The sequence below is a fragment of the Bos grunniens genome, chromosome 8 (genome assembly GCF_055505025.1).
Source record: "Bos grunniens cultivar Pamir isolate PY7600 chromosome 8, Bosgru_T2T1.0, whole genome shotgun sequence".
Taxonomy (NCBI): Eukaryota; Metazoa; Chordata; class Mammalia; order Artiodactyla; family Bovidae; genus Bos; species Bos grunniens.
In genome coordinates this window covers 84576028-84720206 of record NC_141172.1, presented here as the reverse complement: position 1 = coordinate 84720206, position 144179 = coordinate 84576028, and the positions used below count along the sequence as shown (strand labels likewise).

General features: G+C 47.9%; 1 protein-coding gene across 7 annotated transcripts; it reads right to left on the bottom strand.

Annotated features, from left to right (window-relative positions):
• Window positions 1–50612: 50612 nt before the first annotated feature.
• On the bottom strand, window positions 50613–143945 carry PHF2 (PHD finger protein 2). Of its 7 annotated transcripts, none has more exons than XM_086315638.1 (22): window positions 143804–143945; window positions 90833–90918; window positions 85490–85604; window positions 78522–78682; window positions 75425–75566; window positions 74438–74624; window positions 73195–73357; window positions 72138–72225; window positions 71564–71670; window positions 69894–69985; window positions 68516–68605; window positions 67549–67908; window positions 65743–65862; window positions 65195–65313; window positions 63203–63381; window positions 62986–63056; window positions 61977–62137; window positions 57416–57690; window positions 54961–55056; window positions 54340–54449; window positions 53256–53646; window positions 50613–52584 (listed from the first exon to the last, which is right to left on the bottom strand). In XM_086315638.1, the coding sequence occupies exons 4-22, from the start codon at window positions 78628–78630 to the stop codon at window positions 52496–52498; spliced, it is 2949 nt and encodes a 982-aa protein (XP_086171764.1). In that variant the 5' UTR covers window positions 78631–78682; window positions 85490–85604; window positions 90833–90918; window positions 143804–143945; the 3' UTR covers window positions 50613–52495. The 7 variants fall into 7 exon arrangements, with proteins under 7 accessions (XP_086171764.1, XP_086171759.1, XP_086171758.1 ...); XM_086315633.1 differs by lacking the exon at window positions 143804–143945 and adding an exon at window positions 143078–143567; XM_086315632.1 differs by lacking the exon at window positions 143804–143945 and adding an exon at window positions 143078–143566 and having other exon boundaries at window positions 61977–62140.
• Window positions 143946–144179: the final 234 nt, after the last annotated feature.

Below are 144179 nucleotides of genomic sequence, written 5' to 3'. Positions count from 1 at the left end.
AGATATTAAAAGAGAAACAGAGGACTGAAAAATAAAAGAAACTAACAAATGAAGCATAAAAAAGTGTTAATTAGACTTTAGTCATAACGTTATCAATAATTACCTTAAATGTAAATAGTCTAAATACACTGATTAAAAGACAGAAATTGGTAGACTGGATAAAATTGTGATTCCAACAATATTCTGACCACAAGAAACTCAATTCAAATACAATAACTTAGGTAAATTGTAACTTAAAGGGTAGAATTAGATGGACCATGAAAATATTATTTTCTAAAAAGTAGGAGTGGCTATTTGAACATTAGCAAAGAAAATAAAAGTACTAAAGAGAGAGACATTACATAGCAACTAAAAAATTGACCTGCCATGAAGTCATAGCGACCCTAACTGTGCATGCACAAGACAACACAACCAAATTACATGAAGCAAAAAACGACTGGATCTTTACTTCCTTTCTTTAAATATTGGCAATGTTTATTCTTATGTTTACAAAGAAGGAACTAGGTCTTGCTGCCTGGAAATTTAAACTTATGCCCATTTGGAAATGAACAATAAAAAAAAGACAAAAGTATAATACCTCCAACCTCAATGATTTCATATATATATTTTTTAACTTCAGAAGGATCTTTTAGGAACCCATAATCTGATGTTCAGCAATTTCTTCATTCTACTACAATATCTTTTTTTTCTGTTAAATTTAAAGTTAAAACTCTGTAACTTTTAAATGTTAACAGTGATTTTGTTTTTCAGTTGATATTTATCTAGGTATTCAGTCATTGTTGATGGTAGAAGTTTGTTTTGTTTGATGAACAAAACAGATGAAAACACTAGGAGAGTTGTGTTCCAGTAGGAAGGGATAATAAGCTAAATTAACCGGGTGAAATAAGAGCAAGGTTAGTATGTAGATAATAATGCAAAGGAGAAAAAAAAAAAGTCAGGGATGAGAAATAAAAAATGAGAATCAAAGAGATGGGTTCAAGTTTTAGTTAGGACATCCTGGAAGACCTCCTGAGAAGAACTTTTTCTGTAGGTCTTTTTCTTGTTTTGTGTTTCCTGCCTAAAGAAGTTCCTTCAGCATCTGTAATAGAGCTGGTTTGGTGGTGCTATATTCTGCTTGTACGGAAAGCTTTTGATTTCTCCATTAAGTCTGAAGGAGAATCTTGCTGGGTAGAGTATTCTTGATGATAGGTTCTTCCCTTTCATCACTTTAAACATATCGTGCCATTCATTCTCTTCTGGCTTGTAGACTTTATGTTGAGAAATCAGCTAATAATCTGATGGGAGTTCCCTTGTGTGTTATTTGTCATTTTCCCCTTGTTGCTTTTAATATTTTATCTTTGTCTTTAATTTTTCTCAGTTTGATTACTATGTGTCTTGGTATGTTTATCCTTGGTTTTTTCCTGACTGGGACTCTCTGTGCTTCCTGGACTTGGTTGACTATTTCCTTCCCCATGTTCAGGAAGCTTTCAGCTATTATCTCTTCAATATTTTCTCAGGTCCTTTCTCTCTCTCTCTTCTCCTTCTGGGACCCCTATGTGAATGTTGGTGCATTTAATGTTGTCCCAGAGGTATCTTAGGCTGTCATCATTTTTTTGATTCTTTTTTCTATAGTTTGTTCTGTGGCAGTGATTTCCACCATTCTGCCCTCCTGGCCATTTATCTGATCTTCTGCCTCAGTAATTCTGCTATTGATTCCTTCTAGTGTATTATTCACCTCTGTTTGTTTGTTCTTTAGTTCTTGTAGATCTTTGGTAAACATTTCTTGCATCTTCTCCATTGTTTTCCTGAGATCCTGGATCATCTTCACTATCATTATTCTGAATTATTTTGGGGGAAAGTTGTCTATCTCCACTTCATTTAGTTGTTTTTCTGGGGAGTTGTCTTGTCCCTTCATCTGGCACATAAGTTTCTGCTTTTTAATCCTGTGTAACTTTCTGGAATGTGGTTTTTGTTCTAGCCACTGTGGGATTGTGGTTCTTCTGCTTCTTCTGTCTGCCCTCTGATAGAGGAGGCTAAAAGGCTGGTGTAAGCTTCCTGATTGGAGGGACTGGTGATAGGAAAAACTGGATCTTGCTCTGATGGGAAGGGCCTTGCTCAGTAAACTTTTAATCCAATTATTTGCTGATGAGTGGGGTTGTACTGTCTCCCTGTTAGTGGTTTGGCTTGAGGCAACCCAGCCCTGGGGTCTACAGGGTTCTATGGTAGGGTTAATGTTGACCTCCAAGAGGCCTTACACTGACAGGGACCTTCCAGGACCACTGCTTCCACTGCTCCAGTCCCTGTGGTGAGCCACTGCTAACCCACATCTCCACAGGAAACCCTCCAACACTAATAGGTAGTTTTGGTTCAATCTCCTGTGAGATCACTGCTCCTTTCCTTTGGGTCTTGGTGCATGCAAGATTTTGTGCCCTCCAAGACTGGAGTCCCTGTTTCCCCTAGTCCTGTGGAAGACCTATAATCAAATCCCACCGGCCTTCAAGGTCAAATTCTCTGGGGATTCCCAGTCCCTTTGTTGGATCCCCAGGGTATGAAGCCTGACATGGGGTTCAGAACCATCACAACAGTGGGAAATCTGGTATTATATTTCTCCAGTTTGTGGGTCATCCACCTGGTGGGTATGGGATTTGATTTTATCATGATTATGCCCCTACCATCTCATTGCAGCTTCTTCTTTGTCTTTGGACATGGTTTATCCCTTTTTGGTGGGTTTCAGCATCCTCCTGTCGATGGTTTTTCAACAGCTAGTTGCAATTTTGGTGTACTCATAGGAGAAGATGAGTGCACATCCTTCTACTCTACCATCTTGAACTGGAAGCAAAAAACTACTAGATCTTGAAAGAGCAATGGGAAAAGCTGGAATTACATCTGAGAACTTTAGCAAGTTTTACTCAGCAATTGATATGCTACTAGACAGGAAAACAGCATGAATACAGAAGAACTTGACAGTAAAACCAACCAACATAATCTAAATGACATTTATAAACCACTCCACTCAACAAGAGCAGAACAGACATCTTTTCAAGCACCTATAAGACAGTCACCAAAATAGACCATATACTGGGCCATAAAACAATCCTCAACAAATTTTTTAAGACTAATATCATATATAATGTGTTCTTTAAACAGAATGGAATCAAACAAGAAATCAATAAGAGAAAGACAAGAGAAAAATCTCTAAAGGCTTAAAAATGAAACAATACACTTCCAAATAATCCATGGGACAAGGAGAAAGTCTCAAAGGAAATTCAAAAATACATATAACTAAATAAAATAAAAGCACATCATATTCAAATTTGTAGGATGCAGCTAAAATAGTGCTTACAGCAAAATTTGTAGTATTGGAAATATAGTGCCCATCAGTGGATAAATGGGTAAAAAAAAAAAAAAAGAGGCAGAATACATATATATATATATATATATATATATATATATATATATAATGGAATATTATTCAGCCATGAGAGAGAAGGATATCCTGCCATTTGTGACAACATGGATGGAAATTGAGGGTGTGATGCTAAGTGAGATAAATCAGACAAAGAAAAATACATACTGTATGATATCATTTACATGTATAATCTAAGAAAAATCAAACTCATAAAAACAGAGAGTAAAATGATAGCTACCAGGGACAGTGGGTGGGGGATAAGATAGTTTCTGTTTAAGGGTACAAATTTGTAATGAATTAGTGCTATAAATAAGCCCTGGAAATCTAATGCACAGTGTAGTGAACATAGACAATGCTGTATATAATACGATTGTATAGCACAGGGAACTCTGCTCAGTATTATGAAAGTGAAAGTGAAAGTTGCTCAGTCTTGTCTGACTCTTTGCAACCCCATGGACCATACAGTCCATGGAATTCTCCAGGTCAGAATATAGGAGAGGGTAGCCTTTCCTTCTCCAGAGGATCTTGCCAACCCAGGGATTGAACCCAGGTCTCCCACATTGCAGGCAGATTCTTTACCAGCTGAGCCACAAGGGAAGCCCAAGAATACTGGAGTGAGTAGCCTATCCCTTCGCCAGTGGATCTTCCTGACCTAGGAATCGAATTGGGGTCTCCTGCATTGCAGGTGGATTCTTTACCAACTAAGCTATCAGGGAAGCCTGCTCAATATTATGTAACAACCTAAATGGGAAAGAATTTGAAAAAGAATAGATACATGTATATGTATAATGAATCACTTTGCTCTACACCTGAAACCAACACAACCTTGTTAATCAACTAAGCTCCAATATAAAATAAAAGTTTTAAAAAATAAAATAAAATATATTTTATTATATTAAAGAAAATGACCTGAGGCAAAAGACCTATATTATGAAAAATATAAGGCACTGATGAAAGATATCAAAGGTGACACTAATAGATGGAAAGATATATCATGTCCTTGGATTGGAATAATTAATATTGTCAAAATTACTATACTACTCAAGGTAACCTACAGATTCAATGCAATCCCTATCAAATTACCAATGGCATTTTTCACAGAACTAGAACAACAAAAATTTTTAATTTGTATGGAAACACAAAAGACCCTGAATACCCAAAGCAACCTTGAGAAATTAAAATAGAACTAGGGGAATCAGGCTCCCTGAGTTCAGGTTATACTCTGAAGCTACAGTCATCAAAACAGTATGGTACTGGCACAAAGACAGAAATATGGATCAATGGAATAGAATGGAAAACCCAGAGCTAAACCCATGCACCTAAGGTCAATTAATCTACAACAAAGGAGAAAAAAACTATACAATGGAGAAAAGTCAGTCTCTTCCATAAACATTGTTGGGAACACTAGACAGCTACATTCAAAAGAATGAAATTAGAACATTCTTTAACATCATACACAAAAATAAACTTAAAATGGATTAAAGACCTCAGAGTAAGACTCAATAGTATAAAACTCTTAGAGGAAAACATAGGCAAAACACACTTTGACATAAATCACAGCAATATCTTTTTTGATCTATCTCCTAGAGTAATGGAAATAAAAACAAAAATAAACAAATTGGACCTAGTTAAACTCAAAAGCATTTGCACAGCAAAGGAAACCATACACAAAATTAAAAGACAACCCACAGAATGAGGGAAAATACTTGCAAATGATGTGAACAACAAGGGATTAATCTCCAAAATAAGCTCATGCAGCTCAACATTGAAAAAGCAAACAACCCAATCAAACAATGAGCCGAGAACCTAAAAAAATATTTCTCCAAAGAACACATATAGATGGCCAACAAGCACATGAAAAGGTGCTCACTGTCACTAATTATTAGAGAAATGCAAATCAAAACTACAATAAGGTACCACCTGACACTGGTCAGAATGGCCATCGTTTAAAAGTCTACAAATAACAAATACTAGAGGTTGTGTAGAGAGAAGGGAACCATCCCTCTTACACTGTTGGTGGGAATGTAAATTGGTACAGCAACTATGGAGAACAGTACGGAGGTTCCTTTAAATGCTAAAAATAGAGCTACCATATGATAGCTCCTGGAGAAATCCCAGGAGCTGGAGAAAACCATGGTTCAAAAGGATATATGCATTGCAATGTTTATGGCAACACTGTTTACAATGTCATGGAAGCAACCTAAATGTCTATGGATAGATGAGTGGATAAAGAAGATGCGGTACACAAACAACACATGCTGGAGAGGGTGTGGAGAGAAGGGAACCCTCCTACAGTGTTGGTGGGAATATAAACTTGTATGACCCCATGTTGAACGGTATGGAGGTTCCTTAAAAACTAAAAATAGAACTACCATATGACCCTGCAATCTGACTCCTAGGCATATATCTGGAGAAAAACATAATCCAAAAGGTTACATGCACCATAATGATTACTGCAACACTGTTTACAATAGCCAAGACATGGAAACAACCTAAATGTCCATCAACAGAGGAATGGACAAAAATTTGTTACATAGATACAATAAAATATTGCTGTTGTTGTTCAGTTGCTAAGTTGTGTCCAGCTCTTTGCTCTCTCCTGGGCTGCAGTACACCAAGCTTCCCTGTCACTGTCTCCCAAAGTTTGCTCAGATTCAAGTCCATTGAGTCGGTGATGCTATCTAACCATTACACAGCCATTAAAAAGAATTAAATAATTCCATTTGCAGCTATATGGATGGACCTAGAGAGTGTCATAGTAAGTAAGTCAGAGAAGGAGAAATATGGCATGACATCCCTTATATGTGGAATTTAAAAAGAAATTATACAAATGAACTTACTTACAAAACAGAAAGAGACTCACAGACTTAGGAAACTAACTTACGATTGCCAGAGGGAAAGGTTAGGGACCTTGGGAAAGTCATGTACACACTGCTGTATTTAAAATGGGTAACCAAAAAGGACCTATTGTATAGCATATGGAATTCTGCTCAATGTTATGTGCCAGCCTTGATGGGAAGGGGAGGGGGGCTTACAGGAGAATGGATACTTGTATATGTATGGCTGAGTCCTTCACTCTTCTCCTGAGACTACCACTACATTTTTAATCAGCTATATCTCAATACCGGAGAAGGCAATGGCACCCCACTACAGTACTCTTGCTTGGAAAATCCCATGGACGGAGGAGCCTGGTAGGCTGCAATCCGTGGGGTCGCTAAGAGTCGGACACGACTGAGCGACTTCACTTTCACTTTTCACTTTCATGCATTGGAGAAGGAAATGGCAACCCAGTCCAGTGTTCTTGCCTGGAGAATCCCAGGGATGGGGGAGTCTGGTGGGCTGCCATCTATGGGGTCGCACAGAGTCGGACATGACTGAAGTGACTTAGCATAGCATAGCATAGCATACCTCAATACAAAATAAAAAGTTTAAAGTTTGTATTAAAAAAATGTGGTATGTATACACCATGGACTATTACTCAGTGATTAAAAAAGAATGAAACAATGCCATTTGCAGCAATATGGATAGACCTGGAAACTACCATACTAAGTGAAGTAAGTCAGACAAAGTAAGACAAATATATGATATTGCTTATATGTGGAATACAAAAAATGATACAAATGAATTTATTTACAGAACAGAAATAGGCACATAGATTTAAAAAACAAACTCTGGTTACCAAAGGGGAAAAGTGGTGGGGAGGGATAAATTGGGAGTTTGAGACTGATATACACACTACTATATTTAAAATAGATAACCAACAAGGACCTACTCTATAGCACAAGGAACTTTGCTCAGTATTTTGTAATAATCTAAATGGGGAAAGAATTTGAAAATGAATAGATACAGGTATATATGTATACATGTATATATGTATATTCTAGGGCTCCCCTATAATGAAGCAGATATGTCTCAGATGGTAAAGAATCTGCCTACAATGCAGGAGATCTGAGTTCAGTCCCTGGGTTGGAAAGATCTCCTGGAGAAGGAAATGGCAACACACTCCAGTATTCTTGCCTGAAGAATTCCATGGATAAAGGAGCCTGGTGGGTTACAGTCCTTGGGGTCGCAGAGATTGACACAGCTGAGCGACTAAAACAAACACACACATAGGTCTTTCCAGGTGGCACTAGTGGTAAAGAACCTGCCTGCCAACGTAGGAGACGTAAGAGATGTGGGTTCAATTCCTGGGTCAGAGAGATCCCCTGGAGGAGGGCACAGCAACCCACTCCAGTATTCTTGCCTGTAGAATCCATGGATGAGGAGCCTGGCAAGCTATAGTCCATAGTGTTGCAAAGAGTCAGACATGACTGATTGACTTAGTGTGCACACAAGCACGTATATTATAAATATAGTAAATAATGTTTATAAGAAAAAATTTTAATAGTTAAAATTCAGTTAATAAAAAAAAAACTGAAAGCCTGTTAGGAAGCTGATCCCAAGGAAAACATTAGAATCTGCTCAATCAGGCTGATCATCATTGTGGTCACTAAGAAGACAATCATGGGGACTTGTTCACAAATCTCTGCTGCTGCTGCTGCTGCTGCTGCTGCTGCTAAGTTGCTTCAGTCGTGTCGGACTCTGTGCGACCCCATAGATGGTAGGCCGCCAGGCTCCCCCGTCCCTGGGATTCTCCAGGCAAGAACACTGGAGTGGGTTGCCATTTCCTTCTCCAAGGCAAGAAAGTGAAAAGTGAAAATGAAGTCGCTCAGTCGTGTCCAACTCTTCCACGAGCCCATGGACTGTAGCCTACCAGGCTCCTCCATCCATGGGATTTTCCAGGCAAGAGTACTGGAGTGGGTTGCCATTTCCTCCTCCAACTATCTCCCAGCGTTTGCTCAAATTCATATTCATTGAGTTCATGATGTTATCTAATCATCTTATTCTCTGCCATCTTATTCATCTTACACCTTCAATGTTTCCCAGCCTCAGAGTCTTTTCCAGTGAATTGGCTCTTAACATCAGGCAGCCAAAGTATTGGAGCTTCAACTTCAGGATCAATCCTTCCAATGACTACTCAGGGTTGATTTCCTTTAGGATTGACTACTTTGATCTCCTTGCAGTCCATGGGACTCTCAAGAGTCTTCCCCAGCACCACAATTTGAAAGTGTCGATTCTTCAGCACTCAGCCTTCTTTAGGGTCCAACCTTCATATCTGTACATGACTCCTGGGAAAACCATAGTTTTGACCATACAGACCTTTGCAGGCAAAGTGATATCTTTGCTTTTCAATGTATTGTCTTAGTTTGCTTTCCTTCCAAGTAGCAAATATCTTTTAATTTCGTGGCTGCAGTCATTGTCCACAGTGATTTTGGAGTCCAAGAAAACAAAATCTGTCACTGGCTCCACGTTTTCCCCTTCTATTTGCCATGTAGTGATGAGATCAGATGCCATGATCTTAGTTTTTTGAATGTTGAGTTTCAAACCAGCTTTTTCACTCTCCTCTTTCACCCTCATCTGGAGGCTCTTTACAGCTTATCTCTAGAACTTATTTAAATTGCATAACTCAAAACTTTACCTCTGTTGAATAGAAACTCATTTCTCCCCACCCCACCCCTGGCAGCCTCCATTCTCTGAGTCTATGAATCTATTAGACATGTCATGAGAGTAGAATCATGAAGTATTTGTCCTTTTGTGACTGGCTTCTTTTGTAGCATAATGTCCTAAAGGTTCATCCATGTTGTCACATGTGGTAAGATTTCCCTCTTAATTTTTAGCCAACATTGATTTGTTTATTCTCTATTTCATTTATCTCTGCTCTAGTTTTATTATTTCCTTCCTCTACTAACTTAGGAGGGCAGAAACCAAAAGGAAGAAAGAATTCAAACTTGAAGCCTGGGAAAAGGAGACCTCAAGCACAGTAAGTAAAAAATAAATAAATAAATAATGAAAAAGCAGAGAAATACTACACAAATGAAGGAACAAACTAGAAACACGGAATTCCAAATAAATGAGGAAATAGGCAAACTACCTGAAAAAGAATTCAGAATAATGATAGTAAAGGTTATCAAAAACCTTGAAAACAAAATGAAGAAAATACAAGAATCAATTAACAAAGACCTAGAAAAATTAAGGAATAAATATACGAAGACAAACAACACAATTACTGAAATTAAAAATACTCTAGAAAGAATCAATAGCAGAATATCTGAAGCAGAAGAACTAATCAGTAAGCTGGAAGATAAAATAGTGGAAATAACTTCTGAAGAAAAGAATAAAGTAAAAAGAATGAAAAGAACTGAGGATAGCCTCAGAGACCTCTGGGACAATATCAAGTGCGCCAACATTAGAATTATAGGGGTCCTAGAATAAAAGAGGAAAAGAAAGGGTGTGAGAAATTTTTTGAAGAGATTATAGTTGAAAATTTCCCCAACATGAAAAAGGAAACAGTCAATCAGGTCCAAGAGGCACAGAGAGTCCCATACAGGATAAACCCAAGGAGAAACATGCCAAGACACATACTAATCAAACTGACAAAGACTGAACACAAAGAAAGAATATTAAAAGCAGCAAGGGAGAAGCAACAAGTATCATACAAGGGAAACTCCATATGCTTAACAGCTGATCTTTCAGCAGAAACTCTGAAGGCCAGAAGGGAATGGCAGGATATATATAAAGTACTGAAAGGGAAAAAATCTACAACCAAGATTACTGTACCCAACAAGGATCTCATTCAAAATTGATGGAGAAATAAAAAGCTCTTCAGACAAGCAGAAGTTAAGAGAATTCAGTACCACCAAACCAGCTTTACAACAAATGTTAAAAGGACTTTTATAGTCAAGATATACAAGAGAGGGGAAAAGATCTACAAAATCAACCCAAAACAATTAAGAAAATGGCAATAAGAACATATATATCAATAATTACTTTAAATGTAAATGGATTAAATGCTCCAACCAAAAGACACAGACTGGCTGAATGGATTCAAAAACAAGACCCATTTATATACTGTCTACAAGAAACCCACTTCAGACCTCAAGACACATATAGACTGAAAGTGAGAGGATGGAAAAATATATTCCATGCATATGGGAAGCAAAAGAAAGCTAGAGTAGCAATCTTCATTCAGACAAAATAGACCTTAAAATAAAGAAGATTACAAGAGATAAGGAAGGACACTACATAATGATCAAGGGATCAATCCAGGAGGAAGACATAACAATTGTAAATGTCTACGCACCCAACATAGGAGCACCTCAATACATAAGACAAACACTAACAGACATAAAAGGAGAAATTGACAGTAACACAATAATAGTAGGAGACTTTAACACCCCACTCACACCAATGGACAGATCATCAAAACAGAAAATTAATAAGGAAACACAAGTCTTAAATGATATATTAGATGAGATGGATCTCATTGATATCTTCAGGACATTCCATCCAAATGCAGACAAATACACCTTCTTCTCAAGTGCACATGGAACATTCTCCAGGATAGACCACATCTTGAGTCACAAATCAAACCTCAGTAAATTTAAGAAAATCGAAATCATATCAAACATCTTTTCCAACCACAATGCTATGAGACTAGATACCAATTACAAGAAAGAAACTGTAGCAAATACAAATACATGGAGATGAAACAACACAATTCTAAATAACCAACAGTTTACTGAAGAAATCAAAAGGGAAATAAACAATTTCTAGAAACAAATGACAATGAAAACATGACAACTCAAAATCTATGGGATGCAGCAAAAGCAGTCCTAATAGGGAAGTTTATAGCAATACAATCCTACCTCAAGAAACAAGAAAAACATTGAATTGACAACCTAACTTTACACCTAAAACAACTGGGAAAAGAAGAACAAAAAAAATTAGTAGAAGGAAAGAAATTATAAAGATCTGAGCAGAAATAAGTGAAAAAGAAATGAAAGAAACAATAGAAAATATTAATAAAACTAAAAGCTTGTTCTTTGAGAAGATAAACAAAATTGACAAGCCTTTAGCCAGACTCATCATGAAAAAAAGAGAGAAGAATCAAATCAGCAAAATTAGAAATGAAAAAGGAGATGTTACAACAGACAATGAAGAAATACAAAAGATTATAAGAGACAATTATGAACAACTATATGGCAATAAAATGGATAACCTGGAAGAAATGGACAGATTCTCAGAAAAGTTCAATCTTCCAAGACTGAACCAGGAAGAAATAGAAATTATGACCAACCCAATAACAAGCTCTGAAATTGAAGCTGTGATCAAAAATCTCCCAAAAAACAAAAGCCCAGAACCAGATGGCTTCACAGGAGAATTCTACCAGACATTTGGACAAGAGCTAATGCCCATCCTTCTAAAACTCTTTCAAAAAACTGCAGAGGAAGGAACACTTCCAAACTCATTTTATGAGGCCACCATCACCCTGATACCAAAACCAGACAAAGACAACACAAAAAAATAAAACTACAGGCCAATATCACTGATGAACATAGATGCAAAAATCCTCAAAAAAAATTTAACAAACAGAATTCAGTAATATATCAAAAAACTAAAACACCATGGCCAAGTTGGATTTATTCCAGGAATTCAAGGGTTCTCCAATATATGCAAATCAATCAATGTGATACACCATATTAACAAATTGAAAGATAAAAACCACATGATAATTTCAATAGATGCAGAAAAAGCCTCTGACAAAATTCGGCACCTATTTATGATTAAAACTTCAAAAAATGGGCATAGAAGGAACCTACCTCAACATAGTAAAGGCCATACATGATAAGCCTATAGCAAACATTATTCTCAATGGTGAAAAACTGAAAGCATTCTCCTTAAGACCAGGAAAAAGACAAGGGTGTCCACTTTAACCACTATTATTCAACATAGTTCTGGATAGCTATAGCAATCAGAGAAGAAAAAGAAATAAAAGGAATCCAGATCAGAAAAGAAGAAGTAAAGCTTTCACTGTTTGCAGATGAAATGACACTATACATAGAAAGCCCTAAAGATAGTATCAGAAAATTATTAAAGCTAATCAGTGAATTTAGCAAATTTGCAGGGTACAAAATCTATACATAGAAATCACTTGCATTTCTATATAGTAACAATGAAAAATTAGAAGGAGAAATTAAGGAATCAATCCCATTCACCATTGCAACAAAAAGAATTAAATAAGAATAAACTTAACTAAGGAGACAAAATAACTGTACAGAGAAAACACTGATGAAAAAAATCAAAGATAACATAAGCAGATGGAGAGACATTCCATGTTCCTGGGTGGGAAGAATCAATATTGTAAAAATGACTATACTACCAAATGCAATCAACAGATTCAATGCAATTCCTATCAAATTACCAATGGCATTTTTCACAGAACTTGAACAAAAATTTCACAACTCATATGGAAATACCAAAGACCCTGAATAGCCAAAGCAGTCTTGAGAAAGAAGAATGTAGCTGGAGGAATCAACCTTCCTGACTTCAGACTATATTACAAAGCTACAGTCATCAAGACAGTATGGTACTGGCACAAAAACAGAAATATAGACCAATGGAACAAGATAGAAAGCCAAGAAATAAATCTATGCATCTATGGGTACTTTATTGTTGACAAAAGAGGAAAGAATATACAATGGGGCAAAGACAGCCTCTTCAATAAATGGTGCTGGGAAAACTGGACAACTACATGTAAAAGAATGAAATTAGAACACTTCCTAACACCATACACAAAGATAAACTCAAAATGGATTAAAGACCTAAATGTAAGACCAGAAACTATAAAACTCTTAGAGGAAAACATAGGCAGAACACTTGAGGACATAAATCAAAGCAAGATCCTCTATGACCCAACCTCCTAGAGTAATGGAAATAAAAACAAAAGTAAACAAGTGGGACCTGATTAAAATTAAAGGCTTTTGCACAACAAAGGAAACTATCAGTTCAGTTCAGTCACTCAGTCGTGTCCGACTCTTTGTGACCCCATGAATCGCAGCACGCCAGACCTCCCTGTCTATCATCAACTCCTGGAGTTTACCCAAACTCATGTCCATCGAGTTGGTAATGCCATCCAGCCATCTCATCCTCTGTTGTCCCCTTCTCCTTCTGCCCACAATCCCTCCCAGCATCAGAGTCTTTTCCAGTGAGTCAACTCTTTACATGAGGTGGCCAAAGTATTGCAGTTTCAGCCTCAGTATCAGTCCTTCCAATGAATACCCAAGACTGATCTCCTTTAGGATGGACTGGTTGGATCTCCTTGCAGTCCAAGGGACTCTCAAGAGTCTTTTCCAACACCACAATTCAAAAGCATCAATTTTTTGAAAGGCGGTCAGCTTTCTTCACAGTCCAACTCTCACATCCATACATGACCACAGGAAAAACAATAGCCTTGACTAAACGGACTTTTGTTGGCAAAGTAATGTCTCTGCTTTTCAATATGCTATCTAGGTTGGTCATAACTTTCCTTCCAAGGAGTAAGCGTCTTTTAATTTCATGGCTGCAGTCACCATCTGCAGTGATTTTGGAGCCCCCCCAAAATAAAGTCTGACACTGTTTCCACTGTTTCCCTATCTATTTCCCATGAAGTGATGGGACCAGATGCCATGATCTTAGTTTTCTGAATGTTGAGTTTTGAGCCAACTTTTTCACTCTCCACTTTCACTTTCATCAAGAGGCTTTTGAGTTCCTCTTCCCTTTCTGCCTTAAGGGTTGTGTCATCTGCATATCTGAGGTTATTGATATTTCTTCCGGCCATCTTGATCCCAGCTTGTGCTTCCTCCAGCCCAGTGTTTCTCATGATGTACTCTGCATAGAAGTTAAATAAGCAAGGTGACAATATACAGCCTTGACGTACTCCTTTTCCTATTTGGAACCAGTCTGTTGTTCCATGTCCAGTTCTAACTGTTGCTTCCTGACCTGCATATAGGTATCTCAAGAGGCAGGTGAGGTTCTCTGGTATTCCCATCTCTTTCAGAAGTTTCCACAGTTTACTGTGATCCACACAGTCAAAGGCTTTGGTATAGTCAATAAAGCAGAAACAGATGTTTTTCTGGAACTCTCTTCCTTTTTCCATGATCCAGTGGGTGCTGGCAATTTAATCTCTGGTTCCTCTGCCTTTTCTATAACCAGCTTGAACATCAGGAAGTTCACGGTTCACATATTGCTGAAGCCTGGCTTGGAGAATTTTGAGCATTACTTTACTAGTGTGTGAGATGAGTGCAATTCTGAGGTAGCTTGACCATTCTTTGGCATTGCCTTTCTTTGGGATTGGAGTGAAAACTGACCTTTTTCAGTCCTGTGGCCACTGTTTTGTTTCCAAATTTGCTGGCATATTGAGTGCAGCACTTTCACAGCATAAGCAAGGTGAAAAGACAACCCTCAGTATAGGAGAAAATAATAGCAAATGAAACAACTGACAAAGGATTAATTTCCAAAATATACAAGCAGCTCATAACAAGTTAATGCTAGAAAAACAAACAACCCAATCAAAAAATGGGCAAAAGACCTAAACAGACATTTCTGCGAAGAAGACATACAGATGGCTAACAAACACATGAAAAGATGTTCAGTGTCACTCATTATTAAAGAAATGCAAATCAAAACTACAATGAGATATCACCTGACACCGGTCAGAATGGCCGTCATCAAAAAGTCTACAAACAATAAATGCTGGCAAGGGTGTGGAAAAAAAGGAATGCTCTTGCACTGTTGGTGGGAATGTGAATTGATACAGCCACTGTGGAAAACAGTATGGAGATTCCTTAAAAAACTAGCAATAAAACCACCATATGACCCAGCAATCCCACTCCTAGGCATATACCCTGAGGAAACCAAAACTGAAAAAGACACATGTATCCCATTGTTCATTGCAGCACTATTTACAATAGCTAGAACATGGAAGCAACCTAGAGGCCCATCGACAAATGAATGGATAAAGCAGTTGTGGTACATATACACTATGGAATATTATTCAGCCATAAAAAGGAATGCATTTGAGTCAGTGCTGATGAGGGGAATGACCCTAGAACCTATTACACAGAGTGAAGTGAGTTAGAGAAAGATAAATATCATATTCTAACACATATATACAGAATCTAGAAAAATGGCACTGAAGAATTTATTTACAGGGCAGCAATGGAGACACAGACAGAGAATAGACTTATGAACATGGTGAGAGGGGAGGAGAGGGCGAGATATATGGAAAGAGTAGCATGGAAACTTACATTACCATATGTAAAATAGATAGGCAATGGGAATTTGCTCTATGGCTCAGGAAACTCAAACAGGGGCTCTGTATCAATCTAGAGGGGTGGGATGGGGCAGGAGATGGGAGGGAGGTTCAAATGGGAGGGGATATATGTATACCTATGGCTGATTCATGTTGAGGTTTGACAGAAAACAACAAAATTCTGTAAAGCAATTATCCTTCAATAAAAATAAATTAATTAAAAAGGGAAAAAATGTTTTTAAAAGAAATGAACAAGCCAAACTCACTATTTGTAGATCATGTGATTTTATATATAGAAATCCTAAAAAAAAACCATCAATAAACTAGTAGAACTAATAATTTAAGTAATACTGGGAGATACAAAAATGATACACATGAATTGGTTGCATTTCTGTGCACTAATAATGACCTGTAAGAAAGAGAAATTTAGAAAAAGAAAACAATCCCATTTACAAGTGCATCAAAACTAATTAAATACCTAGGAATAAACTAAATTAAGAAAATGAAAGATCTATAGTCTGAAAACCTTAAGACCCTGATGAAAGAAACTGAAGACAACACAAATTAAAGGAAAGATATACCATGCTCATAGCTTGGAAGAATTATTGTTAAAATGTCCATACTACCCGAAGCCACGTACAGATTCAATGCAATCCCTGTCAAAATAACAGTGATATTTTTGTAAAGAACTGGAATAAATAATCCTAAAATTTTTATGGAATCATGAAAGACCCCAAATCACCAAAACAATTTCAAGGGGAAAGAACAAAACTGGAGGTATCATGCGCCCTGATTTTGAACTATGCTGCAAAGCTATAATAATTTAAAACTGCATGATACTGACACAAAAATAGACAATGGAATAGAACAGAGAGCCCAGAAACAAATCCACACTTGTACGGCCAATTAGTTTATGGCAAAGGGACAAGAATAAAAAGTGAGGAAAAGAGAGTCACTTCAATAAATGATGTTGGGAAAGCTAGACACAGTTTAATGCAAAAGAATGAAAGTGGGTCACTTTCTTATACCATATACAAAAATAAACCCAAAATGGATTAAAGATCTAAACATAAGACCTGACACCATAAAACTCCTAGAAGAAAACCTTGGCAGTACTGTCTTTGACCTTGATCTTAGCAAAGTATTTTTTTTGGATCTGTCTCCTCAGGCAAAGGCAACAAAAGCAAAAGTAAACAAATGGGACTACATCAACCTAAAAGTCAGATCATTATGTTGTACTTGAAACTAATATAATATTGTATGTCATCCGTAAGTGTTAGTGCTCAGTCACATCTGACTCTTTGCAACCCTCAAGACTGTAGCCCACCAGGCTCCTTTGTCCATGCCATTTTCCAGGCAAGAATACTGGAGTGGATTACTATTTCCTCCTTCAGGGATCTTCCTGATCCAACCCATTTCCCTACATCTATTGCATTGCCAGGAAAATTCGTTATCACTGAGCCACCTGGGAATCCCCTGTATGTCATTTATTCTTCAATAAGACCAACAACAATGAATACTGTAATTCTAGTCAGATCAATTAAGCAAGAAAAGGAAATAAATGTTATCCAAATAGGAAAGGAAGAAGTAAAATTATTTCTGTTCAAATATGACATGATATTATATGTAGAAAACACTAAAGAATCTACACACACATGCAGCTATCAGAGCTAATACATGAATTCAATAAATTTGCATGATACCCAATCAATAGGTTCAAATCAGTTGCATTTCTATACAGTAACAATGAAAATGGAATTAAAATAATCCTATTTACAATAGCATCAAGAAAGAATAAAATACTCAGGAATAAATTTGCCAAAGTGACTAGAGATCTCTTCAAGAAAATTAGAGACACCAAGGGAACATTTCATGCAAAGATGGGCTCAACAAAGGACACAAATGGTATGGACCTAACAGAAGCAGAAGATATTAAGAAGAGATGGCAAGAATACACTGAAGAATTGTACAAAAAAGATCTTCACGACCCAGATAATCACGATGGTGTGATCACTCACCTAGAGGCAGACATCCTGGAATGTGAAGTCAAGTGGGCCTTAGAAAGCATCACTACGAACAAAGCTAGTGGAGGTGATGGAATTCCAGTTGAGCTATTTCAAATCCTGAAAGATGATACTGTGAAAGTGTTGCACTCAATATGCCAGCAAATTTGGAAAACTCAGCAGTGGCCACAGGACTGGAAAAGGTCAGTTTTCATTCCAATCCCAAAGAAAGGCAATGCCAAAGAATGCTCAAACTACCACACAATTGCACTCATCTCACACGCTAGTAAAGTAATGCTCAAAATTCTCCAAGCCAGGCTTCAGCAATATGTGAACCGTGAACTTTCTGATGTTCAAGCTGGATTTAGAAAAGGTAGAGGAACCAGAGATCAAATTGCCAACATCCGCTGGATCATGGAAAAAGCAAGAGAGTTCCAGAAAAACATGTATTTCTGCTTTATTGATTATGCCAAAGCCTTTGACTGTGTGGATCACAATAAGCTGTGGAAACTTCTGAAAGAGATGGGAATACCAGACCACCCGACCTGCCTCTTGAGAAATCTGTATCAGGTCAGAAAGCAACAGTTAGAACTGGATGTGGAACAACAGACTGGTTCCAAATAGGAACAGGAGTACATCAAGGTTATATATTGTCACCTTGCTTATTTAACTTCTATGCAGAGTACATCATGAGAAACGCTGGGCTGGAAGAAGCACAAGCTGGGATCAAGATGGCCGGAAGAAATATCAATAACCTCAGATATGCAGATGACACAACCCTTAAGGCAGAAAGGGGAGAGGAACTCAAAAGCCTCTTGATGAAAGTGAAAGAGGAGAGTGCAAAAGTTGGCTCAAAACTCAACATTCAGAAAACTAAGATCATGGCATCTGGTCCCATCACTTCATGGGAAATAGATGGGGAAACAGTGGAAACAGTGTCAGACTTTATTTTGGGGGGCTCAAAAATCACTACAGATGGTGATTGCAGCCATGAAATTAAAAGACGCTTACTCCTTGGAAGGGAAGTTATGACCAACGTAGATAGCATATTCAAAAGCAGAGACATGACTTTGCCAACAAAGGTCCATCTAGTCAAGGCTATGGTTTTTCCTGTGGTCATGTATGGATGTGAGAGTTGGACTGTGAAGAAAGCTGAGCACCGAAGAATTGATGCTTTTGAACTGTGGTGTTAGAGAAGACTCTTGAAAGTCCCTTGGACTGCAAGGAGATCCAACCAGTCCATTCTAAAGGAGATCAGTCCTGGGTGTTCTTTTGAAGGACTCATGCTAAAGCTGAAACTCCAGTACTTTGGCCACCTCATGCAAAGAGTTGACTCATTGGCAAAGACTCTGATGCTGGGAGGGATTGTGGGCAGGAGGAGAAGGGGACGACAGAGGATGAGATGGCTGGATGGCATCACCGACTCGATGGACGTGAGTCTGAGTGAACTCCGGGAGTTGGTGATGGACAGGGAGGCCTGGTGTGCTGCGATTCATTGGGTCGCAAAGAATCGGACATGACTGAGCGACTGAATTGACTGACTGACCAAAGGCTTATACATTGAAAACTACAAAACATTGCTGAAAGAGATTAAAGAAGACATAGAGCTAAAGATATCCTGTGTTCATGAATTGGAAGATTTAATATTGTCTAGATCATAATGCTGCGAAAAGTGACCTACAAATTTAATGCAATCTTTATAAAAAATATCTACAGCATTTTTTGTAGACACTGAATAACTGTCTCTAAAATGTATATGGAATCTTAAATAACACAAATAGCCAGGGGAATACTGAAAAAGAAGAGCAAAGTTGGAGGATTCGTACTTTCTAATTTCAAATTTTACTTTTAAAAAAACACAATAATCAAAACAGTGTGATCTGGGCTTCCCTGGTGTTCAGTGGTAAAGAATCCACCTGCCGATGCAGGAGACACTGATTCAGTCCCTGCATCGGGAAGATCCCACATGTCTTGAAACAACTAAGCCTGTGTGCCACAACTATCGTGCCTGTGCTCTAAAACCCGTGCTCTGCAAGTGACTTCAAGAGAAGTCACTGCACTGAGAAGCCCATGCACCGCTAGAGAGTAGCCCCCATTCTCTGTAACCAGAGAAAAGCCCAAGCAGCAATAAAAACCATGCATAGCCAATAAATAAAAAAATATTTTTTTAAAATAATGTTATCTGGCATGATGGACATATAGACCAATGGAATAGAATGAATACCAGAGAAATAAACCCTCATATATGTGATTAAATGATTTTCAACAAAGTTGCCAAGAACATTCAGTGGAACAAAGTTTCTTCAACAAGTGGTACTGGGAAAACTACATATCCACATGAAAAATAATGAAATTTACCTTTACTTTATCCCATATACAAAAATTATCTCAACATGTATCAAGACCTAAACATAAGCATTAAAATTATAGAAATCATAGTGAGAAAAATAGGGAATAATCTTCACAACATTGGATTTATCAACGATTCCTTAGTTTTGACACCACAAACATAGACAACAAAAGAGAATAACACTGAAACATATACATTACCATATGTAAAATAGATAGCCAGTGGGAGTTTGATGTAAGATGCAGGGAACCCAAAGCCAGTACTCTGTGACAACCTAGAAAGGTGGGATGAGGGGAAAGTGGGAGGCGGGTTCAAGAGGGAGGGACATATGTATACCTAATGCTGATTCACGTTGATGTATGGTAAAAACCATCACAATATTGTAAAAATAACTATCCTCTAATTAAAAAAACAAAATATAAGAACAGAAAAGTAGATGAATCAGATTCATGAAAATTAAAAATTTTTGTACATCAAAGATCACAACCAGGAGAGTGAAAAGACAACCCAGAAAACAGGAGAAGATATTTTCAAATCAGATATCCGATCAAGGATTAATATTTAAAATATAAAAACAACTCCTACCACTCAATAACAAAAAAACATAAAGCAAAAATAACAAGTGTTGATAGGATGTGAAAATCGCAAATATTACACATTATTGATAGGAATGTAAAATGGTCCAGTACTGGAAAACAGTATGGCAGTTCTTCAGAAAGATAAACATAGAATTACCGTATGATGCTGGAGAAGGAAATGGCAACCCATTCCAATATTCTTGCCTGGAGAATCCCATGGACAGAGAATCCTAAATGGCTACAGTCCATGGGTTCGCAAGAGTTAGACACGACTTAGCAACTAAACCACCAGCACCACCATATGGTGCAACATTCCCACTTCTAAGCATATACCCAGAAGAACTGAAAGCAAAGACTCAGACATTGTACACCCATGTTCATAGAAGCATTATTCACAATAGCACAAAGGTAGAAACAACCCAAGTGTTCACCAACAGATGAATGGATAAACAAATGTGATATGTACATACAATGGAATATCATTCAGCCATTAAAGGAATGAAATCCTAATAACGCTACAACATGAAGGAACCTTGAAAACACTATGCTAAGTGAAATAAGCCAGACACAAAAGGGCATATATTGCATGATTCTACTTATATCAGATTCCTAGACAGAGAATAGAAAGGTGGTTTCCAGGGGCTGGCAGAGTGGAGAATTGGGGAGTTATTGCTTAGAGGCTATGGAGTTTCCGTTTGAGACGATTTTTTAAAAGTTTTAAAAAATCACTACCACTAGCTATCACCACAGATGGTAGTGATAGTTAGACAACATTATGAATACACTTAGTTTCATCACTTTAGAATTATGTATATTTTAAAATGGGTAAAAAGGTAAATTTTATGTTATATATATTTTGCCCAATAAGATATAATCAGGAAAGGGAAGGAAGGGAGGGAAGGAGGGAGGAAGGGAAGAAGGAAGGGGAAGGAGAAGGAAAGGAAGGAAAGATGAAAGAGCCTGGCTGTTATCCGTGCCTGACGGTGCCAGTGGACTGCCTTTCCTGATCCAGCCTCCTTACAAACTGTCCTCTTAGGCTGGGTATGTATACTTCCAAAGTAAACAGAAGGATAATTTAATCCCCAAAGAAAAGAGTTGAAGGAGGGGAGAAATTTCTCCTATTTTTGCAGTCTTAATTTTTCAGGTGAAGAGGAAATACTGATTCTGTTTCCAAATGGAAATCCCAGCATTTCACAAAGGGGACTCTGCGTTCCAAGTGGAGTAGCTCTAGAAATATCCCAGGGTTATGAGTGATAGGATAGAACTAATCACACATGAGCCTCCCACAGTCAGAGCTAATCCGCCCATGTTGTGAATGGAGTGTGCTTAGCCCATGTTATTAACAAAGAATCCCAGGCTCAGAGAGGCATTGAGATTTGCCCATGTCTCACAGTTACAGTACATGGAATAGTCTATAACAAAATCCAGGTTTGCTTGAATCTTTTCCTCTGATTTCTAGGAATAGAAGGAGAATTTATCAGACCAGAGGTGGCGAAATGCAGGATTTGAAAGCAGAAGGTTTAGCTCAAGTCTTTGCCCCCCAACTCACTGTATGTCTTTGGTCCAGTTGTTCCATCTTTCTGTGCCTTGTTTTCCTCATCAGTAAAAGGAGGATCAGAATCTGCCTCAATGGACTTATAGCTGAGCTCTGCTGAGTTGCTGTGGAGCATAGTCTATAAGCCTCTTTGGGGGAGATTTACTGGTGGCTGGCCTGATTCCTTCAATGTGTTTCACATGGACACCTTGAAAGAGGCACATTCTCTTGGTCTGATATATTTTTCCTCCAGAAATGTTAAGATGGAAGTGTAAGAAAATAGGCTCTCAAAGCAGAGTGATCACCCAGAAGGGAAAGCAAGGGATTTGCTTGTAACTGGACAAGCAGCCACTTGACGGAATGCACAGAGGTGATTTCTCCTCTGGAAAGGAGTAAGACTAAGTTTTTGGAGACCTTACAAAGCCTGATGACCTTTGAGGAAAGTAGGTGGAGAAGCAGGAGTGCTTTCCGTTCCCCAGGGGAGCTGCACAAGGAAATCCTGTGAGCAAATGTAAGCATTGGCTTCTGGCCAGCCGCATCCTCTCTGCACTAACTGTGTGGCTTTGATCAGGTCACCTAGGAGCCTCTTATTCACAGTGTCTACCATCTTCCTCTGAGCCCTTAGAATAGAATCTGCACAGGGTGACAGTAGAGTAGATGGCCATGGGTGTGGTCAGACTTCCACGTGAGGGCAACTCCCTTCCACTGATTTTGTCATTTCTTGAGTGCAGGAATTCGTTAGTAGCAAATACAGTACAAGCATCTACCATCCCAAGCTGCCAAGCACTGGATGCCAAGGTCCCTAGAGGGTAGTTTTCCCTCCCACATGAGGATGTCTGAGTCTCCAAGCATCTCTTTGGAGCAGAGGTTCACAGTAGTGGGAGACTCAGAGTGACGGAGGCCTATAGCATGAGTGAGTAAATGGGAAACTGAGGCAGAGTGGGACAGTCTTGCCCTCCAATAAAGGTGTCACTCAGCCCATCCACTCAGGGCCATGTGGGAAATTTAGCCTCATGTGGCCAGAACTCCCAGTTTTTTCTAAAAATTCAGACATCTGGATAATTATGTAAAATATCTATAGCACACAGGACAGTCTTGGTTCTGCAGCACTAGAAAACAACCTCAAATCCCAGGGGCTGGAAACAAGAGAGCTTTTTTTTCCAGCTTGCTCACTCATTGTCTGTGTCCCACAAAATCTTCAGGAGCCCCTCATTCCCATTGTTTACCATGATTTTTGTCCTGTGTGACTCGTGGAGAGGACTCTTTCTGTGTGGCTGGAGGAGCCGCCTCCATCCCAGATGTCTCCACACCAAGGAGAAAGCACTGTAGAATTACCCTCCCTTACAGTCAAATGCTCAGACCCAGAAAAGACACATCACCTTTGCTCATCCACAGGGCCCCATGGGCCATGGGGTACAAGTCAGCCACAACCTTTGGAGGCAGTCCCAGTTAACACCACAGCTAGCCATCCCATCTCCTGGTGAGTCAAGTCTGGCATCAGCCTGCAGGCCACACAGAACCCATCTCAGGTAGGATGTGGCCCAAGCGCATGGGGTTGTGTCTAGGGACTATGAGATAGTAAGGAGAGGTGCTGGAAGCCAGACATGACAGATAGCCAAACACAGAGTCTGCCCATCCCACGTGTGCAGGGACTGGTAAACACCATCACCTCCTGCCCTGACCATTCCTCCTCTCCCCTGAGAAGGTACCTCTCAAGAATCCCGTCCCTCGGGCCTGTGAGTATATATTCTCAGCAGGCTCCCTCCTGCCCTTTGACCTTTTTGTCTGGGATCATCCCATTGTTCCTCTCCTCCTAGCTGAACTGCAGCCCCCAAGAAGGGCCAGCCCCGTCCCAATTTCAGACTCACAGGAGAGGTACTCAATAGTTTGGAAGAAACAACAAATGAGCACATGGGATCCCCATCTTTAGATAAAAATTATTGTAGCCAATACTGTTGCTCATTTGCACATGTTGAGTACTGAGGCAGTTAGTCAGTCATTTCAGTCACTCAGTCGTGTCCAACTCTTTGCCACTCCATGGACTTCAGCATGCCAGGCCTCCTTGTCCATCACCAACTCCCTATGTTTACTCAAACTCATGTGCATTGAGTTGGTGATTCCATCCAACCATCTCATCCTCTGTCCTCCCCTTCTCCTCCTGCCTTCAATCTTTCCCAGCATTAGGGTCTTTTCCAATGAGTCAACTCTTTGCATGAGGTGGCCAAAGTACTGGAGTTTCAGCTTTAGCATGAGTTCTTCAAAAGAACACCCAGGACTGATTTCCTTTAGGATGGACTTATTGGATCTCTTTGCAGTCCAAAGGACTCTCAAGAGTCTTCTCCAACATCACAGTTCAAAAGCATCAATTCTTCGGTTCTTGGCTTTCTTTAAAGTCCAACTTTCACATCCATACATGACTACTGGAAAAACCATAGCTTTGACTAGACAGACCTTTGTTGGCAGAGTAATGTCTCTGCTTTTTAATAAACTATCTAGGTTGGTCATAATTTTTCTTCCAAGGAGCAAGCGTCTTTTAATTTCATGGCTGCAGTCACCATCTGCAGTGATTTGGAGCCCCAAAAAAATAAAGTCTGACACTGTTTCCCCATCTATTTCCCATGAAGTGATGGGACCAGATGCCATGATCTTAGTTTTCTGAATGTTGAGTTTTGAGCCAACTTTCTCACTCTTCTCTTTCACTTTCATCAATAGGCTCTTTAGTTCTGTTCTTCTTCACTTTTTACCAGAAGTGTGGTACCATCTGCATATCTGAGGTTATTGATACTTCTCCCAAAAATCTTGATTCCAGCTGTGCTTTATCTAGTCCAGCATTTCTCATGATGTACTCTGCATAGAATTTAAATAAGCAGGGTGACAATATACAGCCTTGACCTACTCCTTTTCCTATTTGGAACTAGTCTGTTCCATATCCAGTACTAACTGTTACTTCCTGACTTGCATACAGATTTCTCAAGAGGCAGGTCAGGTGGTTTCGTATTTCCATCTCTTGAAGAATTTTCCACAGTTTGTTGTGATCCATACAGTCAAAGGCTTTGGCATAGTCAATAAAGCAGAAGTAGATGTTTTTTCTGGAACTCTCTCACTTTTTTGATGATCCAATGGATGTTGGCAATTTGATCTCTGGTTCCTCTGCCTTTTCTAAATCCAGCTTGAACATCTGGAAGTTCACAGTTCACGTATTGCTGAAGCCTGGCTTGGGGAATTTTGAGCATTACCTTACTAGTGTGTGAGATGAGTGCAATTGTGCATTAGTTTGAGCATTCTTTGGCATTGCCTTTCTTTGGGATTGGAATGAAAACTGACCTTTTCCAGTCCTGTGGCCACTGCTGAGTTTTCCAAATTTACTGGCATATTGAGTGCAGTACTTTCACAACATCATGTTTTAGATTTGAAATACCTCTACTGAAATTCCATCACCTCCACTAGCTTTGTTCATAGTGATGTTTCCTAAGGCCCACTTGACTTGCATTTCAGAATGTCTGGCTCTAGGTGAGTGATCACACCGTCATGATTATCTGGGTCATGAAGATCTTTTTTGTAAAGTTCTTCTGTGTATTCTTGCCACCTCATCTTAATATCTTCTGCTTCTGTTAAATCCATGATATTTCTGTCCTTAATTGTGCCCATCTTTGCATGAAATATTCCCTTGGTATCTCTAATTTTCTTGAAGAGATCTCTAGTCTTTCCCATTCTATTGTTTTCCTCTATTTCTTTGCACTGATCACTGAGGAAGGCTTTGTCATCTCTCCTTATTATTCTTTGGAACTCTGCATTCAAATGGGTATGTCTTTCCTTTTCAGCTTTGCCTTTAGCTTCTCTTTTTTTCTCAGCTATTTGTAAGACCTCCTGAAATAACCATTTTGCCTTTTTGCATTTCTTTTTCTTGGGGATGGTCTTGATCACTGTCTCCTGTACAATGTCACGAACCTCCATCCATAGTTCTTTAAGTACTCTGTCAGATCTAATCCCTTGAATCTATTTGTTACTTCCACTGTATAATCACAAGGATTTGATTTAGGTCATACCTGAATGGTCTGGTGGTTTGCCTTACTTTCTTCAATTTAAGTCTGAATTTGGCAATAAGGAGTTCATGATCTGAGCCACAGTCAGCTCCTGGTCTTGTTTTTGCTGACTGTATAGAGCTTCTCCATCTTTGGCTGCAAAGAATATAATCAATCTGATTATGTCCATGTGTAGAGTCTTCTCTTGTGTTGTTGGAAGAGGATGTTTGCTATGATCAGTGTGTTCTCTTGGCAAAACTCTATTAGCTTTTGCCCTGATTCATTCCGTATTCCAAGGCCAAATTTGCCTGTTACTCCAGGTGTTTCTTGACTCCCTATTTTTGCATTCCAGTCCCCAATAATGAAAAGGACATCTTTTTGGGGTGTTAGTTCCAGAAGGTCTTGTAAGTCTTCATAGAACCATTCAACTTCAGCTTCTTCAGCATTACTGGTTGGGGCATAGACTTGGATTACTGTGATATTGAATGGTTTGCCTTGGAAGCGAACAGAGATTATTCTGTCATTTTTGAGATTGCATCCAAGTACTGCATTTCAGACTCTTTTGTTGACTATGATGGCTACTCCATTTCTCCTAAGGGATTCCTGCCCACAGTAGTAGATATAATGTCATCTGAGTTAAATTCACCCATTCCAGTCCATTTTAATTCACTGATTCCTAAAATGTCGATGTTCACTCTTGCCATCTCCTGTTTGACCACTTCCAATTTGCTTTGATTCATGGACCTAACATTCCAGGTTCCTATGTAATATTGCTCTTTACAGCATCAGACTTTACTTCTGTCACCAGTCACATCCCACAACTGGGTGTTGTTTTTGCTTCGGCTCTGTCTCTTCATTCTTTCTGGAGTTATTTCTCCACTGATCTCCAGTAGCATATTCGGCACCTACCAACCTGGGGAGTTCATCACTCAGTGTCCTATATTTTTGTCTTTTCACACTGTTCATGGGGTTCTCAAGGCAAGAATAGTGAAGTGGTTTGCCATTCCCTTTTCCACGGGACCACATTTTGTCAGAACTCTCCACCATGACACAGCGTGGCTCATAGTTTCGTTGAGTTAGACAAGGCTGTGGTCCATGTGATCAGATTGTTTAGTTTTCTGTGGTTGTGGCAAGCACTAGCCTAATAACCCAGCACTGGGTACTGCATGCTTCCTGAGTGGCAAAACCTGCTCTCATTTACTCCTCACAGCAGCCCTTGAGGTTAGCATCATCTTCCTGGTCTACAGATGGGGAGACTGAGGCATGTAGCTTGCCTTTAGCCACTGCCTCCACCAACTCCCAACAGCCACCTGAGATCCCTAGAGTGAGGAGGGGGCTGGGCTGGCCCACTGTGGGCCACATCAACCTCTGGGGCCATGTTCCTCCCACCTGCAGGCTCAGAATCCAACCCTGGGTTCCACCTCCTTCACCCCCTCTAGAAAGCTCTTGATGCACTAGGTGTCAGCAGGGGGGATCCAACTCCTGGAAGCCAGGCACGTCCAAAGACAACGTCCACTCAGCTCAGTCCTTAGTGCCCCCATGTTGATCCTGGACACCTGACGGGATATCTGTTCCATTGTCTCATGCTGAAGAGAGGCAACGTCCCAATCTACAGATGAGAAAAAACAAGTCCACAGGGCCAGCAAGCGTGGGGGCGCATCCCAGCCAGACCACCGCCCCCAGGGGACAACTTTGGATAGAGCCACTACACCAGACGGGACAATTGATTTGGCAAGGTGGAGATCACATTGTCAAATTATTTTTAATTGTGGTAAAATGTACATAAGAAGAAGTTGACCATTTTAACCAATTTTAAGTGACAATTGAGCAATGCTAGGTACCTTCACTGTGTTGTGCAAACATCACCACCATCCATGTCCAGAACATCTGCGTCTTGCATAACTGTAACTCATTGTTAAACACTAACTCCCCAGTCCCTTCTCCCCCAGCCCCTGGCACCCACCTTTCTACTTTCTGTCTCTGAGTGTAACTACTCTAGTAACCTTGTATAAGTGGGATCAAACAGTATTTGTCCTTTTGTAACTGCCTTATTTCACTTAGCATGATATCCTCAAGTTCCATCTGTGCTTTAACTTGTGTCAGAATTTCGTTTTTAAGTTTGAATAGTATTCCACTGTATGGCTATACCATATTTTGTTTATCCATTCATACATCAGTGAGTTGCTTCCCCTTTGGGCTTGTGAATAATACTGCTATGAATATGGGAGTGAAAATATCTCTTCAAGACCCTGATCTCAATTCTTTGGGATATATTTATCCAGAAGTGGAATCATTAGATATATGACAATTCTATATACATTGTTTGAGAGAGAGAGAGAGATTTTTAATGAATTTTTTAATAATTTACATTGATTGTAAGAGAGTGGGGAAAATATAGTTGAGAAAAAAAGAAAATGAAAAATGATCGCTTTTTTCCATTTTGCAGAAGAAACCCACTTTTAACATATGTGTATGCTTGCCTCCAGAGGTATCAACACGCTGTCAATCCGTCCCTCAGTTTACCTCCTGTAGGCATCGTTTGCAGCTGATTGCCCTGGGCTCAGCTGCACTGGGTGGTTCTGCTACCTCATGGGTGAACATTAGAAAGAGCACCTTGGCCTCCAGGTGCCACACCAGGTCTTCCCCCAGCAGAGGCCAGTGCTGCTCAAGGGCACCCACCCACAGGGCCTCGGGTCCCCAGCACCTCCCCCTCTGCCCACCATAGGCCAGGCGCCAGGCTCCGCGTGCCTTGCAGGTGCTGGGGGCCCAGCCTGCCCAGCCTCCCAGCGGCTCCAGAGTCATCTATGGAGTATATTCGAGCTGTCGTGTGGAGTTGAGTTTCTCTTGGCAAACGCTGGAGACTGACAAAAATATTCACGTCAAAACATTTCTGGTGCAAAATTTATGAAAGCATTTGAATTTGGCTTGGGCATTTTTTTCCTTTTTCCTTCTCCCCCTCCCCCGCCTTGTCCTGAGTTGGGGGTGGGGAGAAGAGATAGAGTCCAGATGTTGGTGGGAATTAACTTCTCTTTTCTCCCTCCCCCCAACCCCTCTGGCCAGAGGGACAGTGGAATCAATGGCCGCTGTGTGTCCACACAGCACAAAAGGCCGTGCGGCTGAGACCTGGGCTCTCCCTGCCTTGTGAGCACCGAGGAAGTGCCCCGGCCTGGAGTTTGCCCCCTAACCCCAGGGTCTGGGGTAATTGTCTGCAGAGGCAGCCCGGGGCCGGGCGGGCCATAATGATTTAGGCAGGATCTATTTCACTTCAAGCCTTTTCTACTCCGAAGAGGCCTAATCGAAAGTAATCTGAAAATTAGGGAAAATAAAAACCATGCCCACCGTTACATAAATACCCATTTCCTCGCATCGGCTGCTTGAAATCACCTCATTCCAGAGCAATGTGATGTTTGCCTGATGGGCAAGGCCGAGCCCCCAGGGGGCTTTTGATCCACACCGCCTGTGCCCTGCTCCCTGACAGGGACCCCAGAACAGAGGGTGGGAGCGGGAGAAGGAGGAGAGCATCTGGCCACAGGGCTGGCCCAGTCCCCATGGGGCCAGCCCTGCAGACATCGAATGTGGCCTGTGTGTAAAGAGGGTTTGGGTTTGAGGTAGCCCCGTGGACTGTTCATGTATTCCTCCATCCCATTTCCTCCTCAAGACTCAAGACTTTGCAAGGCCCTCATGACAGCTCCATACCTCTGCACTCATACCCTCTCCTTCTCCTGACTCATTTCTTTCAGCCCTCAGATACTCCCAGCTCTGCTGCCCTCTAGGGCCTTTGCACAAGTTGGTCGCAAAGTCTAGAGAGCCCTTGCCCAGGTTTTCACTCACCTCAGGCCTTCTTTGCTCTGCCATCTTAGATGGAAAGTCACTTTCTCAGAGTCGCCTTCCCCGGCTCTTTGCCACAGGACACCTCCTCACAGCACCCTCACTCACTTGACCCAAGCCCAGCATGTCGTTGCTGGGTCCTTGTTTTCTGAGCCCTGTGCGTGAACTCCAGGAAACAGGGGCCACATCCAGCTTGGTCACCATGACTAGAACTCAGTAAACATTTGCTGTCAGAATGAAGACGTTTTTCGTGCAAGAATGAAATTCAATGTTTACAGAAGTGGGGCGGGGGAGGGATCTAGAGCACAGAAGGAAACCAAGTTAAATCTACCTGTACCACCCACCTCCTCAAGGGTTTGGCTGGAGACAGCAGCGTCCTGAGCCTGCAAAAACTCCCAGACCAGCATCCAACACTTAAACGGTAGTATTCAACATGGCTACAAATCCTCTGACATTTCATCAAAAAGTGAGGTCTTCTCTTGGATGTGCTGGGCCTGTGAGGAAGAATCTTCCAGATGGTTCTGGAGGTCTGCAGTCATTTGAGTCTTCCAAGTTAGGCCCCACATGGAATGTGTGGGCTCCATCTCTGGGCCAAACCAAGTGCTAGGCATGGAGATGTGACAGGGAGCCAGATTCTCTGTGTCCTTGAGAGATGGACCAGGATCAAGTGCCCCTTTGCTGACAGGAGTGGCAGTAGATGTGCCCAACTCACTCGGGTGGGGAAACTGAGGTTGGAATTGTACGTGAACACCTACAAGGGTGCTGGCCAGAAGACACATGCTTTGCTGGGCTCTTTCCTCCCTGCCTCCCTTCCTCCCTCTTCTGGCATTTCCTGGGGGCTCCTCCTACTCATTGCTGCACTCAGACCCTTGATTGAGGCTGACTGAGGAGGAGCCAGCTCCTCTGGGCCTCCATCTCTTCACTGGAATGAAGGACAATTGTCGATGGTAATGGATGATGGGATATCTGTAGGCCAAGATGAAGGACATGGACTGCCACAGCCCCACAGCCAGAAAATCAGCCATTCTTCCCCAGCACAACTATCTAGCTGGTTTGAGTTTTGCTCCTGGCAACATTTATAACAAAAATAAGGTGACTGGGGTTCCCCATAATAGAGTCAAGTCTGCTCCCTAAGGCCTTGTCTGCCCTGAGCTGCAAAGATTCCAGAACACTGTAATATCAGGGGCTGAGGGCCACCCAGTGCCACCAGGCAGGTCAGAGTCTCTGAATGCCTGAGAATGAAAGTGAGCCCCTGCAAATCAGGATAAGAGTCACCAGGACCAGTGCCCACAGCCAGCTGTACCCATGACTTTTCAAGCCCCTCAGTCCCACGTTCCTTAGAGGTGGGGCCCTGGCTCGAGAGTGAGGGCATTTCTAGAATCGATAATTGTGTCACTAACTCATATCCATCACATGCTCAGAGGTGGTAAGAATTTCCCATGTAACTATCCTTAATACTCAACACAGTCCTACAAGTTCAAGACGAACAGCCCCATCTTTTTATAGATGAAGAAACTGAGGCATAATGAGGTTGAGTGACTGAGTCCATTGTGACCCCCGAAGCCACAGAGAGGCCTGACACCCAGATACTAGCAGTTCCTTTTCTGCCTCTCAAGACCCATCTCTGCACTATCTCTGCCTCAATATCTGCCCAGTTGAGATCTCAGTGGTTCTGTGGGAGGCACGTCCTCCCAGCTCAGGCAGGATGGGAGGAGATGCCTGGGAAGGGGTGGGGCTGTGGCAGGTCACCCTGGAGCAGGACAAAGCTTCCAGTCTTGGGTGGAGGCTGGACTAGGGGGCCTTCAAACCCTCTGACCTCCAAGTTCCATGGGCCTGTGCGCCATAGGAAGAAGAGGCCCCTCCCCTGGCCACATGCAGCCCCCACCTACACCACTATCATACCGAGGCCTTTGTGTTGTCCCCCACCTGGAGCACAGTATCACCCACTGCACCACCCCCCACCTGGCCAGCCCCCTCTCAGGTCCTACCTGGGCTGGGCCAAGGGTTCTGCTGGACTCTGAAGCTCCAAAGTTCCTCTGGGGTTGCATGCATATCTGCATCAGCCTCCCCACCAGCATGGGCCCCTCAAGGATTCACACTGGATCAGAGCAATGCCCAGCAGAAGGTGCTGGTGGACGAGGAGGGGTGACTAGTGAATAACAAAAGGGAAGGACTCTTCTCTGGGTTCTGGTGTCCAGCTCCTCACAATGTTATGGGGGTACAAACACATAGCTCCCTGAGGCCATCTCATACAGGCACACTTGCCCCCTCCATCCCTTTACATGTGCCTCGTGCACCCCCATGCCTGCCCGGGATGGACACCAGCCTATCCAGACTTCTCCAGGTCCTAGAGGGTGAGCCATCATACAGTTACTCTCATTTCTAATCTAGAACCTGATGCTACATAGAGTGTGTGGCAGGGCAACCATCAGACCCACACAGAGTATGGCCTAGGTTCCAGGAGACAGAGTGTGGTCCCCATGCTAGTTGCCATTGCAGGCCCAGAGATAAGGCTTTGTCCAGCAACCCCTGGTGACCCTCTCTGCTCCTCTAAGCTAGGGGTCTCTCAACAGAAGAGACAAGTCTCTATAGGTCCCACAGGACCCTGACCCCATTCCCTGGACCGTGCTGGTCAGAGTTTCAGAAATTCCAAATCTGCCTCTGGAATGTCCCACTTAATGTATCAGGGGACTTTGATTGAAACTTCCATTTAACAGTACTGAACCCTGGCCCCTAAAGGAAATCAATACTGGCTATTCATTGGAAGGCCTGACGCTGAAGCTGAAGCTCCAATACTTTGGCCACCTAATGCAAAGAACTGACTCATTGGAAAAGACCTTGATGCTGGGAAAGACTGAAGGCGGGAAGAGAAAGGGATGACAGAGGATGAGATGGTTGGATGGCATCCCTGACTCGATGGACATGGTTTGAGCAGGCTCTAGGAGTTGGTGATGGACAGGGAAGCCTGACATGCTGCAGTCCATGAGGTCGCAAAGTCAGACACAACTGAACTGAACTGAACTGAACCCTGGATAAGGCTTCTCAGGCAGGCATGGGACCCAACTCAGGGCCTGGATATGCAGGCAGAACACACACAGGACCCTGAGAAAGTTCAGGAAAGCTGTGAAGCAAGAGAAAGTCATGTAACTGGGAGCACTGGAAGGACTGTGCTGAGGTATAGCAGGAGGTGAGACTGCAAAGAATTGCAAATGGCCAGTTCCAGGCAACAGCCTCCCCGGGAGCTGGGCAAGGAGAGCCAAGCAGGCTGGGGGCACATCGTGGGAGCACCAGGCTGGAGTGTCCTCCAAGCTGAGGTCGGAGGGGGCAGGCCCAGCTGGGGAAAGCTGCAAGATAGACCTGCAGGAGTGGGCCTGGAGGCTGGACACCATCCAGAAGCTGGGCAAGAGCTGTTCAGACCTGAGCCAAGGCAGGAAAGGATCCCCAGGACTTGACTTTGTGGATTGGAGTTGAGGGGTAACAGAACTAACCAGCAGAGGTGGGGAGACAGTGCTTCCCGAGGCCAGAAGCCCCAGGAAGGTGGAAGCCTCCTTTCCCCACAGAGAGAACCCTTCTAGAAGCCCTGCCTCTCAGACTAGGGTGGGGACCAAGCTGTCTCATTTTCGACCCTTGAAGCTTTTGGGGGGTGGGTGCTTTGAGGGCAGGCAGGGGCTCCCAAGGGTAATGTGTGTTTACCCGCAGTAGTCGGGGAAGGCAGGCCATGTGAAAGCTCCCGGAGTGGAGCCGGTGCTCTGTTGCAATTACCCGTAAGCCTGGTGTTTACATGGGGGTTTTACAGAGAATTCAAAGCATATCTTCCTGTTGCTTTGGCAGCAAAGGCGTATCAAGTGAGTGTTCAAAAGGGCCGAACTGCGTTTGCAAAAATAAAAACCAAATGGCTGAGTAATTTCCACCAGAGAAGGACTTACTCTCACAATTGCACGGTCTATTTAGCATGCTTTCATAAAACCTTTTAACGAATCAGCCGTGAACTTGAGTACCAGCCCAACCCACCTGTCGGACTTGCATTTCCAATCACAGGTATGGGTGCTCAGGAGAGCGGATGCAGGTTTCTGTCTCCCACGTGGAGTAGAAGCCTGGAGCAGGAGGCAGGCTCTGCGTGCCCAGCAGTAAGCATGTGAAGACCCTGTGCCAGCCAGGGACAGAGGTCCTAGCCCAGAGGGAATCCCAGGAGAGGGGGAGACAGAGCAGTAGGTCAGTGCTGTGACATTGCATGGACACGGGGGGACCCACGGAAGACCTGACTCAGCCTGGGGAATCAGGGGAAGCTTCTGGAAGGAAGGACTCCCTGAACCAGACACTAGAAGGATAAAGTAGGAGGCGACAGACCAGGAGTGAAGGAAGGCCCTGTGAGAGGAGTGTACCCTGAGAGAAGGCCAACCAGGACCAAGGAGGGTCAGTGGTTTGTATGTAGTCACCTAAAGGAGACAAGAAGAAAAATGCTTTCACATGGAAGATTCCATTCCAGAAGTACATAGTGAGCCATTCAGCCAAGCTGAGCCAATGGGGGTTGTTAAAGGAGCAGGATCTCAGCCTCCGATGAAGGGAGACATGTAACATGTTACTAAGTAAACCTTACTGAGGTATTGGGTTTTAGGGTAACTATGTGTTCAACTTAACAAGAAACTACCAAGATGTTTCACCCAGGGTGACCCATTTGATATGCTACCTGCAGTGTATACGAGTTCCAACATGCTCCACATTTTCTTCAAAATATGGTATTGTCAGTCAAAGTAATATCTGCATTCTAATGGATACCTAGTGAGTGACAGCTCATTACAGTTGTAATTTGCATTTCCCTGCAGAGACATTACTTTGCCAACAAAGGTCCGTCTAGTCAAGGCTATGGTTTTTCCAGTGGTCATGTATGGATGTGAGAGTTGGACTGTGAAGAAAGCTGAGCACCAAAGCATTGATGCTTTTGAACTGTGGTGTTGGAGAAGACTCTTGAGAGTCCCTTGGATTGCAAGGAGATCCAACCAGTCCATTCTGAAGGAGATCAGCCCTGGGATTTCTTTGGAAGGAATGATGCTAAAGCTGAAACTCCAGTACTTTGGCCACCTCATGCGAAGAGTTGACTCATTGGAAAAGACCCTGATGCTGGGAGAGATTGGGGGCAAGAGGAGAAGGGGCCGACAGAGGATGAGATGGCTGGATGGCATCACTGACTCGATGGACATGAGTCTGAGTGAACTCCGGGAGTTGGTGATGGACAGGGAGGCCTGGCGTGCTGCGATTCATGGGATCGCAAAGAGTCGGACATGACCGAGCGACTGAACTGACTGATGAATAATACGGGCTTCCCCAGTGGCTCAGTGGTAAAGAATCTGCCTGCAATGCAGGAAATGTGGGCAGGAGACGTGAGTTCTCCTACGTTGGGAAGATCCCCTGGAGAAAGGAAATGGTAACCCACTTCAGTACTCTAGACCTCTCCAAGTGCTTACTGGCCATCCGAATATCTTCTTCTGAAAAGGATCTTTCAACTCTTCTGCGTATTTTTGATGTTTGTCTTACTACTGATGTGTAAGAGTTCTTTGTGTGTTTTGGTTACACACATTCTATTTAGATTTTTTTCCCTTCTGAATTTTAGCTTGCCTTTCTTTTATATCTTTTTATTTTGAAATAACAATAGATTTAAAGCATGTTGCATAAAAATGTATGAGGAGTCCTATACATTCTTCACCTCACTCCCCCGCAAACCTAGGATATCGCATGACGATAGTGCATAATCGAAACGAGGAGATTCACATTGATCTGATCCATGGAGTTTATTCAGATACCTCCAGTTATAGATACACTCATGCGTGTGTGTGTGTGTGTGTAGCTCTATGCAATTTTATCACATGTAGCTTAACATAACTGTTACCCAGATCAAGATACTCCGTAGGACTACCTCATGCTACTCCTTTATAGCCACTCCCATCCCATCCCTACCTCATGGCAACCAGTAATCAGATCTCCATCTCCATAATTATGTTATTTAATAAATGTTATATAAAAGGAATCCGCAGTATGTGTCCTTTTGAAGTTGGCTTTTCTTCACTCAGCCTTGTTCCCTGGAGATTCATCCATATTTCTGTGTGTGTCAATATTCATTCCTTTTTCTTGCCGAGCAGTGTGTTTCATGCTATGGATGTACCAGTGTTTCCATACTCACTCACTGAGGGTCACTGGATCCTCTCCAAACTTCAGCTATTACAAATAAACATTCCTGTCCAAATTTCTGTGTGAAAATACATTTTCATTTTCTGGGATAAATGCCCAAGAGTACAGTCGCTGGGTCTTCTAGTAACTCCGTTAATAAGTTTAAAAGGAACTGCCCAAGTATTTTACAAAGGGGCTGCACCATCATGCATTTCAACCAGAACCATAGGAGGGATCCAGTTTCTCTGCATCCCACAGGATTTGGTGTTGTCACACTTTTTTGTTTTAGCTGTTCTGATAGGCATGTAATAATATCACAGTTCCCTAGTGATACTGCCTTTGAGTATCTTTTCACAACCTTATTTGCCATCTGTGAATCATCTCTGGTGAAATGCCTGTTTATGTGTTTTTCCCATTTCCTAATGGAATTGTTTGTCTCTTAGTGTTAGATTTTGAGAGGTCTATATGTATTGCAGGCATTAGTATTTTGTCATGTATGTGGCTTACAAAATTTTTCTCCCAGTCTGCAATTTATCTTTTCATCCTCTCAATAAGGATCTTTCACAGAGGGGCAAAATTTTTTACTTTTGATTTATTTTCCTTTTATGGATCATTCTTTTGATGTCAGGCCTAAATAGTCTTTGCCTAGTCTAGGTCCCAAGGATTTTGTCCTGTTTTTTCCTAAAATTTATTTAGTTTCACATTTAAATCTATAATCTGTTTTGAATTCGTATTTGTACAAGGTGCTACATTTAGACTGAGGTTCACTTCTTTGAATTACGGCCCACCTCAGTCACCTCATTTTGACTTGATTACTTCAGTAAAAACTGTCTCCACTGAGACTCGATTACATGAGATCACTGAGCAAGCCACTTGGTGTAAAAAGGCGGCTCTTTCAATGGGGTCTTTCTTTGACATTTGATTTTGATTGGTTTGGGTCTTGCAGACCATGGCTATAAAGTAATCTCCAGTTCCCCTTGACATGTTAGATGAGATGCTGCCTGATTCATGAGTCATTCAATAAAGCCAATTAGATCTTTTAAATTAAAAAAAAAAAGACTATATCACCAAATAAGGTCACAAATCTCCAAATACAGGGAGAACTGACTTGTTTACCATGTTAAGTCATGCAGTTCATGAACATGGTTTGGGTCTGCATTTGTTTAGGTCTCCTTTGATTTCTTTCATCAACATTTTATAATTGTCAGCTTTTCAGATTCTGTACATGTTTTGTTACACTTGCACCTAAGGGTTTGATTTTTTTTGGCATAAGTATAAATGGTATTATGGCTTTAATGTCAATTTTCAAATGTTCATTGTTAGTGTATAGAAATAAAGTAAACTTTTGTTTTTTGATCATTTATCTTTTAACCTTGCTGAACATGCTTGTTACCTCTAAGAGCTTGTTCTCATATTTTGTAGATTTCTTTGGATTTTATACATATACCATAATGTTATCTGCAAATAGAGACAGTTAAATTTCTTCCTTTATAATTTGTGTGCCTTTTCGTATCACAGTGGCTAGAACTTCTAGCACTATGTGAAATAACAGTGGTGAGAACAAACATCTTTCCCTTGTTCCCAAATTCAGAAAGAAAGAATTTAGCCCTTACGTGGGAAAACAATCCAAAAAAGAGTGGATATATGTATTTGACAACAGATTCATTTTATTGTACACCTGAAACTAACAGAAAATCGTAAAGCAGCTGTTCTGTGTGTGCTTAGTCGCTTCAGTCGTATCTGACTCTTTGCGACCCTATAGACTATAGCCCATTAGGCTCCTCTGTCCATGGGATTCTTTAGGCAAGAATACTAGAGTGGGTTGCCATGCCCTCCTCCAGAGGATATTCTTGATCCAGGGGTCAGACCTGTGTCTCTTATGTCTCCTGCACTGGCAGACGTGTTCTTCACCACTAGTACAACCTGGGAAGCCAAAATCAACTGTACCCCAATAAAATTTTTTAAAAAGAAAGTATTTAGTTCTTTAACATTAAGTATAGCGTGATATTAGCTGTAGGTATTCTGGTAGATTTTCTTTAGCAAGTTGAATGAGTTTACCTCTCTACTTAAGTTTGTTGAGGCTTTTGAAAATAATAATTGGCTATTGGATTTGTCACATTCTTTTCCTGCATCCATGGATATAATCATATTTTTTTGCCTTTGACCAGTTGATGCTGATGGTATTGGTTGATTTATAAAATATTAAACCAACCTTGAATTCGAAATAAATTCTACTATGAGTATATAAGGTTTTGCTTTATACTCCTGGATTTGATTTGCTTATATTTTGCTGAAGACTTTTGCTTCTAGGTTCCCAAAACATATTAGTTTTTCATTCTATTTCTATCTCTCTACTTGTACTTTCTCTGATTTTGGTATAAAAATAACATTGGTCTAATAAAATAAGTTGGCAAGTGTTCCCATTTTTGTATTTTCTGAGATAGATTTTGCAGAAGTGGTGATAATTCTCTAAATGTTTTCTAGAGCTTTCCACTGAAGTAGTTTTGGCCTGCAGATTTCTTTTTCAGGAGTTTTAAATCTGATTCATTTAACAGTTACATTACTATTCAGTTTGTCTCATTCACCTTGATTGAATTTTGGTTGTTGTAATGTTTGAGGAATTAGTCAATTGGTTTTTTCTAAGCTGTCAAATTTATTCTCATAGAGTTTATTGTATTATTCCCTTACTATGTTTTAAACGGCTGCAGGATCTCTTGTAATATCTCCTGTTTCATTCTTGATATTAATGATTTGGGTCTTTTATTTATCTTCGTCTTGCTAAAAGATTATCAATTTTAATGATATTTTTCATTAATTTTCTGTATTGTTTTATTTCTTTTCAATGTCATAAATTTATGCTCTTATCTTTATTAGTTCTTCCTTTAAATTGCATTGGCTATATTTTGCTCTTTTCCCCCTAACTTCTTGAGGTTTGAGCATGTATTATTGTTTTGAGAACTTTCCTCATTCCTAACATAAGCATTTAGGATTAAACTAAGATCATGACATCCTATCCCACCATTTCATGGCAAATAAATGGGGAAAAATTAGAAACAGTGATAGATTTATTTTCTTGGGCTCCAAAATGACTGCAGATGGTCACTGTAGCCATGAAATTAAAAGATGCTTGTTCCTTGGAAGAAAAGTTATAACAAACATAGACAACATATTAAAAAGCAAAAAGATCACTTTGCTGACAAAGGTCCATATAGTTAAAGCTATGGTTTTTCCAGTAGTCATGTATGGATGTGAGAGTTGGACCATAAGGAAGGCTGAGCACTGAAGAAAAGATGCTTTTGAACTGTAGTGTTGAAGAAGACTCTTGAGAGTCCCTTGCACTGTGAGGAGGTCAAACTAGTCAATCCTAAAGGAAATCAGTCCTGAATATTCATTGGAAGGACTGATGTTGAGTCAGAAGCTCTAAAACTTTGGCCACCTGATGCGAAGGGCTGACTCACTGGAAAAGTCCCCTATGGTGGGAAAGACTGAAGGCAGGAGGAGAAGGGGGCGACAGAGGAGATGATTAGATGGCATCACCAACTCAATGAACAAGTGTTTGAGCAAGCTCAGGGAGATGGTGAAGAACAGAGAAACCTGGAGTGCTGCAGTCCATGAAGTTGCAAAGAGTCAGACACAACTGAGAGACCGAACAACAACAAGGGCTATAAATTTTCCTCTTGGCATGGCTTTTGCTGTATCTCACAATTTTTGATATGCCATGTTTTGATTTTTATCCAGTTCTATTTATTAGTATGTTTTCTTTGAAATTCCCTTTTTGCTCCATGGGTTATTTAGAAATATGTTGATGATTACTTTCCAAGTGTTTGGAGATGTTCCTTTTGTCTTTACCTTATTGATTTCTCTGTATGATTTCAGTTCTTTTAAATAAGTTGAGGTTTGTTTTATGGCCTAGATTATAGCCTATCTTGGTAAACATCCCATGGCTGTTTGAAAGGAATGTGTATTCTGTTGTTGCCTGGTGATATGTTCTGTGTTCTCTCACTTGCTGAGAGTGAGATGTTGAATTCTCAAGCATAATTATGGCTTTGTCTATTTCTCCTTTCATCTCTATCAACTCACATCAAAGAATTGTTGTTTCATGCATAATATTTAGGATTGCTGCATCTTCTTAGTGGACTGGTGCTTCTATTATTATGTAATGTTCCTCTTTGTTTCTAGGAATTTTCTTTGCTCTAAATTCTACTCTATGTGATATTAACATAGCCACTCATCCTTTTTAAAATTGGTGCTTGGAATGTATATGTCTTTTTCCATTCTTTCACTTTCAACCTATCTATGCCATTATGTTTGAAGTGATTTTTTTTTTTTAATTCATGAGCTAAGTTTTACTCTGTTTGCTGTGAGAAAAAAAAGAAAGATCAGCTTCTCTGAAACCCAAATCATTATGGTGGAAAGATTATACTGAATATGTTATTGGCTTATAGATGACCCTATAGGAAGTCAATATGTATACAGTTCCCATTAACCTGAAAAAACACATTATTTAAATTTAGTGTCTCAAAGAGACTTCTTTTTTCCTCTTTTTTTCTTTTTATGGCTCTGATCAATATTTTATGGTATCTGCTGTCTTGTCCTCCAGTGCAAACGAATGCATATCAGTCATTTGTATATTTAACGTGATAAACTCAGAAAGGTTTTCTGAACAAAACTTTGGTCCTGCTTCCAGATGTTTCATCTACCAGAAGTGAGGTGGTCTTGTATTCAAGGAGGTATCTTGTTTAGGTAAATTGTTTCTTAATTTCATAGAATATTCTCATCCCTACCTTCTAATGTTTATGGTCAGCCTTTCACCAGAAACATATATAAAGTGAATTTCTTGATGACAGCCTATAATTGGAACATTTTTAATCACTTTATCAATATCTGTCTCTTAATTGATGTACTTGTATCATTTACATTTAAAGCAATGATTGACATGTTAGTGCTTAAATCTGTCATTTTATTATTATTTTCTGTTTGTTCCTTTTGTATCTATCCCTCTGTTTATTTTTTCTTGGCTTCCTATAGGTTATTTGAACATTTCTGAGATTACTTTTTTAAATAATAAGGCTAACCAGACTTATTTACAATAGTTTTAAATAACTAAATACACTGATCTGTATAGTTTCATTAGTGGTTGCTCAAGGTATCACCACACCAGATACTGCTCATCACAGCCTAGTGGTATAGCTATTTTACCAGTCTGAGTGATGTGCAGAAGCCTTTCTTCCATCTAAACTTTTAAAATATATTTATTTATTTGGCTGCACCAAGTCTTATCTGTGGCACCTGGGATGCCTCATCATGGTGCATGGACTCTAGTTGTGGCGCACAGGCTCAGAAGTTGCAGCACGTGGGCTCCAGAGCACGTTGACTTCAGTAGTGCTGCCAGAGGGCTCTCTAGCTATGGCTTATGGGCTTAGTTACTCTGTGACATGTGGGATCTTAGTTCCCTGACCAGGGATCCCCAGCATCCCCAGCATCCCCAGCATTGCAAGGCAAATTCTTAACCAATGAACCACTGGGGAAATCCTTAGGCTTTCTTTATTGTATTTATTTTTCTGAATTTTAAAATTATTTTTTCTTTAGGGAATTCCCTGGTGATTGAAAGGTTAGGACTCTGTGCTTTCACTGCTGAGGCTTGAGTTCAATCCCTGGTCAGGGAACTCGGATCCTACAAGCCATGCAGTGTGGCCCCCAAATAAATAAAATTTTTTCTTTGTCTTTGCTTTTCACAAATTTAACTCTGACATGTCTGGTTGGTGTGGATTTCTTTGGATTCATATTGTTTGGAAACACTCAACTTCTTGAATCTGGATGTTTATATCTTTCATGTGGCTTGGTTTTTATTTTTTAAATGGAAACTTAGAGAAAACAAAACATTTTTATTTTGATATAATTCAATTTGCCAATTTTTATTTTTTGTCCATTCTAAAAAATCTTTACCTATTCAATGTCATGAAGGTTTTCTCCTATGTTTTCTTAATGATGTATGTGTTTTATCTTTTTAAGGTCTCTAATCCTTTTGACCTTAATTTTTGAGTGTGAATGACATAAGGATCAAAGCCCTTTTTTTCCTGGTAGACATTTAGTTTGTCTAGTTTTCATTTGTTGAAAAGAGTTTTCTATTCATAGTGAATTTTCTTTTCATAGTGAATTTGAATTCATATCAAAGCCTTGGTAACTTTGTTGGAAATCAATAGACCATATACATATGGATAAATTAATTCACTAGTAAAGCAATCTGGGCCTGGAAATTTTTTTTTTGAATGGGGGCTTTTTAATTATTAATTCAAAAAAATTTACACACAGAAGACTATCCAGATATTCTCTTCTTACATCAATTTTGGTTGATTGTGCCTTTCAAGGAATTTGTCCATGTTATGGCACTTGTCAAAAATTTATATAAAGTTGATCATAATATGCTTTTGTTGTTTTTTTTTAATGACTGAAAGATCAGCAGTAATGACCACCCTTTCACTCTTATATTGGAAATGTGTATCTTCTCCATTTTCTTATCTGTCCAGCTAGAGATTTATCAATGTTATTGATCTTTACGAAGAACCAAGTTGGGAGTTCATTAATTTTCTTTATGTTTTTTCCATTTTCTATTTCATTGTTTCACATAGCCATTTAAATGTAAACTTAAAAGTAATTAAAAGTAAATAAAAATTAAGAATTCAAAACTCAGCCACACTAGCCATATTTCAAGTGTTTAACTGTACTATATGAACATTTTCTTCATTGAAAATAGTTTATTGGTCAGCACTGGTCCAAAGGGTGGAAGGTCTTTTTTCTCAGTTGATCTCATCTCTCTTAACTAGACATTTTCTAAGCTTCTTGAGGGTCTTGGGAGGGCCAGGTGGCTCTTGAAACCACCCTGTCCTCTTGATGACTCTGGCCTTGGTCCCATCTCAGGCTTTGTGGCCACCTCCCTTCTTCTTGATCCCTTTTCCTCCTCTCATTCTCCACCTTTGCTTCCAGAGGGAGCCTCCAACACAGTGATATGTCCCTATACCACCTTTCTCAAATCACAGTGCTCCCATTACCTGGGCCCCACAGGACTTCCCAGCAGAGCATGATCTGTTTCCCTTATAGGCCTGAGTTATGCTTTCTAGAAGCAGCCCCCACTTTTAAATGGGCCACCAAGAACATCCATGTCACTTGCACCACCTGGCTTCAGTCACCCAGTGGACTACCAGAAAATGGAGACAGGGAAAACTGCCCCTGAGCTGTAGGGCTCCTTCTCTTGGACCTGGTTTATGACATAGGCCCCAGAGCACCTCCTCTCCAGGCCTTCCAGAGCCAGCCTAAGAAGGCAAGTTCCAGATCTCTGAGTTCAGCCAAGTTTAAGAGTGAGACAGAGAATCCAGGAAGATGTGCGTGCCCCACCAGAGGTATCAGGGGTGTGGGGTTAAAGGCCAGACAGCACTTGTCTGAAGTGGGCTCCCAGGCTATAGCTAGGGGATCTTGCACTCTGCCACCCAGGCTCCCAGGAGCCTGGTCCTGCCTGCACAGGTCAGGCCAGTTCACCACAATAGGAATGTCCATGACCCCTCCCTGCTAGTCTAACCATGCCCCTGACCACCTGCCCATCAGCCCTCAGGCCATGAATCACCAGCAGCCTTACAAGAGGAAGCAGTGATAACCCCAGGTCCCAGAGGGGCTGCCCTGGCTGCTTGTCTGTCTTAATCCACCCCTGCAGGGCAGGAATTAATAGCCTTGTTCCACACACTCCATGAGTTTCTCTATCTGGAGCTCTCTTCCTTGTAAACTCCCTCCCCCTATTTGAATATCCCTCTTCTCCAAGTCCCCTGTTGTCTCCCTCCCACCTCTCTGTTCCCTCCCTTCTCTGGGGTCCCTGATCCACCTTGCTTTCCCACCATGTACCAGTCACTGGTGCCCTTGCCTGCCCTGGACCAGGGGCTTCCCATGGCTCCAGGGCCCAAATCAAGGACATAAACTACCTTCTGGAGTGAAATAGGTCAAGAGGGGGTCCATTTGACCACACAGAGCATCCCCTGATGGGGCTGTAGGAGTTGAGCCATGAAAGAATAGAAGGCCTGGGATGTGGGGATACTGCAGGCAGTTAGTGGCTAAGCTGAAGAATGACCAGAGGAGGTAGTGTTTGGGGCTGAATATGGGGACTGTGAAGAAGGGAATCAGGGAAACAGAGTCAACGCAGGTCTAGTATAAGGCATTCTGGGGAAGGCTAAGATGCGGCCAGCAGGGCCATGAGACCTGACGAAGCCAGAACCAACCCATCTAAGTGTGTTGGCAGAAGGACAGAAAGGACCTCTGAAGCCCAAGGCAGTGAGAAATGAGTCTGGAGCAGCTGAGTGAGCACAGCTGAGGGTCCTCCAGAAGACTGCAGAGTGGAGCCTGGACAGCTAAGCCCAGAGAATGTCAGCATCTGGGGAGAGGAGGAGGGAGGGTTTGAACAGACAGGGAGGGAGCCCCTCCTTCCTGAGTGGAGACTGTAACTGGAGCACAAGCCCCTTTTCCCCACCTTCAAAACTGCTTCACACATTGTAGCACAGTAATTCAAGAAGCAAAGGGAAGGTCTGATAGATTGGAAATACATCCTAAAGCTGCAATCATGAAAACTTTATGGTCTGAGTCAGAACAGATGAAACAGAGAGGAAAAAAGAAAAAATTCCCTCAAAAGCATCCTTATTCACATTTGCCACACACCCCCAGATGTCTCCTTCTCAAGGAACCTCTCCCACCACACACACACACACACACACACACACACACACACCCCTAACCCTAACACTTCTCCTGGTAACCCCATGGAAAGAGCAGAGAACAGACACCAATAAACTTTCCAGAGCTTAATCCACAACCACTGAGAGACAGCCACCAATAAACTTCTGTGTGATATGGGTCACAAATTCCTGTATGTCGATGGAGGATAAACTCAGGATCTTAACTCTTGGCCATTACAGTTCATCGCAGGGGGTCACAGTTAGGTGGTCTAAAAAGAAAAGGAAAAGAAAATAAGACTGGGTTTTCCCCCAGGTTTGAAGATGAAGTAAATGACATTTGAGCGAAGATACTGATCTCAGAACACATTGCAGGAACCCATCGGTGAGCCTGGCATTGGTTTACCCTATGACTCCATCAGAGGTAAGATATCTGTCCCCATGTTGCAGCTCCCAGAGGTGGCATCTCCGTCAGCTGCAGGTGCAGAGCAAGGAGTTCCTGAGGCCCCATCACAGGCAAAATCATGCAGTTTTCCTAAACTCTAAGAGAAATGAACCAAAAAGGGAAAAAGGAAGGAAAGATGAATGTGGCAGACCAAAGCTTACTCTACAAAATGTGTAGCCCATTTATATGGTATTTCTCTTTGAAAAGCAGAAGTGTTTGTGGTGTACCTATACACACTGATTGTAGACCACATTCTAGAACAGCAGTCTACAAAAATCCTCCCTCTTCAGGCTAAAAAATCACATGTTGTAACACATGTGGCTTTACACACTTACTAAATCAGTCAAAATGAGTAGAAAAGATAAGCGGCAATGCCAGGCGCGTTGAGCGCACATCCGGGGCATGGAGACCCCATTGACCCATGGAGGCCGCTCGCTTAGCACCTGATCCACTCGGGCCAGGCAGCAGAGACAGTGTGCCTGTGGGTGTGCGGATGCTCGGCCCAGCCTGAGCCAGGCACAGGCGCCCCATTCCCCTGACTGTCGAGGAGGCCAGGACGACGCCTCTGTTTTGCAGAGAGGAAGTCGAGGTCTGCAGAGCCAAGGCCATCTCCATTCTCCTTCCTACAAGCTCCGGCACAGCCGCCGTTTGGTGAATGCAGTTTGGGAGCGGGGGTGGCAGGAGGGATTGAAATAACACTGGCTGGAGTGTGGGTTCAGGCCGGTGGGCCGGCAGGCGGACAATTAATTACGAGGATCCCGCTTTGAGCCGGGCGAGGGCCCAGCTAGGCCGGGTGTTTACATGCACGCTCGTCTGTTTGGGGCCTGCAAATCCGTGTCAGATGTTAATGGAACAGCATCATTTTTCTGCCGAGGTGGCATCCCCTGGGATGTTTGGATGAGGCAGCCGATGGGACTCGGCCTGGGAAAGGCGGGCTAGCGTCTAAGGAGGGAGCCCATTTGTCAGGCTGCCCGACAGCCCACAGAGCACCCCTCCCACCACCTCTCTTCACGCAGCCCCGCCCGGCGTCCTTCCATCCAAAGCACTCTGGGGACGCAAAGCCCTGGGTCGTGAGAAGTAAGGATTCACTCCAAAATATGGGAGGGAGACTGCAAGCTGGAAGTGAGTAAACATTTAATTGAGCGTGGACACAACCACCTGGGTTCACACCCAGCCCAGGGCACAGCCTCTGCTCCACACACCTCTGCAAGTTGGGGTGTGCATGGCACGTCCATTGGCAGACCTCTCAGGCCAGGCCTGGCCACCTGAGGCCTGGCTGTGTCTTGTGTCCTGTTGCAGCTTCCCTCCCGAGTGGGCAGGCGTCTGCGGGCCATAGCAGAGAAGATCTGGGGGAGACCAGGTGGGGACATTCCACTCCTTTGTCTCCAGCTCCCTGCTTCATCCATCTCCTCCTCATCAGGAAGGCCGATGGAAGAAGAGGCCCAGAGAGGGGAAGTGACCTGCTGAGATAACACAGCCAACAGGCTGTCGGGTCAGACAGGTGGAAGAGAAGGTCCAGCAGAAGGTCAGGTGGGAATGGTGACCCATGGGGAGAAGTTGGCCCCATAGAATTTCTGTGTGGGTTTGAGATATCAGTCACTCAAGATGAAGAAGCTGAAGCCAGCCCCAGGTTTCCACAGCCAGGCAAGGTGAGGCCTTCCACAGGCTCCTTGGGTCGGGAAGGGGCAGGGGACACAGCCTGGACCAAGGATTGGGGCAGAAGAAGCCTTGCTGGAACCCTGGCCCTGCCAAGCTCTCAACTCACACCATCCCCACTGTTCTTCACAAAGCTTGATCCTGCCCCTGGGCCTTTGCTCTACTGTTCCCTTGGCCTCGGCACTCTTCCCGCACGATCTCTGGGGTCTGCCCAAAGGTCACCTCCTCAGAAAGGCCTCCCAGCTCCAGGACCCAAACCTGAGGTGTAGGGGGAGGTGGCAAGTGGCAAGCCTTGGGAAACCACATGGCACTCTGTCCAGCACACAGTAGGCACTCAGGAAAGTGTACCACACTGGCAGCATAATCACAACATGAAACCCATGGAATTTAGCACCAGCATCTAATGTCTTTGACATGAATTTTATGTACCATTATCATTACTGCTAAGGAGGTTTTTTCCACAGGGCTGGGAACACAGTCTTAAGTTTTATATCAGCAGCATCTTTTTCTTTAAACCTTGGATGGTAAGCACTCTTCACTCTTTCTCCCACACACTGTGCAGCCTCTCAGAACCATGGGCAAGGAAGCAGAGACCCCCGGTAGCCATGTGTCCAACAGAAGACCTGCCTCAGGGTCTTCATCTGCAAAGAGGGCTCCTTGTTCAGGGCTGTGCACAGAGGGAGGCTGGGCTGGGTCCAGCGGGGAACGTGAGGTTTGGGGAGGGGGGATTCGAAAGTCTCTGTGCAGCCTGGGAAAGGGAGAGACCCCCGTGATGGAGCAGAGAGTCAGGCAAGAAAACTGCTGCCCTGCCTGACTTCTGTCCCCTCCCCTGTACTCATCCTCTACTCCAGCCATCCTCAAAGATGGCACTTCACCTTGTCCCCACCTCAGGGCCTTTGAATGGTAGCTCCTTTCTGCTCTGGCACAGCTCTTTCTTCTGCATCTTGGGGAGTCTGCAGCAGGGTGTCTCTCACAAGCTCAAGGGCCCTATAACTGTCCTGCCTAGACTTGACTTGCACCGTAGCTCCACCAGCTGTGAGAGTCTGTACCTCAGCTTCCCCCTCGGCAAGACAGAGACAGTTGTAGGACCTTCATCAGAGGGTAGTTGTGAGGCGTGAATGTGCTAATAATATATGCCAGATACTTAAACAGGCCCTGGCACACCCAGCGCTTAAATAGTTCAGGACCAAGGTGAACTGATTATTATCATCTCCCTCCCAACCCTCACAGCATGCTGATGACTTCTCTTTGCCCACATCAGTCCCTTCTGCCCTTAGCCCCAGGGTCTTGCCCGAAGGACACCTAGCACAAAATGAATTCACGTTGCTATCGCAGGAGGACAGGTCGTTCCTGGCCCTCCCCTGCCCCCTGGTGGTCACTCTCAGTATTGCCCCAAGGCACCACACGGGACCCTTTCTTGCAAGTTTGGGGACTGGCCCTTGGGTTGGTTTAAGGCTCTGAGCATCTAGGCAGCACCATGCAAAGCAGACTGGGCTGTTGGTGGTGCTGAGCTCCCTCTCCAATTGCACAATGGTAACATGTGCCTGATGGGCATAAGGGGTGGAGGGAATAGGGGGGCAGATGTCAGAAGGGGAGGGAGCCCTAGAAGGAGGGGGACCCTAGGGAGACAGGACCCCGGGTGGAAAGTAATCCTCTTTTCCTCAGCCTACCCTGCAGCAGGCTGCTTGCTCACCTGCAGGGGCTCCCCAGGGCCTGCCACATCCCTACTGTGTGGACACCCTCTGTGGCTCAGCCAGCTGCTACCCCACCTCCCACCATCTGATCACCCTAAGGTCTGGTCACCTGCCCTGAGGCCTTTGCTTGTGTTGCTGAAGACATTTTCATCTCATGGGTTGCTCCAGGGAACTTCGCAAACTCCCTTCTTTCACCCGGAGTATAAGACGACACGATGGATGTCTCATCACAGACTGTCCCACCGCACAAGGGAGCAGGTGACAGTGAGCCGCAGGTGAGGCAGAATTTCCCCTGGTGAAATCGACCCTGAGGAAGCCTCTGTAAGTTTCTCAACATGGAGCCTGGAACTCAATGGGTGCTCAGGAAAATGACTGTAAAATTCAGCTCAACTTTGTAAGTTGAGTTGAGGCAATTTGTTATTTATGCCATGTTCAATGCACAGGACCCCAGCCACTCACGAGTCACAGGCAGAGCTAGGGCAGCCTGCAATAACAAACAAACAGCTCCAGCATCTCAGGCTTAACATGCAACCCTTTGTTTCCTTTTGAGAAGCTTGTTGCTGGTCAGATGGCTCTTCAGGACCCTGCTGCCAGCATCCTGTGGCCCCCTGGGGCTGCCTTGATACGATGGTGGTGTTCCACTTACATGGCCAGCCACCTGTTGCCAGGAGGTTGAGAAATAATGATTGAGCAAGGGACGATCCCGGAGCACTCAAGTCTCATCCACAGAGGGCTTCAGTCTGAGCCTTAGTTTATCTGTCAAATGAGGGCTTGGGTCCGTGGGGCCAGGCAGGGAGCTTTCTCAGTGGCCTTGCATGAAGATGAGAAGACCCCGGAAGGGCCACAGTGAGCACCAAGCATGGAGCAACACAGGCCCCTTGCTGCCCCTGCTACAGGCATACCGAGAAATGCACAGCCTGGGTCCACCTATAGTCATTCCTGGACACCTGGACTGCTGGGGTTAGAGGGAGGGCCCAGGGCTCAACTAGGCCAGGCTGCCCCAGGATGATGTGGGTACAGCCCAGGACAGGGCCTAGGGCCAGGGAAGAGACTCTGGGCACCTTCTGGGAGCCCTCCCCAAGCCCAGGGCCCTAGGTCCCAAGTGGCCCTCTGAAGACACAATCCCCACAGCCATGCTAGGGTGGGGAGACCCAAGGAGCACCCAGATAACTCAGCCTCAAGGACTCCAACTCAGAGGCTGGGCAGCCAGAGCCAGTCCTGGCGGGCAGGATGCACAGAACAACCCAGGGCTCAGCCCAGTCCTTTGGCGGCTATGGGATGAGGGTGTGGGGACCCCTGGAGGATCCTCAGGGCAGAATCTGGCTGGATCTGGGCAAGGACAGGAGAGCTGCCAGACAGGGTGAGTGCCTAACCTGGGAGTGTGCAGAGGCCCCAGTTGTGGGGTCCAGCAGAGCAGATTCAGGCTGTGCAGCTGAACACTTTATCCCAGGGCCCAGCAAAGTCTGAGGTGCCAGGCAGCTGGGGCAGCCCCAGAGTGGGCCCAAAGTCTCCTCTGTGGCGGGCCCCTCCGGCTAGCTGCTCTTTCTCCCTAATCTTCGATCTTCACTGTGCCCTTCACTGTGCATCTGTTAGGGTGGGATGGGGGATCTGCTTTTGTTCATCTGTTGTAAATAACATCAGATTTAGACTGAAATCCTGCACACATTCTCGGGTGCCTGTCACTGGACTCGCTAAACTGCACGCCTGTGAACACTAAGACACCAAGAATGTTCTACGGGCACCTAAGGATGCTTGGTGCTGGGGCTGGTATTGCCAGGGTCTCAAAGGCTGCCCACTCTGACCAAGGGTCTCTTCTGCCTGCTCCTACAGGCTGGCTCAGGGTGCTGTAGCTTTGGGGTACAGGGAAGTACCTATGCCCTGTGGGCAATCCAAGGGCTTTCCAAGGGGAATGTTGGCAGCCAGGGCCTGGGCCTTGGTAGGGGGCCTGGCCTGACTGCCCACCCTTAAACCCAGCCCACCACACTGGTCCACTCCTCTCCCCAGTGTCCAAGACCCCCACCATCTTCACTGCAGAGTGGACAACAGCGAACGAGGCAAAAACGACAAAGACGTGGTTCTGTACAAAACCGGAAATATTTTTACTCTTTTAAAACTTTGATCTAAGTTACCTTAGACCTCATGGACTCGATACAAGAGTAATATGAATTGGGAAATAAAACACTTTAATAGCCACAATAAACTTTGTTAGAAATGTACATGTTGCCAAAATAATAATAATAAAATTAAAAAAATAAAAGAGAGGAAGAGAGAGAACAGCTTGATGGCCAGGTTAGATTATATAAATGTTCAACAAGGACAGGAAAGGAAACCTTCAAAACGCTGGGTCAGAATAGTCAGGGCCCCGTGAGGCTCGCCCCTTCCAGCCTCTGGGCCCCGGGGCTGTGTCCCCCAAACAGGATGAGCAAGGATGGCAAGGCCCACACAAAGCTGCCTCTCCTCATGGACAGAACACCCAGGGATGGGCATATAAACAAAGCTCATAAGAAATGTACAAATATAAAAAGCTACAAACATTAATAAATTACAGCATCACAAAACACAGAAACACTTCACAAGGTGCTAGTAAAATAACTGTACCCCACCCCCTTCATCAACAAGAAGGAAAGAAAGAGCTGGTATTCAAGTTGAAGATTCCTCTTCAAATGTGTCTGAAATAGATCTTTTGTGTACTGTTTGCTTCTGTCAAGACAGATATAAGGCTGCACAGACATCACTTGTTTTTCAGGCAATACCTTAGTTCCTAAAAGAAAAAATAATAATAATAACCATAATAATACAAAGAAAGAAGGAAAAGGAAAAGCATCGGAAACCCAACTGTTCATCATACTCGGCAAAAAACTCGTATAAATGTTAATGAAGGACTCTATAGAAAGAAATTCCTAAAGATACTTTTACTCTTATAAAAAAGAAGTTATTTAAAAAGCTATTTACACGCTACATTCTATGAAAAATATGCTTCAGGAAATACATCTAAAATTAAAATACAGGATTGCCTGAGAAACAAATCCAGCCCCTCCATGTCGATGGGCAGACGCGTGGTCCAGGAGCCACCCGTGCACTCGACAAGTGACAAGATAGAAGTGCCTGGCCCCAAGTCCTCGGCCACCCGGCCACCAACTGCCCCACCAGGCATATGGCGGAGTGCTTTGGCTGGGAAGTGCTTCTCGGAGTATAGATGGTCAGGCTGGATGAGGCCCACCCACGTGGCTTAGCCTGGGCCCCCGGGATGCCACACTGTGGCTGGGCCCAAGCCCTTCCCCGGGGACCCCATGATGGCTCCAGTTCGCCCCCACTGACACACTGACCCTGCTGCCAGCCCCAGCCGGCCCCAAGAAATGCCCCAGACATTCAGGGCACAATACCCACCATCCGGCCCACCACCCACTATCTGGAGAGCACAGAGGCTCCTCTCCTAACCGGACCGAACACTCTCTGGACTTGTCTGAGAATCACTTGGGAAGAAAAGGGGGGCACATACACACCCCGATTTCTCCTCCTCTTCCTCTCTAGTGTTCTTTGCCTTTTTTTAAGCCTCTGGAGGCTACCAGTCTGTGGCCAGCTCAGACTCTGGGCCTGGTGAGCATTGGCTCACTCCTCCTTCCTTGAAGGACTCATGCTGCCAGCAGAGCTGCAGAGGCCCTGCAATCACACCCATGCTCGGGGATGCCTGGAGGCTGTCCTGAAACTGGAATGGTCCTCAAACGGGCAGGGCCACGTTTCGGGAACTGGTCACTCTAAGCAACTTGAGAAAGGACGTCTGTCCACATTGGCAAGCTCCGCCTGCTGAAGCAACAGATGCTCATGTGAGGGGGGTGGTTGCTGGGAGGAGGCCAGGCCCTCCCTGGGTGAGGCAGCAAGGCCACCCTCCTGGGGGCTGATGTTCTAGCGGGGCTCCGGGGGTCCTGAGTGGAGCAGAAGGATCCTGGCTTTCCAAACTTTAAAGGAGTAGTTTTCCATTCCGATGAATTTTCAAAATTTTCCCAAGCCTCTGTTTGGCAGTGGCCATGCCCTTTTTTGTACGTTTTCCTGGTGGAGGTGGAGACACAAAAAAGACAGGTGAGTGAGAGGAGCAGCATATGGGGGGGTCTGTAATCCCTCACTGAGCCCACATCCTTTCTGTAAGATGGGCGTGCAATGCCCAAGCACAGTGAGCTCTGCATCCCTCCAAAACCATCAACTGTCGACAAAATGCCCCACTCAGAGACTGTGTCGACAAGGGGCTGGGGCATGGCGTGTGCAGCAGGGACAGTCCAGGGATGGCATTAGGGCAACCTGGAGCTACCCCCCCCCCCCATGTCCATGGCTGGCTGGGGCTCACGGCCGGGGCACAGTGGGCCTGGGGTGACAGTGGGGGTACCATAGGACCCAGCCAACTGTCCCACTCCTAAATCACATGGAGGAGCCTGGGTCACCCTAGGCCACTCCCAGTGAACCCTCAACAAACCATCAACCACACTCTGTCTCCAAGCCAGGACCCAAAGCCAAGGCCCTGGTAGTCTAAAGGAATGGACCTAGCTCCAAGGTACCCAGAACCAGCCCCCACCCCCCCACCCCCCGGCGAGTAACCAGAGGTCTCAGTCTTGAAAGGAGCCATTTCTTTCACACACTGACTGAGGGCCTGGCCACAGAAACTCATGGCTGCAGGGACAGAGACCTATGGTCACTCACAGGCAACTCAGGGTCAGCAAGCAAGGTACCTTTGGCAGCGGTGTTGTTGGGGGATGATGAGGAGGGCCTCCTCTGCGTGAGGAAGACCCCGGGGGCCATGGGCTGAGAGGCACGGCCGGCTTGGGCCCCAGTGAAGGTGCCAGCTGCTGTGTACTCATGGTCGACCAGGCTGCTGCTGTGGGACTCTGGCGGGGGCTCAGGTGAGCTGCCCTCCTGTGAGGCCTGGCTGCTGGCCGTGCTGGTGGAGGCCGGAGTGGTGGAGGCCGGGGTGGTGGAGGCCGAGGTGGTGGAGGCCGAGGTGGTGGAGGCCGAGGTGGTGCTGGCTGAGGTGGTGCCGGCAGAGGCGGAGGCAGAGGGGGAGGTGGTGTTGGGAGCCAGCTTCCTTTTGGTGTTCTTTTTCTTTTTGCTTTTCTGCTCCTCCTTTGAACAAAGCATGCAGGTGTGTCACCGCACAGGGCTGGCCAGACCCAGACCCTGGGGAGCAGACTGCAACCGGGGAGCAGCCTGGTCTACTGTGGACAAGGCTTCTCCCATGGAGCTGAGCAAGTCAGCACTGCAGGAGCAAAAAGGGCTGGACCATGCCCAAGCCCATCTCCAGCCACCACGAGCCCTGCAGAACAGTTCTGGGGTCTGTGGAGGGACCACCAGGCCCTGCTCTGTGAGGCCAGCCATCCTGGACATGGGGACGTCCAGGACACAGCATCAGCACTCAGCTGTAGTGTGGACAGACCCTGCCCAATCTGAGCTCACCTACTGGAGGACATGTAGTATGGGCCCCTCCCCCATCTCCCGAACCCCCCATTCCCCACCACCCTACTGTGAGCTACCATGGGACTTCTGACACCAGTTTCCAGCTTCTCTGCTTCCCACTAGCATGGACCTGGGAGCCTGAAGGAACCAGGCCGTGACAGCCCCAGCCTGGGTGATCCCCGTGCATGAGAGTGGGGGGAGCAAAGGCACTGGGGAGCCCAAGCCCAGGCGGACGCTCCCCGTGCATGAGAGTGGGGGGCAAAGGCATCGGGGAGCCTAAGCCCAGGGGGACGCTCCCCGTGCATGACAGTGGGGGGAGCAAAGGCACTGGGGAGCCCAAGCCCAGGCGAACGCTCTCCTCACCTGCTGCGACAGTTTGGCTGCGGCAGCTGCCAGCCCAGTCTCAATGGAGGCCACTCTGGTCCCCTCGCGCACAGGCCTGTCTTGCCTTGGCACCGATGGGCCAACCCGCGCTGTAGGAAAGAAGGTCAGCCTTCCTCGAGTCGCCACCCAGTGCCTGAGCACCCTCCTGGATCTCCCAGCCTTGCCCTAATCTGTCCCTGAATCCCAGGGACAAGTCACATTTTGGGGAAGGTCAGCAATAGCCCCAACCTCGTGTGGGGGTGGTTGCCCTCCACCAGCAGGACAGGAAGGGTCAGGAAGGGAGTGTGTTAGGGGAACCAGACCCCACTCTGTTGGCTGCCATGCTGGGGGCCAGGGGCAAACGGGACCCACCCAGGGATGCTCGTCAAGGAGAGCCAAGGCAGAGGGCCAGCGCACCACAGCGACATTGCACTGCCCTACTGGCAGGAGCTGGGATGCCTCTGAGTGTTTGCGAGAGCACTTGGCTGAGGTCCTGGGATTGAAGTGGAGCCCAGTCGGGGCTCAACAGACACCCTGTCTGAGCCACAGAGCCAGTGGGTGTGCAACACGACTGCTGGCATTCCGTGTGGACAGAGCTCCCCTCCCAGCCCCCAGCACTACCTGTCGGGCTATAGGGGGCGTCATCCGAGCCTTTCCTCTTCTTGGACCGGGACTTGAAAACAGGACTGTCCTCATCCGACTCCAGGGAGGGGTAAACTAGAGGCGGAAAGAGGAGGAAGGACTGAGCTGCTGGTGTGGCCCCAGCAGGACGGGAGCTGCAGGCTGCTGGCAGACCCTATGACTGGCACCCCTGGGGCCGTCTTCAGGCTCCATAGTACCAGCCCTCCCGGAGTGGCTGTCCCATGCACAGGCACAGGTGGCCTCTGAAATCGTCCAGCCCAGGCACCCCTTGGGGTCCAGAGAGGCCAGACAATGGGTTCCATCCAGCCCCCATGGCCACCCAACCAGCCACGCCTATGCCAGCCTGGCCGCCACACCCACTTGAATGCCCAGTTCTCAAGACATCTCTTCTGTTACTGTCAGAGAAGGGAACCTCTGATGTCCATGGAGCCAGCTGGCTCTGAAGGACCCCAGACTCTCCTCGACAAGTCTCTAGAGCAGGGAGACCCACACAGCAGTCCTGGGTGACTCACTGGGTGCCTCCTCCTATTATCAATAGGTTTAACCCCCAGGACCTGACCCATGTCCCAAGGGCACCCCCAAAATGGAGTTCACCCCACTGTCAGACCATGACAGCCCCCGCCAGTGAGGCCTGGAAGTGTCCACCAGATAGGACAGGCCCAGCGTCACCGCGGGAGGGCTCTCTAGGACAGAGGTGCAGCCTCACACCATCAGGACTGCACTAAAGACAGGCCCTGCGCCATGCGGGCAGCACATGGCCCCTCGCCCTGAGAAGCACACCGCAGCCCGTGGGGACTGGGACATCCCGGGCAGTGGGCCAAGGCATGGAGGTGGGTCCTTGCTCCAAGTCTCCTCCCAGGCAGCCAACAGCAACTCCTTCAGATCGTATTGGAACCTGAAGCGCTGGGCCTGGAGGGGCTACGGTGTGAGGTGAGTGGCCATGCCCCTGAGCAGAGGCCACAGCTATGGCCCAGTTGCCAACTTACTGCCCACCTCAGACTCAGGCCACAGAGCCACTCTGGGCCTTGGTTTCTGTTTACACAGACGCAGAATGGATGTGGTCTCAATGTGTCTATGAAATGGTATAGCCACTTCATAGTGGCTATACCTTCTCAGAAGGTGCCTTAGGCAGCGACCCAGGCAGACACCACAGATACAGGCCACACAAAACCCCCCGCAGTAGCACTATTCACAACTGCCGAAAGGTGGAAGCCATCCAAGTGCCTGGGGATGGACAAAGGGATAAACAAATGTGGTGTGTCCACACAGTGGAATGTTATCCAGCTAGTAAAAGGAACAAAGCTGACATGTGCTACAATGTGGATGGAGCCTAAAGAGTATGCTAAGGAGGACTTCCCTGGTGGTATAGAATCCATCTGCCAATGCAGGGGACACAGGTTCAATCCCTGGTCCAGGAAGATTTCACATGCTCTGGAGCAACAAAGCCCGTGTGACACAACCAATGAAGCCTGCACGTGCCAGAGCCCACACACCGCAGCTACTGAGCTTGTGTGTTGCAAGTACTGAAACCTGTGTGACTAGATGAAGCCTGGGCATGCCAGAGCCCACACACCGCAGCTACTGAGCTTGTGTGTTGCAAGTACTGAACCTGTGTGCCTAGAGCCTGTGCTCCTCAACAAGAGAAGCCACCACAATGAGAAGCTGGTGCACCGCAAGGAAGGGTCGACCCCGCTCACCGCAACTAGAGAAAGCCCACACGCACCAATGAAGACCCAGTGCAGCCAAAAAAAAAAAAATGCATAAATAAATGAATAATGTGTTACTATAAGTTTAAAAAAAAAAGACTATGCTAATGAAAGAGGCCAAGCACCAAAGACCAAGTACTGTGCAATTCTGTTCACATGACACATCCAGATGAGAAAAATCTATGAGTTGGCATAAATCAGTGTAAATCACGGAGAAGGCAATGGCACCCCACTCCAGTACTTTTGCCTAGAAAATCCCATGGACAGAGGAGCCTGGTAGGCTATAGTCCATGGGGTCACTAGAGTCGGACACGACTGAGCGACTTCACTTTCACCTTTCACTTTCATGCACTGGAGAAGGAAATGGCAACCCACTCCAGTGTTCTTGCCTGGAGAACCCCAGGGACGGGGAAGCCTGGTGGGCTACCGTCTATGGGGTCGCACAGAGTCGGACACGACTGAAGAGACTTAGCAGCAGCAGCAGTAGCAGCAGCGTAAATCAGGGGAGGCAAATTGACTCTTAATGGACAGAGGGCAGGGTTTCCTTTGATGAAATGTTCTCCAGTTGGGGGTGCTGACGGCAGCAGACCCATCCCTCTGAATACACTAAGCACCACTGAGTTGCATGCTTCTAAAGGGCAACATCTAAGGCCTGTGAATTACATCCGCAAGAGGGTCTGGCTCCCAGCACCCAGGACAGGCACCTCTCCCTGCACAGCAGCACTCACCATAGTCCGAGTCCTTGAAGCAGGCGTCCAGGTGGTCCTGCTCCTCCTCATAATCGTCCAGGTCCACGCTGTTCTTGGCCGCCCTCTTCAGCAACCGCTTGCCTGCGCTCTTCCCACCAGCCCCGTTCTTCCGGGCACCATGGGCGGCCAGCGAGCTGCCCTTGGCCTGGCCAGCACCCCACGTGGTCTGCAGGCAGGAGTCGGAAGCCTGCAGGTTGGCCATGGACAGCATTCCCTGAATGGCTTCCTGTGTGCTGGGGGAGGCGGGGGGCTGGCTGGAGGCACAGAGAGACAGGCACTCAGCCCATGGCCCACACATCCTCCCTCTCAGCAGCCAGCAGAGGGCGTGGGGGGAGGACGGTGGGGGCTGATCATTTCCCCATAGAAAGGACCAGCTACCCGCTTCCTCTACCCTCTGCCCCCCATCCCCCAACATCGAAGGGAGAGCTGGAGGCCTTGGGACAGAGAGGGGCATAAATAGAGAAAAAAGGGAGGGGAAAGTGGAGGGAGGGGACGAGGGAGAGGCAGACAAAGGTGCTCCTGATCTCTCCCATCATGAGGTCAATAAGCAGAATCCCCCCAAGGACCCAGGCCACCTCTCCCTCCCTCTTCCATTCTCTGTGCACCCCTGCGCCCACCATGGGCTCCTGCACTAAGCCCCAGTCGTGGGTGCTTCCCCCACATCTCATCCAGCACCTGAGATGGAGCGGCTCAGCCCGCTCCCTCCCATGGCACTCGATCTCCCCAGGTGACCCACACCATCTTTTTATGACTGCATCTGCACCCACACCCTCACCCTTGCCCATCACCCCAGACATTTTTCCACCTGGGTCAGGAGAGTCCACCCCAGCCTCTGGGGAGCCTGGCCATACCTCTCACTGCCCCCTGGTTCCTGAGGAAGCAGGGCCTGGAATGGCGCAATGCTTGGCTCTCCTCCCTGGTCACAGACCCAGGAGGCCCAGGAGGCCCAGCAGTGGGCCCGTCTTGCATGTGTGACACTCAGGCCCCCTCCAGCCTGCCCCATGTGCCCCTGGGGGATGGACACACCCACAGGGCTGCCAGAACACAAAAGCAGCACCCAAAAGTGTACCCACAGAACCACGCTGGTGGTTCTGCATGGTCCCTGCCCCCTCCCCAACTTCCAAGAAGTGTTTGAAGCATCTCTAGTAAGACATTAAAATGAGAAGAAATCCCTGCTCAGACATAAAGTTCCCAAGACTGAGGTTGGAGAGTAAAGGGAGATAGAGCTGGCCCCAGGAAGCACAGACACAGAGGGTGGTCCCCTGTGTTCCTGGGGGCCCACCGAGACAAGTTTGGACAAAAGTCATCCTGCGAGGGGTACTGCTGGGCTCCAGGCCAGGGACTCTGCCCTAAGCCAGGAGGCAGCGACGGGCGGGCGCCTCTCTGGGCAGTCCTCCATGAATACCGCTTCCCCCAGCCCCACCCAAGACGTACTGGACCGCAGTGTTTTGGGCTTTTGCTAGAAGCGGATGGATTATGGTTCCAAAGCCACAAACAGTGGGAAAAATCAAGTATGATCAGACCGCTGTGGAGAGTTAGGAGCTCTCCACCAGACCTTCCACCTGCCCCAGTGTCCTCCCAACCCCCACTGTCCCGTGCCATGAAGGCAGAGGGATACCCAGACCCAGTCAGGAGCACATGGCATTTGGGAGTGGTAGTATCATTGCTATACCATCATCACTGATGCTTTCTGAGCAGGGATGGACCCCCCCACCCCCAGCCCGGCCAAGTACGAGAGCCAGCAAGAGCTGATAGATGGCCCCCCACGCTCTGCACCAGGCTCTCCAGTGCTCTGCAGATGAGGCCCTGAAGGTCCCAGGCATCCTCACCCAGCCTTATGGCCTGGACAAATGCCAGGCTTCCTGCAGGGATGGCAGGGTGGGGGCCAGGACACCCACCACGAGGGTCCTCCGGGAGCCAGCATGGAAGCCAGCCGCCTGCCTGTGCCATCTGGACGTCGTGGTCCCAGCCCAGCTCAGCTGCAACTGAGAGGGAGGGGTCTTGGAGCCCAGGGCTGCAGACTGGCCACGTGGGCCGGCAAATCAAGGAGCAAAGTCTAACCAGTGTGCATGGAAAATAATACCTTAATCCTCCAATTATCATACCAAAATCCTCTCCTTCCCCCCCGGCGGTAAACACTAAGCAAACCATCCACAAGAAATTAACATATTTTCCTCCATTTTCTTCAGCTGTTTTTTCCAAAAAAGCAAATACTTAAAACAGAGCAAATGGACCATCAAACACTGACCTACACTCCAAATGGGAGACTTGGGAAAGGAACTGCCTGCGGCGGCCAAGGAGGCCAGCCCCGGCAGGCACACGTGCACGTGTGCAGGCGTGTGTGAGCACACACGTGTGTACCTACAGATCAGTTCACAGCGCGTCCACAGACTGGCCGCCCTCTCCCAACAGGCCATGCCCTTGCTCAGTCAGGAGCCCAGGCTGCAGGCCCTGTGTCCCAGCTCCGGGCAGAGTTCTGGCACCAGCCTCATCTGCCCTCATCCAGTTTTGGGGGGAGCTCTCCATGGAGCTCACAGGGGACCTGGGTGAGCATCATTCCGTCACTGAGGTGCCAGCTAGCCAGAGCATTCCCAGAAGAGAGGCACCTCTGAAGAGATGTGGGGCCAGCCCGGGCACCAGCCCCTCCAGCAGAAGGGGGCTCACAGCCAGGCTTCTCCTCCCAGCAAAGGGGTCTCAGGCCAGGGTCCCTCCTGCCACCACCGAGGCATCTCTGCAGTTGAGGGGCTTGGGTCTGCCTTATCTACAGAAACCACTTCATGCTGAACAGGAAATCTGTACCCCACAGCTCTGTAGCAGCCTCCAACCATACTCCACTCCCATGAGAAAAGGCACCTATGGCTATCTGTGAGCATAACACTGCACAAAAAATGATAATCTGTGAAAGAAAATACAACCATTTGATTTAGGAAGAACGCTTTTCAATCAAGCCCTAATCCTCCTGCTGGGGCCCCACTGTCTGAGATGGGGCAGACATGTGCCTCCACCGGCCCAGGTAGCCCTCAGACCTTAATCCTGGTAGCACGGGCTGAAAGGCAGATCTGGAGGACCAAACCCGGATCAGACCACGTAAGCCCTGCCTCCCTCAGGCCAAGTCACCCCCCCTGGCTGGATGACACCATCTAGCAAGGTCAGCCTTCCAGAACCCCCACGCTTAGGCTCCATCATTAGCAAATGGAGACGCTAGTCCTGCCTCTGCTGCCTCCTAGCTGTGTGGCCTTGAGCAAGTCACCTAAGCTCTCTCAGCCTCAGTTTCCCCATCAATGCAGCAGGAATCTCCTGATGACTCAAGAACTAAGAGGGGAGCCAGCCCTCACCATGGTAGCAGACACTTCCAGAATGGGGAGGCTGCAGGGGACACAGGCCCCCGTCCCTTGGTCTGTCTGTGGTACTTGTAGAAATTCCATGTGGAAAAAAAAAAAAATGTCCCATGATGCTTAAAAGCAAGAGCCAACTGGGGCCAATTGGGACCAAAAAGGAATTTAACTGGGACCATCCTGAGAAAAGGGGCTTCCCTGGTGGCCCAGTGGTAAAGAATCCACCTACAAGGCAGGAGACTCGGGTTCAATCCCTGGGTTGCGAAGATCCCCTGGGGAAGGAAATGGCAAACCACTCCAGTATTCTTGCCTGGGAAATCCCATGGACAGAGGAGCCTGGTGGGCCACAGTCCATGGGGTGACAAAGAGTCAGGTATGATTGAGCAACTAAATAACGACAATCATGAGAAAAGCCCCATGGCCTCCCATCCAATGCAAAAGCCCAAGAGAATTAATCCATTTCTCTCAAATCAAAGGATTGAAACTGGGCAGGCCTAGGCAGGGAGGACTACCTGAGCTGAGCAGACACATGTCCTGGCCTGCCTGATCGCCTGGAAGCTCAGGGCCTCCAGGAAAGGGCAGTATATACACCAGCAGTGAGTGGGCTCCTGAGGCCTCACATGTGGACTCAAACAGGTCTCAAGGGTAGCCTGGCTTAGCTCCCACACACTCCCAGTTGGGGTGGGAATCTGGGACCCTGGCCTATCCAGCCCTTTCTCATGGAATGGGCTCTCACATCCCAAGCTCTGAAGCCATCATCTCCCTTGCTGCAGATGACGGCTCTGCAGGGAAGCCAGCTTGGAGTCCCAGAGAGGCCCATGAATGCTCTTTACCCTAACACCAGGCAGACACTGTGGAATTTTCTTAGGTCATTTTTATGGCATTTGGGAAATGACGAGGCAGAGACAGCTGGACGTCCCAGTCTGGAAAAACCCTGATACCCTCCAGGTACCCAGCCTGGCCCTGCTTTCCCGCAGGCACACAGATATGGAGGCCCCACAGACTCCTCACACAGGAGCTCTGCAACACGAAGGACCTACATAGCCAGCCCCCGCTCACCTCCCTGGCCACCTGGCACCACCTCTGCCAGGCAGGGGTCCCACTCTGACTGTCCAGCCTCCAGGACATGGGCTGATGGAGCCCTGTTTGGCCCAACTCTGTGGAAGCACCCAGTCCCCCCAGTTCCCTGAGGGGACTAGGCCTACCTGTTGGGGTTGTACTCGAGTGCGCCAACCTCCTCGCTGGCCTGAAGCAGGTCCAGGATGCCCGCGGCCGAACCCCCGCTGTCCTTCTTCACTTTGGCATTGCGGGCGGGCTTGGTGTCCGTGTCTATGTGCAGTGAGCCCTCATCAGAGGAGTCATCGCTCTGCTGTAGGGACAGAGCAGCCAGTCAGAAAAGGGCTTGGGGGTAGGGATGGGACTGTTTCACTCCAGTGAGAAAAAGAGGTTTTTAAAGAGCTTGTCCTTGTGCTGAGCACCGGGAGGCTGACTGACCAGACACACACTGCAGAGCATGGGCGCCTGAGCTTTGTGCTGGGAGCCTGCAGCCCCAACTGCAGCACTGTGCCAGATGAGCCCTGGTTTACAGAACCTTATGTGAGAGCTCCAGTATTGAGCACAGATACAAGAAGAGTTGCCGTGGTTGGACAGGGATCAGGTGGGTGAACCTGCGCCTGAAGGACACCTGTTAACAGCCCCTGGCAGGTGGCTCCGCAGGGACACCCTGGGCTCTGCAGGTATGGTATCACCCGTCTTCCTGGAACTTGGCTTCCTGGGAGATGGCCATCACATCCTGGGCTGGACACGCGTGGCCTTGGAGGCCATCTAACTTAACCACCATACCTCAGTGCAAGACCCACCCCCCAGCAGCCTGGCCTGCTACCCTCTGTACTACCATCCTCAAGCATCAGGGAAACTCGTGGATCTGACTGAGGAGCGCAGCTCCAGAGGCCCCACCACTCAGACACCTGTAGACCTTCCACGAGCCCCGACTTTGCTTCTGCCCCTTTGTGCAGGGCCCCAGGGTTCACAGTCCCACATCTGGAGCCCAGCCAGCTTCCCCAGGAAAACTTCCCCCTCTGCACTCCACCCAGAAGGCTCAGTCAGAGATGCCCCACCAAGTGGTAGGCGGGCCACTGCCTCAAGAACAGCCAGACACAGAGATGGCTATCTTGCTCACTCCCGTGACCAGTGTCCCAGAAGGCAGTCGCTTACCTTGTAGAGCGCCGAGTCCAGCTTTGGCTTTGTAACGGGCGTGGGCAGCGGCTCCTTCTTGTCCAGTAGGACTGAAAGCAGAGCAGATGGGAGTCAATGGCAACTTTGGAGGGGCACAGGGGGACCCTAGTCCAGCCACATCCAACGCCCACTCCACATGCCCAGGATGGCTCCTACGGGGCTGGGTCTGCCCCCTCCCCGTGTCCCCCCAACTCACAGGACAAGTCCCTCTTCGGAGCATTTTTCTTTCTCCTAATAGGGAATTCGTCAATCTTGAGCTCCCCATCATCCGACACATATTCATACTCATCCCGCACCGGCTGGGGCTTGTCCTCCTTGAAGTTCTGCAAGGCCCCGAACACCCCTGGGCCGGGCTGTGGCTTGAGGGCCTTGGAGCTGGGGTGGGAGAAAAGGGCCGGTCAGTGGGCATCTGCACAGCCTGGCCAGTGCCCCCAGCACTCCACCCCTCAACAGGCCTTGGAAGACCAACAGTAAGGGCTGGACCCCTCCCAACCCTACAGCCTCCTCTCCAATGCCATGACCCCAGCAAGGATAGCACACAACCCACGAGGTACATGCCCGGCCCTTTCTCAGGCTGTGTGAGGTTGTGCCCCTAACTGCCCCCTGATCCTCGCTGCTGGACGAGTGCTGGACTTCCGTCAGCCTGCCCTGGGCCTGATACAAGCTCAGAGTCAGACACAGCCAGTGCCAACTGGCCTGGGTTTTTTATTCACACAGATATTATGGAAAAATAATTTCAGGGCTGAGGTGTAGGAACAATGTAACAAATCTCCCTCCTGGGGCCACAGGGCTACTGCAAACGAGCAGAGTCCGATGCTCCAGCTGCTGCCCCCGGGGTCAGCTGAGGGCACAAGTGCACACTCAGCAGTGGGGAAGAGCAGGCAGGGCACAGGCGTCTGCAATTCCCAATGGGCACAGCTCCGGTTCCCAACAGTGGAAATACCGAGGACAGCTGGCAGTGAGCCCTGCTGGGTGTGGGCATGAGTTACATCATGCAACACACACACACGTGTACACACACATACCCGTGTACATACACATACCCGTGTACACACATGGTTATAGAATCATGTCTCCTTTTCTCCCTTCCATTTCTAAACTCTAGCACGGTCAGTCAGTCATACAGTTAATGCCGTCAAAAGCTCCCCGGGACCCACCAGCTGAGCTTCAGATAAGTCAAGGACATGCCCAGGGCCGTGAAGTCATGACAACAGATCCAACCCATCTGCTTGCCAAGAGGCCTTGGCACACTGCCACGAGCTCTTGGGAAAAGCAGGCCCACCTGTGCCGGGCCCTGCGCGCACACCAGACACTGATGGCTGTGTCCCGCGGCCTGAAAGTGGCCTTCTCCCATTTTGCAGATGAGAAAACTCAGATCCACAGGCGCAAAGTGGCCCCGTTCCCACTGGGATGTGTCTACCTCCTGTTTGTTAGGCACCCACGCTGCACTTTGGATTTAGCATACAACTGCCAGAAGGCCAGCGAGGGGCTTCTCGGTGGGTACAGGGCTCCTGGCCCACCCACCTCCCATCTGGCCAGCCCACCACACTGGTCAGCCGACCGAGATCCCTTACACAGTCTGGGACCTAGACACACCAGCTCACACACACAGACCCACCCAGGCTGGGTGCCCCACCTCTCAGCTTAGGGCCATCTCCTCCAGGAAGCCCTCCCACCAATTCCCTTGGGCACCCACGGACTCCATAGCACCCCAGGCCCCACAAATCCTCCTTCCATGGCCCCAATCACAGCCATAATTTCAGGTGGATTTGAGAGTACTGGGCTCATACCAGCCTCTCCTCACTGCCCTCTGGACTCCTAGGCCAAGATCCTGACCCCTACGATGTCCTCTGTGACAGCCCAGGACAGCACTTGGCTAGTATCTGCCCAATCATACCCTCCCCTCCTTGCCGCACACACCACTGCTCCCTGCCTACCTACCTGAGCTCTTTGGTTTAGGAGGCAGGAAAGGGGTCAGCCTGGTGAGGCCCTCATGAGGGGTGTGCCTGTCCTCTAGCTCAGAACAGAGGCTCATCTGCAGAGTCCTCCAGGCGAGTGTATGTGTGTGTATGAGGTGTGCACAAGCAGAGCATGTGTGTGTGTGATGTGGAGAGGAGATGCTCAGGGTATGTGTGGCAACATGTGGTGCGTGTACAACCAACCCCTCCTGGCACAAGCACTCACGTACCCAAGCAGTTTCTTGTTGGAGAAGGAGAAGGAGAACTTGGTGTCCTTGTTCCCTGACAGAGGAGACTTCTCCAACTTCTGCTCTTCCTCCATCTTCAGCAGGGAGTCGGGTTTGCTGTTCTGAAAAGCAAACCCAGGACCGTCCCTGAACCCCATACAGGTGCCCAGTGGGCAGAGGCAGCAGGACAGGCCAGCCTCCTCCCTCTGACATGTCACCCAAGGACCCAGGCCCACCACAGCCCCAGGTCCACAGGAACTGCCCTTGGATACAGACCAGCTCCAGGACTGCCAGCTCGAACCGGGGCAGGCCACTAAGGGCAACAGCGTCCATCCTCTTAGGCTAAGATGTGCCCACACCAACCCTCAGAAGGTGGCTCCAGGAGGCCACGTGCACACCCAGACCCTCAAAGACCTTCACAGCACACACCCTGACACACCCCACACGCGCCACCAAGCCCACACCTGCCTCACACACCACCTTCTTTCACTAACAGCCCTCCCTGAGGGTAGACTCACTCACCAGCACACCTGCACACACACACACCTCACCTTATACTTCCATTTGGCCTCTGACTTGCTCTTAGTTTGCTCTCGGATTTCCAACCGCTCCACGTCATTCTGCGTGCTGATCACCTCCTTGTTGGGCACACTCAGGACATTCTTTGTGGCCTAGAAAATACTAGCCATGATCTAGTAGCAGACATGGGAGGGCAGCAGGGTCCATCAGGCTACAATACAAAGTCCCTACAGCACAGAGTCCCCACCTCCTGCTTGCCTACATACATCAGTTCATCCATCCATCAATATACCCAACCACATATCCAACTAGCCATCCGTCCATCTGCCCACCCATCCAATTATCCCCCATCCATCTATCTACTACTCACCATCCACTATCCACCCACCCACCATCCACTATCCACCCACCCACCCATCCATCCACACCATCCATCCACCCACCCACCCATCCAATTATCCACCGCACACCTATCCACCACCCACCATCTACCTATCCACCACCCACTATCCACTATCCACCTATCCACCACCCACCCATCCAATTATCCACCTCACACCTATCCACCACCCACCATCCACTATCTACCTACCCACCCACCATCCATCCACCCACCCATCTAATTATCCACCATCCACCTATCCACCCACTCACCATCCACTATCCACCAACCCACCCACCCACCATCCACCCACCCACCCATCCATCCACACCATCCATCCATCCACCCACCCATCCAATTATCCACCACACACATATCCACCACCCACCATCCACCTATCCACCACCCACCATCCACTATCCACCTATCCACCCACCCACCATCCACTACCACCTATCCACCCACCCACCATCCACCCACCCACCCATCCATCCACACCATCCTTCCATCTACCCACCCATCCATCCACCCATCCATCCAATTATCCACCACACACATATCCACCATCCACCTATCCACCACCCACCATCCACTATCCACCTATCCACCCACCCACCATCCACTCCACCTATCCACCCACCCACCATCCACTATTCACCTATCTACCCACCCACCATCCACTATCCACCTATCCACCCACCCACCATCCATCCACACCATCCATCCATCCACCCACCCATCCACTCATTCATTCACCAACCATTCATCCATCCACTCACCCACTCATAAATCATTCACCCACCCATTCATTCAACCACTCTTCCTCCTCCTACCCTTCCTTCCTCCCTCTCTTCTTTCCATCCACTCATCCATCTATTAATTCATACATTCATCTGCCCTCTTTGCATTGAGAAAAGGAAAAACCATTTGTCCCACTTAAGCCCTGAAACATCGGGTAATGATGTTCCACTAGCAGGAAACCATTCAGTATGGCCTGTTGTTAGAGACTCACTGTTCCCAAAGTCCATACCTAAGACCCTCTACTCACACTGATGGGACTTCAAGGCCAGGCCTGCTCTCTTACTGCCACAGGGGCTCAGGGCCCCAAGGAAGCCTGGCCCATCATCACCTCCACTCCTGCCTCCCCATTGCCCTCCACTGGGTGCCTCACCCACCTTTAGGTTTCAGCCAATGTCTAGGCCCCAGGGAAGACTCAGCCGGCTTGTCCCCCCAGGTGACCCTTGATGGTACCACCCTGACCCAGGACAGACTCCGCTGCCTTTATCATGAGGGTCTCTCCCCAGCTGCCCACTACACCAAGCTTGCTGGGGCAGAGCCCAGCTGCCCTGGGTCTCCAGCACAAGGACACAGCAGGTCCAGCACCAGCCCACAGGCCCGCTCCACGGAGGTGTCTGCAGGCCCACTGACTACAGGTAGGGAGGTCAAGACCACCCACCTTGCCCTTCTTAGGAGGCTCGATCTTGGTCAGTGCCTCCTTGGTGTGGGCCTCCAACAGGTCCAGGTTGGGGATGGTGGGTGATGCTGAGCCCCTGCACTTCTTCCCTTTCTTCTTGCTCCCATCCTTGAGCTTCAGTGACTTGGGAGGCTTGGGGGGCTTGGGGGGCTTAGGAACTTTGGACGGCTTGGGCATCTTCACGGTTTTGGGAGTCTTTTTTTTGGACACTTTCTCCAGGAAGGACCGCGGAGGGCTGGCCTCAATGGGGGATGGGGGCTCCTCCTTTTCCCGGTCCCCAAAACAGACCTCGTCTGAGGAGACAGCCGCAGTTACTTCAGGTCGGGAGGCCTTGGAGGCATTCTGGGAAAAGGACAGGAAGAGGTGACCAAGAGTGCCCTGCTAGGAGGGTCTCACAGCCCCAGGCCATGGGGAACAGGCAGAAAAGGAGCATCTGTCTACATCACTGGTGACACACTCACACGTATCCTACACCATCTGTATAACAGGCTCACACCCATCTACACCGTCTATGAACACAGTCACACCATCCATACCATCCGTGTGACAATTTCACACCTGTCTCACACCATCCACATCAGCAGCCACTTGACCACTCTACCTCCTTGGTGGGGACTGCTGTCCCACCCCAAGGCACGGGGAGGCTGGGGGCTGGACAGGCTCGCACAAGCTGAGCCTCAAGGGGCTGAAGCAGTCCTTGCGGCAGAGTCATCCCCCTCCACGGGGGGCTACACAGCATCCCCACACTCTCTCATTCCCGAGGATCCCACCAGGAGACTGTGAGTCTGCCACCAGGGCCGAGGATCCAGCGTCATCGTGCAGCTGACCCTGCCCCAGAGGGCTGGGGGAGGGGATGCTTCCCATGTGCCCGACCCTCGCAGGATAACCAGGGAAGACAGGCAGAGACATCCCTCAAGCAGGGTCAGCAGGCCACCAGGGTGAGCCCTACCTCACTGAGCCGGATCTCTTTGGCGAGGTCTTTGATGAGCTGCGAGGGTTTGAAGTGCTCTGGGAGCTCGTCCTCATGTTCTGCCAAAGCCTGCAGGATAGCCCATGCACAGGGTCAGCTGCCAAGTCTGGGCACAGATGCCCACTCCCCCTCCACTCGCAGGGGCCCCAAGCAGGCTCAGCTTCTGTGGTTCCTGACTCATGCCCTTTGTCCCTCCAGGCTGTCCCCCATCTACCCAGCCAGGACCTCCAGCCCCACTGCCACCCAGACAGGCAGAAGGGAAGGCACTGCCACAGGCGTGGACTGGCTGCTGGGGGCCCTAAGGGCGTTAGCCCACTCTAGCCAGACACTGTGCCGACGAGGAGGCTCTGCCATGATCCCACTCTTACAGATGGACAGTAAGTTCCAGAGGGGAGGGGGTGCCCAGTGCCACTACCAGCTGTGACGTGAATGTAGGCTATCCCTTCTTCCTGGGCGTGAGGCCACTTCACCTGGCCAGACAACTGGTGTGAGTCAGGGGGCACACCCTGCCCCACTCCAGGCTTTGAGAACCGAAGGACGGCCCTAGGAGGGTACCTACTGCCCCACCCCATCCAGCTCACCCGTGAGAGACACACAGTGTTCCCCTCTTGGACTCCCCAATTCCTCAAGACTTTCCGGGGGCCTGGTGGGATCTGCTTAGACTATGCTGGCACCCCTGACTGGCAGGGGTTCCCAAGGCAGTAGACAGGGAGCCCTGAGGCTGACCAGGCCTCTCCCCTCCCTCTGTACCAACAATCCAGGCAGGATGCCAAGGGAAGTTGGAAGTTGCTTTTCTGGAGCCTCCCTGAGGAGAAGTAGCCACTGCATGGACGCTAGTGAGGGTGCCGATGCTTTCAAAGCGGGGGGACCCAGAAATGCTGCTTCGAGGGAGTCAGGAGGGGCACAGGGCAGTGCTCCTATGGTCGGGGGGGATGGAGGCACGTAGGGCAAAGGGACTGTCCTAGTCATAGAGCAAAGCCAGCTCCTGAGGTGACGCCTGCACCAGTCAGTGGGACAACGAGGACATCTCCACTCTCCTATTCAGAATGTGACCCTCCAGCCAGTCACTGACTCAAGTCCTCCCCGCTCCCTGGCCTTCAGGGTCCACGCAGTGCCATCTCTACCACCTCACCTCTTACTGAATCTCCCTGCCACCCAGCTCCCCCGCTCAGGCCAGGTCCCGAGGTGGTGGGCCCTCTCCCGCATCTGCCCCCACCAACAGATATGTGACTGGCCAGGTGCCCTCCACCTGCCTCTCACATGCTAGTTCCCACCGAAGGAAGGACAAGCCCGAGGGATGACGCCCCGCCTGCCGCCCTCCCTTCTGCCCTGGGTCACGCCTAGCACACTTCCCTACCTGCTTTCTCGTCCATGATCTGAAAGCACCATTGAGAATTTTAGCTCCTTGGACTAAATGAGGGGGCAGCTGCTTCCCAGATTTGTGAGAACCTGGGGGAAGACGGACGGGTTTGCTCAGGAGGGTACCCACTCTCCCCTGCCACCTGCAGGTGACTCAAAGCCCCGGTGGTGGGGGATATTCAGGGCCAGAGCTTTCAGAGGCATGTGACCACCACCACCTGCCCAACTGCCAACGGTTCCTCTTGGAACCCAGGGGATGCCCATCTAAGATGCTCTGCAAGGGGCAGGACTGGCCTTCCCACTGTCCACCCACCAGGCCCCTCAGGCAGTGGGCTGGCTCCCCCTCCACTGGGCCCCAGCCTGCGACAGTGAGGGACCACAGTCATGCCCCAAACCAAGCGTCCCCGATGCTGATCCCACCCGCTCACAGCCCCCTGCATAGCTCAGGCAGTGGGCCCACTTCCCACTGGGGTGGCCCAGGGCAAGCACCACCTCAATCACATCCTTGGGAGCCAGAGCTGCCCCCAAACAGAAGGGACAGAGCATTCCCCCTTCAGGCAGAGAGTTCACCATGGAGGCAGAACAGCCCTGAGCTCTGACACCACCAGATGACCATGTCTGGCCTGTGGCAAACCCCTGGGCCCTCTCAGCTCTGAGGCTGCTGAGCTGTCAGCCCCATCACAGAGGAAGGCCCAAGGCAGAGAGGCAAGGGCATCCCAGCAAGGCCCAGCTAGTCAGCAGTCACCCTAGCCAAGCCGTCCCCAGGTCCTTAGGGTGTGATTCTGCCCATACAAACCCCATTCCATCTCCCCAGCAAGAAACCCCAGAGCAGGGCAGTCCTTCTGCCTGGAGTACAGGGCTGAAGTTTAGAAAATGATGGATGAATTTCACTGAAACCTAGCCAGCCCAGGTTAAGAACCATTTTCAGCCTTCTGATCTCAAATTAGAGTCAAAGTACAAAGGAGTCCTGATAAGGAGGTCTCTACTTGAGACTCTTATCAGAACACAAAAGAGCAGCTTCCTGGAAGGCAGGTGCTGCTGAAAAAGGAAGCTCTCCATGAAAGCAAATGCTCCTCCTGCATCCCTCACATGGCTGCAGAAAGTCTGGAGACCTGAGCAGGAGCTGGCCACCTGGAGTTGATCCCAAAGGCAGGGCTGGCAGGACGTAGGCTGGAGGGCCATGTTCATGGAGGGCAGGGACCCAGTAAAGCCCATCCCTCCCCACGGCCTTCCCCGGGGGACTCTGGCATCCTCACTCCCCCAAGCACAGCAGGGGTGCTACCGAGGTCCCTTGGCTGGTAGCCAGGCAGACCCCAGGCCTCTCGATGTCCCAACTGAGCCCTGTCAGTAACCACACAGGGCCATGGGGACCAAGCAGAACACACACCAGGTCTGGAAATATGTGGCCAGAGCTCCTGCAACACCAGACGACCCTGCAGGCAGAAGCCCCCTCCAGCCCCATAGCACACAGACAGGGAAAGCAAGGCCTGGGAGCTGAGGGGACTTTCTGCTCAGACCCCACAAGGGCAGCGCTCAGCCTGTGCCCCAGGGCCCAGCCGCCCTGCTGCATGATGGCAGACCTGTGACCACTCTCCGGCATCCCTGAGCTCCGCCCGCAACTAACTGCCCACAGCCACAGGCAAAGACGCGGACCAGGAGATGACGTACTTTTGAACGCCTCCAGCAGGTGCTTCCCCATGTACCAGCAGGCAGTTTCGAAGTTGGGAAACTGAGTCAGGCTGCCCAGTTTCAACCTTCTTTCCACTTCGTATGCTCTGGAAGCCACAGCAAAGAACTATTCAGTGTATGAAGCTCTGAGCAGGTAATGAAGGAAGGTGAACCCACGCCACAGCTAGAGGCTACACTGCGGCCATGCCCACTCGGGCCTCCCTGCTAGGCCTTAACAGCAAGGTGAACCAGGGGACCACCTCAGGATGACCGCTTGGTGTGAAGGTGAGCCCCAGGGGCCATGGCTGCTAGAGCTCTGGGTCAGTGCTCAAGGAGTAGGCGGCTCGGCCTTTAAGTTCCCCCCAAGTCTATTACAGGCCTGAGGCTGTCCAGCAACCAGGCAACTCAGGGGCCCTGGTAGGATCACAGCTCATCTCCTCCTTCCTCCCCACCACGCGGACGCCTGGCTAGGCAAACAGCCGTGCCGAGGGTCACCCATGGGCTGGGCCCGGCCAGGACTCAGGGGAGGCATCATCATACCACGGTGGAGCCGGGGAGTCAGGTGAGGCCCTACCTCATCTGCATCTCCACACTCAGGCTGTGGAGGAAATGTCCCGCGAAGGCCAGGCAGTCCACAGGCGTCAGAGTGGCGTAAATCCAGCCTGTGGGGACAGGGATGAGGCCACCTCTTCACAGTGTTCTCACGCCAGGCTCTTGGCATACCTGGCCTGACTCCAGCCAGCATGGGCTCAGGCTCCTACCAGCCCTTGCTCTGTGCCCCCATCCATCCGGGGCCCTGGAAGGTGCTCCGGCCCTGGCTTCTATGTAATGATTGGGTGTGCCCTCCCAGAAGGATGGCCTATGTTCGAACTGGCCCAGTCTGTTCTATCCAGCCCTGTGCGGTATAGACAGGGAAACTCAGGCCCAGGAGCCCAAGAGACTCGCTCAGACCCAACCCAGGGGTGGGCTGCCTGGCATTCCTGATCTCCACATGCAGGACGGACGGACAGGCAGAGCTGCCACAACTCCCAGGAGAGCTGGGTTTGTCCCCCCAGACTCTGAGAAATAGCTGTGGTTGTAGGAAACAGGAGTAGGGGCTAGACCAGGAAGGACTCGGAGGCACCCAAGTCAGTGGAAATGTGAGGGCCTCCATATATGACAACTAGAAAATCTGAACACTGATTGGCCATTGGGTAATACTGGCATGGTTAACTGTTCATTTTTAAAGCATGATGATAGTATTGTAATTATGTTATTTTTAAAAAGAAGCCTTACAGAAACCTTCACCTTAAAAGGTGAAGTATTTACAGGTGAAGCAAAGCGACATCTGTGAAGAGCATTATCTGCTCGTATCCTGCTTTCCCCTTTGTGTTTGAAATGTCCAGATCAGCAAACACCACTCTGACAGTGTGACTGGGATCTCTAGGCTGGGCTCTCAGGGCCCCATGCAATCCCACAGGCCTGGCCTCCAGAAGCACAGCCAGGCTGGAGGCTACAGGGCCTCATGGCCCCGAGGTGGCCCCAGAAGTAACCACAGAGCAGGACTGACCCCAAGGCAAGGCAGCACACACCCAGGGCGTGACCTCCCAAACATCAGAGGTGGGGCACACAACACAGGGGCAGGCACTCACCCGAGGGAATGAAGAGGGTCTGGCCCTGTTTGAGGGTGCACTTGTAGCATTTATCCACCTGATCGGCAAAAAACATCTCGCTGTGGTTTGAGGCTGACTGCCAGCGCTCATACAGGGAGATGTTGGCTGAAGCTGGCTTGATGAGATAGAAGATCTTCTCCCCCTGCCAACAAAAGGCCATTGGCAGAAACTGTCATATGCTGGGATGCTGGGGGTGGGTAATGCCCACCATGTCCCTGGCTGGGTCCCAGCTTCACCATTGTCCTCCCAGGCCCACCATTCCTCCCCTGAAACACTGGGACCACATGTGCTTTGCAATCCAGAAGTGTGCCTGTCAGGAAGATCCTGGGCATCGGTGCCTCCAGCACGTTCGGGGCAACCCCTGCCACTCCACACTCCATATCTTTGCAGCACTATGGATGCTGTACATGCCAAGGGGAACAAAGTTGTGACCTGCAGTCTGACGAGTTATAAGAAAGCTCTTCTCTTGAGAGTAGCCTGGGTCCCACTGGTGATGGAAGGATGGTACCCCCTGCCAGCTATAGCCCAGCTCTACACTTGGTCTAGGGAGATCGACAGGTCCTCACTCCCAGGGCAGACAGGCTGAGGGCAGGAGATGCACAAAGGGTGGCAGGAGTGGGTGGCAGGACTTGCTCAGAGCCTCAAAGGGCTGGGACCAGAAGTTGAGCCACCTATCCTAGCCCAGGCTCCAGCAGGTCTGGTCGGGGTGGTGAGCCCAGTGCTCAGGGTCTCCTTTTGTGTGTCTTTTTACATCTCCCTTTCCCTCTGGCTGCCCTATCTGTTCCCAGCCAGAAGTCCCCTAGCTCTCTCTGCTGCTCAGATGCCAGCCACCGCAGCCTTGCTCCCTGGCCCCCGGCCAACCCCTCATTCTCCCCGTGGGGGATATTCCCTCACCCCCTCTTTCAGGACGGCTCCCCAGCACTGTTCTCCCTTCCCCAGACACCGCATTTGGTCACCACTACAGTGGGCCTCCTCCGATTGCTTCATGAGCCTCAATCTTTAGAAAAAGCACCACACATGCGCTGCTCTGGGCCTGAGTTACTCCCCAAGGGCCCAACATCTGTGTCCTTCCTGTGAAGAAACATCTTGTCCCTCCTCCTACCTGATGCTAGCCACTTTTAAGGCCTGTGGGGATACAGACGGTCCTGCCGGCTCTGGTCAAGAGCAGGTCTTGCCTCGGGCTCAGACAGGGTCCCCGTGGGGAGCAGAGGCCCGCGCTCACCTTGAGCACATGGTACCAGGCAGAGGCGCCCCCGGAGTCGATGTGAAAGTCGGTGTAGCTGTCCTTCACACAGATCAAGCAGTACTTGGCCACCTTGGGCTTGGCCAGCAGGGCATCGTCAGGCCAGTAGTTTTCCACCCAGGACAGTTTCTTCACGATGTCAGGAGGGTCCACAAAGCTGGACATTCTGGGGTCAGGGACAAGAAGGGCGGTCACAGTGACAGGAACCATCAGCACATTTGTTATGCCCCCTGGGGAGGCAGGACAAGGTGCTCTGCGATATGAGTCCCACACCTATTTCTCCACCTCAGGCTACATGGCATTGCTCCCATTCTACCGGGCAGCAAACCGAGGTCCACAGAGCGGGCAGAAGGAGCCCAGCTGCTAGGTGGAGCTACAGCAGGCATCTAACACTGGGCTCTCCTCCCGAAGAGAAGGCCCGAGAACTATCTACCCCAGAAACAACTCCCTTCTTGGAGAGCTGGAAAGAGACTTTTCAGGTGGGCTCATGCTAGTGTCACTGAGCACGATGGGGCCTTGAGAGTAAACGTCATTGCTCATAAACAGCCCGGGCGAAGGGAAAGCCACTGCCCTCCAGAACAGACAACAGGGTGCAGCAACTTCTCGCCATGCTGGGCCATGTCAGACCAGATAACTCATCTCCAGGGAAGATGAGACAAGGCAGAGACAGCCTGTGATTCTATTAAATGTCACTGTCCTGGACAGAACGCACAATACTGCATCGAAAACGCCCAGCTCAGCAGCACCTGTGTGGTGACACTTCAGCCAAGCCGAGAACAGGGCTTCAGTGTTCCTGCTGCCTTGGGCACATCTCTGCCTTCAGGGTCATGCCTGCTCAGACAAGACAGTCACACATCATAAACTAGGCCACCCTGACCTCAACAGCCTCAGTCACAGGCCCTCCTCTTTAAATCTTCAGCATGTTCCAAACCAGTGTTTCTATCCCTCCGCCCTGGCCCTACTCACCTGGTGTCAGAGAACTCAAGGTTGGTGAGGTTGAGGACCCGCTTGCGGTTGGTGCTGTAGTAATAGTCCACAAACTCCTTCAGCTTCATCTTGCAGTCCTTCTGCTTGGTGACGTCTGTCACATCCACACTTCGCTCCGGGCCTGGGGAGGCAGCAGGGGAGGGTGAGTGCAGCCAGGATGGTGACGTGGCCTCCCATGACGTCGGGGGCCAGGATGTGCAGAGAGAATGCTCACTCACCCTCTGAAGACAACCGAGGGAAGGGCGGAAAGCTGAGGCTCTAGGCTCTGAGATCTGACCCTCCTCCCACCTGTCCTGCCCACTCCTTCCCTTGGGTGACCATGAAGATCCCCTGGTGCAGTGGGGTGGCACAATCAGGACCCTCAGCTAAGCTGGCCAGATAAGCAAATAAAAATACAGGACACCACATGAACTTAAACTTCAGCTAAACAATGGAGGTGTTTTTAGTGTAGATGTGTCCAAAATAATACATGGGACATATTTACACTTAAAATTTTTTTAAATAAAAAAAACTGCATTTCTAGGACATCAACTCCACATTCTGAAGGTTGATAAATAAAAGGAAAAACATTTTTCCTACATTTTCTATAGTTGATGGGGCAAGTTCAAGGTAAAAATATTTTAGTGATAGACATAGCATTCTGGATAACCAAGTAAAGAGGAAAAGTTCTTTACAGAAGACTCACAATAGAAGAAGAGAAAAGGACAGAAGTAGTCAACTCTTCCTTTGCAACAGTCCTCACCATGGCTCAGCCAATGAGCTCAAAGGCTGATGGAGCTTTCTGTGGACAGTTGAGGCTGCACTGCCTAGACCACTGAAAAGAAGTGGGTGGCAGCACCCCTACCCTAAGGAGTCCTGCCAACAACATGAACTCAAATCTAAGCAACCTCCAACCACCTGTTACAGGAACTACTTGGGACAGAAGAACACGTTAAATGACACCACAAGGATGCTGTTAACCAAATCCCCAATATAAGATTTTCCCAAGTCAAACATGAGAGACTCTCCAGGAGAGTCTTTCTCCAACAGACCAAGGGAATGGGAAAAGGATGGGGGCTGATACAGAAGAGACTACTGCTGCTGCTGCTGCTGCTGCTGCTGCTAAGTCGCTTCAGTAGTGTCTGACTCTGTGCGACCCCACAGACAGCAGCCCACCTGGCTCCCCCGTCCCTGGGATTCTCCAGGCAAGAACACTGGAGTGGGTTGCCGTTTCCTTCTCCAATGCATGAAAGTGAAAAGTAAAAGGGAAGTCACTCAGTTGTGTCCGACTCTCAGTGACCGCATGGACTGCAGCCTACCAGACTTCTCCATCCATGGGACTTTCCATGCAAGAGCACTGGAGTGGGTTGCCATTGCCCTCTAAAGGGATATAAAACCTAAAATCCAGTGTGAGGGTCTTGTGCAGATTCAAACATCCAAATACAAAAAAAAGGTGTTTTTGAGGCATGTGGGGAGACTGTAGGTGAGCCTTAGGTGATTTTGAGGAATTATTATTAGTGTAATAAAGGGAAATAATGGAACTGTGATTATACATTTTTGAAAACTGTTAGTGCTGTGTACTGGAATCTTCATGGGTAAAATGATGTTATGTACCAGAAATTTGCTTTCAAATAATTGGAGGAAGACAGAGTTGGGGAGATGAATTAACACTCCAAAGCTGGTGGGTTCTCTGACCAGTACTGGATACATGGGGGTTCACTGCTTACTTCTCTTATTCTGTGTGTGTATGAAAAGTTGCATTAAAAAAAAAAAACCCAAGAAGTGAAAGAAAGACCTTTAGACCTCTGGACCATCTCCTCCCTTATTCAGTAAGCCTCTTCCCACTCCTGCAGGCACAGCTGATCGGGCAGCAGGGGAAGCAGCATCCAAGGCAGGGCTGGCCCTACCCTTTGCAGCTGGCTGATCCTGGGGCCTAGGGACAGAGTTGTGAGCAGGACAACACTAGCTCCTATGTAAAAATAGCTTATAAAAATGCCTGACACCTGGTAGGCACTCACTAAATATTATCTGTTATTATAGGTGCTACGACATGGCAGAAACTCCCCTGGACAGCTGTCGCTGCCAGAATGAAAATGTGAGTCCTTTCTTCCTCCCCAGCACAAGCTGGTCATCCTTGGGCTCTCCCCTGGTGGGCTCCAGAGAAAGGGTGTTTCCCATCCCAGCCCCATTCTCCAGAATGCCACTGACTTCCTGAGTGGCTTGTACAGATGCTCTCCCTGAATTCTCATACCCATCTGCCCCCCACCCACAACTCACAGCATTAGGGATGCAGAGGCTCAAGAGCTCATAGACTGAACAACTTGTCTGAGGGCCTCAAGTACCTGTACCCTCCCATCCGGTAAGTGGCCAGAGCGGGCCAGGGCATTTGCCTTTTCAGGGTCTTTCCTTTCCCCTCTCCGCACTGGTCACCCAGGCATCCCTGTGACCACCCCAAGCCCTGGCAACCATGAGAGCCTCAGAGCCAGGGCAGTGTGGCCACCAGCCCCTCCGAGGTCACTGCAAGTGCATGCTGGCCTCTCTGTGCCAGATGATGCTGGGCTACATGGAGAGAGGCTACATCTGGCCTCTCTGTGTCAGATGATGCCGGCATGTACAAGCACCTGCCCCACCCAGAGGTGTCCTGATCAAGTGGGTCCATAGCACTGAAAGCTGCGGGGAACACAAGACAGGGCACCAAAAGTACCAGCGAGAACCCAAAGGGGTCCAGAAGGACAGGAAGCCCTGGGGCCACGGGAAGGCATGCCTGGGGCAAACGAGGGAGGTCAGCTGGGGAGGACATGGCACAAAGCTCAGGGGCAGAGGGCCACACAGTCGAAGTCCTCCCAGGCGTGACTATCATTAGCGCCCAACAATAACGAAGCCAGGGGACGCCATGCAGCCTCCATTCTGTGGGCACAGTAACTGAGAAGGGAGGAGGCCTGGGTCACACATCATTTGCTGGGGCATGGGGTCTCGTTCTAAGAAGAACCCCCCTAATGGAGCCTGGGAAGGGACCGGGAGTCATACCAGCTCACAGTGTATACAGGGACTCCTGGCTCAGGGAACCCATAACTCACTTGCAGGAGAGGACACTTACCCACGTAGTTCTCGACGTCACTGACGTAGAAGGTGGGGGCTGGGACCGCCAGGCCCAGCCCCTCTTTCTTGGGGACAAGGATGGGCTCGGTGAAGCCATGCTCTTCCATGTAGCCCAGTGTGAGCTGGCTGCCCGACACGCGGGCTACCACATCTTCTGCACTGCAGGGAAGTACAAGTCGGAGGTCACGTCAAGCCCAGGTCCCAGCCTCCATGACAGGCCTGGGTAGGGCCTCAGGGCTGGAGACATGGAGCCTGAGCTCTAGCCTGAGCTCTGCCCCCACACCCCAGAAGGAACGCCTCACTCAGTGGTCACAGGGCAGCTACAGGGTAGACATGGCAGAGTCCCACACACACACTCATCACAAGACCCTCGAGGTCCAGGAGTCCAGGGCCGTGGCGAGTGGAGAATGGGGACATGCCACACCTGTCCCTCTTACTATGACAGAGCGAGGCTCGAGAGGTGTGAGCAAGATCCCTCCTCAACCTCCCTGCTCTCCACTCGCCCCTCATTCAATAGTACTCTTCTTGAGTGCTCAGAGGTCAGACCGCTGCACAGGGGTTAGATCCTAAGGGCACAGCTGATGGAGATAAACCTCTTTTCACAGAGAACCTACCCCCTGGACAAGCTAAACACAGGACCCAGGGTGGCTGAGGTGCTGTGGTCAGCAGCTCTCCTGTCTCCTGTGTGCTGGATGCCACCCTGGGTGCCAGGGACCTGTGGGGCCCAGCTGCAAAGACCCCTGTAGGCTGATGCTGGAGAGGGGTTTTCATCAGGTAAGCATGAAATGCCATTAACCCACAGCTGAGAGCAGTGCTACAGCGGAGAGGACAGGAAGCAGGATCAGACTGGGCCTGTTGAAGCCTGGGGGAATGGGAGTGAGAGGGGCAGGGCTCCGAGTAGAGAGTACGTACTAGCAAAGGCCTTGGGGAGAGGAAAATGTGACAAGTGTGATGAATGAGAAGAACCAGGGTGGCTGGGGCAGGGAGGCAGAGGGAAGCACCCAAGTCAGTGGTAGGCCAGGCCACCTCATGCCAAGAGCACTGGGGAGCCACTGGACAGCTTGAGCAAGGCAGTGACAGTCAGAGGTTCATCTGGCTGCTCTGCAGACATACAGTGGACAGCAGCAGGACCAGGGTGGGGCAGGTGACCACAGAGGAGGAGGTTCAGCATGCAGTGCCTGCACCAGAAGGTGACAGTGAGAGGGAGGTGGCAGACTCAAGAATCAGATGATGTCTGGGCAAAGGTGAGCAGCCGAGGGACTGGTCATTGTGATCAAGGGACTGGGGCAGGAGTGGGGTTGGAGCAGACCTAGAACTGAGGAGGGACACACTTGTTGGGACTGGCCAGTGGATGCAGGTGCACATCCAGACAGGTCAGGAGCTCAGAAGGACCAGTGGCTGGAGAAAGAAGCTGAGGAACTGCTGGCCAAGGGACAATCTATGAGGCCAGAGAAACAGATAGTGGGGACCGAGCGGAGTTCCCAGAATCCCTCAGAAGAGCCGTGAGCAGGGGAGATCAGGCAGGGAGGACAGCCAGCACGGCATGGTGTCACGGCCTCTACGGAGGACATCTGACTCCAGGTGGGGGGCCCGCACCACTGCCATGTGTTAACAAGGGCCAGTTAAGTGAGGACTGAAGAGTGATTCTGGGGTTTGGGCGGAGTGTTAGGGATAATCCAGAAGGACTGAGCAGAGGGTGAGGAAGAAGGAGGAGTGTGCTGGGCAACTGCTGTGAGAAGCTCTGGGAGCACTGGGACAGCAGAGTCAGCCACGGAGGCCAAAAGGCAGTGGGAGGTAGAAGGCTGCCCTTGACAAGCTGGAATCCCAGGCTCTTTTCTAGTCACTAGTGAGAGTTCTGGATTCACACAATACCCAATGGATTGGGTCTGGAACTACAAAACCCATGGGGGCCCAGCAAGAGGCAAATATGAACCATTGTGTGGGGATACCTCAGAGCCCAGGGCAGACTGGCTGCCATGGGCATCTTGCCCCACACAAGGAGGTAAACCCCCAGGAGGAAGGGCCAGCAGCCTCATCTGCCCAGAGAAGTAGAGCCCAAGGACTGAGGATAATAGGATAATCGTAAAGGGGATTTTAAGACAAATACATTAAACCCATTCAAAGGGATAAAGAGAAGATAAAGCAAAGATCAGAGAAGGAGGGGAAAGAATAGGCAACAATGAAAAGGAATAGGAATTATAGAAAAGAAAAATATGATGATTGAAATGTTTACAACTCAGCAGATACATTAAATGGTAGCTGGCTAAACAACATTGAATTTGATTAAAAAAAAAAAAAGATTTCAAAAAGTAAGATAGAATGGGGAAGAAGTGCTATTAAAACAGAAAACAGAACATGTTTCAGAACTTAGATAAAATACGACACCTCAAATTAAAAGTGCTTACTGAATCCTGAGAAGGATAAATAAAAGCAAATGCACATTAGAAGCTTCACAGTATACTTATGGTATATCAAAAATAAATTAAAAAAAAAATCTCAAAAGTTTCCAGACAGAAAAACAGATTATTCACCAAAAATGAAAATGAAACAAAACAAAAACTCCAGCAACTAGGCTGATAACAGTAGCAAGAAATGTCAAAAGAAACACAATATTATAATATCTCCGGAGTTAAAGGAAAATAACTTATAACCAGAATTTTAGATCCATTTTAGAAAATTAGAATCATGTAAAAATAAAGATGAAATAAAAATATTGTCAGACACAGAAAATATTTTTATAGAGCTTTTTTGGAAGAACTACTAAAGGATATAACTCAACAAGGAGGAAACCAAATCTTGAAGGAAGGAGTGGGATTCAAGAAATAATGGAAAACTGATCTCCAGATTCCACACAATCCCTCTCTTAATACCACCTGACTACTCTGCAGAAACCCACACGATGAACTTGAAATACTGAGGAAATACAAGGCACACAGATGACCACAACATTTTTTATGAAGAACAAGTTGGAAGGTACTTTCCAATTTCAAGATTCACTACAAAGCTACAGTAATCAAGATTGTGTGGTACTGGCATAATACGAGACATATGGATCAGTGGAACAGAATTGAGTGTCCAGAAAAAACCTAAACATCTATGGTTAACTGCTTTTCATCAAGGGTACCGTGATAATTCAATGGCAAATGAATAATCATTGTAATAACTGGGAGAACTGGATATGCACATGCAAAAGCATGAAGTTGGACCCTTACCTCATACCATATACAAAAATTAACTCAAAATGAGTTAAAGTCCTAAATATAAGAGCTAAAAACTACAAAACTTTTAGAAGAAAACATAGGCATAAGTCTTAATGACCTTAAATTTGGCAATAGTTTCTTTTTGTTTTTGTCTAAAAACACAAGCAGCAACAGAAAAAATAACTTGGACTTAAAAGCATCACTACGAGCAAAGCTTGTGGAGGTGACAGAATTCCAGTTGAACTATTCCAAATCCTGAAAGATGATGCTATGAAAGTGCTGCACTCAATAAGCCAGCAAATTTGGAAAACTCAGCAGTGGCCACAGGACTGGAAAAGGTCAGTTTTCATTCCAATCCCAAAGAAAGGCAATGCCAAAGAATGCTCAAACTACCGCACAATTGCACTCATCTCACATGCTAGTAAAGTAATGCTCAAAATTCTCCAAGCCAGGCTTCAGCAATATGTGAACCGTGAACTTCCTGATGTTCAAACTGGTTTTAGAAAAGGCAGAGGAACCAGAATTGCCAACATCTGCTGGATCATGGAAAAAGCAAGAGAGTTTCCAGAAAAACATCTATTTCTGCTTTATTGATTATGCCAAAGCCTTTGACTGTGTGGATCACAATAAACTGTGGAAAATTCTTCAAGAGATGGGAATACCAGACCACCTGATCTGCCTCTTGAGAAATGTGTATGCAGGTCAGGAAGCAACAGTTAGAACTGAACATGGAACAACAGACTGGTTCCGAATAGGAAAAGGAGTTCGTCAAGGATGTATATTGTCACCCTGTTTATTTAACTTATATGCAGAGGACATCATGAGAAACGCTGGACTGGAAGAAACACAAGCTGGAATCAAGATTGCGGGGAGAAATATCAATAACCTCAGATATGCAGATGACACCACCCTTATGGCAGAAAGTGAAGAGGAACTAAAAAGCCTCTTGATGAAAGTGAAAGTGGAGAGTGAAAAAGTTGGCTTAAAGCTCAACATTCAGAAAACGAAGATCATGACATCCGGTCCCATCACTTCATGGGAAATAGATGGGGAAACAATGGAAACAGTGTCAGACTTTATTTTTCTGGGCTCCAAAATCACTGCAGATGGTGACTGCAGCCATGAAATTAAAAGATGCTTACTCCTTGGAAGGAAAGTTATGACCAACCTAGATAGCATATTCAAAAGCAGAGACATTACTTTGCCAACAAAGGTTCGTCTAGTCAAGGCTATGGTTTTTCCTGTGGTCATGTATGGATGTGAGAGTTGGACTGGGAAGAAGGCTGAGTGCCGAAGAATTGATGCTTTTGAACTGTGGTGTTGGAGAAGACTCTTGAGAGTCCTTTGGGCTGCAAGGAGATCCAACCAGTCCATTCTGAATGAGATCAGCCCTGGGATTTCTTTGGAAGGAATGATGCTAAAGCTGAAACTCCAGTACTTTGGCCACCTCATGCGAAGAGCTGACTCATTGGAAAAGACTCTGATGCTGGGAAAGACTGGGGGCAAGAGGAGAAGGGGACGACAGAGGATGAGATGGCTGGATGGCATCACTGACTTGATGGACGTGAGTCTGAGTGAACTCCGGGAGTTGGTGATGGACAGGGAGGCCTGGTGTGCTGCGATTCATGGGGTCGCAAAGAGTCGGACACAACTGAGTGACTAATCTGATCTGATCTGAATGAAAATTTAAAACTTTTGTGCTTCAAAAGACAGCAAAAAAGTGAAAAGACAGCCCATAAAATTGGAGAAAGGATTTGTACATCATATATCCAATAAGGAGTTTGTATCTAAAATATACAAAGAATTCTTACAACTCAAAAAGACAAAAAACAACTTTCAATGGGCAAATGACAGATACCCAACAAGAACATGAAAAGGTTCATGTTCTCAACATCACTAGTCATCAGGGGAATTCAAATTAAAACCACAGTGAGAGACCACTTCACACCTGCAAGTATAGACAGACAGAACCACCATGAAAATGAAGGTCACTCAGTTGTGTCCAGCTCTTTGCAACCCCATGGACAATACAGTCCATGGAATTCTCTAGGGCAGAATACCATAATGGGGAGCCTTTCCCTTCTCCGGGGGATCGTCCCAACCCAGGGATTGAACCCAGGTCCCCCAAATTGCAGGCAGATTCTTTACCAGCTGAGCCACAAGGGAAGCAACTCAAAAAGTCAGATAATAGCAAATTCTAGTGAGGACACGGAGAATGTTTTAAAACCCTCAGACACTGCTGGTGGGAATGGAAAGTGGTGTGGGAATTTGCTGTATGACTCAGGGAACTCAAACCAGGGATCTATAACACCTAGAGGGGTGGGGTAGGGAGGAAGGTAGGAGGGAGGTTCAAGAGGGAGGGAACATATGCAGATCTATGGCTAATTCCTGTTGACGTTTGGCAGGAACCAACACAGTTCTGTAAAGCAATTATCCTTCAATTAAAAAAAATTAATTAATTAAAAAAAAAGAAACAGCCTGGCAATTCTTCAAACAATTATATATTAAGTTACCCCTAAAAAAATGAAAATATATGTCCAAACAAGGTATTTTACAAGAACATTTATGGTAGAATTCTTCACAGTAGTAAAAAATCAGAAATAACTCAAATTTCTATCAGCTGATGAATGAATAAACAAAATGCAGTCTATCCAAAGGGAATATTACTCAGCCATAAAAAAGCAATGAAGCACTGACACTTGCTACACTCTGGATGAACCTTGAGGATATTATGCTAAGTAAAATAAGCCAGTCACAAGGACGACATATTATATAATTTCTTTTAGATGAAATGTTCATAATAGGCAAATCTACAGTGATAGAAAGCATGATTAGTGGCAGGACTTCTAGGAGGAATGTGGATCATAAATTTATTTTCGAGGTGATGGAAACCCTTCAAAATTAACTGGTGTGGTGCACAGAGCTGTGAATACACTGAATTGTACCCTTCATATGGATGGATTATATGGTATATGAATTATATCTCAATAAAGATGGGAAAAAAGAAAATAAGAAAGAAGCCAGAGAGGAAAAATACCTTATCCATAGAGGAGCAAGGAAAGAAGTTGCACTGAATTTCTCACCAGAAACCTTGCACTCAAGTAGAGAATGGAATGAGTCATTTAAAATGTTAAAAGAAAAACCCCGCCAACTTAGGAATCTGTGTCCATCAAATTATCCTTCAAAAAAAAGGAGTAAAGACTTTGTCAGACAAACAGAAACTGTCTTCCAGCTGTGAAGGGCCAAGGGTGGTTCAGAGCCGCTGTCTATACAACCACATGTCCACACAGTCAGGGTGCCCCCCCTCACCAGAAGTGATTTCCGTGACCCTGATCCTGCCCTCTGCCCTCACAAGGACAAGGGTGTACAGGGGGAGGGGCACTCTAAGAAGAACCAGGGACACCCCACCAGGACATGCGCACAGAGGAAAGCCCATGGCTATGATACCAGGACCCGCCACATCCACATCAGGCTGGATACCAGCCCCCACTCCTGGTCCATAAAGTGGGGACAGTGGCTCTCTCTCAGGAATGTGCCGTCGGAAGGGCCATACCAGGTGGGGGAGATAAGACTCTTCCCTCCAGGGCTGTGAAGGTCACAATCACCTATTTGGGGAGGTGCTGAGAAGGGAGAGATCAGCTCCCATACTGGGAGCACCTGGAGTTTCTGCGACTTTGCTGCTTCCCCTGGAGGGAAGCCCATGGCCCTGGAGCCCCAGTGCGGGGTGCGTATCCAGCCTCAGGCTGGAGAGGAACAGGCTGCTCACCTGGGAAAGGTCCGGCTCCTCAGCTCCTTGATGAAGAGCTGGCTGCCATTCTGCACGGGTTTCACTTCCGGCGTCTGCCCGGGGCCATGTTTATGCCAGGTTCGCTTCTTCTTCACTGTGGGGGAAACAGGAGGCAGGTCGTCACCTGCAACACCCTCCCCTCCTCATGCCTGCAGAGACCCAGCCAGGAGGGCAGCCACCATGAATGCTGCAAGACTCAGACCTCTCAGAGGCAAAGAAGTTGGGGTTCCCTGGCCCCCACCCACCCAGCCTCCCCAGCCTCTCAGGACCCCGAGTTGACACATGGTCAGGAACTCCCACCTCTCACATCCTGAGTCACAGCCCCCACCTCACCTCTTACCCCATACTTCCCAACCTGCTGGCTCAGATGATGGCACTCAAAGCTGGGGCTTCCTAGGGCCCCACCTCACTCAGCACTTAGTCTGCTGAGAACTCTTCAGAGGCGCCCCCTGAGAAGCTCCCACCCACGGTCATTTTTCAGGACCCTTCTCACCTGTCTTACCCTCAGACTTGCCCTCAAATAGCACAGACTGCTGCCCTTCCCCACTGGGATCTTTGCTGCCATGACAACCCACAACTCACAGGCAGAGCAGCCCAGCCCCATCTTCTATGCCCACTGCCCTCCCCACTCCCTGCCCACCACTGCCTGCCCATCCTCAGGGTATCGTATTGTCACACCTGCTCCCAGGGCACTGGACACACACTTCTTGGACTTTTACACGTGAGAATGAACACCTGTGCCTCCTGGGCTGTGACACATGCTCACGCACGTACACACATGCACATCCACATGCAACCACACATGCCCTTACGGGACCAGGACAGGCACGTGCACACTAGGACACACACACACATAAGGACAAATATGCACACACACTAACATACGCTCCTACTGGACTTCGAGTTCCCAGAGGGAAGGAAGCTATTTCCTTGATACCTTCGGCCCCATTCAGGGCAGCCATGGATAACTCAGTGAGTGAAGATGGGCCAGGCATGGAGACCCATCCTGGGGGACTGCCTCGCAGGGTTTTAAACATGATTCTCAGGCAGAGATGTGACTGGAGGTGAGGGAGAGCTGGCGGGGCCCTTAGAGTGTCTGTCCTTCACAGACAGGGATCGGGTAGGGGCTGCAGTCCTCCTGCATTTCAGTGGTTGTGGGGATGAAGGGAGCTGACGACTGCTCCTGGGTGGGACCTGCCTAAAGCAGGAAGCGGAAGGCACTGGATGCGGGGTGGCTGAGCTGACCTCTGTTCCAAATTGCCACCTCTTCCCTGTCTCATCAAGTCATAGTTCCTTGAGACTGTCTCCTAAAATAGGTGATATATACATCATGCTTGGTCTCCCAGACCAAAGTGCAAGTGCATATTATGGAAATCAGGCCCGGTCCTACAAAGGAGGGGCTGGAGCTAGAACTTCCGGTGGCAGCACCAGACCCAGTGAAAGTGAAAGTCGCTCAGTCATGTCTGACTCTTTGCAACCCCATGGACTACACAGTCCATGGAATTCTCCAGGCAAGAATACCGGAGTGGGTAGCCTTTCCCTTCTCCAGGGGATCTTCCCAACCCAGGGATCAAACCCAGGTCTCCCACATTGCAGGCAGATTCTTTACCAGCTGAGTCACAAGGGAAGCCCCACCAGACCCGGAGAGGAGTCCAAATCTTTCTTGCCCACCTATCCTATAGCTGTGTGACTCTAGGCAAGTTAGTGGGTGTCTCTGTGTCTCATCTTTAATGCTGGTTCTGGCTTCCTGGGCTCCTCGTGAGTATGGAGGGCCCTGTGCCAGGAGACACATGGGGTGACTGAGTCTTGGAGGAGGCATACAGCCCAGAGACAGCACATATGCAGGCAACAGTGGGCAGCAGAAGAAAGAAGCAGCATCTCCTCTGCCTTCCAGGAGCCGGGCCTGGGGCCCCTGCTGACCAGGGGCCAGTGGCAGTCTTGGGCCATCTGGGCTTCCTGGGCCCTTATTCAGGACTGGGCAGCTTCAAGCACCTCGTGTAGAGGCTGGAATATGCCTGATACTGTGGCTGGAGCAGGTATGCTGGGACAACAGCCAAAGATGAAGCTGTGAGGCAGGTCTGAGTTCACAGGGGCTACTCTTGAATCCCTCTGCAGCCCTGACTGGTGGGCTCCTTCCCTCCCCAGGGTCTAAGACCCTCCTGAGCTCTAAGGCTGAGCCTTCCCTGCCTATGGGTGGCCCAAGACACCGTCTTACAAGCTACCCAGGGGACAGCTGGAAGCTGGCGGGGACTCAGCAGACCCCTCTGGGTTACAGGGGCAATACGTATATCCCTAAGACATTTGACAACACAGCTCAGCCCACCCTCCTAAGCATAGCTTGCCCCATCCCAAAGGTGTGACAGCAATGCTTGCCTCAGGAAAAAGGAAAAGATAAGAAATTAGTAAGTAACCTCTTAAAAGTCTTTTGGACTCTGTGGGAGAGGGAGAGGGTGGGATGATTTGGGAGAATGGCATTGAAACATGTATAATATCATATATGAAATGAACTGCCCATCCAAGTTCGATGTATGATACTGGTTGTTTGGGGCTGGTGCACTGGGACGACCCAGAGGGATGGTACGAGGAGGAAGGAGGGAGGGGGGTTCAGGATGGGGAACACGTGTACACCCGTGGCAGATTCATGTTGCTATATGGCAAAACCAATACAATATTGTAAAGTAATTAACCTCCAATTAAAATAAATAAATTTATTTTTAAAAATTTTCCTTAAATTCTAAAGGAAATCAATCCTGAATATTCATTGGAAGGACTGATGCTAAAGCCGAAGCTCCAGTACTTTGGCCACCTGATGAGAAGAGCCAACTCATTAGAAAAGACCCTGATGCTGGGAAAGATTGAAGGCAGGAGAAGGGGATGACAGATGATAGATGGTTGGATGGCATCACCGACTCGATGGACATGAGTTTGAGCAAGCTCCGGGGGACAGTGAAGGACAGGGAAACCTGGCGTGCTGCAGTCTACGGGGTCGCAAAGAGTCAGACTCGAATGAGTGACTGAACAACAAAACCTCTTAAGCAGTCATGGAGCCAACAAGAGGAAACACTAGGATTCAGAATCACTTTAAGGGTCATGTCACTTGCCTCCCATGAGCCTTCATGGGAGCCTGTGGGCCTGAGAGTCACAAACCAAAGTCAGTCCAAGGGGCAGATGGCAACAGCATGGACAGGGAACCCTGCGAGCTCGCAAAGACAAGGCAAAGCACGAGGGGTGTGGCCTCAGGTCCAGCTGCTCCGGGAGCCCCGCCTCCATCCATTCCCAGGGCTCCATCCCCCGCCCCCACCCTGTCCTGGCCCTCTCCCTGCTGTCCTCACCTCACTGTGCCCACCACAAACCGCACCCAGGCCAGGACAGGGAAAGGAGGCAGGCGCGTGGGCTTGGGTGGTTCCCAGGGGGCACAGGGTCATCAAGGGGCCTTCCCGCAGAAGGTGTGACTGGAGTTCATGCAGCAAAAACCAACCAGTGTGTCACAGACAGGCTCTGGTCAGGGCACACACATGTAAAATGATCGGTGATAGGCAGTGTGGGAATGCCCACTGGCGGAAGCTGCTAGAATCTGTGCTTTCATCCCTGATGGACACACAGCCCATCAGTGGAGTCTGAGTCACAGAATTTATAAAGCACATGTGCACGCACACACACAATGCACACATGCACACACACAGTCAGGGAGGGTTGGGTCCCCCCAGGCGGCAGTCCCACACTGCTGATCTAGGACAGTGCTATAGAGGCATCCTGGCCCCCCAGCCTCCCTGAGCACACCCCAGGGTAGTGCCTATCATCAGCTGGGTGGTGTCTCCCAGCTCCAGCCCTTATCGGCCCCCCATCCCACTCCCGGGGCCACGAGGTGCAGACCCGGGTGCACACCCTGTTCATCTACCCTAGCCTCCTGGAAGTTCATGAGGTATTAGAAATGTAGACTAAGCCACGGGGCGACAGGCATCCTCCTGTGTCTGCTGTGAAGCCATTACCAGAAGGATCGGGTACTTTAGGGCAGACATATTGCGAGCAGCGGTGCTGCCAGCCTCTAGGGCTGTGAGGGTAAGTTAGGAATTTGAGAACCTTCATGCCTGGGAAGTTCAGAAGCCACCAGGCCTTCTTGTCTTCTTCTCATGCATTTACCACATGCCCACAATGTGCTGGAAAGTAGGGCACAAAAGCCAAAATAAATACAGTTCCTACGGTCACTCAGTGATGATAGAGCACAGGCTAGGCAAAAAGAGAGGCCCAAGAAAGGTCGAGGTGAGGCAAGACGACTCTTCACCCAGCTTCCCAAGGGGCTAGGTTGGGCTTGCTTTGCTGGCCTCAGCCTACAGAATAGGACCGCTGGGGATGGGCTCCGGGTGGGCTCCTACCCCACCCTGTGCCAGTGGATCTACAGGACTCCATACCTCTATGCCCACTGGATCCACTGGGTTACCCCACCAGGGCTACAGGGCTCTAGCCCCGGCAGATCATGGTTCTTCTCCCATGTGGACCTGGCCTTGGAACTTGCCTCCCAGCCTTGATGTGGGGCCCTTTAGAGCCACCCTGGATGAGCCCATGCCTTGGAGAGCACCCACTAGGTGCCCCCCACACCCTGAAAGGGCCACATGGAAGGGGAGGGTGATAAAGTCATTGTGATGTACAAATAGTAGTGTGAGAATGGGAATTCTTTTGCATTTCAAAAATACAAAACTCCTTGGCCATATACTTCAATTAAGGAAAAAAAAAAAAAAAAACTATTAGTTGTCCTCTCTGTACTCTTACTTATTAATAATGTAGAACTGACAAGAAATAAAATGCTTTGCATTGCTGAAAAAAAGATAGAGAAAGGGGATCACCTAAGATTCCAAGCAAGGAGTTCTGGAGATAGGAAGGAGAACAGGTTCCCAATAATGCACATTCCTAGAGCGCTACATAGATAAGAAGCGGCCAGCTGGGCAGAGCTGCGATGGATGGCTCCTTGGACATCTCCCAGGCTATGTCCCCATCTCGCATTGCCTGGTCACTGCGAATGCTAGAGTTTGCAACCCCTGTCCTGGCCTTTGGAGGCTGGTGGGCTCTCTGCAAAGGTCATGAGGGGCCCTAGATGCATCTGCAGGCAGGAGATGATCAGGAGGAGCCACAACCAGCCCACTAAGGCCATGAGGGGCAATAAATGAGACAGAAGGAGGTCCCTAGGCACCAGAGACCCCTGGCTGCAACCACACAGGGCAGTTGACTCCAGCAAGGTAGGGTCCAGTTGGGGCTGGGATCAAGGTCAAGCAGAGACCTCACCCCCATAGTCAGATCCAAGGGGCAGCAGAATGGTGCTATACTTACAGGTGGACTTCCCGTGGGTTTTCTCACAGTTTGGGCAGTGGTATATGTCAATGTCTGGGGCCTCCTCCTCTTCCACTCCAACACAGCTGAAATGGAGGAGAAATAGATTATCACCAGCAGTCAGCAACTCCTTAAGTGCTTCCCCTGCAAAGCTCGGCAACACCCTGGGAGAAAGGGAAGGTGGTATGAAGGCAGTTGGGGCAGAGTATGTGTGACGACAGTAACTCACAGGTATGGGATGGGGGACTCAAAATGGAGAGGGAGGGTCAAGGAAGGCCTCGCCATGTGTGACTGGGAGAGGCAGAGGGGACTGGCCAGACTTTAGGCTTGCCTCTAAGAAAGCCATCACTACCTGTCACCACAGAGTCCAGAGAGGCTGAGGCAGGAGGCGGGAGATGGGGTGTCTCACAGCCCAGGCACTCCCATCATTTCACCACAGACAGTCTGCAGCCATGGGCAGGGCCCCTGCAGACCCCAGGGAGCTGTACCATGGTGCTAGGACAACTAGATATCAGAAGGGTGAAACTGAACAATTACCTCACACCACACACAAAATTAACTCAAAATGGATTAACAATCTAAATATGAGAGCTAAAACTATAACACTGTTAGAAGAAAACACAAGGGTGAATCTTCATGACCTTGGATTTGGGCACAAATAGGACATCAAAAGTACAAGCAACAATGAGAAGGAAATGGCAGTCCACTCCAGGATTCTCACCTGGGAAATATCACGGACAGAGAAACCTGGCAGGCTATCTCCATGGAGTCACAAGAGAATTGGACATCCAAGCCAGGCTTCAGCAATATGTGAACCGTGAACTTCCTGATGTTCAAGCTGCTTTTAGAAAAGGAAGAGGAACCAGAGATCAAATTGCCAACATCTGCTGGATCATGGAAAAAGCAAGAGAGTTCCAGAAAAACATCTATTTCTGCTTTATTGACTATGCCAAAGCCTTTGACTGTGTGGATCACAATCAACTGTGGAAAATTCTGAAAGAGATGGGAATACCAGACCACCTGATCTGCCTCTTGAGAAATTTGTATGCAGGTCAGGAAGCAACAGTTAGAACTGGACATGGAACAACAGACTGGTTCCGAATAGGAAAAGCACGCCAAGGCTGTATATTGTCACCCTGTTTATTTAACTTATATGCAGAGGACATTATGAGAAACGCTGGGCTGGAAGAAACACAAGCTGGAATCAAGATTGCGGGGAGAAATATCAATAACCTCAGATATGCAGATGACACCACCCTTATGGCAGAAAGGAACTCAAAAGCCTCTTGATGAAAGTGAAAGTGGAGAGTGAAAAAGTTGGCTTAAAGCTCAACATTCAGAAAACGAAGATCATGACATCCGGTCCCATCACTTCATGGGAAATAGATGGAGAAACAATGGAAACAGTGTCAGACTTTATTTTCTTGGGCTCCAAAATCACTGCAGATGGTGACTGCAGCCATGAAATTAAAAGACGCTTACCCCTTGGAAGGAAAGTTGTGACCAACCTAGATAGCATATTCAAAAGCAGAGACATTACTTTGCCAACAAAGGTTCGTCTAGTCAAGGCTATGGTTTTTCCTGTGGTCATGTATGGATGTGAGAGTTGGACTGGGAAGAAGGCTGAGTGCCGAAGAATTGATGCTTTTGAACTGTGGTGTTGGAGAAGACTCTTGAGAGTCCCTTGGATTGCAAGGAGATCCAACCAGTCCATTCTGAAGGAGATCAGCCCTGGGATTTCTTTGGAAGGAATAATGCCAAAGCTGAAACTCCAGTACTTTGGCCACCTCATGCGAAGAACTGACTCTGGAAAAGACTCTGATACTGGGAGAGATTGGGGGCAAGAGGAGAAGGGGACGACAGAGGATGAGATGGCTGGATGGCATCACTGACTCGATGGTCGTGAGTCTGAGTGAACTCCGGGAGTTGGTGATGGACAGGGAGGCCTGGCGTGCTGCGATTCATGGGGTCTCAAAGAGTCGGACATGACTGAGTGACTGATCTGATCTGATCTGATTTAGCGACTAAAGAAGACCATGCTAAAAATATTTCCAAGAGTAAAAGATATTTTCTTACCTCCTCTGTTGCTTTAAAAATAGCATTAAAAAAAGGTAAAATTAATATGCCCAAACATTGTGAATAAAAGACTAAAAGTTTAAAAAAAAAGTACAAGCAACAAAAGGAAAAAGAGATAAATTGGACAGTATTAAAATTTAGAACTTTTCTGCATTAAAGGACATCAAGAAAGTGAAAAGGCTTTTCACTGTACAGAATGGGAGAAAATATCTGCAAATCATATTCCTAATAAGGGTCTATCACTGAAATGAATAAAGAACTTCACAACTCAACAACAAAAATGACACATCAATTTTAAAATGGTCAAAGGTCCCAAATAGAAATTTCTCCAAAGAAATACAAATGGCCAACAAGCTCATGAAGAGATGCTCAACATCATTAGTCATCTGGATGCCATGAAATGCAAATGAAAACCAAGAGATACAACTGCACATTCACTAGGATGGCTGTAGTTGAAAAAAAGAAAATGGGAAAAGAGCAAAGACTGGTGAGGATGCAAAGAAATTAGAACGCTCTCGTATCACAGGGCTTTCCTAGTGGCTCAGACAGTAAGGAAACTGCCTGCAATGCAGAAGACCCGGGTTCGATCTCCAGGTCAGGAAGATCCATTGGAGAAGGGAACAGCAACCCACTCTAGTATTCTCACCTGGAGAATTCCATGGACAGAAGAGAATGACGGGCTACAGTCCACGGGGTCACAAAGAGTCAGACACAACTGTGTGACTTTCACAGTGGTTTACATCTCACAGGTAAGGAATGTAAAATGATACAATTTCTATGTAAAAACAGTATGGCAGTTCCTCAAAAAGTTAAACATAAAAGTATCAGATGATCCAGCAATTCCACTCCAAGGTATAGACCCAAAGGAACTAAGAACAGTTTCTCAAACAAATCCTTGTACACAAATACTCACAGCAGCGGTAGTCGCAATAAACAAAAAATGGAAGCAACCCAAATGTCCATTAACTGATGAATGGATAAACAAATTGCAATGCTGCCATACAACGAAGTACTATTCAGCCTTAAAAAGGAACGAAGTGCTGATACACACTACAGCAAAGACGAACCTGAAAAGCATTGTGCTGAGAAAGGAAACCAGATAAAGGAAGCCACATACTGCGATTCCATTCAGATATTCACACCCAGCAGAGGTAAATGTAGAAAGACAGAGACCTACTGGTAGCGCCACTGCACTTCCAATTCCCAGTTTCCTCTAATGGACTCTGTTAACAGCAGCTCCTCCCAACTCCCCCTTTTCCTCTATAAAAGAATGGTCCTCTCCTTTGTTCCCTGGACTTGCCTGTGCTCACCAGAGACCATGTCTCAAACCGTAATTCTTTGTTGTGCCTGAATAAACCCATTTTGCTGGTAAAATAGCTGGCTGTGTCATTAGTTTAGATGAACAGTGCATACTGCAAGTCCACACCGGGCAGTGGTTCTAGGCTACTTCTCACTGGCAGCTCCTGGAGCTCACAGACGCTGAGGATGGCAACCTGCCCTGAAGGGCTTTCCTCTGTCCCAGCAGAAGTCATGCATACCCACAGCCCACTGGGAACCCCTGCCTGCCCCAGGACCCAAGGACAAACGAGAAGGGCTGTCATGGTTCTGCTGCAAGGCCTCTATGTGCCAGCACTGACCCTGCAGGCAGGCAGAAGGTCTCAGGTCAGATGACACAGGGCCCATTCAACAGGTCGGGAGTAAGGTATACCGTGGAAGGCCCAAGGGGCTTCTCCAACGTAGGCTCTAAGGGCACAGGGGGGACCACTCCCACCCAAAGGCCTCATAAGGGTTGAGTTTCAAGTCAATCAAAGGGAAGGAAACCAAAGCACCTTAAAATACAAACCCCCCAGTTGGCATTTCTCAGGCCTAGTTCCTCAGACTGGCTCCCCCAAATACCACCTACTGGTCCCACACATCCCTGAAGCCTCATCATGCTCTGGAAGGCCCACAGCAGGGGCCTCTGTGACAGATGGGGAAACTGAGACCCAGAGGTCACAGCCATGTGCACTGTGCATGCGGATACTCCCACCGCAGCCCTGGGAGCTCGCTCTTTAGAACACCACCATCTGGGGGGCACAGGGCTCACATGGTCCAGGATGGGTCTGGCTGTTTGCTGTGTTGTGCAGGAAGGTCCTGGGACTGAAAGGGAAAGTGAGAGACAAGGAAGGTGGGCCCCGTTCTGCTGGGCACACCTGAGGGCTGCCCCTCACCCAGGAGAGCCACCCAGGGCTTGGGGCTCCCAGGGAGGTGACCCCAGGCAAGCCTGCCCTCTCCTAATGGGAAATACCAGCAGCAACCCCCCTCAGAGCGATGCATCACCGCCCTGTATGTGTCCATGACCCTAACAAGGCCACCTGTGGAAATGAAGTCCCCAGATTCAGCCCATTGGATGTACCGTGTGCAGGGGGGAACCACCCCAATCCTGTCTTAAAGATCCAGCGACCCACTGCCCAGTTCAAGATCCTGTGTGCAGAGCACTAGACCACACCTGCTCACTGCCATTCTGTCAGGGTTGCTTACTGAAAGCAGCTCGTTTATTTTATTATCCCAATGTTAAGCCTTTCTGAGTGCTCCTAAGAAATTATTTGAGATATTATAGAAAATCAGAACAAGAGAAACATCAGAAGCATTTTTCTTGCCCCAAAGCCAGAAGCAAAGACACTGCGGCTCTGAGGGAGACTGTCACCCCAACATGCATCTGGATCAATCACCTAGGTGATTGTTTAGTGTGCGTGATCAACGCCATCCATGGTGAGAAGAGAGGCAGATGTATTCACATTAAGTGGCTGCTAGTGTGATGAGTCATCATTTAAAGACAAAAAAAGAAGCACACATTTCACATTAATACACACCAATCCCCTGCCTTGCTGTACTTAAGTACAGTGGGCAAGTATCAATAGTTAAAGAGCATCCAGCATGGATGTTAAGTCACTTTGGTTTTGTCTGACTCTTCGTGACCCTATGGACTGTAGCCTGCCAGGCTCCTCTATCCATGAAATTCTCCAGGCAAGAATACTGGAGTGGGTTGCCATTTCCTCCTCCAGGGAAGCTTCCCAACCCACGGATCGAACCTGAATCTCCTGCAGCTCTGGGCACTGCAGGTGGATTCTTTACTGCTGAGCCACCAAGGAGCATCAGTTTGAAGAAAATTCCAATTATGCACGTGTCTGCACATGCATGCCCTCTACAGGCACCCTGTTAAGGGCCACCTGAACCCAAGCAGCCAGACTGTACTGAATACGGAAGATACTCTCCCCACTGGAAACCCCTGCTGGCTCACAACAAGAGCTGGACACCCAAGGACTTCTCTGGATGGACACTGGGGGCTCAGCAGGCCCAGCCTGCTAGTCCTCCTGCATGCACGGCAAGGTGCCCAAGGTCCTCACCTGTCCCTGCCCCTTGTGGGACTGCAGCAAAGGCTCTCTGCGGACACAGTGAGCCAAAGAGGCAGGTGAGAAGGGTCCTCGCAGCAACCAGCCCCAGACTCAGGGGCTTCTCAATGGAAGGTGGGTATTGCCCTCCTGGGAAGTAGGCACTGGAGCTTGCCACACACTCCAGGCCCAAGCAAGGGTTCAAAGTTACCTGCCAATGGTCCAAGAGAAAAAGGAGGATGAGGGGCATCAGCTACAAGCTGGGTCCTGGACATGGCCAGGCCCAGCTGCATCCATGTCCCCAGGATCATCACAACCACTCAAGGCAGTCCCAAGTGCAGCCTGGGAGGGTCAGCTCTTTGGGCAGAGCTGGCCAGGGGAGCACACTGGGGAGAGCATGAGGGTAAGGTAGGGGAGGGGAGCGAGAGAGAGGGGAAGTGGAGGCAGGTAGCTCAGGGCAGAAGAGGGAAAAGACCAGAAGCTGGGAAAGGTGCTGTGGGACCAAGGCAGGGGAACCGTACATAGACCTCAGAGGCTAGATGGGGACAAACGTCATCCAGGATATCCGTTCAAAAACAGAACGACAATTTCAACAGCTCTGACACCTTGGCAAAGACACAGGCAGCCAGATAATTGTAGCATTTATCCTTTTTAATGGAGAAGGCAATGGCAACCCACTCTAGTACTCTTGCCTGGAAAATCCCATGGAAGGAGGAGTCTGGTAGTCTGCAGTCCATGGGGTCGCAAAGAGTTGGACACGACTACGTGACTTCACTTTCACTTTTCACTTTCGTGCATTGGAGAAGGAAATGGCAACCCACTCCAGTGTTCTTGCCTGGAGAATCCCAGGGATGGAGGAGTCTGGTGGGCTGCTGTCTATGAGGTCGCACAGAGTCGGACATGACTGAAGCGACTTAGCAGCAGCAGCAACAGTCCTTTTGAACTCTGATGAGAATGCTGCTGCTGCTAAGTCGCTTCAGTCGTGTCCAACTCTGTGCAACCCCACAGACGGCAGCCCATCAGGCTTCCCTGTCCCTGGGATTCTCCAGGCAAGAGTACTGGAGTGGGGTGCCATTGCCTTCTCCATCTGATGAGAATAGTGGTTCCCCAAGCACCCCACAGGCCATATTTCTTAAAGGACAGGAAGTTGTGAGGGCCAAATCCAGCCTGCCCAGCCCCAGTGCCCAGGGTGGAAAGCTGTGGTCCACCCAGGTGGTAGGCAGCAGGCAGAAGCACAGACTGCCAGGACCACCTAAGACATCAACATGGACCCTATTGACCCCACGTTCCCTACATTGGAGAGAATCCAGGTCATCAGGACCCAGGACCCCAGGTCCCTAGGAGAAGGCTGAAATGAATGAGTGACGTTTCTACTGCATTTTCAGGGGCTCATGACCTGATGAGGCTGAGAACTGGTTTGATCTGAGCTCCCAGGGACCCCAGCATGTCAGAAAGTCTACCCCAAACAAATGTTAAGTTCATTTGGTCCCCAGAGCCCAGTAAGTAGAAAGACAACAGAATTTTCAAAGACAGAAGTGAGCGGGAGATAAGACACCAAAGATAACCAAGAAAAAGAGAACTGAGGAGTTTGATGCTGCAGATTTCAGACACTTGCAAAGGTGGCAAAATCAGGTCAGAAATGCCAAAGCAGCCATCCACCCTCCAGGAAGTCCTGCTTGCAAGGAAGCCTGGGTTCCCTGTTCTTTGTACAAAATCCAAACCTACCCCTTGGAGATGCTCCGGTTGTGAGACCAAGGGCCAAGGGGGATCAAGAGAGGAATAGCTCTTCTATGGCCATCCCACAGGAATCCCAGCTCTGCCAGCCAGTAGGGTGACTTTCAGTAGCACGTTCTAGAATCCTACCCCCAAGCATGCAGGGTACAACCTCATGGTAACGGCCCTGCCAGAGGAGCTCCCCAGAGCACAGGCTCCTGGCACGGCCTGGACACCCCACCACTCTCCTCTGCTCAGTCTTTGAGAATCAAGGTTGGAATTTTCTCATGAATCCAAAATTAGACTGCATTGTGGTTTTTTCCTATTGTGTTGTCAAGGATGTTGATTTACCGTAAATCACAACTTCTGTAACACTGTTTTGATTTTTTTAAGTTAGAGGAGGAGCCTCAAAAAAAGGAGGTGGCCCCTTTTAATTCCAGAGGGAAGGTGGAGCCCCCACACTGTGAAGCACCGAGGAGGTCAGAGGTGGCACAGCTGATTTGTCAATAATGGTCACGGCACGTGGGGCCACTTGGACTCATCCTGCCCGTGGAGAAACTAACATGGGAAGAAGCCTCCCCAGATACAGTCGTGTTGCCCAGGTTTAAAAAAGGTTTCCATCCTTTGGGCCAGTAATTCCACAATCTCAAACCTAGTATAAGGCAGAAAGTAGAAATGCACACAAGATTCACATGCAAGATGGTCCACCCCATGATTATTCACAATAGTGAAAAATTAAGAACAGTAAACTTTTCCAGCCAGGAGGTCAGAGACCCAGGTCATGCTTTGCTCACACAGCAGGATATCACACAGTCACCAAAACTCAGGTTTTACACATTTTTGAGTTTACGTGTTTACAATGTGCAGACACTAAACTACAGCCCTGGCACACAGTGACACAAGAGGGCTCCACCCTGGTGCCAGGCAATGGCATGCTTGTTTTCTCTTTACACTTTTCTGTACTTCCCTAAATCACTGAAATGAGTGTGTATTTCTTTCCATAACAAGTAGCAAAAGTCTTGCTTTATTCAGAAGATCAGAACGATGTCCCTTCCTAGCTCATCTCCTCTACATTTCTCAGGTCCTGGTATCCCACTGAGAAGGGTTCCTGAGCTGTCCACCCTGCCACAAGGCTAGGACACTCATCTCAGGGCCCCTGGGTTTCCCCTGGGAGCCTCGCAGAGGGATGAGTCCACGCTGCAGACAACAGGGAGAGGCAGGGTGGGTGGATACTGTATGGAAACCTGGGCGGGCCAGGGAGCCCCAGAAGGCCTGGGGGTGCCCAGCAATTCCCCTCATGATGACTTCATCCCATGTCAAGCCAGCCCCACTTCAGGGCCATCCCCTTCTTCCTGCATTCTCCCACATTTCTGCCTGCAGTCTCCAGAAGGCGCCCAGAAATGGGTCACTGGCACATTTCCACATGACAAAGCCATAGGGATCACAACGCAGTTACAACTTTGCTTCAAGATGGTCACCAGCCACATATCATCAAACTTAAGGTGGTCCTTTAGACCCTAATCACGTGAGCAACCACTCACTGAGTGCCCAGCCACTAGTCCAGGAGCCACACAACCTCCACACGACAGGGGAGAAATCACAGTGGGAGAAGGGATTTGACCCCTTCAGAGCCATACAGGGGCTCAAGACAGTGTGCCTGGTGCTCCCAAGATGCTCCCAGGCAGCAGCTGTCCACAGGTTTTGTGGTTTCACCCTAAGACCCTCAGGTATGGTGTGCAAGGGGAAAACGAAGGCCCAGAGAGGCCCACATTCACCTGGACCACATAGAAGTGGGGCAAGAGCAGGTGAGGTCAGCCAGGTCTGTCTGCACCCCACACCTCATATGCACCTCAGGAGCCCTCACAGCTCCCAGTCAGCCAGCCTGCTGTGCAGAAGCGGGTAGCAAACACTCTGCCACAGAAGGAGCTGGGGGTGCAATAAGGATTGGACCCCTGGTGCAGCTGAGCCCTCAAAGGACAAGTTCATAAAGAGGAACAGGAAACAGGAAACCACCAGACCTGGCCCAGCTGGATGAGCCTGCCAGTGGGTTGCCTGGGTGCCTGGGATGACAGAGTGCCAGCCATGGCCTGGGGGGGCAGCGGAAGACACTGAGCCACAGAGGAGGGTCTCACTCCCAACTCTGGAGGGTAGTCAGCCTGAGGACTCAGTATATCAGGACCCCCAAGGGTCACACATGCAGATGACACCACTCTAATGGCAAAAAGCGAAGAGGAACTAAAGAGCCTCTTGATGTGGGTGAAAGAGGAGAGTGAAAAAGCTGGCTTAAAACTCAGAAATCAAAAAACTAAGATCATGGCATCTGGTCCCATCACTTCATGGCAAATAGAGGGGAAAAAGTGGAAGCAATGACAGATATTTTTCTTCTTGGGCTCCAAAATCACTGTGGATGGTGACTGCAGCCATAAAATTAAAAAATGTTCGCTTGCTCCTTGGAAGGAAAGCTCTGACAAACCTAGACAGCATACTGAACAGCAGAAACATCACTTTGCTGACAATGGTCCGTAGAGTCAAAGCTATGGTTTTTCCAGTGGTCATGTACGGATGTGAGAGTTGGACCATAAAGAAGCCTGCACACCAAAGAACTGATGCTTTCAAACTGTGGTGTTGGAGAAGACTCTTGAGAGTCCCTTGGACTGCAAGGAGATCAAACCAGTCAATCCTAAAGGAAATCAACCCTGAATATTCATTGGAAGGACTGATGCTGAAGCTCCAATATCTCGGCCACCTGATGTGAAGAGTCGACTCACTGGAAAAGACCCTGACTGGGAAAGATTGAAGGCAAAAGGAGAAGAGGGTGGCAGAGGATGAGATGGTTAGCATCACTGATTCAATGGACGTGAACTTGGGCAAACTCCAGGAGATAGTCAGGGAGGCCTGGCATGCTGCAGTCCATAGGGGTGCAAAGTGCTGGATATCACTTAGAGACTGAACAACACCAACAAGGGTCACACAGACCATGTGGCTTCCATCCGGACCTTGTGGGGACCCAGTTACAGAGCAGTGACAGAGCTTTGGTGCGGGCAAGTCTGTCTGCTGAGCCCAGATGTAGACTCGTAGAAAAAACCCAGGCAGGCATTGTCAGAAGGCACTACATTTGGGGGTGGCTATTACACAGTCACAGATAACTAGGGCTGTGGGGAGGGATGAATACTCAGAAGAAATGAAAAGAGGTTCCAGAACATGAAGGACAATTGTTCTCCTAGCCCCTGCTGAGGAGGCAGGTAAGCTTAGAAAGGACTGTATGTACAATGCCCAGCGCCATACCTGGCACAATGCAAGGGCCTGCAAAGACAGTTTACTGCTTGCTGTAGTCATCACCACCTTCACAGTCATAATCACCATCATCATCACTACAACCATCACCATCACGATCAACATCATCACTACTATCACCCACCATCACTATCACCCACCATCACTATCACCATCACCATCTTGGTCACTACAGTCATCACCATCATGATCAACACCATCACCATTATCATCACCACCATCACCATCACCATCTTGGTCACTACAGCCATCACCATCATGATCAACACCATCACCACTATCACCCACCATCACCATCACCATCACCATCTTGGTCACTACAGTCATCACCATCATGATCAACACCATCACCATTATCATCACCACCATCACCATCACCATCTTGGTCACTACAGTCATCACCATCTTGGTCACTACAGTCATCACCATCATGGTCACTACAGTCATCACCATCTTGGTCACTACAGTCATCACCATCATGGTCACTACAGTCATCACCATCATGATCAACACCATCACCATCATCATCACTGTCATCAATTTCTCCCGATGAGCTGATGGATCATGACACAAGCTCTCCCTTCTGTCAGCAAGTGGCTGAGAAAGAGCAAAACTCCAGCGCAAAACAAAGAATCTGCATGGAAAGAATGTCAACATCTATTCCTATTCCCAGATGTGTCATGTCCACTCCTCCAGGACTCAGAGGTGAATGGACTGCAGCCCAGCCCTGCCTGTCTCCAAGGAGAGAATAAGGGGCCAGTGGCCTCTGCTCAGCTGAGACACACCCCATCATACCCACAGCTTTTCCTTCCTGGCTGTAATGTCTTTGTTAGTACTTTTCCACACTTCCCTCAGCAGGATGGGGCACCCAGGGGAATATAAGCTTCCAAGGGGATGGAAGATATGGGGGAATGGAAGCCATGGGCGACAAAGCCATGATGGGGGGATAAAAGCCATAGGCAGACATGCTGGACAGGAGTCTCCCTCATTCTCCAGGCCAACCCAAGAGCACCACCCACAGCAATCTGGAGGAAGCACCACTGTAGGGGAAGAAACCCCTCTCTCCCAGTTCAAAGGTTTAAACAAGGTGGGTCATGACCTTGTAAGTTGATGTCGCTCAGTCTAATGGGTGGAGGTGGAGGTCAAGGTCCTCCATGTTCACATACCTCTTCGGCCAGCCACCGTGAGGCAAGTGACTCGTGTCCCTAGTCTCCTTCATCTGGTATAGGCACAAAGGCAGTGCGAGGGGCAGTGAGAGGGCTCACAGGACAGAGAGGAGCAAGCATAGGGGCCTGGGAAGCGTCCCAAGTGAGGCAGAGTGAAGCCTTGGGGAGTCTACACACAGGTTCCACTCTGGGACAGACAGGACCCTCCCCGGTGAAGGTAAGAGACACAGGCAGAGGCGGACAGGCGACAGTGTGCTGTCCACTCCATGTCACCATCACCTGAGAGGGCTCTCCCAACCCACTTCCCATTTTGAAATTGTAAACCCTACAGAAAAATTGCAATGGATACCTGTCTTCCCTTCACTCAGGTTCTCCAATGGTTAACAATTCCCCTCATTTGCTTTATATCTCTGTAGTTTCCTTCTTTTTTTTTTTCTGAAACATTTGAAAATCTGTTACAGACGTGAGGACTGGCCCCCTAATTCATCACCCTGCAGTCTCCTAAGAACTGAGCTGTCTCCACCATAACCACAACATCAAAGTTAACACCATAAGACATATCCTAAAGCACGTATCTACATATCCATATTTTCCCAGTTGTCTCAACAACATTCCTCACAGCTGTTTGTATTTGACCCCAGATCACACATGGCACCAGCTGCCCAGCCTCTGGCTCCTGAAATGGGGGCGCTGCTGTGTGTGCTTAGGTGCTCAGTTGTGTCCAACTTTGAGACCCCATGGACTGTAGCCCATTAGGCTCCTCTGTCCATGGGGATTCTCCAGGCAAGAATACTATAGTGGGTTGCCATGCCCTCCTCCAGGGGATCTTTCCAAGCCAGGGATCAAACCCAGGTCTCCCGCATTGCAGGTGGATTCTGGATAACCAGCTGAGTTACTAGGGAAGTCCTAGTTGGGGTAGGGGTGCTATTTTTCTCTGGTGCTGTGGCCTTTTGCAGGCTCCAGGCTGGTGGTCTCCTATGTACTCTGCGTTCTGGATTGCCTGGTGTTTCTGCACGACCACACCTGAGCTGCGTTTCTGACACAAATGCCCCATGGGGAGTGTTGGCATAGATCACAGACTTGAGTCAAGCTGTGCCCCCATGGGTCAAGCTGTGCCCCCATGGACATGCAGACTGGAGTCTCTTGGGTGGGACAGGCCCACTATCAGGTCAAAAAGAAGGGACTCTGTTGTGGGGGGGGGAGGTCACTCTGTTGCCCCTGCAATGTCTGACCTACAGCCTCAGTGTCCAGGGCTGACCCAGTTATTGCCCTGGGATTTCCACTTAACAACATGTTCTAGCAAATATATTGTCTTGGCAATATGTCTAGACAACTTTTGGGAAGGCTTTGAAGATCTGGACCCCAAGCCCCACCTAACTTACTGGATCAGGCCCATTTCTAAAGACAAGCTGGGGCCTAGGAGCTGCGAGAACAGGGCCTATTTTAGGAAGCCAGGTGGGGCCAAGCCTATGCTCTTTTCAGCTCTCACCTGGGGTTTCTGTGAGCCATCGGAGCTATAACTTCCTTCATTGGGGCTATAACCCCTTGCAGAAAAGCAGGCCACATGCACAGCATGAGTCCCAGGCTCACTCCTGGTCAGCATCCTTGGCCCTCGGCCATGGTCTCCGCCCAGGTGCCAGCTTTACCTAGGAATTCACTGTTCAACCTCATTTCTTGACTATATTTGCTAAATGAAAACCCCCAGAGCGACTGACTGGAGGAAACCACAGATGGAGCAGACCCCCTCCACGTGAGACATAAGTCACTTATCCTCCATGAACCCTGTTACTCAGCACTAAGCAAACTGCTTTGCCCAGCGCATCTCCAAAGTCCCAACAGCGCTAAAATTCCATGACCTAGAAACTTACAGGCAGCCCCATCCCAGAGAAAGCAGGGAAGTCCTTGATTTCCAGTCAGCCCAGAGACTCCAGTACAGAGCCAGCACTGAGCAGACACCCCTCGACCCTGCGCAAACAAGAACAGGAGGGGACCAGAGGAAGGTCAGCACTTAAGGTCCCATAATGTTCATGCAGAGTTAGCTAAAAAAATCCTCCTAAGGGCTGCCTTCTTAAAATCTTACCCCTAGAGCATGTAAAAGTACAAAACCACATCTGCAGGTTTTGGGTAGGTAAGTATTTGTTGGAGAGAAGCAAGCAGGACACAGAGGCTCCTGACACTAATTAATTAACCTAGGCCACAGCAGAGCTGGTCACGGGCCCCAAGGGAAACCTGGCCCTTCCCACACCCCACAGAGATGCAGCTGAGGGGAACACCTCCCCACGGCCCTGAACGGGTGCCTTGCTTCTGGCCTCAGGGACACAAAAATCCAAATAACTCCAAACAATGAACAGCAGCACCAGGAGTAAAAAATACCAAGTACCCAAATCAATGACAGCTTTCTGTGGAGTGCTATGTGCCTCAGGGAGACCTCAGTTTAGGTCTGGACCACATGTCAAGAATGGTGGAAACAGTAGGAAGACTTTTTGCAGGGAAAAAAAAAAACAGTGAAACTGCCTGACCAGTGATTCAAATCATGGCTTTAAGTAAACAATTTACAGAAAAGGACAAAGTGGTTTTTCAACATATGGAAAGGGATGCAATAGCACTTGTAGTAAGACATGCAAACCCAAATGCAAGGTTTCCCACCTATTGCCCGGCACAGCCCTAAGACGCTGGAGAGTACCTGGTGAGGTGACACTGCAGACAGACGAGCATTCAACGTCTCAGCGAAAACACACACCGGCAAAGCCTGTAGAATGGGAGCTGCCGATACTGAGAACGTGTGCATCCTGTCTGCGATTCTCTCCCAAGAATGCACAGGTACACGAGCGAAGGTGTGCACAGGGCATTGACTGCAGCAGCAGCCAGGTCCCCATCCAGGGGAGACTTAGGCAAATGTCTGGAGCGCCAAGAAATACAAACTCTACACTTGCTATCTGAGCAATCTCCAAGATATACTGTGCAGCAAAGAGCACAAATTTCAGGAGGGGGCACAGCCCACACTCATTTTGGAGGGCACTGAAGGAAATTAAAAGACGCTTACTCCTTGAAAGGAAAGTTATGACCAACCGAGACAGCGTATTAAAAAGCAGAGACATTACTTAGCCAACAAAGGTCCATCTAGTCAAGGCTATGGTTTTTCCAGTAGTCATGTATGGATGTGAGAGTTGGACTATAAAGAAAGCTGAGCGCAGAAGAACTGATGCTTTTGAACTGTGGTGTTGAAGAAGACTCTTGAGAGTCCCTTGGACTGTAAGGAGATCCAACCAGTCCATCCTAAAGAAGATCAGTCCTGGGTGTTCATTGGAAGGACTGATGTTGAAGCTGAAACTCCAGTACTTTGTCTACCTGATGCGAAGAACTGACTCATTTGAAAAGACCCTGATGCTGGGAAAGATTGAGAGCAGGAGGAGAAGGGGATGACAGAGGATGAGATGGTTGGGTGGCATCACCGACTCAATGGACATGAGTTTGGGTAAACTCTGGGAGTTGGGGATGGACAGGGAGGCCTGGTGTGCTGCAGTTCATGGGGTCGCAAAGAGTTGGACATGACTGAGCAACTGAAGTGAACTGAACTGAAGGAAATGCAAACACATGCTCCTCTGTAATCAGAATGTTCTGGAAAGACTCAGAAACAGAACCTCAGTGGCTAACTTTGGAGAAGCCTGGTGGTCAGTAGGGAGGAGACAGACTTGTCACTGAAGACAAGTTTTGTCCTGTGTGTGCTATGCTGCTGCTGCTAAGTCGCTTCAGTCATGTCCGACTCTCTGTGACCCCACAGACAGCAGCCCACCAGGCTCCCCCATCCCTGGGATTCTCCAGGCAAGAACACTGGAGTGGGTTGCCATTTCCTTCTCCAGTGCATGAAAGTGGAAAGTGAAAGTGAAGTCACTCAGTCGTGTCCGACTCTTCGAGACCCCATGGACTGCAGCCTACCAGGCTCCTCTGTCCATGGGATTTTCCAGGCAAGAGTACTGGAGTGGGGTGCCATTGCCTTCTCCATTTCCTGTGTGTACATATTGCTATCTCCGTTTAAACATTATAAAAAACAACTGTAATCCCAATAAACTGACTTGATTCACATCAGAGCTATTTGAATTTCTTAAGTATATACAAATAAACTTTCAAAGAAATACTCTTCTGACTCTTGAAAATAAATCTGCATAGAATGTGGGTCATAAACAAGTGCTGGCGTGTGCTTATGGTATGTGCTCAGAACTTTCTGAGAGCTGCTTGAAGCAGGTAGGAACTAAAGGCTCTTGTAGCATCAGAAATGAAGGTACTCTCAGCAAAAATCAATCCCATCCAGCCTCTCATTTGTGAGACAAGGACAGTAAGGCCAAGTATGGTCAGCAGGCCTGCCCACTCTGCTTTAATTCCTTTTACAAATCTCGTTTAGCATTGTTCTGGGACACGGCGGGAAGCAGGCTGCCCAGTGCACAGGGACAGCCTTCCCTGACACAGCTCTAAGGACACAACAGAAGCCTGGCGCTCACAGGTCTCCACGCGGCCGGCCCTCAGACACCCACCACATGTCTGCACGGCGGGGATCTGAAGGTCATCCAGAACAACCCGCCAAGTGGGCCCTGACTGTGCACAGTGGACACTGCAGGCGGGCCACAAGGCAAAGCGGGCAGGTGCAGCTCAGCTCAGCGAGCAATGGAGATGAGGACACCACAGCCCAAGGCCAAGCAGGCCCGTGGGGGCACCTTGTGGATGCGCACTGAGCTGTCAGATCTCCCAACTGTTCAAGAAAACCTAGGAATGCGCATCTTTATGTGACCAGCGAACCAGTGGAGTTACTCAGTCGTGTATGACTCTTTGCGATCCCATGGACTGTAGCCTACCAGGCTCCTCCATCCATGGAATTTTCCAGGCAAGAGTACTGGAGTGGGTTGCCATTTCCTTCTCCAGGGGATCTTCCTGACCCAGGGATCAAACCCAGGTCTCCCGCATTGCAGGCAGATGCTTTACTGTCTGAGCCACCAGGGAACTCATGATTTTAGTATGTTGTAGCTAACGGAACTGTTTTTGAAAACCCTGTGTGGACCAACATCATGGGCCCTGCACACACCTGTGGTCCAGTGGGCAGTTTGCAATCCCCACCCCTACCCCAGACACAAGGTCAAAAGGTACCCCCTTGCTCTGGGCAACTGAGCCCAGCTGAGGCCCTCCTGCACAGCCCAGTGTCAGGGTAGTGAGAGGTGCCCCTAGCCTCTGAGGCCTTCCAGTGATGTCCTTGACCAGGCCTCAGTGATGTCTGGGGCAGCAATCCCTCCTTCCCCACCAGCATGGGGTCTGCACACATTCTGGCTGAAAGGCAGTACAGCAGCAAAGGGACTGCATCGGTCCTAGGAGACTCTGGGCCTGGAGCTACCCTGGGACACTGACCTGCCGAACTAACAGCACAGCTAGTATGTGGAAAGCTACGACACCAGGATGCCAAGAGTCCTAGTCTAACCCAGGCCTGCAGCAGCATCAGGGTGAGCAGGATGGAGGAGGGTGGCTGAAGGGGCTGCCCCTCTGGGCCTCTCTCAGCCTCCGTGTCCATAAACTACAGCAAGAAAGTCTACTTTTCAGCTTCCCCAGGTCAGGAGAGACAAAAAAACTCACCAACTAAAGTACCCAACAAGAGGGGAGCTGTTCAGTTTCCACCTATCAGATCATTGTGTATCCAAAGGTTTGTACCGACAGTGACACGCTTATGCCCTAATACAGGAAGCAGTACACTGAGTCATCCTGAAATCCACACACAGGAGAGATGGGAGGGAGGTTACTGGGAACAGTGGTTACAAGTAAGCATCACTGCAGAGGGGACAGTTTTCTTGAACAAAAAAATAAGCATATTAAAGGCAAAAAAAAAAAAAAACCCCGTCTGAAGAAACAGAGAAAGCATGAGATATGAGAGAGATAGAAAGCAGGGATGTTGGAATTATCAGATAAGGAATTAAAATAACTATGATTACTATATGGGCTTCCCTGGTGGTTTAGATAGTAAAGAATCTGCCTGCAATATGGGAGACCTGAGTTCAATTCCTGGGTGGGGAAGATCCCTGGGAGGAGGGCATGGCAACCCACTCCAGTATTCTCGCCTGGAGAATCCCCAGGGACAGAGGAGCCTGGCGGGTTACAGTCCGTGGGGTCACAAAGAGTTGGACACAACTGAAGCGACTAAGCACAGCACATGATTACTATGTTAAGGGTTTTAATGGAATAAATGGACAACATGTAAGAACAGATGGGCCATGTAAGCTCAGAGGTGGAAATCCCAAGAAAGGAACAATAGGAAGTGCGAGGACACTGGTTTGATCCCTGGTCTGGGAAGACTCCACATGCCTCAGAGCAACTAAGCCTCTGTACCACAATCACTGAAGTGTGCATGCTGCAGCTACTGAAGACTGCACACCCATCTTATTTGTTCACAACAATAACAGCAACAATGAATTTATGGATAAGAGAAACGAACGATGGCCACGTCACAGGAGATGAGAGGGAGGAATAGGGGACACTGTCATAAGGAACTTGAGCTATCCATAAGTGGTAGAGTGTATTTGAAAGTGGACTTGGCTTAGCCATAAATATATATATTGCAAACTCAAGGGCAATCACTAAAAAAAAGTTTAAAAAGAAGTATATACTAAGAGAGGAGAAAAAATAAAATCATATAAAATGCTCAATTAAAACCAGAGAAGGTAAAAAAAAGACTGGAAGACAAAAACCAATAGCAAGGACAACAAATAGAAAAAGACAACAAATAGATCAATCCAACATTTTCAATAATTACTTTAAACATCAATGGTCTGAATATACAAACCAAAAGAGAAATAAGGGGGGGGGCGGTAATAAAACATGTATTTTCTATCAGAAACTCACTTTAAATATTAAGAGAGAGATTAAAAGTAAAGGGACAATGTGGGGGTGGGGCAGTATGGGAGCTCTCTGCGCTTTCTGCTCAGTTTGAATCTAAAACTGCTCTAAAAATTAAAAGTCTATTAGGAAATAAGTAAAAAAAATTTAGATGAAGGGGAAAATGCAAAAGGATGAAGAAATATATATTGTTTCTTACACTACTGAAAAAGAAAGCCAGAGTAGCTAAGTTAATTTCAGACAAAATAAACTTCAGAGGAAGAAAAATCATCAGGATAAAGAAGGGCATTACATAATGATAAATGGGTTCAGTTTCCAGGAAGATATACCAACCCTGAATGTGTCTATGCCTAATAACAGAGCATCAAAATACCAAAGGCAAAAACTGATAAGCTGAAGGAGAAATAGACAAATTCATTATTATATTAGAGATTTTCACATCCTCTAACAGTAGTTGACATATCCAACAGTCCGAAACCTAAGTAAGGACATAACTGAACAGAACACCACCCACAACAAACTTGATCTAATTGACATTTAAGGAATACATCATCCAACAAAAGCAGAATAAACATTCTTCTCAAGTCACATAGAACATTCACCAAGAGAGATCACATTTCTGGGCAATAAAACACATACTAACACATTTTTTTAATGTAAATTTATTTAATTGGAGGCTAATTACTTTACAATATTGTATTGGTTTTGCCATACATCAACATGCATCTGCCACTGGTGTATACATGTTCTCCATCCTGAACCCCCCTCTCACCTCCCTCCCCATACCATCCCTCTGGGTCATCCCAGTGCACCAGCCCCAAGCATCCTGTATCCTGCATCGAACCTGGACTGGTGATTCATTTCACATACGATATTACACATGTTTCAATGCCATTCTCCCAAATCATCCCACCCTCGCCCTCTCCCACAGAGTCCAAAAGAGTGTTCTACACATCTGTGTCTCTTTTGCTGTCTCACATACAGGGTTATCATTACCATCTTTCTAAATTCCATATATATGTGCTAGTATACTGTATTGGTGTTTTTCTTTCTGGCTTACTTCACTCTGTATAATAGGCTCCAGTTTCATTCACCTCATTAGATCTGATTCAAATGTATTCTTTTTAATGGCTGAGTAATACTCCATTGTGTATATGTACCACAGCTTTCTTATCCATTCATCTGCTGATAGACATTTAGGTTGCTTCCATGTCTTGGCTATTATAAACAGTGCTGTGATGAACATTGGGGTACACGAGTCTCTTTCAATTCTGGTTTCCTCAATGTGTATGCCCAGCAGTGGGATTGCTGGGTCGTATGGCAGTTCTAGTTCCAGTTTTTTAAGGACTCTCCACACTGTTCTCCATAGTGGCTGTACTAGTTTGCATTCCCACCAACAGTGTAAGAGGGTTCCCTTTTCTCCACACCCTCTCCAACATTTATTGCTTGTAGACTTCTGGATAGCAGCCATTCTAACTGGAGTGAAATGGTACCTCATTGTGGTTTTGATTTGCATAACATCCACTGGATCATGGAAAAAGTAAAAGAGTTCCAGAAAAACATCTATTTCTGCTTTATTGACTACGCCAAAGCCTTTGACTGTGTGGATCACAATAAACTATGGAAAATTTTGAAAGAGATGGGAATACCAGACCACCTGACCTGCCTCTTGAGAAATCTGTATGCAGGTCAGGAAGCAACAGTTAGAACTGGACATGGAACAACAGACTGGTTCCAAATAGGAAAAGGAGTACGTCAAGTCTGTATATTGTCACTCTGTTTATTTAACTTATATGCAGAGTACATCATGAGAAACACTGGACTGGAAGAAACACAAGCTGGAATCAAGATTGCCAGGAGAAATATCAAGAACCTCAGATATGCAGATGACACCACCCTTACGGCAGAAAGTGAAGAGGAACTAAAAAGCCTCTTGATGAAAGTGAAAGAGAGTGAAAAAGTTAGCTTAAAGCTCAATATTTAGAAAACGAAGATCATGGCATCTGGTCCCATCACTTCATGGGAAATAGATGGGGAAACAGTGGAAACAGTGTCAGACTTTATATTTTTGGGCTCCAAAATCACTGCAGATGGTGACTGCAGCCATGAAATTAAAAGACGCTTACTCCTTGGAAGGAAAGTTATGACCAACCTAGATAGCATATTCAAAAGCAGAGACATTACTTTGCCAACAAAGGTCCGTCTAGTCAAGGCTATGGTTTTTCCTGTGGTCATGTATGGATGTGAGAGTTGGACTGTGAAGAAGGCTGAGTGCCAAAGAATTGATGCTTTTGAACTGTGGTGTTGGAGAAGACTCTTGAGAGTCCCTTGGACTGCAAGGAGATCCAACCAATCCATTCTGAAGGAGATCAGCCCTGGGATTTCTTTGAAGGGAATGATGCTAAAGCTGAAACTCCAGTACTTTGCCCACCTCATGCGAAGAGTTGATTCATTGGAAAAGACTCTGATGCTGGGACAGACTGGGGGCAGGAGGAGAAGGGGACGACAGAGGATGAGATGGCTGGATGGCATCACTGATTCGATGGACGTGAGTCTGAGTGAACTCCGGGAGTTGGTGATGGACAGGGAGGCCTGGCGTGCTGCTATTCATGGGGTCACAAAGAGTCGGACACGACTGAGCGACTGAACTGAACTGAACTAATTATGAGTGATGTTGAGCATCTTTTCATGTGTTTGTTAGCCATCTGTATGTCTTCTTTGGAGAAATGTATGTTTAGTTCTTTGGCCCATTTTTTGACTCGGTTATTTTTCTGGAATTGAGCTGCAGGAGTTGCTTGTATATTTTTGAGATTAATTCTTTGTCAGTTGCTTCATTTGCTATTATTTTCTCCCATTCTGAAGGCTGTCTTTTCACCTTGCTTATAGTTTCTTTTGTTGTGCAGAAGCTTTTAATTTTAATTAGGTCCCATTTGTTTATTTTTGCTTTTATTTCCACCATTCTGGGAGGTGGGTCATAGAGGATCCTGCTGTGATTTATGTCAGAGAGTGTTTGCCAATGTTCTCCTCTAGGAGTTTTATAGTTTCTGGTCTCATGTTTAGATCTTTAATCCATTTTGAGTTTATTTTTGTGTATGGTGTTAGAAAGTGTTCTAGTTTCATTCTTTTATAAGTGGTTGATCAGTTTTCCCAGCATCACTTGTTAAAGAGATTGTCTTTTCTCCATTGTATATTCTTGCCTCCTTTGTCAAAGATCAGGTGTCCATAGGTGTGTGGGTTTATCTCTGGGCTTTCTATTTTGTTCCATTGATCTATAGTTCTGTCTTTGTGCCAGTACCATTCTGTCTTGATGATTGTGGCTTTGTAGTAGAGCCTGAAGTCAGGTAGTTGACTCCTCCAGTTCCATTCTTCTTTCTCAAGATTGCTTTGGCTTTTCAAGGTTTTTTGTATTTCCATACAAATTGTGAAATTATTTGTCCTAGCTCTGTGAAAAATACTGTTGGTAGCTTGATAGGGATTGCATTGAATCTATAGATTGCTTTGGGTAGTATACTCATTTTCACTATATTGATTCTTCCGATCCATGAACATGGTATATTTCTCCATCTATTAGTGTCCTCTTTGATTTCTTTCACCAGTGTTTTATAGTTTTCTATATATAGGTCTTTAGTTTCTTTAGGTAGATACAGTCCTAAGTATTTTATTCTTTTCATTTCAATGGTGAATGGAATTGTTTCCTTAATTTCTCTTTCTATTTTCTCATTATTAGTGTATAGGAATGCAAGGGATTTCTGTGTGTTGATTTTATACCCTGCAATTTTACTATATTCATTGATTAGCTCTAGTAATTTTCTGGTGGAGTCTTTAGGGTTTTCTATGTAGAGGATTATGTCATCTGCAAACAGTGAGAATTTTATTTCTCTTCCAATTTGGATTCCTTTTATTTCTTTTTCTGCCCGGATTGCTTTGAAACACACACTAGTAAATTTAGAAGACTAGAAGTCATACAAAGAATGCTCACATACCACAATGGAATTATACTGGAAACAAGTAAAAAAAAAAAAAAAGACATCTAGAAACTCCCCTCCCTCCAAATACTTGGAGATTAAACAACTCACTTCTAAGTAACACAGAGACTAAGTCTAAGGAGAAATTTTAATATATTTCTATCTAAATGAAAATGAAACACAACTTGAGAAAATTTATGGGATGTAGTAAAAGTAGTGCTTAGAGGGAAATATATAGCACTGAATGCAAATACTACAAAAGAAGATCTAAAATCAGTTATCTCTGCTTCCACTAGAGGAAACTAGAAAAAGAAAACTAAATCCAAGGTAAGTATAGGAAAAAAAATAATAAAAATAAGAGCAAAAATTAATGTAATTTAAAATAGCCAATAGAAAAAAATCAAAGAAAGCAAAGTATGGTTTTGGGGGAAAATCAATCAATTGATTAGCCTCTAGCCAGGTTAACAAAGGAAAAAAAAGAGACAACACAATGTAGAAATGAAAGAGGGGCCATCACTACAGATCCTATGGATACTGGAAGGGTAATGAAGGAATATTATGAACAACTCTGTGCTCAAAAATTTGATAAGCTAGATTAAATGAACCAATTTTTTGAAAAGTTCAATCTACCTCACACAAGGGGAAATAATCTGCTTATGACTATATAACTATTATATTAAAGAAATTGAATCAATATTTTAAAACTTTCCAAAACAGAAAGCATTAGGCCCAGATGGGCTCTCTGATTAATTCTACCAAACATTTAAGGACAATATTATACCAATGCTCTACAATCTCTTCTAGAAATTAGAAGCAAAGGAAATGCTTCCAATCTCATTCTATGAGGCTATCATTACTTTAATACTAAAACCAGACAAAGACAGAGAAAGGAATAGCAGACTGACAAAGACTAAAGAAAGGAAAATGATGGACCAATATCTCTTTTGAACATTGACGCAAAAATCTATAAAACATTAGCAACAAATTCAACAGTATATAAAAAGACCAAGAGGGATTTATTTCCCCTATAAGTAATATTGGTTTAATATTTGAAAATATAACACAGTCCACCACAAAACAGGCTAAAGAAGAAAAATTATATAATCATATCAATAGCTGTAGAAAAAGTATTTGACAAAATCCAACATTCCTTCATGTAAAATTCACAGCTAACTAGGAATAGAGGGGAATTTCCTCTACTTGGTAAAAAAAAGACCTAAAAAAACAAATAAACAAAAAACAAACAAACAAACAAAACCCCCGAAACTTAATATCATACTTAATATGAGAAACTAGATCAGGAATAAAGCAAAAATATTAATTACCACCATTCTTACTCAACGTGGTACTAGAAGCTCTTAAAATATAGCTCATAATATAACACAAGAAGAAGAAATAAAAATATGCAGATTGGAAAAGAAGAAATAAAACTATCCTTGTTTACACATGATATGACTGTCTATGTAGAAAGTCCTAAGCAATCAACAAAAGAATCTCTGAAACTATAAGTGATTAGAGCAAGGTTGTGTGATACCAATGTTAATATACAAAAATAAACTGTTTTTTATATACCACAATGATAAATTAAAATTAAAAACACTTTACAATTTACATTTGCACCCCCAAAAAATAAATACTGAGATATAAATCTAACACAACAGGTACAGGTCTATATGAGGAAAACTGTAATATAAAACTTTGATGAATGAGAACTAAATAAGTGGGAAAGTACTCCATATTGATGGACACAAAGAATCAACACTGTCAAGATGTTAGTTCTTCACAACTTGCTTTACAGATTTAATGCAATCTCAATCAAAAAGAAAGCAAGTTATTTTGTGGATACTGACAAACTGATTCTAAATTTTAAACAGAATAGCCAACCCTAAAGGAGAAGAAAGAAGTTAGAGGACTGACTACCCAACTTCAAGACTTACTACTATTAAACAAAAGTGTGGTATCAGTGAAAGAATGGATAAACAGATCAATTCAGCAAAAGAAAGACCTCAGAAATAAACCCACATATACATGGTTAATTGATCTTTGATAAAGAAACAAAGGTAATACAATGGGAGAAAGATGGTCATTTCAACAAACAGTGTTAGAACAACTGAACACCCACATGCAAAAAGAAGGGGGTGGGGGACTTTCTTGGCGGTCCAGTGGTTAAGAATACACCCTTCAAAGCAGAGGATGAAGGCTGGATTCCTGGTTGTGGAACTAAGATTCCATATGCCAAAGGGAAACTAAGCCTGTGTGCCACAACTGTGCCCACGTGCCTCAATTAGAGAGGCCATGTGCCGCCAACTACCAAGCCCACATGCTCTGGAGACCACGTGCCACAACTAGAGAGAAGCCCACAGGCCACAGCAAGAGTCACATGTCTCAACGTGCCTCAATTAGAGAGGCCATGTGCCGCCAACTACCAAGCCCACATGCTCTGGAGACCACGTGCCACAACTAGAGAGAAGCCCACAGGCCACAGCAAGAGTCACATGTCTCAATGAAGACCCAGTGCAGCCAAAAATAAACAAATAATATTTTTTTAAAGGAGGCGGGTGGGAGACCTAAGTATAAAATGCAAAACTATACATTTCCTAGAAGATAACATACAAGAAAACCTAGATAACCTTGGTTTGGTTACAACTTTTAGATACAATAAAAAGCATGATTCTGAAAGAAAAAATTGATAAACTGAACTTCACTAAAATTAAAAACTTCTGCTCTGCAAAAGACACTTTTAAGAGAATGAAAGGATAAGCCACAAACTGAAAGTCTTTGAAAAGCATATATATGAAAAATTACTAGTATCCAAAATATAGAGAGAACTATTAAAAATTCAACAATGTATGACAAAAACCACCACAATATTGTAAAGTAATTATCCTCCAATTAAAATAAATTAATTAAATGAAAAAAATAAAAAAAAAGAAAACAACCCAATTTAAAAATGAATCAAAAACATTAATAGACATCTCACCAAGAAAGGTACACAGCTGATAAATAAGTACATGAAAAAATGGTCCACATCATATGTCATCAGGGAAATGCAAATTAAAACAACGAGATACAGCTCCACCAGTTAGAATGGTCGAAATCCGGGACACTGATAACACCAAATGCTGGTAAGGATGTAGAGCAATAGGTGCTCTCATTCATTGCTGGTGGGAATGCAAAAGGTATAGCCACTTTGGAAAACAGCTTGTCAGTTTGTTTGGAAACTAAGTGTACCCTTCGCTATTGTAAACAGTGCTGCAATAAACATAGGGGTGCACACAGAAGCAACCTAAACGTCCATCAACAGAGGAACGGATAACGATGATGTAGTACATATACACAGTGGAATATTACTCAGCCATTAAAAAGAATGAAATCATGCCATTTGCAGCAATAAGGATGGACCCAGAGATTATCATACTGAGTGAAGAGAGGTTAGAGAACCAGAATACCATATGACATCCTTTGTATGTAAATTCAAGAAGACATGATACAAATGAACTTACTTACAAAACAGAAACAGACTCACAGACGTAAAGCATTTATGACTACCAGGGGTAAGGGATAGTTTGGGAGTTAGGGATGGATATGTACACACTGCTATATTTAAAATGGATAACCAACAAGGACCTACTGTACAGCACAGGGAACTCTGCTCAATGTTATGCAGTAGTCTAGATGGAAGGGCAGTTCGGGGGAGAATGGATACATGTTTATGTGTGGCTGAGTCCCTTTGCTGTCCATCTGAAATTATCATAACATTGTTAATCAGCTAACCTCCAATACAAAACAAATAGTTCAATAAAAAAAAAACTCAGTGTACTCTTATCATTCAATCCAGAAATGGCACTCTTTGGTTTTTATTCAAATAAATTGAAACCTTAACATTCCCACAAAAACCTACACATGGGTGTTTTTAACAGCTTTATTCAACTTAGAAGCAACAAGATGTCCTTTAGTAGTTAAACAGATAAATAAGCTGTGGCATATCCATGCCATGGTGAATACTACTTAGCACTAAAAAGAAATGAGCCATCAAGCCATGAGAAGACATGGAGAAAACTTAAATACATATTACCAAGTGAAAGAAACCAATCTAAAAAGACTACATATTGTATGATTCCAACTATATGACATTCTGGAAAAGTCAAAACTATGGAAACAGTAAAAGATCAGTGGTTGCCAGGGAGTATGGATTGGGGGAGAGATCACAGAGGATTTTTAAGGCAGTGAAAATACTCTATATTATATCTATAATGGAGAATACATGTCATTATACATTTGTCCAAACCCATAGAGTGTAAAATACCAAGAGAGAATCTCAATGTAAACTATGGACTGTAGTTAGTAATAGAGTATCAATACTGGCTCATGAATTATAACAAATATATCACACTGTCAAGATGTTAATAATAGGGGAGGCTGGAGGTGGGTATGAAGGGATACATGGGGACTCTATACTTTCCACACAATCTTCCTGTAAATCTAAAATTACTTCTAAAAAGTTTTTTTTTAATCACATGGAAAAGTTCCACATGTGTCCACATGCTTACTAACAAAAATCCCAGAGAGATGTGGGGAGCCATCCAGTGAGAATGCTGGAGAAAAGCTATGAAAATCTTATGAGAAAATCTTATGAAGGAAATATTAATAAAAACCTACAGAAACAATATATATCTCACAGATTACCTAAAACAACTTAAAAATGAGCAAGCAAATAGACAAAAACTAGGATATAAAAAAATGCTGACTTACTGGGTAATGAGATAGTGAAACATGCTGCTGTTTAATTTTGGAACCTGATACAAATGTAAATCATCTCTCTAGATTGAAAAGCAAGGCCTAGGCCTCCTGTTCACCCCCATTAAGCTCACTCTTCTCCCTGATTCCCTGATGCCAGGAGGAGAGCTCAGGGCTCCAGGCTCCAGGCTGAGGCCCCCACTATGCCTGACCCTCAGCACCCACCTGGTGAAGGGGCTCTTCCACCCACCATCCACCATCTGCCTCTTGGTCTCATATCTGGAGCACCATCTGTCTCCCACCTCAGAGGGGCCTCCTTATCTCAGGAGCTTCTCCTGCCCCCTCGCAAATGCTCCCCCATACGCTCCCAGGTCAGGATCAGAGTGTCCTCTCAAACAGCAAAAATGCCCCCTTGGCCAGCAGGCTTCTGAGATAGCCACAGACACTCTAGCAGGGTTGAGTGAGTGCAGGATGGGCCACCCCAGATTCTGAGCCCATCAGGACCAGAACTGGCTGTGGCCTGGGGATTCAGAGGTGCCCGCTGGGCAGCCTCCAGGTGCTGACTAATGGGGCAATGACAAGGTGAGCATTGAAGGCGAGTGTACTAGGCCAGGCCCAACATACAACCCCATGGGGATGCCATCAGATAAAAGTTCCAAAGAACCCAGGATGTTTCTGATGTACTGGGCATCCCACACAGGAGGCCTGAAGCACAGATGCCACTAACCAAGGCAGGCACGGGGAGCCACACCCTGGGGAAACTGAGGCCATGGAAAAACACAGGGAAATGTTTACAACATCAGGACATGTCTCCAACCGTGTGGAAATGGCACCCGCGGCCTTGAAGTATCTAGACTGGGCCTTGTCCTAACTGGGCACCATGACCCAGGGCACCACTATGAGGCTCCCAGCATCAGCACCGTCACCTGGGCCAACTGCCTCTGCAGCCTTGGGCCCCTGGGAAGGGAAACCACAGACCTGGGAGTCCATCTCCATGTCTCAGCTCCCTCCCCACATCGGTGCCCCTGCTGGTCCAGGAGACTCAGGGGTCGGTCCTTCATTCCTCCCTGATGGAAAGACTCTTAGGCAGGGCCCCCAGCCCCGGGCTTTGGAAGAATTAGAAAGTTCTATCTCCCTATGGCCTCACCAGTCCGTCACAGCACAAGAACCACTCCTGTGTGCCCCTGAGGGGGCAATATTGCAACAAGTGAGCCATACTACCAGCCTCAGGTCCTTTCCTTTGATCAAACAAGTTCACTGCTGGGACTGCCCCCCAAGAGGTGATTCCAAAGAACCCAGGATGTTTCTGATGTACTGGGCATCCCATACAGGAGGCCTGAAGCACAGATGCCACTAACCAAGGCACTCACGGGGAGCCACACCCTGGGGAAACTGAGGACATGGAAAAACACAGGGAAACGTTTACAACATCAGGACATGTCTCCAACCCTGTGGAAATGGCACCCGCGGCCTTGAAGGCCAGGGGAGCAAACACAGGGCTGCAGACCATGGTAGACTATGGGTGGGCCTGCTGTTGGGCCTCGTTTCTCCTCATGACGCTATAGGTGTCTTTACTGATCAGTAACTCTTCTCACAGTCCTGCACCGCTCAGTCACGGCTCCAGTCCCTTTCAGGCCTTGCCAGAGAGGCAAATCAACACAGGACCGGCCCAAGCCCACAGAATAGCAGACAGGAGCTGGCTAAGCCGCTGCACAGGCGTGGCATTTCCAGAGCCCAGCGAGCAAGGGAGAGGGGGTACACTGTAGGGGGCCATCTCAGATGCTCCAACAGCCCCTAGAAACTACACTGGGGGGCAGGTGCCAGCCTCACAGCCCCTTGGAGCGGGGGGAACAGCAGCTCCCCGAGGCCTCGGGAGAACAGAATTTTAAACACAGGCGATGACCTACCCTGAGGGAAAGGAGGACTAAACCCCCGAGTACATTATATAATAGTCATCTAATAGAAGACATAAAACAATTTTAAATAATTGGAGGGGGAAAAAAAAGATTCAAAAGCATGAAACACACTCACACATGCTGGGGAAAAAAATGATCAGACAAATCTGAAAAACTCCAACTTCTAGAAGTGAAAAATGATATTAAAATTTTAAATTCCATGAACAGCTTAAGCAACCAACTAGACACATTTTTTTAATGTGTTCATAGGGTTCACAGAATTGGTGAACTGGAGTCACCAAGAATGTAACACACAAAGAAAAAGACATGGGAATACGTGAAAACAAAGTTAAGGGCCATGAAAGAGAATGAGAAGGCCCAACACAAGAGAAAAACTGTTGCAGGGAGGTGAGAGGAGAATGGAAGGAAGGCCAAGAGATGGAGACTGAGGGCTGTGCGGAATCTAAGAAAGGCCTAGCTCAGCTCTAGGAAGCAAAGCCAGGGCAAGATGGAAAGTAAATAGCTGGAGAAGCCCAACATCCACCTCGGTGCCACTTGCAAAGCCCTGCTTCCCTTTCTCCAAGAACCTCTTCCCACTGCTGCCATCATGTTCATAGGGAGTGGGGGGACCAGTTGCTTCGATACCTGGAACATCCTAGGGAACAAACAATCCCTCCTTCGTCCTCCAAAAACAATGTTTTGGCTTTGCTCCCACCCTCCTGGGAGCCTTTCTGGTGTGCCCATTAGGCACTGGGGCTCTCACTGGGCACTGAGCTACCTCCCGGGTCCTCTCAGGCCCATGCAGACCCTCCTGGCAACAGTGAAAGGGATGAGGATGCCGATTCTCCTGCCAGCCATCAATTACCCCTTCCAAAATGCCAAGTAACCCCAAACTCTGGTTTTTAGAGTCCATTTGCCTAATTTGCCTAATTTCTTCTCTAATTTTTACCAAATAAACATATCAAAAAAAAAAAAAAAGAAAGGATTAGACCCCCTTTGTGTGTTTTCCACCAGTCAGAGCCTGGCTGTAAACTCAGCATGACTGTGGTGTCATGACAGTCTTTCCCTCTCTCAGGCCCGAGCAACACTTAACTCTTTCATGACATAATGCTACTTGAAACTTTCCCTGCTGAGCCAAGGGGGCTCCAGCTGACTGCCTCCAGGCTGGGGGGCTGAGACCTTGTCCACACTGGCCTGGGTTTGACAGGTCACAGGATGTGATCACAGCGTGCTTGCTGGCCTGGGACTCAATCTGCATGACAACCTTCAAAGTGGCCCTCCCACTTTCACTCTACAGGTGGGAAGTGGGGACAGGTGAGGGGCTCACTCAGGCCAGGTGCTGAAGGAGGCTGTACAGATCCGAAGGTGCAAAACCATCCCACCCCATAGGAAGGCCAGGCGGTCTCACATCAGTGGAGCACTGTGCTGGGCTCCCACAGTGAGGACAGATTTCTGACTAAGAGATTCACAAGGTGATGCTCTGGAAAATTCTTAGACTCTCCTCCTAGTGTGTCTGCTTTTTCCCCTCTGGAGAAAGCATGTGCAGCATCCATGGCCTCAACATTTTACAAGGGCCCTCCCAAATTCTCAGGGTGCTGACACAGGTGGCCATATGCTACTCCATTGCTCTGTGGCTGCCACATACACACACACACTCACATACCATACACATATACATGCAAACACACTCACAAATACACCACACACATATACAAAAATACATATACACATATACACACATAAATCCACACACAAATACACTACAACACATATACACATACTCCACATGCCACAGACTACACACACACACACTCTACACATGTACACTGCATCCCCCACATGTACCCCATACATACACACACACACACCTCTGCAAGGTTCTCCTCTCACTGGTAAAGCAGGCTGGATCAATCTGGGGGACACAAGGCACCCCAGTGGCCAGGTTCCCTCCCTGCAAAGTGCTGGGAGCCTGGGAGTCCCACCTTTCCTGGCTGACAAAGATACAGGTCTGGGCTACAGGGTGGCCAGAGTTAGCAAATGAAAATACTGGACACCGGTCAGATATGAATTTCTGATAAATAGAAATTCAAGCTATTTTTATCTAGCACCCCTACCTGCATGTCTAAATCCCTTCTGGCTCTGAACCCCACAAGGTGTGAAATGATGGTTGGACCCCATCTGTCTCAGCTGAGACACTGCATGCTTTGGTGGAGACCAGGAAAGGTGAAATGCAGGCGTGACCATCAAACACTTCAGGTGGCAGGCTGGCTCCCTCGTGAGCTGTTTACTGGCACTGGGTCTTGTTTTGAAACACTGGCATTCAAACAATGAATGTAGACACTTCTTTTATTTGGCCTTTTATCCTCTGGGCACCCCCATCTCCTTACAAAACCTTGACCATCGCTCACTCAGAATTTGTCTGAAACTCCTCCTTGATCCCTTTAGAAACTCACTTCTTGGACTTACAGATTAGAAAGGCTGAGCCAGAGTTGTGGAGGGGCAGCAGCAGCAGTGTGTGCCCCGTGAGCCTGCTCCGGGGCAGTTCATGTCTGCTTCCCAGGCCAGCCCAGTGCCACCTGATCCCCTGCCTGCCACTGCCCCAGGAAGGTGAATGTACCGGACATGAAAAGTAACCCTGAGGGCAGCCCCAGCCCCACAAGCCACCCCTGAAACTGCCCTTGAGATCCTCCGCAGGGCCCATAGGAACAGGTGTCTAAGCGGCTCTACCTTCAGGCGGGGGCTGGTCAGCAGACCTCACCCTGGGCTCTGGGACAACCAAGGGTATCCAGCAGGGCTGGCTTGCTGAGGCCTGGACTGAAGGGAGGCAGGGGCTGCAGAACAAAACTGGTACAAATGAAATCATTTATGAAGAACACGCACAATAAAAACAGTTTCTGAGGGCACAGGCAAGAAGCACACGTGTGGAAAGGTGGAGGCTCGTGCTGGACCCCCAGCAGTGGAGGGGCAGAGTGGGGCCGCAGGGAAATGCCCTCCTGGAGATGATCACAGTCCCCTGCACAGGGGCCTCTGTGCCGGACCTCTCCTGGGGTCAGAGGCGGCTGACCCACCAGGACACACTCAACAGCACACGCCTGTGGTAGAATTCTCCGAAGGACAACTGTACTTCCTGGGGCTCTGGGTCAATAGGACACCCTCCTGGGCTCTTCTCTGGATCACAGCCAGTCCTGGGGCAGAGAGGCCTAGGCCCACAGGGGCTAGCATTGCGGGTGCCACTCTTGGGGACACAAAACAAGGATGAGACCTGAGCACATGGCAGCCAAGACTGCCAGCTGTGGAACCAGCCTGGCCTAAAAGGCCTGTGGTGCTCCTCTTCAGCCCATCTTCCCAGCCAAGGGGACCCCACCCCAAGCCTCAGGGCCATCCAGCTGGGCCTTCTCAGAGCCTGAAAGGTGAGCGGGGGCCTCCCAGAAAAAGCCAGGATGCAGGGCCATGCCTTCCTCCAGAGGACAGCCGCCAGGGCCAGGACTAGCAGGGCACAGCACTCAGACTGAGACTGGTGGCTTTCCCCGCTCATCACCACCACCTGCGGAAGTTCCATCCAGCTCATGAGGTCTCTGCTGGCTGACCATCCCTTGCAAATACCCAATGCCCCTCGTCATGGCCTTTCTGGTGGGATGGGAGCCGAGTGTCAACAATCTGGCAACAAGGAAGTCGGCAAGGCTCCCACGAAGCGTAGCCACATTCATAGGGAATTGGCGTCATCATTATCAGTCAGCCTGATTCTCACCGGTCAGAATAAACAGGGTTCACAGTGGGTTTTGTGCCTGAAGGGATCAGGCTCTCCTGTCTTCTCTTAGGGGCCTTTGGACTTTGGTGGTCATGAGACAGGCAGCAGCCCTCTCACCAAGGCTGAGCAGCCAAAGGCCACAGGGGCAGACCGGCTGACCCTCCGGAAAGATGAAATGCGGGGGCCTGTGAGTTGAGCTGCATGAAGTGTTGAAACTTAGAGGGTGCTCCTGAGTACCACGGTACACATCGGTGATCCCCCTTCTGGGTATTTAGAGGAGGAAGATGCCAGGCTGAGGTGCCCTCCTAGACAGGGAAGGAGTCAGAAAATCAGAGAAACAGAGAGCTAGGAAGAGAGGAGTTCTTTAAAACTCCCTGCTGCTGCTGCTGCTGCTGCTAGGTCACTTCAGTAGTGTCCGACTCTATGTGACCCCATAGATGGCAGCCCACCAGGCTCCCCCGTCCCTGGGATTCTCCAGGCAAGAACACTGGAGTGGGTTACCATTTCCTTCTCCAGTGCATGAAAGTGAAAAGTGAAAGTGAAGTCGCTCAGTCATGTCCAACTCCTAGCGACCCCATGGACTGCAGCCCACCAGGATCATCCATGGGATTCTCCAGGCAAGAGTACTGGAGTGGGGTGCCATTGCCTTCTCCTAAAACCCCCTACTCATGGCTATATGCATATTTCCCACACTGAATAGAAAGGGCGGTTGAAAGAGTCCACAAATGCGGTAGGGGATGAATGACAGGGCTTCAGCAGCTGGGAAACTGAAATGTCACCTACAGGCTAGGTCCCAGACTCCCGAGAGGATGTGCCAGGTTCCTCCGAGAGACAACAGAGGCCTTTCCCCAGCAGACCTCAGAACACTCAGCCATCTCTCACATCCCAATATAAGCAGAGCTGTTAAGCCACACCATGCTGGGCACTGCATGTCCACCGCCCCACACACCCAGCAGCAGCCGCTTCCAGCTCCGCAGGTGGGGAAACTGAGGTTTGGCAGCCTCTGCTCTCCTTCCTTCGAGAGCTCTGTCTTCCCCCTTCCCGTGGCCAGCAGGTGGGGGTCCAGGAGCAAAGAGGAACCAGAACAAAGGTCCCAGAATGCACACCTGCTGCACACCACCCAGCACCTCAGAGCCAGGCACTTTTTAATTTTTTTAGGACTCGGCAGAAATTCTGAGACTCTCAGGCACAATTTCCCTAACTCCGTCCAGAGACACACCTTCAGTTGTCGGCATCAGCATCACCCCGGGAGGGAAGCCCCCAAGAAGCTAGAACAACTCTACCCATTGGCCCTGCCCACCAGCTCCTCAAAGCTCTAGGGGCCAGCTGCGATGGTCTGAAACCCTCTCTCTCCCCAGGATAGACCCACCCAACCATAGAAAACAATCACATTCAAGAAGTGCAGGACTTTAGGGCTGGGAAAGTATTTGACATCACCTTCTCCCGGTAGCTTGGACAGTAAAGTATCTGCTACAATGCGGGAGACCCGGGTTCAATCCCTGGGTCGGGAAGATCCCCTTGAGAAGAAAATGGCAACCCACTCCAGTATTCATGCCTGGAAAATCCCATGGACTGAGGAGCCTGGTGGGTTACAGTCCATGGGGTTGCAAAGAGTCGGACACGACTGAGCGACTGCTCTTCACTTCACTTCACTTCTCTAGAGGTCTCAGCCACACCTGACAGCCTGCTCATCATTTCCAGAGCCCCAGTATCTGCCAGGTGCAACACAGGGTTGGGCTAGGTGGAGAAGGCAAGGCTCAACAAGGCTACCAGTCCCAACAGGGTGGTCTCTGCTCTGGTTCTCAGTGGGCACCTCCAGACCCCTTTGGGTTGCTGACCCAGTGCTACACGCAGTTTCCTTCCATCCTGTTCTGGGAAACAAGCAAAGCTCCTTGACTTCTCCTCACCCACAGCTGTTCAAGGTTGCCCCCCAAGATAGCCACCCACTCAACCTGGTTCTGCCTCTTCTGCTTCAAGAAAACAGGAGAGGAGGAGCCTGGCTCAAAAGAAAAGTCAGGAACAGCTGGGTTCAGCTCACCCAAAAGGATGGACGGTCAGAAAGTGAGCAACTGGGAAAACGTCCACTCCTGCTGGCTGCCACAGACACAACTCAAACAGAAACCAGTTATCAAATCTGAAACAGTACAGTATCACCTGTGTGATGGGAGTAAAACTAACAGTAATATGAGCTCGGTGAAGTAGAGAAAGTGAGTTGACTTAGGGACGTGGACTTTCTGTTTGATGGGGTCATCTTGGAATCCCAGGTCTACCATCCCTCCAAGACAAGGCATCTTTGTGGGGAGTGGGGGAGGCTGGTAAAGGGCAAAGTCTGAGGATCTAATGTATAACATAGGACTAGCGTTCATAATACTGTATTATATAACTGAAATTTGCCAAGAGATTAAAACTTGTGTTCCAACCAAAAAAAAAAGAACTATGTGAGATGATGGATATGTTAATTGACTCAATTGTAGGAATCTTTTCACAATGTATACCTATATTAGATCATCACATTGTACACTTTAAATACATTACAATTTTGTCAATTATAACTCAATAAAGCTGGAAAGAATAAAACTGAATTTTGTAAAATGTATAAGAAAAAAGAATAGGGCATCTTTGAATAAGCACATATTTGGTGCAAACCAGCTGTGTGGACACACGGACTTGGAAAGGACACGTGCCCGGCAGGTGCATCTGTAGGATGTTCTTCCTTGTGCACTGCAAAGTGCCACCTGGCACACTCAGAAAGGACATGTGCACAGACACACAGATGCACATGTTCTCAGGGTATTCCAGAATTGGCGTTTTGAAAATGAATGGTCACACACTGAATGTGGTCAGGAAATATTTTCTATAACACCAAATCCTAAAGGTTTACATTGTATTTTCAGAATTCTTTGCTATCATTCCTAAAGTAGATCCAATTGAAAGTAGCTCTCCATACCTTTGGCCCTAGGTTACTCTAATAATTTAGTATCTGTTAGTATCCAAGTGTGAAGAAGGCGATGGCACCCCACTCCAGTACTCTTGCCTGGAAAATCCCATGGATGGAGGAGCCTGGTAGGCTGCAGTCCATGGGGTCACGAACAGTCGGACACGACTGAGCGACTTCACTTTCGCTTTTCACTTTCATGCATTGGAGAAGGAAATGGCAACCCACTCCAGTGTTCTTGCCTGGAGAATCCCAGAGACGGGGGAGCCTGGTAGGCTGCCATCTATGGGGTTGCACAGAGTCGGACACGACTGAAGCGACTTAGCAGCAGCACAGCAGTATCCAAGGATATATGAGTAACTATCTGGCATGTCTAAGTAATGGCTTAAAGCTCTGTGCCTTTAGCATGTCTGATAAGGCTGGTGTCCGCTGGTATCTCCCCAAGGGCCCCCTCTTGGGTCACACCCCCATCAGCCTTGCAAACCACATTTAGGGCACTAAGGCCCCACTTGCTCATCCCTCACATGAAGCGCAGTAACTAGGGGCTTAGCCTAGTTAGTCTAAAGGAGAGAAATGTGAGGACAGACCAGAAGGAGCTTGGCTTACAGGCTCTGCCCTCCAAAGCTGGCTGCACTCTTGGGTCCCCATCTAGAGTGGGACACTCCAGCATAAGAGCAGATGGTGACAGGATGGTCCTGCTGCTTTGGGAAGTGGTCACAGGGCTTCAGTCACTGCGCCTAGTTAGCTGAGGGGCCTACCTCAACCCATTAGCCTGAGGCCCCATCCCTGGGAGACCCACAGTGGGTACAGGGTCCTATGAGGCTTGAAGTTCCACTTGCAGAAAGATGCTTGGGGGTGATGGGGCTCTTGGGTGGCAGATGGAGCCCCTTCTCAGCAGACAGGTTGCAGGCCAGGCTACTATGCATTACTGGGGGCTAGGAGGATAGCATCAGAAGAAAGGTTGCTTGAAGGACCTTCAGAGTCAAGGGTCCTAAAGAAGGCTGCCCTCAGCCTAGCTTCCGGGTGGCTGTGAGGTTGGGAGACACTCATTCCCAAGTGTCTATAAAACCTATAGAGTAAGTCCCCTACATATGAACCTTCAACTCGAGAACTTTCAAAGATGCGAATGTGCATTCTCACGTACAATCACACAAGTGTCACGTGCGTGCATTCTCTACAAGCAGTTGTACTTTTGTGTACTTCACTACAGTACTGTATAGAGTTCCGTAGCACAGTGTCTGTTTCAAGCCCAAGGTGTCTGGAAGCAAGCGTAAACGCAGCGGCAATATAGCTGGCACGACTGTACTTTTTAAGGTACTGTACTGTAAGATTTAAAATACGGTATTTATTTTTTGTGATTGTTATGTATTGTTTGTGTGAAAAGTAATATAAACCTATCATAGTATAGTACTATATAGCCAATTGTGTTAGTTACGTACCTAGGCTAAATTCATTGGACTTACAAACCTGCTCTCAGAACAGAGCTTGTTCATATACAGGGGCCTTACTATAGTCTACAAAACCTGTAAAATGCGAGGAAGGGCAGGATGACCTCTACACTCTGACAACCTTATTTTCATGCTTATTTTAGTTCTGCTTATAAAAGTAACCTTATGTTCCTAGAAAACAAGATGAAAAGTACAGATGAGTATGAAAGCAACAGGAAAAAAGACACTCTCAACCCTCTTAACATTTTCTTCCAGCATGTCTTCTGTTTTAATTGATTCATACCAACTAACATCCTATATAGATGATATAGCATCTTGTTTTATTTTCCTATTTAATATTATAGTGTAAATGTTTTCCCATATCATTAAAATCTTGTCATAAACATCTACTGTTTGAGACTGAATAATTTCCTATTGTGAGTACATTATAATTTATTTAATCATCCCCTCAATCTAATAAGAGTCTAGAATCCTTGATATATTAAATGAATATTCAAAATGTCTCTTTATATATTTTTAAACCTGTCCCGGTGAACTTTTTTTTTTTTTTCTCTCTAATTTTATTTTATTTTTAAACTTTACATAATTGTATTAGTTTTGCCAAATATCAAAATGAATCGGTGAATTTTTAATAGATATTCCAGATAAATGGCATGTTCTCTTTAAAAATCAGAAGCAGGTTCTGGAGCATTTATTCCAGCAGTTTCTAAGGAAACCAATTATATGCAGATATACAGAAAATACAAGCTCTGGGAATTACAGCCTTCCATCTGGATAAAATCCTCAGAGACTCACAAGGTGGCTGGGAAGACAAATTTGACCTGAGAGCAAATGCAATCCAAGGTCATATCAACAGAAATAACACTCTAGGCCCAGGGAGGTGAGGTGCCTGTCCTCAGCCCCTAACATATCCCTTGGAAGGTGTTTAGGGGTAGGGCCTGGGATCCAGCTCTGTGCTGTGACCCTCCAGGTGACAGCGCAGATGAAGGATGTGCTCTGGTTGTAGTGTGGCCACATCTGGATGGAGGACTAACTGGTGTGCTTCTATCCTGGTGGAACATTCTAATATCTGTCCTTTGCTTTTTTTTTTTTTTGGTGTCTGTGTGTGTTCATGTGTTTACCATAGAGGACAAGAAAAGCAAAGATCAGGCTATGGAAACTTGGATGGGCTCCAGTGGGCACTTGCTCAAGACTCTCAGAAGGCACAAAAAAAGGTGTGGGCCTGGAGCAGACGTGTGCTGCAGCCCTCTGAGATGAGCATCTTATGATACGCCTTTTGATGGACCCTATCCCAGAGGGGACCAAGCCATGGGGCTAGGATGGTACAAGTTGGGCCTCAAGGGACACTTCAACAGCAGCCATCATAGCCACTGGGCAGTGAGCATGGCAAAAGGACACTGGCTGCGCTTGACCACATCCAGCCTAAGTCAGGGGCCTCACCTGGCTCCTGGAACAGGCCCTGCGGACGAGATGAGGCACACAAGACCTTAGATCTCACTGTACAGGGGCGCCAGGGTCCTCTGTCCATCCGACGCTGACGATACCAGCAAGCACAAGCACACTAGGCCGTGTCCATAGTTCCGCCCTACAGACAGGACATTTCCGGAAAGGCCTTTAAGATTCTCCTGCCAAGCGACTGGTCAGAATGGCAGGCTGCCAACTGCTGCTGGGTGGCTTCGCCAAGAGCCTTTTCCTTCACTAACTTGCAGTGCGTGCAGATCACGGTGAACAGGCCAGCACCACGAGGTGACTGTCCGCTCCCAGAGGACCCCCGGTACAACAGGGTGCTGTGACCGTGAGCCATCATCCAGACCCGCGGCCCCAGCACAGGGACCATCTGTACAGGGACTGCCCCAGGAGTTTAAAAATGAACTGAATCCTGGAATCCCAGAGCGTCAGCAGGGAAGTGGCAAGGACACAACCAGGCCCAGCTCTGCCATCCCTCAGGCCTCTAGTGACCAGCTCTGGGATGGCAGGGGATGTTGAAGATAGGCTGGATCCTGATCCATCGTTCCAACAAGGGACCTCGGGGAGCTGGCCAGGCCTCCTAGGTGATAGAGGCTCCACGGACAGGGCAGGAGGGCAGGCAGAGAGGGGAGGCTCCAGAAGGACAACCCAGCAGCAGGCAGGCCTCTACCAGAACAGCATCGGGCCACGTCCTACTGACCCCAGAAACTCAAGGCCAGTTGGTCACAGCCTCCCACTGCAGATAGGCAGCCCGACCACAAGGCGAATAGGGGCTCACAGTCATCAATCACTCACTGAAGTCACAGAGGATAAAGGGCTTCCAGGACTCAAACGTGTGCTTCTTAGCACTGGAGGCAGGGGGCCTTCCCCAGGGCAGAACCAACCAGGAGGGTTCCAGCCCATCTGTGGGAACGCCCCAGGGTCTGGAAAGAGCTTCATTTTTTGTTTGCAAAAGAGAGGGCTGGACCAAATGCTCCCTGGGACACCCCCACTCGCACACCCTACTCCAATGGTGTGTCCAGAGGGCAGGAGCCATTGAAGTGTCTGGATGGTGGTAACATTGGTCCCCAAGGCAGAGCACAAGGGTTGGGGAGCGGCCACTCTCTCAGTCAGCTTTTCAGAGGGGAGGTGCAAAAGACCACCCTAATTACATCTTTCTTTTCCAAAGAGTAGTTTGAAATCTAATAAAACAAAACAATTCTGAGATCTAGAAGAAACTGTGAAAGGGCAGCAGCACCATGATCCTTAATGGCAGCCTTTGTGATCAGGACCACGTGGAATACACCCCATGTCTGTGCTGCAGGGACCACCATGGGGCTGCTGAGTGATGCCCAGCTCTCTCACAGGATCACAGACAGCCCCAAGAGCAGTTAGAGTGCCCATGCTGGGGCTGGGGTCCCAGGTTTAGGGGTGTGTGAAGGTGCCACAAGGAAGTCACACAAGCCAGAGACATGGTTCCTCAAAGGTACACAAACTCTGGAGGGTCTTCAGTGTCAGGATCAGAGGACAAAGGGATCTGAGAGGCCACGACAAGGCACGCAAGGCCTAAAGCAAACCTGGTTCTGTGGGGAGGACCAGGAGTTGGGAGTGTATGGCAATGGAACAACATGAACTCCTGCTCTGTGACCAGGGTAGGGCAGTGATGTGAGACGCTAACAATCAGGGAAACTAAGCCAGAGTATGCACAAACTCAACCAAGGCTGCAAATTTTCTACAAACCTAAAACAAGTCTAAAATAAAAGTTCTTAAAGAAATAAAAGCAAATGAGGCTGACCTCACAATAAGACTCAAAAGGAAAGGAGAGGTGGCAGGGGGTGCTTCCCTGGTGGCTCAATGGTAGAGAATCCACCTGCCAGTGAAGGAGACATGGGTTCGATCCCTGATCTAGGAAAAACTCACATGCCACAGAGCAATTAAGCCTGTGCATCACAACTATTGAGCCTGTGCTCTAGATTCCGGGAGCCAAAACGACTAAAGTCCGCACGCCCTAGAGCCTGTGCTCCGCAGTAAGAGAAGCCACATAATGGGAAGCCCATGCACTGAAACTGGTGAGTAACCCCTGCTCGCTGCGACTAGAGAAAAGCCTTCGCAGCAACAAAGACCTAGCACAGCAAAATAAATAAATAAAATTACTTTAAAAAGGAAGGGAGAGGGGATATTTAGCAAACAAGTGGGCTTTCACCCTCTGCCAGTCCTAAAGGTTTGCAGGGGCTCAGAGTACTACTGGAGCAGGAGGACGGAGAGCATGGGAGTGACACCCATCCCACCCTGCCCTGACCCAACAGAAGAAGGCTGCCTCTCATTTTACTTCTCAGATTCAATCTGCTCTTTTTGTCTTTATTAGAAAGCATCAGGGCCATTTCCAAAATCCTACAACTGCAGGGCAAAAAGAATTTAAAAGTGAGTTAATAACTAGACAACTAGCAACTGAAGTAATAATGTATGAAAACTGCACTCTAAAACCACAGTGAGATAAACAATTTTTCACCTTCTAGACAGAGTTGACAAAAAAAAATCAAAAAGTTCAGAAAATGTGTTGCTAGTGTGTAGAGAAATCTGTACAACCTATCTGGCAATTTTAAAACCTATAATGCGTTCCCCTTCAACTCAGCAGCCTTATATCTTGGGATTTATCCAACAGATAAAGTTGTACATGTGACCACATAACTATATGTACCAGGATGCTCCCTGCGCAAAACTGCAGTTGCTACAGATGAGAAGAAAGCTTAACGCCAACCAGGACCTAGGAGTCAGGAAAATGCATCCCTGAGCGCAGACAGCACAATGGAGCCCTCGGTGAGACCCCTGTCCCAGGCAGAACCGTGCCCACAGCATGCGCCTATGCGCCTGTGTGCCTGAGGAAAGGGAGGGGGGCGGCTGCGCCACACAGATGCTGTATAAACAGAAATCTCCCTGGAGCTTTTCTTAAAGAGCTGCAATCGAGTTGGTTCTGGAGAGAAGATAACTTTTCACTACCGATTCCTTCACACTCCTTTTTAAAAAGCCAGATCCTAGTATTCCACTTGCAAATTTGTTCAAATAACTATTTTTAAGTGAATAAATGCAGTTATTCCTATCACAATAAACATAAAGAAAAGGGGTCAGAAGCTCCATTTTCCACCCAACGAAAGTGAATATGTTTCTGCAGATGTTCAGTCACCTCTTCTCCTCCACCAGGGACAACTGTATCTCCCGAAGGACATCGGCCTATGCCTAGAGGCACTTTTGCTGTCACAACTGAGGGGCGGTGCTCCTGGATTAGTAGGCAGAGGCCAGGGTTGCTCCATATCCCGCAAAGAACTTTCTGGTCCCAGTGTCGACAGAGCCCAGATGGAGAGATCCTGCTTTAACGTGCATGGTATATTTCCCCAGACAGTCCAGTCTAGGGCCAATTTCAATTATCAAAAAGTTTTTTCTCAAACTGAATGCAGATCTGTCCGCCTCTTTCTCCAAGCTTCAATCCAGCACTTGGTTTTTTCACAGCCCTGAGGCTGGCACGGCTGCTCTGCAGAAGGATCAGGCAGAGCTGCACCTCTGGACCTCGGCCGCTGAGCGCCAGGAGGAGCAGAGCCACATGGTGCTCTCTGGTCCCACCAACACCCACCTTCTATTCCAGAGGGTCACGCTGTCTGTGGAGCAAAGGAAAGGAACCACGTGCCCTGGGAAGCTGGAGAAGGGGACTGGATGGGCAGGACTGGGACATGGCGTGCAGGGTCTGGGAAAGCACAGCTTTTGAGGCAACCTAGGTACAAGTCTTCAGAGCCCTAGTCCCACACCTAGCAGTGGCCCAGTGAAGTGAGAGGATATAATACAACACGGCCCCTAGACTCACAAAGATGCCCACCCCCACTTAGTGAGTCACGCCCAGGTTCCCCTGTCCACCTCCACTTCTGGAGCCAGGGACCGAAATGCAAGTACCTAATGCTTACACACTGGGCAGGGGGCAGGGGTTCTGGCAGACAGGGGCCCAGGATTCTGAGAGGGACGCTGGAGAGGTCCAGGGGCAGAACCAGGACAGGACGGGGGTCGGCTACATAAGTACCCAAACTGGGATCAAAAGGTCACCATGACAACAGGGTATCATGAGAACCACAAGACCGAACAGCAGCTAAGACTTTCACCCTCCAACAGCACAGGTGAAGCAGTGCCTGCCAGACTTTCAACTTGCCAAGGGGAAGGCAGGATGGCAAAGCCCCACGTGCCACTTATCAGCCAGTGACCCAGGCTGGCTGCTGGCCCTCTCCAAGCCAGATTCTCCTAGGCAGACCCAAGTGTGGTGCCCTCGGGAAGCTGCTGAAAGAACAAGGGGATGACAGAAAGTATCTTGCTGGGAGCAATGAGGCATCACCACCCCCAGGCACCCCCTTTTTCATGAGCAATAGCTCCAAAACAGCTGGGAGATTAGCCATAGTTATCTTAAATTTCCAGGAAAGAGATTCCATAAGTACCAACAAAGGCAACTAACCCTGGAGTTTTGCAAATGTCAGCAGAAGGATGTTTAGTGAGAACCCATCGCAGCTCTGATGCACACCCACTGTGTTGCTTCACGGGGTGTCATGGGATCTCCCTCCCCACAGGGTCTGGGGAGTCCTCTTGGGGAGCTCACTGCACACCTCTCTGGGCCTTGTTCATCTGGCAGGCAGACTGGATCAGGCTGCAGTTTCTTGATTGTCCCAGGATGCCTAGAGTCATACTGCACAGGGCCCCAGGCCTCAGCCTCTTCTGCAGGAGATGGGGGCTGAATACCTATTCCTGTGTCATCTCTCCAGGTGACAGCAAGTCAGCCCAGGAGGGTGGTGAGATGGAGCCTGGGCAGGGAAGGGCCTATGTGCCCCCACTGTTCCCAGAAAGCACTTTCTCACTCCCCTTCCAGCCCAACTTTGCTGGAATTCACATCCAGACTCTGATCTGGGGGCAGTTCTTAGGGGCTGGATAAAATGAGAGGCAAAGTCACAAAGTTACAAAAAGATTTTCAAGTATCAGAGTCCATGTAGCTGGGCTGATCATGCATCAGTCTGGGATTACCAGCGTAAGTCTAGCTGTCCCAGGGGGAGGCATCTATGAGCTCAGACCTGGCCCCAGGGCAGTCTCCAAGGCCTATCCAGCCACTCACACTTATCCAGCACCATGGGACCTGTGCCCAGCCCATGCTGTGTAGAGCACAAGAAATGAGTTCCACCCTGCACTTTTATGTGAAGCAGAAAACGGCACCCTACTGGAGGGACCCAGACCCAGATGCATCCAGCCAGACTGTGCCCAAAGTTTCCTGGGCAAGCAGCCTACCCCAGCATAAGGCTCATGGTTTAGTCAGCAGCTTGCACTACCATCCCAGGAGCTTATTCGCTGCCCTCATGCGCTGCTCAGCCCAAGGAGCAGGGCTGACCCAACCCACAGCTTCACAACTGCTGGGAACTCTCACCTTCTGGGGTCCCAGGCACTGAACCTTGTCATTAACATCAATGAAGGGGCATTGGTAGAGGGAGCTGCTGTCGTCCCAGCCTATCATGTGGTAGTGTTGACCTCAGAGAGCTGATCTTTCTAGCCTCAGCTTGCTTGCCTCTCAATCAGAAAGGCCCACCACCACCAAGCACTCAGAGGCAGTGGGAAGGTCAGCAAGGCCACATACACTACAAACCCAGCAGCAAGCCCTGACTACTCAGTTGTAACTTCCTTAACGGTCACCATAAAGGATACAGAGACCTGTATGGCAATCCCCAGACAACACAAGAAGCACCCCTACCACATGTGTATGAAAAATGCCTAACCCAGGATGTGACAGAGGGAAGGCTCAATGAACACTTAAGATTAAAAAGGAAAGTAGCACTCCTCCCTGGGCATGCACACACTCTGGACACATGACATCCAAAGGCGAGCAGCTGAGCATGTGCATACCTCAGCACCTGCACCCAAGCATGTCTGGTTCAGGAAATTTCACCACCACATGTTAAAAGGTGATTAAAAAAAAAAAATTAAAATGTGTAAAAGCACTAGCAACAAATACAAAAAAGATATTAGAGAAACAATCCTACTTACAGTTGCATCCAAGAAGATGGGGTACCTAGGAATAAACTTAATCAAGAAATTTAAAACTTGCACACTGAAAACTACCAAAAAATTGCTGGAAGTAATCAGGGAATACCTAAATCTAAATAAATGGAAAGACACCCCATGCTCATACATCAGAAGATATAATACTAAGATGTCAATACTACCCAAAGCAATCTACAGATTCAACGCAATCCCTGTCAAAATTCCAAAAGCCCTTTTTGCAGATATGGAGAAGCCAATTCTCAAATTCATATGGAATTTGCAAGGAGTCCCAAAAATTCAAAAAAATTTTTTTAAAAAGAACAAGGTTGGAAGTCTCCCACTTCCAAATTACTACAAAGCTACAGTAACCAAAACAGCGTGGTGCTAGCAGGAGGACAGACACACAGACCAGTGGAATGGAAGAGAGTACAGAATTAAATCCTCGTGGATATGGTCAAACGATTTTCAGCAAGGCCACCAAGACTTTCATAGGGAAAAAATAGTCTTTCCAACAAATGGCTCTGGGACAACTGGACACCCACATGCAAACAAATGATGTTGGATCCCTATTTCAAATCATATATAAAAATCAACTGACAATGAGTCAAAAACTAAATATAAGAGCTAAAACTGTAAAACTCTTAGAAGAAATCAAAGGGGTAAATCTTCATGACCTCCAGATCTGGCAATGGATTCTTAGATATAACACCAAAAGCACAAGCAACAGAAGAAAAAGACAAATTAGACTTCACCAAAATTAAAAATATTTATGCATCAATGGGCATTAACACAGAAGTGAAAAGACAACCCATCAAATGGAAAACACGTGCAAATTTTGTATCTGATAAGGGTATATTGTCTAGAATATATAAAGAACTCTTAAAATTTAAAAAAAAAAAAATTCAAATGGGCAACCTGTTTCAACAGACATTTCTCCAAAGAAGATATGTAAATGGACAAGTGCATGAGAACATATTCAACATCATCAGCCATTATGGAAATGCAAACCAAAATCATAATGAGATACCACCTCTCACCCACTAGGATGCCCATAATTTTAAAAATAAAAAACAACGTGTTGGTAAGGATGAAGAGAAACCAGATTGCTCCCACATTGATGTTAAGAACGTAAAATGGTGCAGATGCTGTGGAAAAACAGTTTGCTGGTTACTCAAAAAGTTAAACATAGACTAATCATATGACCCAGCAATTCCCTAAACAACTGAAAACAAGTCTTCAAACAAATATTTGTACACAAATGTTCACAGCACCACTACTGACAATAGCCATAGGTGGAAAAAGCCCAAATAACCCTAAACAGATGAATGTATATACAAACTGTGGTATATCCTTACACTGGAGTATTATTCAGCCATAAAAAGTCAACGAAGTTCTGATACACACCACAATACAGATGATCCTAAGAATACATTATGCTAAGTGAAAGAAGACAGACACAGAAGGTTACATATAGTATGATTCCATTTATATGAAATGTCCAGAATAGATAAACCCATAGGGACAGGAAATAGATGGGTAGTTGTCCAGGACTGACGGGAGGAGGAATGGGGAAGTTGTCTAATGGGTTTTCTTTGGGGGTGATAAAAATGTTCACAACCTAGACAGAGGTGACAGCTGCGAAATGTCCTGAATGTACTAAATGCTATTAACTGTGCACTAGGGGCTTCCCTTGTAGCTCAGTCAGTAAAGAATCTGCCTGCAGTGCGGGAGACCCGGGTTCAGTCCCTGGGTTGGGAAGATCCCCTGGAGAAGGAAATGGCAACCCACTCCAGTATCCTTGCTTGGAAAATCTCATGGACAGAGGAGCCTGGTGGGCTACAGTCCATGGGGTCGCAAAGAGTCAGGCACGACTGAGCGACTAACACTTAAATTTATAAAACAGTTAATTTCATGGTATGTGAATTTCACCCTAATTTTAAAAAAAGGATGAAAGGCTTGTTTCTCCATTTGCCTGGACAAACACCACAAGGACCTTCAGTTCTTATGCTTAGAGGCAAAGCCAGTCACTGGCTGGAATTCTAACTACGTTTGTCCACAGATGACCCAACACTTTGGAGGGAAGTGAAGAGACCCTGTGCCCTAAAGCACAGGGCCAAGACCCATTCCAAAGAGCGCTGTTAGCCTCACCACCAAGCCAAAAAGCTGAGAACTGAGACAGACAGGAGTAGGGAATGGAGCTGGAGTGAGACATGGAGGCAGGGTGCAGAGATGGAGACATGGCTCTAAGTGGGAGGCCGGGGGGCTGCTGGGTACACTTGAGGCACCAAGGGTGTGCAGAGAGCCCAGCTTCCCTACCTGCCACCGGATGTGGCCTTTCCGCTACGAAGATGTCTCTATCCACACTGCATTTTCAAACCCAGGGACAGGTATGGAGTTTTCAGCACACTTGAGCCAGAATATGCCAAATGCCACTTCTGCCCCCACCCCTGGCAGAGATGCCTACACCAGCAGTGGGTGAGGAGACAAGGGCCCTCTCCCTGTGCTAGAAGTAGGAGGCCAAGGTGGCCTGCCTGGCCCACCACCATCCAATAAAAAAGGATGATTGGGAACTAATCCTGACACCACAAAGGCCAGACAGAGTGTGAGCCCTGCAGTGCTACTAGTCACACCAGTCACTTAATAGCTTTGCTTTACCCACACCGGAATCTTAGCAGTTGGATTCTTCTAGCATACTCTGTTGTGGAACATTATTTTCTGGCCAACACTCCCTCCTAACAGCAAAACTTCTCATTATTTTGGAAAAAGGCCCTGCACATGGCCAGGTGCCATGATCACAGAGGTGAGGGGATGGACCCACAGATGGTACCTGAGCGTGGCAGGGTCCGCTTCAAGTATCCCAAACTTTGCCCGAACTCAGGCCATCTGCAGCCGCACCTAAGCCCAAGAGGCCCCAAACAAATGCAGGCTGCAGTGCAGAGGCCCGCATCAAGCATGCTTCCAGGCCAATATTTTCAACAAAAGCAAACATTCTGATGATTACCATGAGCTCCAAGTAGCTTCCTTTGAGTTTCATCTCATTTGGAAAGGATCGATGGACAGGGGATATCTGTTCTGCCCTCTATAATTTGGCAGGACATTCCCCCAACCTCCTCTGGAACTTCTTAAGCTCATTCAGTGAGAATTCTTCATTTTAAAATGACAAATCATTATTCCTAACCACGTCAAACATGCCACAACTCGGTCGCCATGTGAATGGCACTTCCCACTATATTAAGGGATCTCACATTAGAAGATTTAATTGTCAGCTCTGCTCTCCCAGATTGCGGCACTGAGGGCCTGAGCCCTGGCAAGCCCTTCTTTCTCTCCAAGTTCACACAGTTCGCTGGCCAACAGAGCCACCCACCATCCCACTCCGTGGTACTGAGCAGCCATGAGGGCCAAGGACCCAGGAAGAGGATCTGCCCTAAAAAGCTTAAGGCTGGGTGGGGTGAAAGACATGGCAAAAGCCCACAAAGGTCAACCAGTCCTGGGGAGGATGGGCACAGAGATAGGGCCCTGGCGAGGAGGGCACGTGGAGTCCAGATGGCAGGACAAACACACAGCAATCAGAGGGGATCTATACCAGGCAAGTCTTGCCAGCCCACCTTAGAGTACCTGTAGAATTCAACCCCTTCTCCCCACCCCAGTCCTCACCCCAGGTCCTGCCTGTCCCCTCTCATCTGGGCAGGGACCCCTGTCCCCGTCCTCTTCCCCAGCTGCGTGCACAGCATCCAGAGGACCCCTGTCAAGTCCTCAGTCCCCTCCTACCACTGCTCTGCTCAGTGCCCCAGAGTGGTTCCTGTCTCCAGCCACACCTGCAGGCTGGCCCTGATGCACCTCCCTGCCCCACACAATGCTTCCTCCGGCTCTGAAACACTCCCCAGGCTGGGATGGAACTCCCAGCCCACAAGTTTGACTCTCACAGAAGAAAACCTGTAAGAGGCAAGGGGATCTGCCTTGTTACCCCAGGAAACCACAAAGCTAACACTGCACCCCATACAGAACACGCACCCCACAGTACTTGCTGAGGAATAAATGGAACTTCCGCCTCTAAAGGACTGGCACAGCACCTCAGCTTTCAAACTCTTTAAAATCAACTTTACTGATTATGCTTCCAAAAACCCTTCAAGCTCAATACAACAGGAACTTAAAGAGGGTCAGGAAGCTTCAGGATCTCTGATATCTCACAGAGACTCTTCACATCAAGATGGTGAAAAGGTGAGATGTCCAGGTCACTCCCTAGAGCTACTTACTGGTCTAGAGTTAGACGACTTGCCAAAGGCAGACACACAGGGTCTGGCAGGAGGCACAAGCATGAGAAGCCCCCCATCTCTTGGCCCCCATTTCTGGCTCTGTGGCACCCCAATTGAGGAGGAAGGTTCCCAATGCCTGAGTGGTGCCATATCTGCTCAGACAGATAAGACAGCTCTGAGGACACCCAGCCACAAAATCTATCCCTTCCCAGTCAATCAATTTCCAGGTGACACTGCAGTGGGTGCAAGGAAGGCAGACTGGGTTGACACGTTATCCTAGCCCCAGGAGTGACCAGTCATGGTCAAGATAGGGTGGAACACGAGCTCCTGCCTTCCTGGCTGCCCAAGTACCAGCTCGGTCCAGCAGAAAGACTGCCGCAGAGAATGCCAGAAGGGGTAGTCAGGGTTCTCCAGGCTTCCTGCCAGGGTGGACACATCCTGGGAGCAGGTTCTTCCCCTATGGAAGGAGACTGCCTCAACCATGATCTCAGCCGGCACTGCTACTAGAGTCCTACCAGCAAAGAGTTGGCCACTGGGAGTGAAAGTAACTTCAGAGACCCCCTTCCAATCCATCCAAAGCGGGGTTCATTGTAGGGATGTGATGGGTCACAGGTGGAACAAGAGGGAGCCTGTTACTTTCACAGTTATGTTTATTTTTACAAGTACTGTCTACAGCAAGTTATACTAATGTTCTATTTCAGGGAATGATACGAAGTTTCCTTGGAACAGAAAGATTCAGGAGAGTAAGGAGACACCAGAGTGAAATGCAATGTGGGGTCCTGGAACTAAATAAATCTGCCCAAGGCCTGAAGTTTGGTTAGCAGTGTGGCCCCAGTGTTTCTGCCTGTTTCTATGCTTGCAACATAATTTGATAAGATGTTAACTTTAGGGGAGGCAGGGTGTGGGGTACAGGGAAACTGTACCTTTTTTTGTAACTCTTCAAATTCTCTCAACACAAAAAGTTACAAAGTATTCAAACTTTTAGAAAGTGAGTTGAGATGTTTGAATATGAAGTGAACAACAGTACAGATGGTACATGGATCTGAAAAGAGTAGAGGGTCATCCATCCAGGAATATCTGGAGATTTGGAAACATTGTGGATCATGTCATACACCTTTCTGTCACAGTGGAGAAGGGTCATGACAGGAGAGGTGGGAGGTTTGCCCAGGGGTGTGAGGGCCGCATATAGCCTTGTCCAACCTCGCCAACAATGGTCCCAAACTCTGACCCTATGTTCTCCCAACACAGCACCTCCCCTGAGCCACTCAGGGGACGAAGCACTACAGGAGGTGCTCTGGCCCCTCAGGGTTCACTCACTTCTGTAAAGGACCCTTGATTACACACAGAGAAGATGTGCCCCATGGCACAAGGGAAGTACAGCCCCTTTCAGACCGTAGGGTGACCCCACATAGGTGGAAATGAATCTGTGCTGGTCAAATGATCTGTGTGTATATCAGATTAAATCAAAGACTTCACATGAGAAATAAGAAATAAAGAGAGAAGACTTCCCCCAAACATCCCCTTTGAGGTGTCAGGGCACATCTTTCTCCCTGTCTCTACCTAAGCCAATCCAGTAAATGCCACCATCCCAGCCCTCAGCCCCTTTCCCCTGCTCGCTCTCATTCCCAGGTCTCTCCCTATCCACTCCGCTCCTCCCACTCACTACGCCCCTTCTCAAAGTCCAGCTCAGAACTGGCTTTGCCTGCCCAACTCAAAGGAGGGAAGCCACACAAGGGTCCTCCCAGGCCCTCACACTCCTCCAGCCTGGGCACCTTGGGCAGGCTTGCAGGCCCTGGGTAGGGGTAGGGGAGGAGGGAGAGGTCCCACCACTTTCAGGGCACTCCCGGCCAGCTTCTCAGCATCTCTGGACCTGAGGAGCCATGAACGATCATATGGCAGCCCGCACCCTTGATCCAGCCATGAACTCTGAGAGGATGCCAACTGGTGGGTGTGCATAACAGCACTGTTCTGGGCAGACCCCAATGCCCATACTCCAGCCTCCACTGCTCTGCAGGGTCTCCACAGTCCTGGGAAGGCAGCCCAGGATCCCCACGATCTCAGTGGGAGTTCCTATCCCATGGCGGCTCAGCCCTCCTCACTGGTGTCCCTGGCACAGGCACTGAGCTAGGACTCAGGCTTGGCACTGACCAACCTAAGCAAGCCCTGTCACATCTGGCTGCCTAGCCCCACACATGCAAACTGTCAGAAGTAGATAACACAACCTACCTTTAAGGGCCACTCGCCCATCCACAGTTAAAACCGGGGTAGGGGGTGAGGGGCTTGTCTCTCTGGAAGTTGAGGGACCACGTACCAGCACACACACAGCCTCTTGCCCCCAGCCCTGCTCCTGCTGGGTCTAAGACTGGAGCCTAGGAGGGCACACTACCCTGGCCAGCCTCTGGCGGTTCCGCTGAGGCCCAAACACAGGAGAACCTGTTGGAGCAGTTTGGGCACCAGGATCACCTCCTCTTCCTCCTCCGCCACTTACTTCTGGGTGGGAAGGGGCCTCTGGCTTTTGAAAACTCGGCACAGGGCCAGGTCATGGTCACGGGCAAAGGCCAAGCCTCACCTCCCCCCACCCCATCTTCCTCTGAGAGCAGAAGGTCAAGTCAAAACCAGGGTGGGCCTGTGTCTGGAACACAGAGGGAGGGGAACGGGGAAACGTGACGGCCAAAGAGGAGGCGGCAAAGCCACAACACCCACACAGACCCACCATTCTGTCACCCACACGCCTGCCGGGGATGTGCAGGCCGGCCGTGTCTAGGAGCCCCGCTGGGGCCGGGCAGGGGTCCCTGCCTCCCGGACAAGGTGCCGGAGCTCCGGGCTGCGGCGGAGGGTGGGCGCGCCGCCGCCACCTGGCCGGGCCCCACGTCCGTCCCAGCCCCGCCGGCGTCCGAGCCCGCCACTCGCGCGTCTCCCGGGCCCGCGCGGGGAAAGTTCCTGCAACTTCGCGGGGGAGGCGCCGGGCCTGGGCCTCGGGAGCCCGGCCTCCGCGGGCCCGCTGTCAGGCGGTCCGGCCTGCTCGGCGCCCCAACTTCCCGGCCCGGCCCCCGCCCGCCGCCCCCCGCGGACCCGCTTTGTGCGCGGCGGCAGTGAGGGGCGCCCGACCGGCCCCGGCCCCCGGCCCCCGCCCCGGGCACAAAAGGGCGCGCGGCCGGCGGGAGGCGGCGGGCGGGCGGGGGCCTGCAGGGCGCTCACCGGACCGGGCCGGGGCCGGGGGCCGGGGGCCCGGGGGACGGGGATCGGGGCCGGGGCCGGGGCCGGGCGGCTGCGCGCTCACCTGCCGTGGAACCAGTCCTTGCAGGCGTCGCACTCGATCATGAAGCGGGTAACGTCGTAGGGGAGCCGGCAGACGCAGTACACGGGCACCGTCGCCATGTTCGCGCGCCGCCCGCCCGCCCCTCGGCCCGCGCTGCGCTCCCGGGTCGGGCCGGGCGGGCCGGGCCGGGCGGGGGCCGGGGCCGGGGCCGGGGCCGGAGCCGGGGCCGGGGACGGGGCCGGGGGCGCACGACAGCCCGCGCGCACCCGGCCGGCGCGTCCACACAAAGCGGGGCGCGCGGTGCAGGGCCGCGCCGGGAGCCGCCCGCCGGCCCGCGGGGCGCAGGGCGCGAGTGTGCGCGGGGAGCGGGCCGCGCGCGGGACACAAAAGGGAATGGACGCGCGGGGGCGGCGGGCGGGGAGCCGCGGCCCCACCGAAGGGACCCCCGGCCGCCGAGCGGCCTCTACGTCAGCGCCCCGGGTGGCGCCGCCTCCGCCCGCCAGCCAGGGCCGCCGCTCCCGCCGCGGGAAGGCGGGCCGGGGACCGCGGGGAAGGCGGGCCAGGGTACCCCTCTGCCGGGGGAGAAAGTGGTCCGGGGGAACCGTGCTGGGGGAGAAGAGGGACCAGAAGACCCTGCCCGGAGAAGGTGGGTCGGGGAACCTGAAGGGAGAGAGAGTGGGCTGGGAAGACGGAGAAGGTGGGCTAGGAGACCCCTGAAGGGGAGAAGGTGAGCTGGAAGACAGTCACCTGGAAGAAGGTGGGTCAGGGGATTCCCCGAGTAGAAGGTGGCCCGAGGATGCAAGGGGAAGGCAGGTCTGGGAGACCCCTGGGTGTGGGGTGAGACCCTGGAGGAGGAGAAGGAAGACGTCCTTCCTGGTTAAGAAGGCAGAGGAGCAACTACTTGACTCTTAAGTTTCTTCTGATAAGCAGCAGAGCAGGGGGGCAGCTTGGGGGCTGTTCCTCCTGTTGCCTCCTCCCTCCTACCTTCCCAACTGAGTTTCTGGCTGGAATACAACTTCCCTTTCTCCCTTATTCCTGGCTGGGGACTGCCCTCCCTCCTTCACAAGATCTGTGGACTTCCCTTGATGCTGAGCCCTCAGAGGAGGACATAGTTCAAAGGATC

Bases quoted from the DNA above. Each gene is read 5' to 3' on its own strand.
- PHF2 (XM_086315632.1), bottom strand. From the start codon at position 143,175: ATGGCGACGGTGCCCGTGTACTGCGTCTGCCGGCTCCCCTACGACGTT. The intron at 85,605-90,832 runs GTAAGTATAGCA...TTTCCCCCACAG, and splicing joins AACCCACGGGAAGTCCACCT to TGAAGAAGAAGCGAACCTGG. The intron at 72,226-73,194 runs GTGAGTGCCTGC...CTGTCCCCACAG, and splicing joins GACCCTCTTCATTCCCTCGG to GCTGGATTTACGCCACTCTG.